General features: G+C 39.5%; 4 protein-coding genes and 1 pseudogene across 5 annotated transcripts; 4 read left to right on the top strand and 1 right to left on the bottom strand.

Moving 5' to 3' along the window:
• Nucleotides 1–880: 880 nt before the first annotated feature.
• On the top strand, nucleotides 881–35,815 carry LOC122968882 (carnitine O-acetyltransferase-like). 2 transcript variants are annotated; one of them, XM_044334395.1, is made up of 14 exons: nucleotides 882–1,245; nucleotides 1,664–1,960; nucleotides 4,797–4,918; nucleotides 11,180–11,233; nucleotides 11,899–12,064; nucleotides 17,214–17,388; nucleotides 18,591–18,769; nucleotides 23,308–23,408; nucleotides 24,256–24,375; nucleotides 29,129–29,251; nucleotides 29,680–29,815; nucleotides 31,361–31,423; nucleotides 31,874–32,011; nucleotides 35,184–35,815. In XM_044334395.1, exons 1-14 carry the CDS (start codon nucleotides 1,219–1,221, stop codon nucleotides 35,391–35,393), a joined length of 1,911 nt encoding a protein of 636 aa, XP_044190330.1. In that variant the 5' UTR covers nucleotides 882–1,218; the 3' UTR covers nucleotides 35,394–35,815. The 2 variants fall into 2 exon arrangements, with proteins under 2 accessions (XP_044190331.1, XP_044190330.1); XM_044334396.1 differs by lacking the exons at nucleotides 17,214–17,388; nucleotides 18,591–18,769 and having other exon boundaries at nucleotides 881–1,245.
• On the top strand, nucleotides 15,219–16,446 carry LOC122968885 (annotated as a pseudogene).
• Nucleotides 35,816–43,372: 7,557 nt separating the features above from the next.
• LOC122967955 (rapamycin-insensitive companion of mTOR-like) lies at nucleotides 43,373–89,780 on the bottom strand. Its single transcript, XM_044332771.1, has 39 exons — nucleotides 89,709–89,780; nucleotides 81,739–81,875; nucleotides 81,554–81,601; nucleotides 77,749–77,846; nucleotides 77,531–77,595; nucleotides 77,271–77,402; nucleotides 76,898–76,961; nucleotides 73,443–73,569; nucleotides 73,143–73,312; nucleotides 72,989–73,056; nucleotides 72,831–72,898; nucleotides 72,487–72,569; nucleotides 71,472–71,559; nucleotides 71,289–71,379; nucleotides 71,113–71,179; nucleotides 70,949–71,029; nucleotides 70,750–70,850; nucleotides 70,441–70,606; nucleotides 68,939–69,040; nucleotides 68,619–68,665; nucleotides 68,316–68,451; nucleotides 67,310–67,509; nucleotides 66,935–67,061; nucleotides 66,380–66,544; nucleotides 66,204–66,280; nucleotides 66,046–66,124; nucleotides 65,848–65,957; nucleotides 64,261–64,348; nucleotides 62,540–62,632; nucleotides 62,325–62,431; nucleotides 58,840–59,075; nucleotides 57,790–58,756; nucleotides 56,797–56,974; nucleotides 56,598–56,682; nucleotides 55,780–55,974; nucleotides 54,972–55,130; nucleotides 54,746–54,869; nucleotides 54,522–54,660; nucleotides 43,373–44,593 (listed from the first exon to the last, which is right to left on the bottom strand). Exons 2-39 carry the CDS (start codon nucleotides 81,788–81,790, stop codon nucleotides 44,522–44,524), a joined length of 5,055 nt encoding a protein of 1,684 aa, XP_044188706.1. The 5' UTR covers nucleotides 81,791–81,875; nucleotides 89,709–89,780; the 3' UTR covers nucleotides 43,373–44,521.
• On the top strand, nucleotides 89,750–98,679 carry derl2 (derlin 2). Its single transcript, XM_044332773.1, has 7 exons — nucleotides 89,750–89,895; nucleotides 93,101–93,166; nucleotides 93,620–93,693; nucleotides 94,359–94,452; nucleotides 95,725–95,920; nucleotides 96,057–96,147; nucleotides 98,128–98,679. Exons 1-7 carry the CDS (start codon nucleotides 89,803–89,805, stop codon nucleotides 98,231–98,233), a joined length of 720 nt encoding a protein of 239 aa, XP_044188708.1. The 5' UTR covers nucleotides 89,750–89,802; the 3' UTR covers nucleotides 98,234–98,679.
• An 89-nt stretch (nucleotides 98,680–98,768) lies between these two features.
• LOC122967956 (SWI/SNF-related matrix-associated actin-dependent regulator of chromatin subfamily B member 1-like) lies at nucleotides 98,769–109,532 on the top strand. Its single transcript, XM_044332772.1, has 9 exons — nucleotides 98,769–101,112; nucleotides 102,225–102,336; nucleotides 103,146–103,254; nucleotides 103,792–103,929; nucleotides 105,055–105,182; nucleotides 105,301–105,467; nucleotides 106,058–106,248; nucleotides 106,522–106,653; nucleotides 107,395–109,532. The coding sequence occupies exons 1-9, from the start codon at nucleotides 101,023–101,025 to the stop codon at nucleotides 107,432–107,434; spliced, it is 1,107 nt and encodes a 368-aa protein (XP_044188707.1). The 5' UTR covers nucleotides 98,769–101,022; the 3' UTR covers nucleotides 107,435–109,532.
• Nucleotides 109,533–120,910: the final 11,378 nt, after the last annotated feature.

Genomic DNA, 120,910 nt, shown 5'->3' with positions numbered 1-120,910 from the left:
CCTGTCCACAAAGTTTCCTGTTCTGTCAGCTTTTGTTTTGAAGCTTGCGCCAAATAAAAATGGTTTTCTTCAGAACTGCTTTCCAGTGTCTGCATTTGGGTCCACTCATTCCTGCTACTCTTAGACAAATCCTTTCAGCAATTACAGAGGAAAGTATGCAAACTATTAGTTGGACAAACAATGTAGACAAATTGTTGGTCAGTCAAACAATGTAAAACTGTTAGTCAGTCAAACCATATAGACAATGTGTTGGTTAGTCAAACAATGTAGACAAATAAAGTGTGGAAAAACAAATTTATGAAGAACACAGTCAATCTATAAAAGAAGCCTTCAGAACAGTGGTTACCAACAATACCAGCTTTTCTTTTCCAGACATTACTTACCTGTATCACCAATACGCATTTTAAAAGGTAAATACTGTCCAGCCTCAGTCTGTGGGAGTTTCTCTTGTGGTGTAATTTCATAAAGACTCATGATGTGCCAGAAAAAAAAGAAATTAAATAGTGCAGAATGATATATATATATATATAACCTCACAGACCACATATAATCAATGTAAAGGCAACAGAAATATGTTAAAAAGAATCTCACTTAATGCACTGGATAAACTTGTGAATGTGTTTTTGTTAAACTTCACTTTGAGTGTGTTTGCATTAAACTTTGCATTAAACTTCACCTTTTTAAAAAATAACCTCTAGGAAAGATCAAGAAATAAGGGTGTAAAATGACAAGAAGAAATTGTAAAAAAAAAAAAAAAATAGAGCCAGGGGAAGATTTGGCAATAATGGTGTAATGTGACCCTTAACAGTTACAAAAAATAAAAGAGCATAACTGGATAGAACTGGTTATGCCAGGTGTAACCAGTTCAGCCCAAAACCTATTTTAGAGATTTTTGGGCCAACAACAGGTGATGTAAAGAAATTATAATGGCATAATTGGCTAATACAAAGAGGTTGGACAAAAGGCGTGACCTATGCAGACCCAAGGGTATATAAGACAACGCCCTGAGTCTAGAAACTCAGAGCATCCTTGTGAACCTTGTGTACAGTGTATTGCTCTCCTTTATTGCCTGGCATTAAAGTACATTTTGCTGCTCAGAACTCTGACTCCTGAAGATTCTTCCTTTTTTGAAAATCAAAGAGAAGTTTTTGTCCTTGAGCTGATTTGAAACTTTTTCAACTGAGACCCAAAAGATTTACACGATACTCTGAATGCACAATGTGGGGAGTTTGCACCAGAACTGTTGTAAGTAACATACCTTTAGGTTACTAGTTAACTCTTCCTCTTTACAATGTGCATATGGTGGGCTACTGAAATTAGAATAGCTAGATAACATTATTTGGGTACAAATATTTGATTATCCTTGCATAAAGTTGCTGTTTCTTACCTTGTAGTCATAAATACATTGTACATTTTTTTAATCTTCTGTTTTATTTTAATGTTAATTCCTGCATTTGTTGTTCACCACCTGAACTCTTCTCTTCTCTTTATTTGTATTATTTAATCTAATGTGTTGTTCTCATTCATTTATTTCTTCTTTTTCTTGTTCCTCTTATATCATTTGCTGTAATAACTTTTTATGGTCATTTTAACTTAAGAAATTAGAGATGGCCTTTACCCTAGTCAAGATGCAATTATTTGATTACATTCTTGTATCTCTAAGGTAAAGGTGAGGATGATGAGACCCTGTGGTTTGGTGAAATCCTGTCACTTGGTGAAGCCTGTATCAGCAACTCTGGTCGCTGGCAGACACCTGACCCAGCAGGAGGGACTGCCCAGTCTGTCTGTTCCCCCTCTGCAGCAGACCTGTGAGCGCTACCTCACCGCCCTGGAGCCAATCATGGAGGTGGACGAGCTGAAGCGCGCAAAACAGCTGGTGGAAGAGTTTCAGAAACCAGGAGGGGTCGGAGAGAGATTGCAGAGAGGCCTGGAGAGGAAAGCACGCAACACTGAAAACTGGGTGAGTTCAACAACTACACCAACAGCTGTGGACACCTTGGCCCAGATTTACTGAGAAATGTGGGCTGTGGTTCTCAATTAATTGGAGCCACACTCACTTGTAGCTTCTGATTTTTTACCACACAGTGCACAATAAAGTCCAAATAGCATAAGCTGAGTCATGGCCTTCTCCTGTTCCAAACCAAAGTCTCAATGGTCACAGCGAATAATACACTCCCCTCACATAACATACCTGCTGCTGTGAGAGAGCAGGGAGGATAATTATGTACTTGAGCAGAGCATGATCTAGAGGGCAGAAAAAACTTGCTGAGTCATAGTGCTGCAAGTTATAGGGAAATATTACATATATTACATCCAAACAGCGACCTTATATTTGGAGAGCAGACTGGGATGATGATCGTTACTAGGTATGTGCTCAAATACATATTCATTATTCGGCAAAACACAATCAGTGGGTTTTTTTATGGATATTTGTTTCAAAATATTTGAAAAATTATTTGTTTTTGGGAAGAAAAAAAAAGTCAAATACCAGCACACAGGTCAGTTACATCACTGTCTCAGTATCCCTTCTCTGCTCCGCTGTTACGTCTATGCGCGGGTGTTGATGAGGGGAGTCACATCCATCTGCTACATGACACACATTTCTTTATTTGGACATCACTCCCGGAGTTGGGGATGTTCCCCAGAGATAAAACTGAGCTACTGACACTCGCAAAGTGCTTTGAAGGGACTCTCAATAACCTGTTGTTCCCCTTCTGCTTTCCACAAAGTTAGGTTGTAAAAAATAGGCAATAGATGAAAAGTGCAAAGCAAGAATCACCTTTGAAGTTCTTCTCAACATGTTACACATTGTGCTGTCTCTATGTTATGGGTGTATAAATAGATAGAGGTCTGTCTGCAATGGTGCGATGCGAAAAGTTTTAGCTCAGTGGTCAGCGCAGTCATCTATGATCTGGGAGACTCCAGTTCGAGACGTGGTGTGGGGACCTCCTTCGTAAGGTAGTTTATTTAGGTGTGATAGCCTCACACAACCAGTGAGCCAGCCGCTCTGCAATCTGCAGACACATATGATGCTCTGGCAGACAATGATTCAGTGGGATTATTGGCTGTCTCTGTCTACCCTCTCAGGCCTAGAGAGAGAGGGAGAGAGAGGGTGGGGCTGAAGCAGCAGCTCAGAGTGCAGGAGGTGGAGATGGTATAGATACATCTGATTAATAATGCATCCAGTTGTTGCAAGTAAAAGTCAGGGGATCACCAAAATCAGTAAGATGTATCATCTGGTATCTATAAATGGTTGTGTCATCCATCTAGTAGATAATGAGATATTCAACCAGAAAAGTGAAAATGTTGTAATGTAATATTAGTCTCCTTCATTAAAAATGGCAATGAATCCCCTTTCTGGTTTTATTTTTTGTTTTTTGTTTTTGGCTCCACTGTAAACAGATACACCAGGTCCCGTTCTTCTGCTTAGTATTACCAGATTTGACTGACCCCAAATAGTCCAATCAGAACTTCAAACCAGCCATGTTCGGAAGAAATTTGGCTCCACAGAGTTCTGTGGCAGAATATAAGTGTTACGACCTCTAATGTCTAGGGGGGAACACACGAAGTAACATAATTAGGTGACCGAAAACCCTTTGTTAAAACAGTAAGAAAAAGGCTGCTAAAACAATTGCAAAGGGTAACAGGGAGAACCATTTATTAACAAAAAGGATTATTAACAGATAAACTGACTGATATAAAAAAAAGAAGCAACAAGGCGTCAGGGTCTCCAAGGCCAAAACAACAAACAAATCCTACTCTAACTAGAAAAGAAAAGTCTCACTTGGGCTAGAGAATGGGGAAAAAAAGACAATGCTATGCTCCCTGGCTAGCCACAAAACTTAACTGTCCTTTCTAAAAGGAAAAATGAAGCATTGGGTCCAAAGATGCAACTCTGGTCTTCTACCCGTTAGTATGAGTTCAGGTGAATCCAAAACCATGGTTATAGTAATGAAAAGCTCTATTGAATAACATCACATTCAACATAAAAAGTCTTAATTACATGGACAAATCGATGCTTTTATGAGGCTTATATCACAGAGTCGACCAGATAATAATTTGACAATGAAAAAGGTTTTAGCATAGTTGAAATGAACTGAAATGTCTTTGGTTTTGTTAGTCAGCAGTTATCAGTCATTGCACGTCAAGCCAACTAGTGCTCTGTCAATCTCAATCATAATTGGAAAACAGTACTTTGGAACCTATAGTATTAACAAACACTTGCCATTACCACCAGTAACCACAAGTGTCATCGAAACCAGCAAAAAAATCTTAAGGATTATAACTTTACCTTTATATTTTACATTTGAACCCTCTTGCCATAGAGCACTTTCAATGTCCAATCGGTGCAGCCTCACATTGCAGTTTACTTTGGGATACATGCCATGTAAGCATTCTATACCCTGGAAGGAAAAGAGGAAGGATATTACTGCTTTTGCTTAATGTAAATAGGAACCAACACCTAATGTTCTCTGGACAGCAAAATGGATTATATAACTCCCCCATCAGTGCTGCTCACTTGCTGACATGCAAGAGCTGAGACATGTGCTTTTCTCTCTAAATGCACTCTAATGCACTGTGCTGCTAACTGCTCGTTCTTTTTTTTGTTTGTTTTTTTTCTCTTGGGAGTCATATGTTTTTATCTTTGTAATTTTTAGATATACAGTATTTCTGTATCCTTTCTGTTGTTGTTGCACTGCTCTGGGCTGGGAGGAACAGCATTTTGTTTTTTGTGTATGCAAATATACAAGAAAATGACAATAAACTAAATCTTGAATCTTGAATCTTATTTGCAGTCATCAGACCGCCTGGTTGGTGAATATCTCAAAAACCGGAAGCCTTTGGTGGTTCACTCAAATGTTGGGACATTTCTTCCCCCAACTTCCCAGGCCGTCAGGGATAAGTGGGGACAAATGAGGTGAAGGCACACACACACACACCATCCAGAGAAGCCCTCCAAGAGCACTATAGTTACGTTCTTCTTATTTCTCTTTATTTCTGCTTTTGGTTTATACTGTCTCCCCCTTTTGCCCACATAAACACACACACACAAACACACACTCAATCACAAATTGTCACATGTAATCATATAAGGTACAGTCAGAGTGAAATGTAATCCCATCAGTTCCTTCAATTTGTGCATTAAAAAGAGTTTAAATCAAACAGAAGTAGTAATAACTATGTGTATGATTGGAGAACACAACAAAAACACAACTGTTCTTCAAGCCATCTTCTCACTTCTTACTTTATGTATCATTTACCTTGGGGGCCAGAGGTTACTAGCACATGGCCCCCGGAGGAGGACAGTCTTTACCACTGCCTCATTCAGCTTCCTGGAGGAGACAGACCTTGGTGATGGGCCTATGTAACGTGCTCATCTTCACCTTGACCTTGACCAAGGGGCGAGCTCCTCACACTTGGAGTTTCCAGCAATCTCTGAAATAATTTTAGAGAAGGAATCCTTTCTTGCCATGCGTACAGCTTTGTTATAGGCAGTCGTGGCTTCTTTGTATGTATCACAGTGAACTGTGAACTTAGTTTCCCTCCATTTTCTATCAGCTGCTCGACAGTTTCTCTTGATCTCAATAACATTATTATTGTTTAACCATGGAGAGATTCTGTTGGTTGACCACTTTTTGACTTTTAGTGGAGCAACAGTATTTAACACAGACGACAGTGCACCATTGAGATTTTCTACCATGTCATTTAGAGAGCAGTCATGACTATATGGCTCGAATGATCTCATAAGATTAGAAAATTTAGCTTCAGATTTATCATCAAAAAGCCTGTTTTGAACTTTAAGTACCTTTCTAGTTCTAAGTAAGGTTATCTTGGCATCAAAGAGTACACAGTGATGGTCAGAGAGAGGTAATTCAGTTACTGAAACAATGTATCAATGTTGAACCCAGTTGTTATCACTAAGTCTAGAGTATTGCCATGCTGGTGAGTCAGACCAATTATATGTTGAGTTAGTGCATAAATTCACCCAGTTCAATGACTTTAAATACAAGCTGTGAGGAGAAGATAGCTGCAATAGCGGCTGATTGATAAAAACTTTAGTTTGGAGGACAGGCCTCAAGCATTGTTGCTGTACCAGTGTCATTATTGAGCCACGTTTCAAACAAGAACATGCAGTGTAATTTTTTTTCTGTTACCAGATCATTAACTAGAAAAGTTTTATTGTTCAGTGAACTGACATTTAGGAGGACCAAGTTCATCTGCTGAGAATCTGCTTCAGGAGAAGAAACTGGTTTTGGCTGGACATTGACAACTTTAAGATTCCTAATTAAGGAATCTGAAGGCACTTGTGAGATTATTTTTCCAAGTTTTGTTGGTTTTTTTTTGTTTTTTTTTTCATGTGGTTGGGAACTGGTCTTCAGGCTTCTTCCCGATCAACTGAAGTCTGGGGACACACACAAAATGAAGGCTGCAGTCGAAAAGTCGCTCCAACCTTTTTTCCTAACCACTTTTCGTTGACCTCGATGGAAAACGTCACAAGGTCATAAGGACTTAGGAAAAGACAACTGCGGTGCTGAGAGAATCTGACTGCACTTACACTGGGCGACGTTAATATGTGACGATGGATGTTATCAATGTAGGTCTGCCGTGGTGAAACTACAATGTTCTGAAGATGGGCTACAAAAAGTGCATCTTTCATGCAGACTACATAAACGTGGACACCACGGTGAAAAATATTACTGTCATTACCAAGGTCGGAATTGAATTCTAAAAAAGGAATATAGCCTACCAGTCACAAAACTGAAATGATAGGCAGAACATGTCACCAGTCCTCCGCCTTCCTCGTTCCACTTAGTGTACAGTCTCAGGGTGCTGAACTTGGGACCAAACCCTCCATGCATTGTGAGGAGCTTCCTTGTCTTGATATCATTGGCCTCTATCTCCTCCTTTGGCCAGCTTATTATACCAGTATCTGATGACTGGCAGGGCATACGTGTTGATGGCTCGTATCTTGTTCTTCCCATTCAGCTGACTTTTCAGGACCTACCTTACTCTGTGTGGGTATTTGGCTGTGGCTGACTTCCTTGCAGCCTCCTCATGGTTCCCATTTGCCTGCAGGATCCCAAGGTATTTGTAGCTGTCCTGAACATCTGCAAGTTGGGGAACCAGGACACCTTGATGAGAAATGGGCTACTGGAACAAGACATAGATGGAGTAGAGGAACCCCCTCAGCCAGATAATCTCAAAGAGTGGCTACCGATACCAACCTTCAGTCACCTCCTCTACATGGATGACATCAAGCTGTATGAGAGTAGGGTAAGGGTGAGGGTAGAGTGAGGGTAAGGGTAGGGGTGAGTGTAGGAATAGGAGAGGGGTGGGTGAGGTGGGAGAGGGGTTTGGGGAAAGAGGGAGCTGTTGCTGTTATTTACTGCAACTCCAGCTCCAGAAGCTCTTCTTCCTCTTCCTTTACTTTTTCATCAGGAGCTCCTGAAGAGAAAAACAGCATATTTGACCATCTTACTCTGTTGGGTGTACTCTCTCATCTTGCCATGGTGGCTGATGAACTTCAAAACGATCTAAAATGTGAGCTAGACGTAAAATCTTGTCGAGTGTCTGACAAATGATTTTCTCTGAAAACGAATGTGTGTCTGTTCAGCTAGTGAAGAGATTGTGATGTCTGTTCTGATTTCTGAGGAACTCACTTATAGACACTTTACATTCTAGAATGGATTTGTCATAAACGCTGACATCATAACAGGAAGACAAACATTCTTCTGTAGACTGGCATCATGCAGCCAAAAGAGTTCAATCAGTTTGAATGATCACACAGATGTTTGACAGAATAAAATAAATGACTGGAGCTCAGATAAAGCACACAGACAGTGTTGATCTTAAGTTTTACTCACAGAAAGTGAACAAGCTTTTATCCTGCAGTTCATGGACACAGCATCATGTACACACCATACTGAAGTTTCCTTTATTGTTTTCACTAATAATATTATAATGTTTACCATCACATCCACATTCATAAAAGTGAAAATGTTTATCACAACAATGATTTCATACTGTCTTAATATGAATTATTCTGAGGTCACACACACCTTGCAGTCTGCATTCATGTATCCAGACAGAGTTGCTCTCTCTGCTTTGTGAGGAATCTCACAAAGCTTGTTTTTGATCTCACCAGCACAATCCCTGTCAATCATGTATTATATATCTTGGTGTTTTCTGCCTGTGCAATTAAATGAGCTAAACTTCACTAATGCACAGAAAATGAGAGGTTCAGTGGGGGCCCACGTCTTACTTTTCTTCTCTGGTGCCCCCTAACAGGTTAAACCAATCATGTATGTATAGCATTTAAATCACAGGTTAGTTGCCTGTGTGTCTAAACAAGATCACTGAAGATCACCTGAGGCTGAAATGGATGAGTGAGTCTGATTTCAGTTCAATACATACACTGCAATGCATACACTTCCTTAAAATAAGACTCTTCCACAAACTGGTAAAGACAGAAAGAAAGACATGTAATTTGATCCGACTTTCCCCATGGCTACCGTCCTAGTTTTGAAGCTAAGCCTATTATATGAGTTGAGAATTTGCACCAAATACTCAAGACCAGTACTTCTATTAGTTACTGTAATGTAAATTGCGTACACTGAATGTCTCTGGGTACTTTCAAAAACAATTTTACTTTACCCTAAATGGTTATTTGATGAATCTTTGAATTGTACAACTTAATGTTTTGTAACGTTTTGTCTTGTTGAGCAATATTTAAGTAACAATATACAATCTTATAGTATCACACTCTTTCCACTTCTGTAAAAACATGCATGATATTGTTCTGCAACCTTTCCTCCTCACACACTTCACCTTGATCCCTGATGCATTGCTGAAAGGTTAAGCTGCTGATTCAAATTGAAATATCAGGAAGCCTCAGTGGCATAAAAATTCATGAAAAAAGAAAACTGACTTTGGGCTTGTTGATGTTCTTCAAGTTTTATATTAACCTTAATATTACATATTGAGGTTATTTCAATATACTGTACCCCCCCCCCCCCCCCCCCCCGCCAACAAAACATGGACAACAAACATCAAACGCCACAGTGGTTTCAAGACAAAAATATATATTTTTATTTTTGTAAATTAAAATTACTTCTCAAACAAACAAATCATGTAAGAATGAATAAATTGTTAAATGTTACCAACTACCTGTTAGTAACATCAGAGACACTGGCACTTGGTTATTCATAGATTACACTTGATAGATGACTCCTTCCACGATGTCATGTGCCTAGAATGTTCAGGATTGTTCTCATGGGTTTTGAGTATTTCACTGCAGTTTTTCTAGTCATTAAATCCATTACTGATTAGTTTGTAGTTTTTTTTTGTGAGAACAGCTTGCAGCAGAAGCAGTAAAGACTTTTTTTCTTGGAATATTCCACCCAACTTCTCTTGATTTTCTCTCCATTTACTAATTTTCTGTAAAAGTGGTGGTGATGGGAACTTCTCCCATCCTCTCATTTTGGAAATGGAGAGTCTTATTTCACCTGATATGGCCCTCTGCTGACTACCTCCGTCCTCACCATATCATATAGGGCTGCCAATCAGCAGGATCTATGGGTTCCGCCTTGATGGACTCACATATGTTCCAGTTGATGGTGTCTGCAGCCTGTAGAGTATTAGGAGTGTGTGTTGTTTCTGTTGTTCCTTCACCTGCAGGAAAATCTGAACATATATGCAAATATAGTTATTATTCCTTTAATAAGAACACATAATGATTCATTAATTACAACCCATCAGGCAATGAATACATCTGAAGCATAAATTAAAGATAACAGTTGACCAGAACAGTTTAATTACATGAGTTAAAAAGGTCAAGAATCTAGGTTTAAATTATTGTTGATGGGAATAAGTTATTCTAGCTTTAATGTGTCCTGTAGACAACTTGAATGGGCTTGGGGGGGGGGGGGGGGGGGGCTTGTAATCTGTCATAGTGCTTAGACCTTGCCACATGTTTCTGGGATTCCCCTGCTGGTATTGTAGTTCCACTTTCTTTCAATAGTCCCATTTTGCCTCCTTTACTGCTCTTCTTACATTGCAGGCTGCTGCTTTATAACTGTCCATGTTTCCAGACTGCAGCTTGCATGTGTTTATGGCATTAAATTGGCAGTGAATAAATTGATGTCAATGGTGATGTCAACAGTTTGGATGTTGTTTCCATAAATATGTCCAAAAGGTTAACCCTCTCTGGCAGAAGAGACCTGAACCTGAAGAATCGATGCTTCAGTTTGTTTAATTTCAAATCACAGCTTGGTAAAAATATGAAAACAATTTAAATGTTTTGCTCCACTCAGATAAAATAAAAAACTGCAGCAGGATCACCTATTTCTTTATGGTCATCTTGGCTTTTATCACACGTATTTAAATGTATTTGTTGCTGTTTGATGCTTTTATGGCCCTTTATTATAGCGACAGTAGTGAGAATAGACAGGAAACTAAGAGAAGAGCGAGAGATGGGGGGCGACATGCAAAAAAGGTTCACTGCCAAGTTGAACCACAAATGTTGTGGTTATGTGGCATGTGTCTTAACCAGTAGGCTACCGGGACACACCTCAGTGGCAGTTTATAATATAACTAAATCCAATGGAGTATTAAGGGTTTCATGTTGTGTTTCTGCTGTCCTGAGGCATATCATCAATAAATATTAGCAGGTGTCATCGCACACCCTGTGAAGATTCCTTCATTGAAAAACACAGGCATTTGCTGCACAATATTAATGACATTTTGGGAATTTCAGAAAACAAAACAATTTATTTAACTTTCAATCAATGAAAGTCAATTTATTAAGTAAGTGGGACTGTGGTTTTTCAACACCCTCATGCTCCCAAACAATTTCCAACCATCCCCAAATGTGTTAATAAAAGTTACTATTCAAGTTAAATGACACCTCTCAAATTGTACACATTTTACATAATCAAGATCAGTTTATTTGTTTGTGAAAACAGTTTTAAAATATCTTCTCTAGCTCTGGAGGTAACTTTCTAAAGTCTGAGAAAATAACCCTGATGATGTATTTAGTGTTATCTTGGATTCGGCTTGAGACCTCAAATTCGGGGTTTAGGGAGTTTGACCCTTATCAGGGACCAAAAGTTATTCAATTCTTATTCATCTTAAATTCCCTTTTACTATGGAAATGAATAACAACGTGTTTTCTGCTTAGGTCTGCTGCCAAAGTGATAGCGAGTGTTCTGGATTTGAAGTCAATGATCGACAAGTGAGTACTGAATTTAACATGTTTGACTGTATCATGCTGCCAGTTTTATCATTTGTTGTCTTAAAGTAGTACCATATTGTGTCTCAAAATTTCATATATTTTAAAATATGCTGATGTTATTTTAAAAAATGTTCTTGTCTTAAGTCTGAGATGTGAAATACATTTTCCTGAGGAGTGTAAATTGGCTTTGTGTCCAGCTAAGGTATTCAAGTTCAGATATTTGCTCCCTGTTTTCATGAGACCAAAATCTATAAGCAAAACTATTTTAAAATTAAAAATAAATAAATAAACGGCTAAACCTGAAAACACTTATACATATTTGCACTTTATGGAAAGCTAATGATATCGTCAACAGATTGTTTTCATTCAGACTTTCTTAAGAATATTGTGTGTATCAAATCCTGTATCATGATTCATAGCAAACTGTGAGCTGATTTGTATCAGTACACCTCTACTACCTTCTGACTGGTGTAGGCCTTCTTAATTTCTCTTATTATGTAGGTGAAGACACTAAACTTGAGTCAAAGATGGAGGCAGCACTACATTACTCAAAGTAGTCCTGCAACACTCAGTAGTACGTGGTAGCTTCAGAGACATAAATGGCTAAAACTATAAATTATATTGATCAGCTAAGTTAGTGTTTAATGACAGAACTTGTTTTGCAGTGATACATTACCAGTTGAGTACATGAGAGGGATGCCCCTTTGTATGAAGCCCTACCACCAGATGCTATCATCCTGTCGTATCCCTGGTCTGGAGAAAGACTCACTGGTGTACTATGCCAAGAGCTCCAGTCCCCCAAAACACATCACTGTAGTACACAACTCTCAGGTGAGGAGCACAACATCACTGATCCAAGTCAGACATCATTGTCTGAAGTCTTCTGCAACCAGAGTCTGTATTTATCAAACTTCTAACAGTTACAATTAGAAATTCTCTTTTCTTAAGGGGTGCTCTGGTGGCTGAGGGGTTAAGGTGCTGACCATGAACTGCAATGTCCAATGTTCGTGTGCGACTGGGGACCTTTGGGGGACCAAAAAGGCATAAAATGCCCAAAAAAACAATAAAAATAATAAAATTAATAAAAATTTAGGAGTAATAAAGTCCTCTGCTAAAAGTGAAGAGTTAGATGCATATATAGAAATGGAGCCCTATAAAAAGCATCCAATTGAAGATCTCCCCAGAGGAGCCATAGATAAAGCCTTGACACTGGTGGAGGTGGGGTAGTGGAGGGGTGAAGTTGTGATGTTTCATAGACTGCAATGACAGCAGAGACAGACAAAACAGGTAAAATGGTTTAAATATTCTTCAGCTAAGATTATTGTTGGATGATAGAAAAACCTGCACACAGAGCCCAGTGAAATAATTATACAGAGCCCAGTGAAATAATTATATAATAGTTCAGGAGCTCAGTTTGATGACGAAATAGGTTGATAATTGTCTTCCTGCTTGAACTTGCACTAATAACTGCATGAAATCTTCAGTATACCCATTAACAATTAACGCATTAAAAAAATAAAATCTGCATATTATAATATTTAAATGTATATAAATAGGAATGAAACAATAGGAAATTGCCTAAAATGAAAATAAAGAAACCTGAATTGAAGCATGGTGGAAAGTATGGGTGTGCACAAATACAAATATGTTATTCTGCGAAGCACAAATAGTGGGTTTTTTACGAGTATTCATTTCAGACAAATATTTAGAAATTATTTATTTTCAGGAAGAAAAAAGAAACATGTCAAAAACCAGCGTGCAAGTCGGTTACATCGCTATCTCAGTCTCTCTCCTGTTCCACTGTTACATCTATCAGCAGGTCTCAATGAGGGGAGTCACATCCACCTCCTGCATGACGCACATTTCCTTATTTGGACAGCACTCCCGGAGTTGGGGATGTTCCCCAGAGATAAAGCTGAGCTACTGACACACGCAAAGTGCTCCCAAGGGACTCTCCATAACCTGTTGTTCCCCTTCTGCTTTCCACAAAGTTAGGTTTTAAAAAATAGGCAGTAAATGAAAAGTGCAAAGCAAGAATCGCCTTTGAAGTTCTTTTCTACATGTTACACACTGTGCTGTCTCCGTGTTATGGGTGTATAAATAAGTACAGGTCTGTCTGTGTGATGGTGATGCATTGGGTTTAGCTCAGTAGTCAGAGCAGTCGTCTATGATCTGGGAGACTTGAGTTTGAGACCTGGTGTGGGGACCTCCTTCTTAAGGTAGTTTATTCATGGACAAACACTTATTTTACCACTTTAATTTCCTAAAATTAAAAGTGTAATAAAAACAAAAACTGGATTTTTACGCCTATTCCCACTTCTATTCAAATACAAATATAAATAATTTTGCTGCCTCAACAAATATAGATACAAATACAAATACTCTCTAAACATCCCTCGTGGAAAGATTATTGTTTGAAGACAAGGTAGATGCAAGCAGGTATACCATGGTTCAAGCAACCGATGCAACTCTGAATCAAAGGGACACCATCTCAGGGCACCATCTGTTTGGGAAGGGTTAGACAATCTGCAGCGGCGCTCACTCCCACAACTCTGTCTCTTAGAAATTGCGTTTATATACCACTAAATTGCAACAGAAAGAAAACGTTGTTAATTCATGTATCTGACAAGTTCCAATTATGTTGATACTGAATGCATCACCAAAATATTCAATGACATGATATTTCATGTTTTTTCCAGAAAAATGATCTGTGCTTGCAGTATACTGTAATATCCAATGATAGTCTCTATATCATTGTTAATCTTTTTTTGGTTGTATGTACTGTCAGCACTTGGTAATGGTTAGGGACAGATCGTGGTCTTAGTTCAATACACACACAGACAACGTGGTTATTAACATTTAACCAAACCCAAGAACTTTCACTAAACTCAACCAAAGTCCTGCAGTTGTAGGTCTGCAACCCACCCCGACCACCTCCATCCGACCTCGGTGTGCTTTATAAATGTTGCTCTTCATTATTTTAAAACATTGCCTTTGAACATAATCCAGATAGGGAAAACATTTTATTAGTATATTAACGTAATTTCTAGGAAAAAGGGTTACACTGCCATGACTACATGGACTAAAGGTCTAACAAGGAAAAGATGCAAATGAGGGAAACGTGGATGCAATTTAAGAAACTTCTGATGTGCCCTCAGACTCTTGTTGAATGAGTAAAAACTGATTTATTCAGTCCAGTGTCACAAAAAAAAGGTGGCCCAAAAAATGAAATGAATACAAGCAAATCAAACTTAACTGACTTAACTCAGGATAAAGCAAAATAAAGCATGATCACGTGCACAAACTACACTGTCATCCTCTAATTTCTGCTCCCCCTAAACCTACATCTCTTGCCTTAAATAGGCCCTCCAATCTTCTAAGTAGAACCACATTTACTGCAGGGGAGTCTTTCCCCATATACCAACTGGCATATAACAATGCTACTTGTATCAGTAAACATTGTTTACACAAAACACATCCATAGCATAAACCTCAACCCGAGCCAAAATGAGCACAAATCATATAGATACTAAACCAAACATTTAACTAAGTAAAATAAATTCCCCTATACTTGATCTAACCCAGTGACATCACTGACGATGTCACCCAGTGTATAGATATAGGCAGTGGTTGGGTGCCCCCTTTTAACACATGGTGAGTATGGTAAGTAACAAAGAAAGAAAATAATTAACTAATGGAACGCAGAACTAAACCAATAAATAATAACCAAACTTAACAATACTTGTTAAATACTTGTCTGTGTTTACTAAACATGTTGCTGGTACGTAAACTGTAACCAAATATAATGCAAACCACAAAATTGGACAAAATTGCTAATTAGAGTTAAAAAAATAGTAATTTCTTAATGGTTGTGGGATCTGAGAGAGCCACAGAAACTGCAAGAACCATTCATGACAGGATGTGGCATATGCCTGATGAAAAAGCAGCAAGGAGTGGTGCATCTGGCTGAGTGTAGCCAGTAGACATGGGAGCCAACACCAGCCAGGTCAGTGACTAGTCTGAGAACCCCAGCCTCAAGGCCCTGGTGGGCACTGAGTCCATATTGGAGAATGACCCTTTCTGGAACCAGCTCATCTCCTTCACCTTCATCAGTCCCACCAGCATTGGAGACTCTAAGTTGCTGGAAGAGCCGTCATCTCCCTGGCAAAGATCCTCATTGAAAACAATCCCAGAACACGGAACTTTGGCGTCCTTGTGAGAATTTTCCTGGGAAGAACCAAAGAGCTGAAAATCTCTACAGAATGCCAAGATCAGCTGTTTATCTGGCAGGCCCACAATGCTGCCTGCTCAAGGTGTTCATCAGGGAGATGAGTGAAGAAGAGCTGCACTTACAGTTCTCCTACCAGGAGAGGGCACTAGAAGCAGGCCATGAGGATCTCCTTGAGGAGCTGTTGTCCAACCTCATTCACTTGATTGTTGAAGTGCCCCTGCTTGACATCACCTATAGCATCCTGTTTGAAGCGATGACCACGCTGCTGGTATTCTTCTCCTACCAGCTGTTCAACAAAGACATCCTCCGAGATGGATTAATCTACCAGCACATCATGAAGGGACGATGTGTTTAACCAGTCGACTGGTGAAGACCCTGCTCTATAACTTCATCAGACAGGAGAAATGTCCACCTCCAGCAACCCACAACTTTGAGCCGAAAACTGAGGGCAGTCTGCTTTACTTTGGTGGAGCTGGCAGCAAAGCAGGGATGGACCAAGAACACAACCCCTTAAATTTGTCCAATCAGCACCTTTTGTTACTGCTGGTCCTGGCCAATCTGACAGACAGGCCTGATTGGCCCAACCCATACCACCAGGCTATTACCTGTTTCAGAAACACACAAGACACATCGTCGCTGCCTGTGGAACAACCTCACACTTTCCAAATCAATTTCAACAGTCTGTACACAACGCTGTGTGAGCAGCAGCGCTCAGACCAGGCCACACTACTGCTCTACACCCTGCTTCACCAGAACGCCAACATGAGGACATACTTGCTCTCCAGAACCAACATGGACAATCTGGTGTTGCCCATCCTCTAGATCCTTTACCATGTGGAAGACAGAAATTCTCATCATGTCTACATGGCCCTCATCATTCTCCTAATCCTTACAGAAGACAATGCCTTCAGTCGCTCTATCCATGAGGTGGTATTGAAGAACATAAACAATAATAAATAATAATAATAATAAAACAATAGGGCTCCTGCACCTTCACTGACTCCTTTAAACAGGAAGCAGCAGTTCTACTCTCAGCTGCATCTGGATTTCTGTTCTCCTCCCCCATCTCTCTAGGTGAGCACAGCCATCCCTGCGAAGGAAACTCATTTTACCTGCTTGTGTCTTTTTGCTCTTTTGCTCTTTTGGTCATAACCAAAAACCTATTACCATAGTTGAGACTTGGTATGTAAACTGACCAGTAAATTGAGAGCTTCACCCTCAGGCTCAGCTCACTTATGAAAAAGACACAGAGACACCTGAAGTCCTTCATTGGTCTCCTTTTATATGCAACAGCATGATACCTGATCTTTTCTTTCAGACTGTTGTGTTTCTGCCTCAGCAACAGTTTTCCTCTTTATGTTTTTATTCAAATGTGTACTTAGAATCATTTGACAACCAAGTTTAGAGTATAAATGACCAAGTAATCGGGTTTCAGATTTCAGCAGAAATGTAGCTGTGTTAACCAGGTTATTATTTATTGCTTATGTCATCTGTATGTCAGTTGGTGTAGCATAAACCTCAAGACTGTATAAAAAAAACAGGACCTACCTCAGGGCATTTACTATTTCAACTTTTAGTGCTTTAGTGATACATATTACCAAACAAATTTGTAATTAATGAAATTAACATAAAGTAATGTCTACATAGACTTCTTGGGGCCTTGGGGGTCCCTGAGTGTCTACAGCAGCAGGGAAGTTGCCTGCCTCAGTAATTAAGTCTTGCTTTCATTTGTCCTCCCCTTGGAATCAGTTCTTTGTTCTGGACGTGTACCACAGTGATGGGACTCCACTGACAGTTGATCAGCTCTGTGTTCAACTGGAGAAGATCAGCAACGCCTCACTACAGACTAGCATGGAGCCTGTTGGCATCCTCACCACCCAGAATCGTGGCTCTTGGAACAAGACCTACATTAACTTAATCAAGGGTGAGCACAATTCTGCTTTCATGCAAAGAAAACTAAAGGACCACTTACCTAATACTCAAAGATCCCTTCAGACATGATTTAAGATGTATAAAAATACTTCACTGGATAATTTGTGTATGATATTGTTTTCCACAAACAAGTTCAATTACATTGTTAAAAATTTAAAAACTTAAAACATCTACTCCTTCTACCTCTTGGAAAAATCCAGATTCTGTATGAAAATATTTTTAATTTCAAAAAGATTTACACAACACAAGATGTCTCCTACTTTCATTCATTTTCAGTGTATGTGCACAAGTCTGTGCACATCATACTTGTTTAAGTTGCATGTTAGACCACTGTTGGCTTCCAACTTTTTGTGATGTCACAAAATCATTTCATACGTATACAACTTAAACTCAGATTTAAGGTGAGCACAGAGAACCTTTCCCCTTTCAGCAGATGAATCTGAAAACATGCTCTGCATATACATCATTCTGCACAATGAAGGCAGAAATACTTAAATAAAGAAGCTATAAATAAGACACATTTTGAATGGACTTTGATGAGAACGGGTAAAATGAACTTGTAGGAAGTTCTGTACAGTAAGAAAAGTGATCTTGTGACTGGAAGGGTAAACTCTCTCTTTAAAGACACCAGGACATTGCAAATAATGGAAAAACAAAATATTTGCAGGCACCATGTTTCACACAATGTATCTCTGTGTGATCAGCCAACAAGTTGGAGGTGGAAAAGACTATGTGAATTAATTAGCTGTGCTAACACATATAAACATTGTAGGGAATTAATTGAAAAAAAAGCTTACATCTGACCATGCCAATATGGTTTTAAAAATTAGGCTAAATGAGCTGTATATATTAGTAGAATTGTTGTCTAAACATACAAAAATCCACTTCATTAAGTAGTTTTAAAGAAAATTCCACATAACCTAACATAACAAAGCGTGAAGTGCATCCCTGATTAGGAAAGTGTAAGTAGATAAGTAAGTACATCAAGATGGCACCATAGATGTCTGCTTCAGTGTTGCGCTCTCTGGTACTTTTTCTGTTTTTGTTTGGTAAGGACATAGAGAGCCACTAGAAACCAGACAAAAATTCCTTGTATGCGTAAACACACAATAAAGCTGATTCTGACTCTGTTGCAGTCTGATTACATAATGACATCATATCTGATTTTTATGGGCATGTCCTTGATGTGTCCAGATGAGACCAACAAAGAATCAGTGTCAGCAATTGAAAGGGGCATCTTCACACTGTGTTTGGATGGACCGATGCCTCAGGTGTCTGATGATATGTATGACATCAGTGCTGCCAAACAGATACTGCATGGAGGAGGCAGCCAGTGGAACAGTGGCAACCGCTGGTTTGACAAAGCATTACAGGTAAAATCAGGCAAATGTAAATTATACATATGTCACCCTGAACGCAAACCCGTTACGCTTTTCCAGGCACAAGTACTGGAGATCACTATCACTTATCAGAAAAACACACAATAGGCAAGAGACGGTCTAAAGACACATTTTAACATCAAAGATATTTCTATCTCTTTCTCTCTGTCAGCCAAAGTCATTTTAACTCAAAGCATGATCTCTCTCTCTCTCAGTGTCACACGAACACACACAAACACACACACACTACATAAATGCTCTCATAGACCATCAGTCTAAAAGTAAACTCAGTGCAATAAAGACATGGTTGTAATGCCCTATCAGCCAATCCATCATGGTTAAGTGACCTGTAATTATTGATCCAGAGACAATTTATTACAATACAATTACAACAGTCTAGACGGCATTAAATAAAAGCATGACTTATCATTTTCATCTAAGCCTGACACTGGATAGGCCTGAGTTTAGCAATATTCTCAACTGGAAAGAACAGGGACAAATCAAACACATGCAGGCCCAGAATCAGTGCCTGGTCAAAAGTTACAGAAATATCAAAACACTGCAGTGATATGTGGGCTGACAAAGTCCTTAAACCTGCAATATTAGATTTTTTAGCCACAGGGGCAGAGAAACACCACAAAATTTACATATAATCACATCAATTTTAAGTGGATATGGCAAACTTTTAAATATGCAAACAGCTGCTCATATCCACATCCAGCACTTATGGAGCAACATTAATGTCATGTCTCTGTCAACCTCATGAATGTAAGTCCAATATTCACTCTCTTTTAGCTCTGTTTTTGATCACTACCAACTCCTGAGAGACATATCTTGCTCTTTAGCTGCTAAATGTTCCACTATGTTCCACAGCTAGTCTCTAACTGTGTCTGTTCATCATTTAGTGCAGGGTAGGTAGTGTATAGTGGGTTTTTAAAATATTTTCACCAAAAACATCATCATTCACTCATCACTATCCGCAAGACCTTTTACATCATACATGATCATTTGATACATTATTATAAAAATGATCAAATGATGATCACCACTTTAAACCTTTCCAATCCGAGAAAATCTCACAAACTTCACAAGCAGCAGTCCACAAAGAACATAATCTTCAAATCTTGACCATATGACTGAAACATCGGCAACTTGGTTCATGTTTGATTTGGTTCTGGGTTTATTCTGGGTTGGGTAGGTTTGCTCCCACCCCCACATTGGAAGCACCAATCTCAATGATGAACCAACATTTGGAATCAGGGAGAACCAGGATGAGAGCAGTGATGAAGGGGTCCTTGAGGGCCTGGAGAGTCTGAATGGGGGAGATACATGAGGGCATGTAAAGGGGCAGCAACAGAACTGTAATTTCAACTGAATTGTCTGTTATTTAGACAACCCAAAAAACCTCTGCATCTGCCTATGGATGGTCAGTGTAGGCCATTCTTTGACTGTTTGACTTTGCTGGGGTCCATATAGATGCTGCCGGCAGGGATGATAAAGCCCAGGAAGGAGACACTTTATTTATTTTTTATTTGTTTGTATATAAGAAAGTAAAAGATTTGATATGTACGCAAAGACATTCACATATACAATTAAAGAATTTAATTAAATTTTAATCACTTTATTTGAGCATAAAGGAAGATGAAGATGTTCAGACTAGTAGAAAATGAATGAATTACTGAGTTGAGCAAGCTGCTCTGCTTTGTGCCGGGGCTGAGTGGAGCATCAGGGCTCTGCCATCTAACTCCAGCATGTAAGGAAGAGACCAGAGACGAGGCATGACATGAATCAGGGAAAAGTGCTCTAAAAAGAGAAAATTAGACAGCGAAAACAGAGCTTTTAATCAGGAATGGACACTTTTACCCTGTGTCTAGACAGAGAGCGTAGCATTAGCAGCACTTTTAGCAGATCCGCTGCAGCAGCGAGTGACTACACAGGAGGAGTTCAGGTACATTGTTGAGTGTAGGTCATCCACATTTTGGAAGTGCCAAGAGCCCAATACACAATGACTGTAGAGTAAAACGGAGCAAATACTTCCATAGGCTGTTCAAAATCAGTTTGTCTCATATGTTCCGGTACCACTACAGATAATGCACTAATCTTTTGAGCAAACATAGCGTGAGCAGCACATTTAGCAGATCAGTGTCTTTCCCTTGGAGTGCCTTGTGTGCAATGTGGACAGCTCAGTTCATTCAAAATTATTACGCACACACAGAAATCACCATCCTCAAGGTATTCAGCAAACTAATGGTCAGACTTGACAACAGTCCCATTATAACTCAATGATTAACAATGCAACGATGGGTAACTTGTACAGTTCACATTGCTCCACAAACTGCTTGATGTAAAGATAAAGGGCCTTGGCATCCATCTTTTCAGAGCAGTCCATAAATCTAAGAAATCGCTCTTTTATTTCCAGTTTGTCTGCATATCTCACACATAGTGTCAACTGTTCCTTCTTGAAACTGAGTGGTTTGTCCACAAGAAGAGTATAGAATCCATTATCCTCAATAGTCTGAGTGATGTGTTTCACAATTTTGGCAGCAATCTCCAACAGCTCTCTCTGAGGATTGTGGCTTGTAAGATTGAAGGAGAATTCCACCTAGATTTGAAAGCTTCATCACACATGGAATACCATCTACACAACTCACACAACAGAAAGTTTCCCTGATTTCTTAAAATCTCAATTTCATCATTCCCCCGCAGTGCAAGTCCCTGTTTGCTCAGGAAAAGCAGCATTTGACCAATTAAAATTGCATATTCCCTGTTGCACTGCATGTTGGCTTGCATGTTTTTTTTCCTGTTTGAGTCCTTGTTTGTATGCAGGTAGGAGTAGAATGAAGCTGTGATCAGCCTTACCAAATGCGGGGCTAGGGAGGGGTTTGTAGTAGAAGGGGCTTCCTGTTCTTAACAGTGGTTATTAAGGCCAGGGTTGATGATGCAGGACACATAATGGCTTTCTTTTTGGTGAAGAAGTCAAATCAATTTTATTTGTATAGCCCAATACCAAGAATCACAAACTTGCCTCAGTGGGCTTTACAATCTGTACAGCAATACAACATCCTCTTTCCATCCTTTTTCCTTTTTTCCAAAAAAGAAAAAGAAAAAGCTGACACTGACAGGGGAGGACGATAGTTGGATGATGCCAGCAGCAAGGGAGCTCTTGATGCATGTCCTCTGTTTTGGGTGCAAAGGGAGATAACAGATGCACTTTGAGAGGTGCAGACCATGGTAGGAGATCTATGATGTAGTTGTGGGGCTGATGTGGAGGCAAGGGGGTGGCCTGGGCCCACATCTGGGGGTTTAACTTGGGTCAGACCAATGCTCTTTCTTAGGTAGAAGATGAAGCTTTTGGGAGCTATAGTTCAGTCATGGCTCCATGTTGCAATGTCCACTAAAAACTGTCAGTAATGGAGCATCTGTTTTTCAGCAGCCACAGTTCTAATACAGCTGTTTACTGATATTTTCCTGTGTATTGCAAGCATATTGAATACAAACATGGAGCTTGTTTAAGGCTGGTAACAAATGCCATGTGGCTGTACTTTAATACAACAATCTTTTCACCCTTATCAATATAACCAGTCACACAGCACAGCTAATGCCATTACTGTTCAGAAGGTCATCTAACTCTTCACCAGTTTCAGCACAGGCATCCCTCTTTCAGCCCACTCACAGTTTACAAGCACACTTTGTGGCCTTGTACACGAAATGCATGTGAACAGATAGTGTCGGTATTCTCTGCACTAATCAAAGGCCTCCATTCAGCTGTCTATCAACTTGGCTTGTTAGCAGGGTAAAGAGTCTGGGCCTAGTCAAGTCAGAGAAGTTTTCTGGGCTTGTACTTCATTCATTGCTGCTTGTTTCATGTTTGCTGGTTTATTCTTTACTGTGCATCCATGAGAATGTGAGTAATCAGTTATTATTCTGTAATTGCAATTAGCGTTGCAGTAGTGATATGGTATTGTACTGTACATATATAGTGACAGCGCTCAAGTCCCTGTAATAGTTTGACCGTCATGTCACTTTAGTTTACTATTGCAAATGTTCCTTATTGTTATTCATTGTAATGTATATGATCCCTGACAATGTTATTTATGTTTATTGGTGATTTATCACTGTGCTGTCAGCCTGGCCAAAGTGCTGTAAAGGAACCTAAGGCTGTTTTTATTCTCCTCTATTAATGATGAGTAATACGCAGCTCTGGCATTACAGAGGGCCTTCTATATGTTTAAAACTATCTTGCCAGAGTAAGCGAGATTCTTCTAGTTTGGTGGAACGCCAAATCCTTTCAAATTTTTGCGATGTTTGCTCTAATTTGTAGGTTTGGGAGTTATACCATGGAGCTAACCTCTTATGTTTTATTATTTTCCTTTTTAAAGTGGTGATGGAGTCAAGTTTTATTTGCAGTGACCTTGTGGCACTATCAACAAGATTATCAATTTGAGAGGGACTAAAATTAACATAAGAGTCCTTTCAGAAAGAATTGAGATGTAATATTAATGCTTGATTTATGTTTCTTATCTGTCTTTCAGATTATTGTTGGAGAAGACGGGACATGTGGTATAAACTGCGTGCATACCATTACTGATGGTACAGTCCAAATGGCCTTGGTTGATTATTTTGCAGCACACATGTAAGTAGCCAAAAATAAATGAGCTTGTGTGGGTGCAAGTGTAGATGTTTTGATTTGTTATCATCACATGAGTGAAAGGTCAGCAATGAGGCAAAGTGTACACATTATCTAAAATCTCAATATACTGCTAGCAACATGGACAGGTGGAAGGAATCTTGTTTTTGCTATACCACACATAGGGCTACATAATAGGCAAGGCAAGTTTATTTGTATAGCACATTTCAACAAGGCAATTAAAAGTGCTTTACATAGGGCATAAAAAGCATCAAGACTATAAAAGCAACAATGTACATGGCAATGTAAACAGACATTTAAATACAATTAAAAAGTTTTAAATTGCAAACAAAAAGAAGCTAAAATAGAATAAGTTACACTGCGCTGTAAAAGTTACAGTGCAGTGAAAGTAGGCTGACCTTGTAATTGTCTCAATGTGGCTGTTGAAATTCAGGTTCTGAGTCCATGACTACACCAAGATTTCTGGCTAGGTTTGTGGTTTTTAACATTACCGATTAAAGCTGGGCGCTGACTTAACATCATTCTTCCTTGGCTCCAAAAACAGGGTTAGGGTTAAACAATTGCTTCAGTTTTATCTTTGTTTAATTGATCCATCATTGATTTCCATCCAATCATTGATTTGTTCAATGGACTTACTCAGTGCTTGTGTTGTAACATATTTTGTTGTAAAATGGGGACCCACATGTAAAGCATTGCTTTGCAGCACTAATATTGGTCAGAAACCAATCAGGGTACCTGACAAATCACTTGGATATACTGTATGAAAGAGATTTAATGTGTCCATGCCTAATGTCCTCTCATATCATTTCTTTTCTCTTGTTTGTGGAAACAGGAAGAAGTCAGAGATAATGCAGTCTCCCATGGTGCCTTTGCCCATGCCCCAGAAACTACACTTCAACATCACACCTGAGATCAAGAAAGAGATTGAGGAGACCAAGCACAGTATGGACATGTGAGAACAGTTTCCAGTTGTGTTACATACAGTTATGTAGATCATCAATGGCCAGAAAAATAGAAACCCAGAGGAGGATGAAGGGAGTCGTTATTGCCATTTCCATATGTTGCTATTTTCACCCATACACAGACCATAAACTATTTATTAATTGAATTTACAGAAAATGTACTATATTGTGGTATGTATTGTTATCGATATTTGAAGTGACCTCAGGATATGAGATTTTGGTCATATCACACACCCATGAACTGGCACTGAACTTTGACATTGGATGTAAGTCACAAAATGCAAATTGTCCAAAATGGGCTGGACATTATGGTGGGTAACAGGAAGGCGGGTTTAAGCTGTGCCAAAGTTGAAGAGTTGCTCAGCTTTTCTAATTCATTGATCTCAAAGATAATCAATAAAAAACACATAACACTCTGGAAAAACATTTGCTGATTAGGAGGAAATCCTTTGTAGATGGACATGGGAGATGTTGAATGGCTTTTGGCACAAGTGTTTTAGGGCAAGACAACCACTGTCAGAAAACATGATCAGTGCTGCATTGTGCATGTAGCTTTTGAGGGAGATCTAATGTCTGTTGTAAACCAACAAAGATGACTGCAGTGAGCTCAGAAGTGCCACCATGATTGTAGACTCAGGTTGCAGCATCATGAGGTTCTGGACCCATCATAGGGGCTCTAGGTGTGCATATGCGAGTGCTGACCCTAGGCACCTGATTGACAATAAACTCGCCTTCCAGACCAATGCAGACAACATTTACAAAAAAGGCAAGGCAGCGGCTCTATCTCCTCAAGAAGGGGAACTTCTCAGTTAGACACAGGAACAAGCTCACCCAGGTGATACTGAATTGGCAAACCTTTTTCTTGGATGCCTACCTTGAAACTGTGGTTTTCTTCTTCTTCTTTTGGCTGTTCTCATCAGGGGCCTCTGCATCTTCCTCTGTCACACCAATCACCTGCATGTCTTCCCTCACCATGTCCATGAACTTCCTCTTTTGCCTGGCAGCTCCATCTTCAGCATCCTTCTCCCATTACAACCAGCATCTCTCCTCAACATAGGTCCAAACTATCTCAATTTCATCTCTCTCAGTTTGTCTCCAAACCATCCAACCTGAGCTGTCCCTCTAATATACTCATTCCTAATCCTGTCCATTCTCGTAACGTCCAGTGAATATCTTAGCATCTTAGAATATCAACTCTGCATCTCCAGTTCTGCCTCTTGTCTTTTCATCTGTGCCACCGCCTCCAAACAATACAGCATAAGTCTCACTACCCTCTTGTAAACCTTCCCTTTTACTCTTGCTGGTACCCGTCTGTCACAGATCACTCCAGACACTCTTCTCCACCCACTCCACCATGCCTGCACTCTCTTCTTCATCTGTCTTCCACACTCCCATTATTTTGAACAGTTGACCTCAAGTATTTAAACTCATCCACCTTCACCACCTCTACTCCTTGCAACCTCACCATTCAGCTGTCCTCCCTCCCATTCATGCACATGAATTCACGTCTTGCTCCTACTGACTTTCATTCCTCTTCTCTCCAGTGCATACCTCCACCTCTCCAGGCTCTCCTCAACCTGCTCTCTACTATCACTACAGATCACAATGTGATCCGGGAACATCATAGTCCACGGAGACTCCTGCATGATTTTGTCCATCAACCTGTCCATCACCATTGCAAACAAGAAAGGGCTCAGAGCCGATCCTTGATATAATTTCACCTCCACCTTGAACCCATCCATCACTCCAACCACACACCTCACCGCTGTCACACTGCCCTCATACATGTCCTGCACCACTCTTACATACTTCTCTGCCAGTCCCAACTTCCTCATACAATACCACATCTCCTCTCTGCACCCTGTCATATGCTTTCTCTAGACACGATGCCACTCCTTCTGACCTTCTCTATACTTCTCCATCAACATTCTCAAAGCAAATATTGCATCTGTAGTGCTCTTTCCTGGCACGAAACCATACTGCTGCTCACTAATCATCATCTCTCCTCTAAACCTAGCTTCCACTACTCTTTCCCATAACTTCATGCTGTGGCTGATCAACAGCTCTACACATCACTTTTATTCTATAAGATCAGTGCCAGTACACTTACTCTCCACTCCTCAGGCATTGCCTCACTTTCCAAGCATGTGTTAAACAATCTAGTTAAGAACTCCACTGTCATCTCTCCTAAACATATCCATGCCTCCACAGGTATGTCATCTGTCATCCAACCACCTTTCCACTCTTTCTCCTCTTCATAGCTGCCCTCACCTCCTCCTTGGTAATCCACTGAACTTCCTGTTCACTATCCCCACACCATCCAACTTCATCTCTCTCTCATTTTCTTCAGTCATCAGCCCCTCAAAGTACTCCTTCCACCTTCTCAACACACTCTCCTCACTAGTCAGCACATTTCCATGTCTACCTTTCATCACCCTAACCTGCTGCACATCCTTCCCAGCTCAGTCCCTCTGTCTAGGCAATCAGTACAAGTCCTTTTCTCCTTCCTTAGTGCCCAACTTCATATACAACTCGCCATACACCTTTTCCTTAGCCTTCGCCACCTCTTTCTTCGTCTTATGCCATATCTACTTGTACTCCTGTCTACTTTCTTCATCTCTCAGGCTATCCCACTTCCTCTTCGCCAACATCTTCCTCCGTATACTTTCCTGTACTTCCTCATTCCACCACCAAGTCTCCTTGTCTTCCTTCCTTTGTCCAGATGACACATCAGGCACCTTCCTAGCTGTCTCCCTCACTACCTCTGCAGTAGTTATCCAGCCATCTGGCAACTCTTCACTACCACCCAGCGCCTGTCTTAACTCCTCCCTGAACTCCACACACTTCCTTCTTCAACTTCTACCATTTGATCCTTGGCTCTGCCTCCATTCTCTTCCTCTTCTTGGTCTCCAAAGTCATCCTACAGAACACCATCTGATGCTGCCTAGCTATGTTCTCCCCTGCCACCACCTTGCAGTCTCCAATCTCTTTCAGATTGCACCTCCTGCATAAGACATAATGCACCTGTGTGCACCTTCCTCTACTCTTATATGTCACCCAGTGCTCCTCCCTCTTCTTAAAATAATTTACATATTTATATATATTTTCCATAGCCATTTCCATCCTTTTTGCAAAATCCACCATCATCTGTCCTTCCACATTCCTCTCCTTGACACCATACCTGCCCCTCACCTCCTCATTGCCTCTGTTCCCTTCACCAACATGCCCATTGAAGTCCGCTCCAATCACCACTCTCACCCCCTTGGGTACACTCTCCACCACTTCATCCTAACTCACTCCAGAATTCTTCTTTCTCTTCCATCTCACACCCATTTTCTGGGGCATATGCACTGACAGCATTCATCACCTCACCTTCAATTTCAACATTAGCATAGTTTCCACTGGCACCCTATTGGTCAACAGTAATACTGGCAGCCATTGGTAAACAAGGCCTCAACCAATCCGGTATGGAAATCTGATGTATGATCCGCATATTTGATTTGGCATAGGTTTACACTGGATGCCCTTCCTGACACAACCCTGCCCATTTAGTCGGGCTTGGGACTGGCACTAAGAATACACTGGCTTGTGTATCCCCAGTGGTTGGGTTACTCTGAAACTGTGATGATTTTTATTAAATTCCTTCAAAGTCTTCACTACAAATATTATATAAGTCTGGACAGACATAGATGTAAACTCAAATTTGACTGGTTAGCAGAGGCATACAACCACAAGACGATATTTCTAGTTTCTTCAGGTATAGATTTTAGGTTAAGCTTTAAACCGATGCAAATTCAGACTCACAATGTACTGATTTTACTTAACCGTTCTGTGTATTTAAATAATGGCTGTTCTGAACCTGTATAATTCACAACAAACCTGCTACCATTATTACAGCATGTTACATTAGTTCTGCCATGGTCATTCACCTCAAAGCGAAAGTGTCTCCACACAGCACTCCTGCTGTTGTCCATATCTACAAACATTAGTAGTGAACGCTCTGCTGCTGGCTCTGTAATCTTAGGCAAGCTAACATTCTGAAAAAAAAACAACAGTGTGAGTGATGGGAAGTGGGGCTGCTGCTCCATGTGGGGTGGTGTGTGTGTGTAGAGAAGCTTCCTGTCCTAAGAAAGGAGGAGCAAAGAGAGAGAGAGAGAGAGATGCAGAAAATGTGTAATGGCATTACATTTGTCAGAATCTATGTATCAAAAATGTATAGTTTTTCCTTTATATTCATTCGGCAGCGGCACACCGCCACTGCCAAAATTTCACACAATCATTAACATCAGTGAGCTACCAATGATTTTCACTCACACACTGTGTGAACACAATAACAACCTACGTTATTGTGGAATTGTTTTGAGTTGAATCCTCCCTCTCTTCATTCTTCAAAGGACATCTATGTTAAAGGTACAAGAGTAGCATAGCTCTGTTAAGGAATAGGGCAGTGCTTCATGTGTGTGTGTATGTGTAGTGAGTGTGTAAATGAGCATGTGTAGTTGATCAAGTGCAGAGAGCGAGCAGCATAAAAGTGACGTGAATGTGAGCAGAGTGGTGGAAAAGGTTAGCAGTAAGTTGTCACTTTGTCAGTATGGCAGTAAATGTAGCCTGTCAACCTAGGACTGATTTATATTGTACATGTAATACATTTATACTTGTCATTAGGCATAGATATATGCTGAAACACTGCAAATATCTGTCAGACTCACTGTCTAGAGATTTCTCTCATCTCTACCACTACAGACTGGCCCAAGACCTGGATCTGAGAATTAAGGTATTTCACTACTTTGGAAAAAATGTCATAAAGGCCCTCAAGATGAGCCCTGATGCTTTCATACAGATGGCAATACAGCTGGCCTACTACAGGTGAGACACTGAAAAGTCATGTGGAGATGGACTGTTTTTGTATGCACACGTTTTGCTCTTTACATTCTAAACCAAGGGTAGTTAGAGAGCTGTGAAGGTTTCATGTATAAAAACCTTGATCACACAGTTAGGCTGCAACAGAGATTCTTGCATCCATTATCTGAGAAGAAATGGATTCACCCAGTTTTCAAAAGTTTTCAGGTTGTATTTAACAAAATCAGGGCATTAATAATATAGAAACACAATACTGTGGTCACATGCGATACATTTTCTTATTAGCCACAAAGTGGAGTAATGGATAAACAAATCTTCTCAGCAATATCAAACTGTACTCATTGTGTTTGAGGAGCTACAGTGTGTGTTTGAATGGTTAACAAGTTTGTTGTTGGAACACAGTTTAAAAAGATTTCTCTGATTTCTTTTGGCAGGATGTATCAGCGGTGCTCATCAGTGTTTGAAGCTGCCTCCCTGCGTATGTTCAGAATGGGCAGGACAGAGGGAATCCGTGCAACCTCAAGTGCCTCAGCTGCCTTTGTCAAGGCCTTTGATGACCCCAGAAAACAGGTAATTCTAAAGCAAACTCCTATATAATGTTCTCGTGGGTTTTACTAGTCCCACCAGCACATTACGTTCTATACTGTATACAATACCTACCTCAGTTCTGAGAAGCCTGCACAGTCTGTCCCTGCACATTGCAATTAAAGTGAACATACATCGAACCTATTTTACGCCCGGTGCAAAGTGGTGCCAAGGACGACGTAAGTGTCTTTGTTAGTTTAAGACCAACGCAGTTGTCATTTTCTCATCCAGCACCACCATTTTTTAAATAGCAAATGCACTTGCACCCATCTGAGCACCCATGGGCGTGTTGGTCTTAAAATGAGGTGTGGTCAGGTGCATTGATGGCGCATTGCTATCTTGACGCAGTAGAGAGCGATTGCACTATTGACCAACAAAAACCTGGTCTGAAGTCAGTAGCACAGTGTTTCACTTATTTTAAGGGTGCATTATCAAGATAGTAGATAGATTGGTTTATTGCATGTTACGCCGAAAACACACCCATGATTAATTAAGAGACTATGGACAACCCCTATGAACCATGCGCCTGGTGCTCCGACCATTTTTTCCACCGTTAAAATAGCAAAGGTGGATTTGGACACACCCTAAATGCACTTGTGCCATGCACCTCAGACCGTGCACTTTGGATCGTTAAAATAGGGCCCTGTATCCTGGTAACTTTTATCTTGAGTACATTCTGTCTCCATGTTCTGTGGGGCACAACAACAAAAACACTACAGCAAATCAATACCACTGGCTGAGTTGTTGTGGGCATGTTGCCACAGGAAACAGGTAGAACTACATATTAAAAGTGGTGTAGCCTGGAATTAATTTATATGTTCACATGCTTTGTGTTTTTATCTCTCTGCTGCTGCTCAAGCAGTTGCCCCGTGGGGACAAATAAAGTAACTGAGTGATTGAAATTATGAAAAACTGCTATAGATTTAAAAATTTATCCAGCAGTATATACTGTTGTGAAAATTTGCTTTAACTTGACAACATTATCAAACTTTACGCTTTTGCATATGAAGAAGAAACCCATATGTCCAGTTGAAGGCAGTGGTTCATACTTCCCTCAAGTCAAATCAAGTCCATCAGATATTATGCCTTTAAGATTTCTGAGGGTTTTTGATACTGTTGGTCGTACATATTTTTTTGTACATGTTTTATTATAAATACTTCTCTTTCCACAGGCACTTTTCTTCTTGCTTTAAAGTTGCATTAGTGGACCTATTTCTTAATAAATCTAAACTTGACCTTCTGAAGCCAAAACACCCATCTCCTAATTACCATCTCTATCGAAGGTTTTTAAGAATGTGATTCGCTCAAAGTTGATCTCTTTTATGAATAAGACATTTCAATCAGGTTTCCACCCCCTTCACATCACTGAAACCACCCTTATTATTGTAAGAACAATCTTTTACTCAGAGCTGATGCTGACAATTATTTAATTTAACTGCCTTTGGTGCTTTAATAGTATTGTGCTGCATAACATTAACACTAATAAACACTAACCTGCTACAAGTGATGAGTTGTTCCTGTTTTTCACAGAACACAGAGAAGGTGGATTTATTGGAGAAAGCTGTAAAAGTACACACATCATTATCCTACATGGTGAGTATCATTTACAGCACTACTCAATACTTAAGTTCAGTGGAGGTAAAGTTTATTATCAGTGTAAAGATGCCTTTAAGCAACAACTGTTGTTAGAGCATATTATGAACAGTTGTCCCTTTATACTATCCTACCTTACATTTATGACTAGTTTCTGATCAGTTTCCTCCTATGGAGCTTATTTTTGCTATTTGTACAAGACATTTACTTAAATATCATTATCATATCCAGTTAAGGATTAGCAAAAAACTGAAAATACTTTGTGGGGGTTTTCACGTTTAGTGGGATTACAGAGCAGTGTATTCAAGGATACACAATGCACTTCTTTGAATAACACTGAATGTAAACTGAAATTTTTGTTTACACGAGAACTCCACAGGATAACATAATTACTACATGTAATGATCCACTAGAAAGAACAAACAAATTGAATTGTCTCCATTTTTACAGGCAGTGATTGGACAGGGCATAGATGAACATCTTGAGGGTCTTAAAACTCAGGCTATTGAGGAAAAAATCCCCATGCCTGATTTCTTCACAGACATCTCCTACACTAAAGCCTTTGACTACGACCTCTCTACAAGTCAGGTAAGGGCAAGGGTTTAAACTGTGTTATAGAATAAAAATACCACTATATTGCAACTAAAGATAGTAAACACATTACTTATACTCTGCAAAAAATGGTTAATTAGTGTGCTCTTCTATAGGGATGCACATTTATATTCTCCTATTCTATATTAGTGTGCTCTCCTTCAGTGATGCATACTTATATCCTCATATTTCTGTTATTCTGAATATCTAATGAGTTTCAGGTCAGACTCTAACATTGGAGGATGGTGAACACTTACATCTTTTCCACTTTTCCTATAGCATTCAATTACAAATTTGATGAGTGGAACCTGGTGGTGTAGCCAGCTACAATAAAACCCTTTTGGTAAACCGCTAGGTGCTGAAGCTTCAGTAGTGTAAAATACAGCCACAATAATTTAGAACAGAAAACAAACACCTATGTCAGCAAGAGGGCTGTGTGAAATGACTAGTGACAACTGTAGTTAAGCTGTTTCAACTGAAACCTTTCGGTTTATACTTGTGAGCTGACATTAAGTTCTTACTGTTCCTACTTAAATTATCACTTACACTTTGACAACTTTACCTCTTTCATTGCTTGAATTACTTCTGAATCTTCAAACACTTTCAGATGCAGATTTTCAGCAGTCATCAAAAATACATTTTTATCTGGAAAATGTTGCCTTTCCTAGTTTTACATGTTGCTGAGAAAATCACAGGAGTATGTCAGCATATTGCTGCCACCACAATGACAGTTTTATTGCATTACAAGGAACTTTCCTCATTTAATGAAGGTCCTTTTCACATTATAACAAAATTGTTTCATGTTATTCTCGTATATTTTTTCATTATTACTAGATGTGTTACTGCAAATTATTCAGGTTTTACCAGAAACTTTTCTTGTTATAGCAGCATATCACATTATCTTATTTCACAGAACTTCTCATTATTTCACAAATCAGTATATCTCATTATGACATGTTAAGCTACTGTTGTGATAACAAGAATCTGCCATATGTTGTTAAAACAAGAAAAAAGACACAAGACACAGAGCCTCCATTGGCTAGAAAATGTGATAATGGCTGGTTTAATGTATATGGCTTGATTTAGGTTTTATTTCATGCATGGGATGAGACTTAAGTATCATTCGTTCATGTTGTATCTATACCTGCTTTCTGTGAAGGGTCATGGGAGGGGCTGAATATCCAGCTCACAGAGGCAGGGTTTTTCTTGCATAGGTTTTACAGAAATATTTTTGGTTTTATAGAAATGTGATTGACTAACAGATGTTCTAATCATAAATGATTGTGATTCTGTAGTGCTACACGCGGGATAATTGCATCAAACTATTTAGAAACGCTCTTGGAGTTATTCATTCACTGTGTAGTCTGTAAGTTACTCTATGGGGAAAACACAATTAGGCCTATGTTAAGAGGGTTGTAACTGTTTGCACCCTTCCACTGTCCCAGCAGCCATGTTCATATTCAGCTATATCTGCCTGAGGACTCAAGACTAACGGCATCCCAACGTCCCGGGAACGGTAGAAAATGTGTTCAGGACAAACAGAGATCATCCCCGGGACTAGGGATGTGCCCAAATATAAATACATTATTCGGCAAAGCACCAATAGTGGGTTTTTTTTTACAAATATTTGTTTCATACAAATATTTTAAAAATTATGTGTTTTTGGGAAGAAAAATAAACCATGTCAACTACCAACATGCAGGTCGGTTACATCTCTATCTCAGTCTCTCTCCTTCGCTGTTACATCTACAGCAGGTATTAACGAGGGGAGTCACATCCACCTGCAACATGACACATAATTCCTAATTTGGACATCACTCCCAGAGTTGGGAGTGTTCCCCAAAGATAAAGCTGAGCTGCTGACACATGAACAAGCTTCATGAGCACTTATTGTAACCCTTTAATTTTCTAAAATTAAAAGTTTAATGAAAACAAAAGCAGGATTTTTAAGCCTCTTTCCACTTTTATTCGAATACAAATACAAATAATTTTGCTGCCTCAACAAATACAGATACAAATACAAATACTGGGCCCTCTGCACATCCTTACTCGGGACGCCTCTGGGACAAAAGAGATTTTATATATGATTTTTATTTATTTGTTTTAAAGTATCACTTAGTAAATAATGAACTGAACAGGGTGCTGACTACAACAGAGCATGCCTTCTCATGCTGTTACTATAGTTATTATCACTGACTGGCTACTCAGTGCAAGACCTGAAATGTTCCCGTGGTACCACCACCAGTCAATCTGTCCCTTCAGTCACAAATGGCTTGCTAGCAGGACCTCACAAATATGTTGCGCTTGTTAAACAAAACACAGAGGTATCCTGGCTGTGTGTATATTAGCTAAAGCATACATTGAGACCATTTCAATATATTATTGTGGTCTTTTTTGTTATACTCTAAGCCTTAAACACTTATCAGATTGGACGGGTAGGATCATAAAAAAATGACATTCTGATTAATAGCGGATGGCTCACAGGTGGTGAAATAATACATCATTAATAAGGAAAATAATAACATTCTCTAAATGTGAACAGAGCAGAGAGGCTGCTCAGCTCTCTGCATTTTTCATCAGGTATGAATTACTGACTCACAACTAAGCAAAATAACAACAGGGAATACTCAGAAATATACAGACACTAATAACAATTATTGCTGGAGAAATCTTTCCAGACCACATGGGTTATCAGGAGCAGAAACGGGACCACAGCATACAGCAGACATAGTAGGCTACATAAGCAAAGGCACAGTTCACACTGGAAACGTTTACAATTAGTGCCTACTGAAACAGCATCTCTAATCTTTAAAGTAAATTGTTAAAGAAAACACTCATTAATCAATCGGATTTTGCGATTTTGGGGTCCCAAGCAAACTCTACTGCCACTATATTGTCAACCATGTAGACGTATAGGAATGCCTCACGTCTCTCCCTCCATGCCTCCCCTTCAACGCTCTCCTCACAGTTTGAAAACCTCTGGTCTAGATCAATCATGTGATTAGGCAGATTTAGGCGACAGTGTCTCCAGGCGTTGTCACATCTTTTTCTCATTACAACAATAAACCAACTTCTATATGTTATAACTCATGTTATAACATATATCAGAAGTTTCAGCACTACAACAATAACTAACCTCTGCATTTCCACTTCTGTCCCTGTTCACAAGGTACCATCCAGGAATGGCTGTCTCCCAGTAACTTGCGTTGACAAACCCAATGGATATGATTTGTCCTACACTTTTATGAATGATCGCATCAACTTTGTGGCGACAGCTATCAAATCCTGCAAAGAAACTAATGCTGCACATCTGATCCAAGCATTAGAAGATGCTCTGTTGGACATGAGGACACTGCTGGAACAAACTCCAAGAGTCTAACTGTGAAGCTATACAAGACTCAAGAAATAGTTCAGTATTCTGGGAAAACAAGTGAACAAGTGTATTTTCTAAAAAGTCAAAATATTGTTTTAACTAACCTGATCCAAGATGAAATAGATACAACAGGGAAAGTCTCAGTGACAAAATCTCACAGTATGAGTTTAGGCAGGTATGGGAATTGTTCAATAGCCACATGATATATAGCCTATACCTCCAAATCATATACAGCTAAGACTTTTCTGTAATAACTTGGTGGTTCATATAAACTGATACTTCCTGCCTATACAACTTGCTGCTTTTCAACCACTGTATAGAGCAAACTCTACATGATGTTTACAACACTGTATTCTGAATTTCATCAGGCAAAGATGTCCACTGTACACACAAGAAACTGATTATCCAATAAACAGCCATTAAATCTACTGAGCACATCCATGCATCCAGTATCTTGAAGTCTTGATTTTAATACACCATGGCTTTTCCTCTAGCAACACCCTCAGGACAAACCATACATTTTTAGCTTTGTGAACATATACATAACACACATATACATGCTCTCTCTCTCCCTCTCTTCTTCGTCTTCTTCTTCCTCTTCTTTTTCCTCTTCTTCTTCTCCTACTACTCACTTACACCCCACAGAAATACAGAGCACATTTTATTACCAGGTGTAAATGGGGTATGAGCGTTTGGGATCTGATGAGGAATTTATCCCTGTGGGTGCTTCTACCAGCATATGGTCAGGTGGAAGTGGGAGCCATGGACAGGAGCATCTAGCTGGGGCTCTGGAAGATTATGCAGAGGGTGTGGACAAGCTTGACGCTGAGGATATTGCTCAGTTGGGTAACACTTCATTTTACAGGTCCGCAAATTTCATGGTAAGTAGGTGGTAATTAGTAAGTAACTTCTTTGAAATTTCTTTGAAATTACCCCAAAATTTACCTAGAATTTCTGGTGTTTTTCTTGTACAGCCTTTTGAAACTGTAATTAGAGAGGATTTGGCATATTTTTCATGGGCGCAACCCACATACTCAGCTCTGCTGCTCATACCACAAATACATGTTCCTTACAAATGTGGTACCATTTAAAAGGGAAATAAACAGGCTTTCCAACGGTATAAGATTTATTCCCAAGAAATATTGCTACATCAAAGAAATATTCTACCAAACACAAATTTCCTTACTTTTGTGCTATGTTTATATGTGTTTTCTGTAAATTACTTGCATGCTTGATACACAAATGGAATGTATCCTCTGTTGGACCAAAAATGCAGACTCAGAAAGACCTCCTAAGAAACCATTTCTGACCAACAATTTGAATTATGGCCTGAACTAAAAGCCTAAACTGACCCTAAGGCCGCCTGGACCTGAGAAAACAACTCCCACCTGGATGGAACACAGACTCTTATCACCAAAGCCATAAACTAACCCACATTCCTAAGAACTTTGTTAACCCTCCTTGCAAAGGTGTGGCAAACCTGAACTTCATGTAAATTAAATGTCTAATCATTATGCAACTCATATGATTATGTCTAATCATTATGCAACTCATATCATGTTATTTGTCATGGAAATACAAGAAGAATGGTATAACTTTCATAGTTGTATGACTATCTACTAAAGAGATATGGGACTTAGATTGTATCAACCTTTGTACTGAAGCAATTGCCAATTCATTTAGATATCCCTTTCTCTCTCTCAACCCAACTAGTCAAAGCAGATGGCCGCCCACCAAGAGCCGGGTTCTGCTTGAGGTTTCTACCCGTTAAAGGGGAGTTTTTCCTTATTGCTGTCGCCAAGTGCTTGCTCATGGGGGAATTGTTGGGTCTCTGTAAATTAAAGAGTATGGTCTTGACCTGCTCTATGTGAAAAGTGCCTTGAGATGACTTTTGTTGTGATATGGCGCTTGATAAATAAAAATTGATTGATTGATTGATTGATTGATTGATTGATTGATATAGAGAGGCTGGATGAAGGACCTGGTATGGCAACCACTCTTCAGTTGCATCAAGCAAAGTGGCATACATCCTGCTGTCTGAAATTCAACACCACCAAGCTGAAGAGAGCAGAGAAGAAAGCTGAGAAGAGATCAGCACCTCAAGATGAACCCACCGTCATGAAGAAGTACACTTGGTCAAGTGATCAACATGAAAAAGAAGAGAATATGTGCTTTTGTTTGAAGATTTGACATCTGCTGAGCCACTTCATGAAGCATGTACCTTTCAAATTGATGGTCATGTCAGAAAATGTGCTGTAAACTTGCAAGATGAGCGACTACTAGCAAAAATGTGTGCAGGCAATATGGTTGCAATAGGGGCAAAATACTATGCACGTTGCTTAGCAAGATACTATAACAAAGCTACCAAACTGCACAAAAAAGAGAGTCATGATACCAATGACATGGTATGTCAAAGCATAGCCTTTGCTGAGCTGGTTTGCTATATTAAGGATGTCCATGTAGATGAAGAAATGCCATCTGTCTTTAGGCTTGCTGAGTTGAGAGAAAATGTACTCCTCTCGCCTAGATCAACTGGGGCTGGAACATGTCGGGTTAACTCCACACATTTGAAAAATAGAATACTGAGAGAGTTTCCTGACATGACTGAGCAAAAAGATGGAAAAGCTGTATTACTCGCATTTAAGGAGGACATCGATGTTGCTCTCAGATCATCCTTTCAGAATAATCTTGATGATGAGGCTGTCATTCTATCCAAAGCTACCAAGATTGTACGTTGGGATATGCATCAGATGAGGGCAAAGTTCACTGGTTCATTTGAGCAAGACTGTCAAAAGACATCTCTACCCACATCACTGCCATCTCTAGTTGGCATGGTTCTTGATGGCCCTGACATCAAATCTCAATCTGAGGGTGTGCCTCAAGCTGTGCTCAGCATAGCTCAGCTTGTTCAGTTTAATAGTTGCATTCAGAGGCGTGATGGACACAAGAACCCAAAGCACAACCATTACCAGTGTATGTAGGACTCAGTGTTCATGCCAAGACATGAACACTGAGTCCTACAAGGTGTCGACAAGGTGTGTCGACCTTCCTTCCTGAAAGTGGCCCATGTCACACGGACAAGGTGTGCACATCAAGTAACTGCCAGTAGTCTCCACATCCTGATGACAAAAGCCTATCATCAGTACACTGAATCAAGACTGCCTGCTGATCCGCTTGTCACCATTGACAACTGGTGTACCATGAGACAGCAAGAAAGTCCTCAGTTTCTGTTTTGGCACACTGCCCTGCAGATGGAGCTCCTTGTCTTGTCATTTGTAAGATCCCTGTGTGAGGCTGACTTCAGTCTCTATGTGGATAGCATGACAAGGCTTGTCCCATGTTGCTTTAGCCTTGACCACACAAATTATGCACGCTGGTTTCCTGTTCATGTTAAAGGCATGGCAGGTCTCTCCAAAACCAATCCAGCTCTGGCAAAGGAATTTCTTGCAGGGAAATTCACAGTCACAAAGAGTCAAAAAGTGTTTTCAGCAATGGCTATAAATCAAGCACATGAGCAAAACAATGCTACAGTGAAGGGAGATGGAGGAGCAGTTGGTCTGATGCAAAACCAGGATTCCCTCTGTCACTGGACTGTTGCTGGACCAGAAGTGTCTCGTGTGATTGATGAGTTTAAGAATGCCATGGAGTTCAGCAGTAAGGGTGTCTCTGAAAACAGACAACATGAACAGGCCAAAAGTGTCCAGCTGAAATTCAAAAGACATGTGAATGAATTAGTTGACGTGATTGAGGGAAACCCCTTCACAGAAGACAGCAACAACCTTCTGAAGCTGGACTCAAGAGAATTAGCAGATCAAGCTGTTGTGGATGCTGTTCGGGTTGCAGAGAGGTTGGGCCAAGAGCAGTACAAACTCTTTGTTGAAGAGAGGATGCAGGGCACAAAATCCATCATTGCCCCTTTAAAGGGGAACAAGCTTCCTCTTTTTAAAACAGCTCCAATAAGAGGACAGTCTAAGACAAAACTCACAGAAAAATCACTGAAAAATGACTGTGCACTGTTTTCCAGACTCTACATTGCCTGTCAGACCCGTGATAGGAACCTGGAAAAGTTCTTCAAACACAAAAATCAGGCCCCCCCTCCCCCCAAACTGCCTCACAAAACAGTGCCCCAGACAGTGAGGTTCAAATACTTGATAGGTCAGCAGTCATAAATATCCTGAAACCAAGTATAACTAAAACTTTCAATGACTTTTCCAGTAAGATCTTCATACCTTATATCAAAGAGAAACTTGAAAGAGCCAGCAGAGTGGATGTTGTATGGGACTGTTATGAAATTAACAGCTTAAAATCCCAGACAAGACAGAAGCAGGAAATGGGGACAAGAACAAGAGTGGATGGAAAGAACAAGATACCGACCAACTGGACAGGCTTCCTGAGAGTGGATGATAACACAACAGAGCTCTTTCACTTTCTGGCCAGGAACCTTGTGGAAATGTTGACTGCCAAACAAGTTGTTTCAACTTGTGGACCCAATGTTCTGTCATCTCACCCACAAGAAACAGATAAGATTGTCCCCTGCACACATGAAGAGGCAGACACAAGGATGCTACTCCATGCAGCAGATGCTGCAAGAGAAGGTTTTAAAAAGATCACTCTGTGGACTGTGGACACAGATGTTGTGGTACTAGCCATCGCGCATGTGTCAGAGTTGGACATTGAGGAGCTGTGGGTGGCATTTGGGACTGGCAAGAACTTCTGATACATACCTGCCCATGAGATTGCCAAGTCTTTGGGTCCTAACAAATCCAAGGCCCTTCCTGTGTTCCATGCCTTCACTGGCTGTGACACAGTATCTGCATTTGCAACCAAGGGCAAGAAGACAGCATGGGATACCTGGAATGCCAATGACATGGCAACAGAGGCCTTCATGACTTTGTCAAAGGTTCCAAAGCATTCCAGAATAAGTCATTTCCATTATAGAGCGCTTCACAATTCTCCTCTATGATCACACCAGCAGCCAGCTCAACATTGATCAAGCTCGTCTTGAGTTGTTCACCAAAAAAGGAAAAAGAATGGAGCAAATTCCCCCCAATAAGGATGCACTGGTGCAGCACCTAGGAAGAGCTGGGTACCAATGGAGGATACTGTTGGGGACAAGCCCTTGAGGTGGCACCAAATATGCCATCTCCAACAGACTGCGGTTGGGCGGACCCAAGTGATTGGAGACCAGTGTGGTCAACTCTTCCACAGGACAGCCAGTCCATCCTGAACTCTTAAGTTGTGGCTGCAAGAAAGGCTTGATGTGATATTTGATGTGATAGTGTTCACAGTTTTTAGTTTTATTGACATTATTTTAATAAGTTACACAGCAAGCTAACTTGTATTGTTAGTCAGACAAAGCATTTTGCAAAGTTATAAAGTGATATACACTTATTTGTGAGTGCTGATGACTTCATGTTATTTTTGTGATTTTTGGGTCAGCACCCATTACACTGTGAGTTGAGCATACCGGTTATTTTGCTTAAGCTTTTCATATTTTTGGACCGCAGTAACTCTCAAGTTTTTATAGTATTTTTTAAGGCCGGCCAACAGAACTGCTCTCAAGACTATTCTATAAGAAATATAGCTCAGTAAAGTTAGTGTAGCAGAAGAAATGTATTCAACATTCCACCACAAATCACAAGGAATCAAGGGCGTACATCTGACTGCCTCGGGAGAACCACACCGGTGGCGCATCGATCTTGGACTTCTGCTCCATTGACCCTGAAGTAAGACTGCTGCATCTGCTGGGAGGCTCTGCAGGTAAACAGGCTTGCACCTCTGTAGTAGGCCATGTAAGTGGACTCAGCACTGCACAACAATTTCTGAATCAGCTGAAACGTGCTCATCTCTGCACAACGCTCCAACAAGTAGGTGAACTCCACATCTGTCTACGATATGAGTTAATGTCGAATAGAACTAATTCCCTTTGAGCATTTGATTATTTACCCTAGCATCCTGCTGTTCTTTGTATAACCCTTAATCACATACTTCAGTTTGCTCTTGCCAACTAAGTGATCAGGTTATCTTACTAGGGGTGTAATGGATCACAAAACTGTTAGGATCGTACCACGATTTTGAGTCACGGATCAGATCATTTTTCAGATCAGCAAAAAAAGGGGGGGAAACAAATAACTTTGCTTTCCATTTATTCTATAAAACACTTAAAGCCAAGAACTTTTGCCCATGGTCTTAAATGAAAACAACATTCAAGATATCCAATGTTTAAATCAAATCTTAAAATAAATAAAAACATTCAATACTCAATTGTTAAATTAAATTGCAATATGAGGCATGATACTTTCCTCTTTTATACATGGTAGTGAATGAAACAACAGCCTGTGTCCACATCATCATAACTTGATGATAACTTACAAACATGAGCACACGTCTTATCCTGCAGCTTAGCTTGTTGAACGAGCCACCAAACAAACATTCACTGGGGAAAATTGCACCACTAGTTACGCCTAGGACACACTGGATGCAGCATGTGCGCACCGTGGAACCTCTTGCAATTCATTTCGGCACCCATGTTAACAGGTTAGAGCAGTCACACACCCCGGCTGCTGTGTTGCATCATCTAGAGATTCGAGGTCTTGCCTATTTTCTCTGCATAACGCACACAGTTATCAGCAAAAATAGGCAGGGAACACGATAGAAAGATAGGGCTGGCAGTGGCAGAAGCGCCGTAGCAGACACGCTTCCTACGTGGACGCTGCAAGCATATGAGACGCAGCAGTTCAGCGACGCACACATACTGCTTGAGGTTCACGCATCCAGTGTGTCCCAGGCATTAGTCAGCTGCAGCACATTAAACAGCATGTAAACATAACTGCAGATGTAACTTCGGACCCGTTATGCCTGGGACACACTGGATGCGTGTCTTCGCGCATCACGCGGAGAAAATAGGTGAGACCTCGAATCTCTAGATGATGTGACGCAGCAGCCGTCTCACGTGAGGCACATGAGGCAGTGTGGCTGCTCTAACCTGTTAACATCATGAAAGTATAAAGAGAACTGGATACAGCGTCGGAGGCGGGGCCCCGTTCGTTCCTATGAAAGTTGCTCAGTGGCGCATGAAGCCAAATCCAGCCAAAATCGACTTCCCAGTATGAAAGTACCCTGATCTTCCACATTGTGCGGCCGATAGAGCTTGCACACTAGTGACTTTCGCTGGCCAAGTCAGCTACTTCCAGTTTAGCCCTCTGGCTAACTTGAAATGATAAAACAATTCAATCATGCGGCTCTTCTAGGCTTTTGAAATGTGATTGGACCGAACGGATTTAATTCTGATAGTGAGACTTTCGCGGGGGGTGTGATGCTCAGAAAAATTTATCAGCTGATTTACAGACTTCTCTTTCACAATGTAAGTCTATGGGAAAAAGTCTTTTTGGGCCAGTGTGCATCACGTGACGTTGTAATTACACGGTTTGGCCACTATGTCAAATTTGCTTCAAAGCCTGGCGCTCTTCCTGTTTCCAATTCTTTTTATACATCCATGGTTAACATGGGCGCCGAAATGAAAAGCAAGAGGTTCCGCGATGCACACGCGCCGCTCACACATCCAGTGTGTCCCAGGCGTTAGATGTTGGTTTAGTGGTAGCTCTTCAAAATCCCTGTTGCTGATACGCTGCCTGTCCATGACTTGTGGCTACAGCAGTTTGTTTACTTGGTCTCCACTTAGACATTAAATTTTGCAGTTAATCCGCAGTTCACGTGTGATGAACCATGGGGGGTGATCCGTACGGATCACGGATCAACTACATTCCGTTATACCACTATATCTTACCAATTAAAAGATTTCTTTTTTTTTATTCATGTTATATCCTTTTCTTCAATTATATACTCCTTATTAATGACTGATTTATTCAATTATTGATAGACATTTAGCTATAAATAAATGCACTCATTTATCATTGAGTTGTCTGTATGTGTTCCTTAAAGCAGATGACAGAGGTCCCTGTATCAAAAAGAATGACAACTTCTGGTTATGAGACTGTTTAATTTGGTTTATTTATTTTCCTTCTAATGAAAGTGGTGCCCCAATTTTTAAAGGGTGCAAAGATTTAATTTCTAAAAGTAGTTATATTGCTACAGTGGCAAAAAAGCCAAACAGTGTCCGAAACCCCAGACTAATACCTTAATATGGCACAATCCTTGTTGATATTAAACAATAGTTATGGCCACAATTTTTTTCTTTTCTGTTTTTCATATACTTCTGTCTTCACATATTTGTCCCGAATGCCATTTCCACTTTGATATGATGGACTTCTTTGTGCAAATCTCAAACCCAAAAACCAAAAATAACCACATAACTGGTGGTAACAACAAATTACTAGAAAGTCAAGAAATGCAAGTAACTTTAGGCTATATTAATACATAGACGTACCTGATGTCCAAAAAAAAATTCACTACATAATTATGTTCATGTTCATAAACGTTTGAATGTTCACTCAAATACTTATCAGGCAAAAACAAAACAAAACTGAATTGAATACAGTAGTTAGATTAATCAAGTGTTTTTAACTGATGAAATAAATCACCATGTATGTTCCATTAATGTAAGTGCTTAAGATTGCTAAAATTACTAGAACACAATGAAAGAAGGGGAAGGTGCATTTCTTTGTAAGTAATCACCAAACTGCATCGGTGACCGAAGATTGTCTGACTTCACTCCATCTGTTTTTACAACCTCTGCTCATGTGCAAACATCAGACAAATCAACATCTACAACAAGAGTCGTCACAATGAGGAAAAGTTTGTTGTTACTGTATATCAAAAGCACAGGTACTGTATTGGCACATCAGCTTTAGTGTTGTGTTAAAAGTTTCACTTTGGGAACACTTTTTTCATCTTTTTGTCATAACAATGGTGAGATCCAGACACTCACACAATCACAGGGTACCAGAAACAAAAGGTGAGGGGAAAAAACAACTTCAGCTGGCATCAACAGAAGTGATCAGATGGATGTACTAAGAAAATATTTCTGAAAGTTGTTGCTCCCCCTCTCTCTCATGTGTGGTGAGCAGACAGCAGCTGCAGGGGATGTTGGGATTGCAGTGAGTGAGGGGGAGAGGTCAGTGCTGGATTAGAATTCACAAACAGGATTGAGTTGAGGGTGAGTCAGGCTTCAGCCGTCAGAGGTGAGAGGGTGGAGCTGAGGCCCTCTGTGGAGACATGGACAGGATGCTCTCTGCCTCTTCATACATCTGAGAAATAGACAGAGACAGTCGATCAGCATGCAGAATGTCGTGTGTTTATTTACAGTAGTGTACTGTGCTTCAGTACCAGTAAAAGCCACAGTGACTTAACTGTTTAATTACATGAATCATGTCTTCAAGTTTGTACCACAAGCTGCTGGAATGTGTCAGCTATCGAGAAACTTTTAGCTTTATTCACATCTTACCCACTTACTATTAAGTAGAAATAAGTAATTAAGTAGAAATTTAAAAAAAATTTTATATATTAATGGTGATATACATCATAGATCATTAGCTCTCTTTGAAACCTCATATTTTTTAGAATAAATTTTCTATTTATTTATCACATTTCCTTTTTATATATATGAATGTCTTTTGTTTTTATATCATTATTATTCAGTGGGTGGTGAACACTTCTGTTCATTTTGTGTGTTTCTTAGTGTCATTTATTTTCTCTGCATTTTTAAAAATTGTTGAGTTTTTGTTTTCTAAACACTAAACTAAAAGCCTAAATTGATTGCATGAAAATGTACAGAGGTTGTTTGTGTTAAGATCAGTGGATGATGACAACAAAAGGAAATTTTTTATGGGATTTAAAACAGTCTCATTACTATTAACAAACAAATGTCAAATTACATAACTCATAAAACACAACACACAGTGCAGAGTGATTTGTATCTGTTAATATGTGTCTGTGCCTCTAATTTACCATTGATATATCATCATTTGTACATCAACTACAGCATTTTTAAATGGAAATATATTTGTGAATCTCCACCTATTTGTGTGGAATCTTTTAAGACTGTTGTACCATGCTGTTTCACACAAAATCCACAAATGCAGGGAGTACTTGACCCCTAAAATATTGCATGACTGCTGCCTCATAAAACACAATGCACAAATAAATGCAGCATGAATTCCTGTTGAGACCTTTGCACTGCACTGTATGTGTCACTCAAAATCTACAAATGCAGGGAAGATCATGGACTTTCCAGTCCATGCAATGCAAAATGCAACATTTATGGATGCCAACCGCTGTTAAACTAAATAGAAGAATAAGAAAACCAAGCGCTGGTTGCTTGCTTGTCAAGTGAAGGGGCAGGAGCAGCATAGCTAGTGGTATTTCCCCCAAGACAACTTCAACTGTAAGTGCTGTGACCAGAGCTCTGGCTACCCGCCTGAGCTCTGTGACCAGAGCTCAGGCGGGCTGAGCTGGCTCCTGCTTCTCAGAGCTGGCTTCTGCTTCTCCAGCCTGAGCTCTGGTCACAGAGCTCAGGCTGGAGAAGCAGAAGCCAGGAGAATAAATAGGATGTTCTCCACAAAACCATCCAAAGTGTACTCTCAGTGGAAAGGTAATAACATGAGAACAGGGCTGAGACTGAACAATATTAGAAGAGTATATGGGAGAAGGAGGCATCACATAACACCAATGCTCAGTGGCTAGTGGATCTAAGAGCAGACCACAGCAATCTCCCAGAACAAGATCCAGTAACCATTACAATGGCAGACATCCAAGACTGAGTGTCAGGTATGAAGAGCTGGACAGCACCAGGCCCGGACATGATCCACATCTACTGGCTAAAGAAACTAACTGCACTCCATGAACGCCTGGCAGCACAATTGAACCAACTGCTGATGGATGAGACACACCCAGAGTGGTTAACCCAAGGTCAAACAGTCCTGATCATGAAGGACCACCAGAAGGGCACGATCCCATCCAACTACCGGCCAATAACCTGCCTCTGTACAACATGGAAGCTCCTGTCAGGCATCATAGTGGCTAAGATGAATAGGCACATGGCCCAATACATGAGCAGGGCCCAATACATGAGCAGGGCAGGAATTGGTAGTAATACCAGGGGTGCTTAGCACCAGCTACTGGCCGATGGAGCAGTCACCCAAGACTGCAAGACCAGGCAGACCAACCTGTGCACCGCCTGGATTGACTACAAGAAAGCCTATGACTCAATGCCACACACGGATACTGGAATGCCTGGAAATGTACAACATCAACAGGACACTAAGAGCCTTCATCAAGAACTCAGTGAGGCTGTGGAAAACGCCAACTCAAAACCAATTGCACAAGTTACCATCAAGTGCGGCATATACCAAGGTGATGCACTATCCCCGCTGCTGTTCTGCATAGGCCTGAATCCCCTCTGCCAGATCATCTCAAAGAGTGGCTACAGGTACCAGTTCCGAAGTGGAACAACCATCAGTCACCTCCTCTACATGGATGACATCAAGCTGTATGCCGGGAATGAGCAAGACATCGACTCACTGATCCACCTCACCAGGATCTACAGCAACAATATCGGAATGTCATTCGGACTAGATAAATGTGGTCGGATGGTATCGAAGAGAGGGAAGATGATCAGAACCAAGGGGGTTGAACTACCAGAAGGCAGCATTGCAGATGTTCAGGACATCCCGCAGGCAAATGGGAACCTTGACAAGGCCACAAGGAAGTCAGCCGCAGTCAAATACCTACACAGAGTAAGGCAGGTCCTGAAAAGTCGGCTGAATGGGAAGAACAAGATACGAGCCATCAACATGTGCGCCCTGCCAGTCATCAGATACCCTGCTGGTATAGTAAGCTGGCCAAAGGAGGAGATAGAGGCCACCAATATCAGGACAAGGAAGCTCCTCACAATGCATGGAGGGTTTCACCCCAAGTCCCACACCCTGAGACTGTACACTAAGCGGAATGAGGGAGGCGGAGGACTGGTGAGCATCAGAGCCACTGTCCAGGATGAAACAACCAACATCCAGGAATACATCAGGAAGATGGCCCCCAAAGATGAACTGTTTAGTGAATACTTCGGGCAGCAGAAACCCGATGATGCAGAGGAGGAGGAGGTACCATCATCCAGGGTCAAGCCCCTACATGGCATGTACCACCAACAGATAGAAGAAGTGGCTGATGTCAAGAAATCCTACCAGTGGCTGGAAAAGGCTGGACTGAAGGACAGCACAGAAGCACTTATCATGGCAGCACAAAAACAGGCACTTAGTACAAGATCAATAGAGGCGGGGACCTACCACACCAGATGGACCCCAGGTGCAGGCTGTGCAAAGATGCTCCTGAGACAGTTCAGCACATAATAGCAGGGTGTAAGATGCAAGCAGGAACAGCGTACATGGAACGCCATAACCAAGTGGCTGGCATAGTGTACAGGAACATCTGCAATGAGTATGGGCTGGAAGTCCCAAGGTCACAATGGAAGACACCTCCTAAGGTGGTTGAGAATGACCAAGCCAAAATCCTGTAGGACTTCCAGGTCCAGACTGACAAACTGGTGATGGCTAACCAACCGGACATGTTGATTGACAAACAACAGAGGAAGGCAGTAGTGATAGACATAGCAATCCCAAGCAACAGCAACATCAAGAAGAAGGAACACGAGAAGCTCGAATAATACCAAGGGCTGAAAGAGGAGCTAGAAAAGATGTGGGGAGTAAAGGCAACAGTGGTGCCAGTGGTAATTGGAGCACTGGGGGCTGTGACCCACAAACTGGGAGAGTGGCTCCAGCAGATTCCAGGTACAACATCTGAGGTCTTTGTCCAGAAGAGCGCAGTCCTAGGAACAGCTAAGATACTGCACAGAACCCTCAAACACCCAGGCCTCTGGTAGAGGACCTGAGCTTGAGGAAGACACACCACCACCACCCCATGGGAGGGGGGTGTGAGGGAGATTTTTTTTTTTTTTCTTAAATTTGTATATATATATATATATATATAAATAATAACTCAATAATAAATCAAATCACTTGGTCTTCCCTGCATTTGTGGATTTTGTGTGACACATGATGATGTAAGAGTGGTAAATTAGAGGCACAGATGCAGATACAGATTTACAGATACAAATCACTCAACTGTTCAGCCAGAGATAAACTCATGCATTTTTTTGTGCATTTTGTTTTACAAGTTGCGTAACTTGACATTTGTTTATGAATAGTAATGAGACTATTTTAATCCCTTAATTTCATTTTAAAACTCAGCATGCCCATACTGTGAAGGAATTTTCATATATATGATACATGAATACTCCTTCAACCAAGCAAGCAGAGAAGAGCAGACGGCGGTCCTCTCCATGGTTAAGCGGACCTTTCTTCGTGGCTGTTGCCATGAGAACCTTGGTGCTAAAGTAAACAATCTTATGGCAAGGTTTAGTTATGTTTTGTCTAGAGCCAAGGCTGTTTTAACTAAGCATTGCTTAGAGCTCTCCCTCAAACTTTGGGGTAAAATTCACTTCAGTGTCCAATCTGTGCACTTAAGACTGTATCCCAATGTCTCCTTGGTTGCCAATAAATCTTTTTGCTTCAAGATATCCACATCTCCTGGTGCCTCTGAATTGGCAAACTCAAGATTTCTACAACAAACTGGCATCACGAAACAGGATTTCTGTCTGGTTGTAGGCACAACACTGGGTAAAGTAAAAAGAATTTAATGTTTTCATTACCTTTTCACTCACCCTGTGCTCCACCTGATGAAATTGAGCAAAATAATTTACATTTTATGCAATTTGGCTGTGTATATCTGATATCTCAATAATCAGATTTCGATGAACAGATTTCAGTGTCTGCAGACAAGGAAAGAAATCATGCGAGTTGAAAAATTGTCTTGTCTGAAATTAAATTGAAAGCTGATGTCAGTGGTCAGCAGGTAAATTTGAGGTTCCCCATTGGGGAATTGAGGGTTTTTTCTGGGACAACTTGAGGTTGTGGCCCGGCACAGATTAGTCCATCAGTGAGGTTACACCCTCTGGGATACGTTCTGAGTAAGATGGATAAAGGCTTATTTTGGTGTAATCAAAATGTGTGGTGCGTCTGTGTCCATTGGGAAAGGGAGGCTCTGAAATTGCTTCTGGCTTTTAAGTCTAGGCACCAATAAATTGTGTACACGGGTTCATTTATTATAGATAAATAAATGGATGGATAATATCAAATCGCTGCCAATGACAAAAATAAAGCACACTAGAGAGAGCGGAGACTTTGGATGCAGAAACAAGATTTAAGTTAAAACAATCTAGCCGATCCAAGATCACTCCTGTAATATAAATATCCAGCTTAGGTGAGGTCACTTCCTCTTCCCTCTCACTCACTCTCACTCTCACTCTCTCTCTCTCTCTCTCTCTCTATCTCTCTCTCTCTCTGGCTGGTTGGCATGTTGGTAAGCAGAAATGTAAGCCCAATGTTCTCAACAGATTCTTTCTTAAGTCCTCAAGAGTCAGTGGTGAGTTATGTCTGTTATGTTAGTATTGTATTAGTACTGTCACTAAACAGCTCCCCACTAGCATAGCAGTTGGCATGACCTGCTGGTGCTGCTCCCAACTTGTTGCATATTATTCGTCTTGGTTTTTGCCCGTGGTCCTTGGAATGCCAGGTTGTTTTAGATAAGTGGCTTCAGTTGCCTCCATGATTAAGAAATCTTCTCCCATTGTACCAGGTCGGGACTATGTGGTGCATGTTCCTCATTCGGTATTGAAATTTTGCAGGGTTTTTTGTGTTTTTACAATTAACACTTGAAATGATAGAGGCACTGCAAAGGGCAGGGTAATAGAAAATGTAAACCAGACTTTGGGGTTTCATTTGAATTCTTTAGCATGCCCTGCTACTCAGCATATGACGGCAATTTGTCATTCAGGATAGGAGAGGATCATTCCTTCCAGTTCCCACATATCTTTAAATGCTCACCTCCTTAAAATCAAGCCACACTCCATCCGTTGATTGAGGCAGAAAGTAAGCATGATTGCCTTGTTGTTGTTATTGAGACGAGCGCGTCTGCAAGACGAGATTTGTTGTAGACACCAACACCTGTTTCTGATCTGATTCTCTACACTGACGGTTCAGCATGTAGACCATCTGATAGCAAATACCTTGCTGGCTGTGCCGTAGTGAATGACTGGGTAGTGACAGAAGCTCAAGCGTAACCTAATGGCATCTCAGTATGAGCAGCCAAACTGTATGCACTTAAAAGAGTGCGTATTCTAGCCAAAGATAAAGTTGCAATCCTGTGATCCTATGACATGTGGAAATACAGTGGCTGATTCTGCAGCCAAACAAGCTGCTATTTTCTCTTCCTCCATGGTATGTTGTGTACATTGAGGTGTGTTTCTTTCCTCTGTCCATCCTCTATGTGCTGGTACATATTGCTCATGGGCCCACACGTAGGAAAATATTGTAAAGAGATCTTTGTCTTGTTCCTCTTCATCAAAGGGGTATTGCAAAATTGCCACAGCAATCTGGGTCTGTTTCTGGGATCCTTACTCATACTGTCCTTCATTCACCTTCTACACAAGTGAATCTGTGCGCAGCTGGTGAGGGTTCAAAATCACCCAAGATCCAGAGGTCTACCTTCTCCGAGGACAGCTCATACTTGACTCCCGGGGTGAGAAGTGACTGCTTGGGGGGTTGTGGGGGAAGACGGTGTCATACGGCATTCCCATCAGAAGATACAATATTGAAGACCACAAAAGATACTGTAGGGTAAAGATAAATATAAACAAAGATAATTTGTAATAAACAAATGGATAAATGAAATAATGAATAACATCAATGACTGTCATGTCTAGGAGAGTCTCAGAATGACTGCAGAATAATAACAATTGACAAGTCTGATATAATGTGATGTACAAATAGCATCCTCATAAAGTACTAATGGGGAGTACCTTTGACAGCCCACAAAACCACCTGCTTTGGACTGATGAATACCTGGCAGAGTATGTTCGCTAACTGACTTACTGAACTAATACTAACAGAAACGGAAGAAAGTTGATGATTTGATGATTTTTGATGAGGTTGGTGATATTGTATTAATCAACTCTCTGGACAAAGTGTTTCTGTCTCCTAGGTGGAAAAGGAGCATTTCAGGTGTTGCTGACAACAGCATCAGCAGCAAAGGTCAGAGAGTCACGTGGGTCCATGCCAGCCACTGCAAGCAGGTGTGAGAACCAGAAGAGGGATTTCCACAAATCACAACAAACCGTAGCTGAGTAAAGTTGGGTAGTTTCTTCTGGCCAAGCCCCTGACTAGGTGAGACTCCACTGTTTCCCTAATAATCAGGGAATCTGCTGAAACGGTCACACTCATGAGTGAGTGGGGTTGTTCCCAGACTACACAAAAGAAAAAGAGGACCGACAATCACAGAAGTACTTAGCAGTAAACCAGTGGTTTGAGAGTCCAGGGCATAGTAGACATGTTTGCTGACCCTGGGATCCCACCAACACTGAAAACATAACAGCTGATGGGGTCATTACCACTGACTCTCCAAAGAACTGTGTTTGAATGCCTCACGGAACTTGTGTCTGAACAATTCTTGTATAGATGTACAGGGGAGAATTGAAAGCACTGTACATACTAACTGACCCTTACTTGTCACATATTGAAACTGCTCACCAAGATAGGACAAGAGTCACAATAATAAGCTATATATTTGAATATACAGGTCAGGCATCCATAAACTTAGTCAATCATAGATGTGAACAACTAGGTTTACACATGACTGACAACCCTGAACCCTCAACCCTGAGAAGGTGGGAAATAATTGAAGTTAGAGTAGGACTCATCACTGTCTGGACAAATCACCCGCAGTTGAGTGACAGAATAGAGAAATCACCCTCACATGGTATCCACACATTTTAAATTTACAAAAATCAAGCTAACACTTGATTGAAAATGGTAAGACTAGGTAGAGCTGTGTTGAGATGTAGCCCCAGAGCTACACTATATGTAGTCTTCATGATTACCACATTAATTGTGCCGACAATGTTGTGGTTCTTAGAATAGGATGAAAGGCAGAAAATAGTACGCACCTGAAAAGAATCACTACTGCTATTCAGGCCACTCAGCAGATAGTAAGCACTGGTGATAATGATTTGGAAATGATGTATGATAACCTTTGAGGGTTTGAAGATTGGGTTCCACCGGGTAATATCTTTCATGAAATTTTGAAGATGTTGAAGAAAAAAAAACCCTAATAGACAGATGGTGATTCATAAGTGCCTTATGTATGTGAACTAAGGTAAACATCATGTACTGCAGAACTGAATTTTGCCGTGTGTGTTTTCTTTTGGTTTAATGATTTATTCTTAAATTAATCTTACAGTTAAGTTTCTTTGCTGATGCAATAATCATTTATGAATCATTATGTTTTACTAGACTGCAAGTACTCCTAGGAATGCATATTGTTTATTTTTTGGTCTTTACTATATATTCAATTCAATTTCGCATTTGAATATATTTTCAATTCATATGCATAGTACTATGTACTCACATGGATGTACATAACTTTCATTGAACATTGATTGATATTTTTTGTTTATTAGTACGTATTTCAGATGATCACTACATGCTCCAAACACTAGAATTACTGTAATCATTAAGTACTTTTGGATCTAATATGCTACCTAATTGTTCCATATGGTTATTTTGATTGATCATTGATCACCACATATTTGATTTATGTTATTGTTTGTTTATTTTAGCCTTAATTGGCTATTCTCAGAGTCAGGTAAAATGTGTGAATAGATGTTTAATTTTGTTTCTGTGGTGGTTTCTATGGTTTTCTTAAGACTCATTTTCCTCTGTGTTAACATGTCTAAGGGTTAGATATTTGAGATTTACTATATTACACTACACTGTAGTCATCATATTAGTACTTTACATCCATCACATGAATCTTACATTACATTATTAATTCTTGTTATATAATCTGTTCATATTTATCTTTGTATATTGTGAAGGTTATTATGGTAGGTAATTAGTGGTGATCTTTTGATCAAAAAGGGGGGAACTGTGAAGGAATTTTCTTATATATCATACATAAATACTCCTTAAACCAAGCAGGCAGAGAGGAGCAGACAGCTGTCCTCTCCCTGGTCAAGCTGACCTATCTTCATGGCCGTAGCCATGGGAACCCCGTCACTATAGTAAACAATCTTATGGCAAGGTTTAGTTATGTTTTGTCTAGAGCCAAGGCTGTCTGGTAAACAAATCCTTATCAGAAGTTTTAACTAACTGTTGCTCAGGGCTCTCCTTTAGACTTTGGGGTAGCATTCTCCTCAGTGTCCACTCTGTGCACTTGACTGTATCCCAAGTGTATCCCCTTGGTTGCCAATAAATCTTTTTGCTTCAAGACATCCAAATCTCCTGGTGTTTCTGAATTAGCAAGCTCAAGATTTCTACAACACACACTAAGTTAAAGCAAAAAGTGTGTGGAGTCAAACTGTGGACTTCTGTAAGGAATCATTTCAAATGTTCAACTTTTAACTTTTTGGTTAGAAACCAAATAATTGGACAATAGGAACTTAATGAGTAATGTTTGGGCTCCTGTAAATGGTTGTGTGTGTGTTTGTGTTTGATGTGTGCGCATGTGTATTAAGGCTGATGAAAGTATTGGCAGACCATCCATGGTAAACCATTTCTGGTACATATTTGAGAAGAGGGCAGTTAATATTTCTTTTTTGCTCCTTTTCGATCATGGAATGTGTATTATGTTGTTACAGATTACAGTCTATGTTTTGTTTAAAACTAGTTGTGAAAGTGTACAGTGAAGTGATTGAGAAAATAATGAATCAATGAATGACGAATACAGCAGGCTGTCATAGAAAATATGAGTGATTTTTTTTGTCAACAATTTCAGTTTTTTTGTTGCTTAATTACTTTCTCTCCACCTTTTGCAACTCATCATATGTATATTCAAATTCATTTTCAGTAAACGCATTTTGAAAATGTTGTTACACCATCACCTTATCTCTGGCTGAACAGTTGAGTGCTTTTGTGCCATTAACAGTGGTGGATCACTGATAAGCAGTATTTTCTTTGATAGCAGCTAGTGGAGAGTTGACAAAAAAAAAACTCTGCTCAGATTTCTAATAATTGTGATCTTGATTAGCCCATAAAATCTATACAAAGTATAAAGTCCTTTTATGCTTACTGGTATAAAGGGCACATCTTGGAAGAGCTCCTGAATGAAGCGACGTGAGGGCAGGCGGAACATGCAGTGAGCCAGCAAGTACGATACCTCTGAATATAGACAGATGTCATCAAACGCGTGGGGGAACTTCTCCTTGATCCTGCCAAGAAAACACGTTCGACCACCAAATCAGAAACTGTGGCAGAGCAGGGAAACTACGTGTGTAGAGACAGCTGGAGCCTTACGTTAACAGGCTGGTTTCATGGTTTTTGGTCCCCACGGAGGAGCTGAGATTGATCACCAGACGAAGCACTTCCTTCCTCAAGAGGACCCTGCCAGCTGGAGCATCCTCTGGGATGGACTTAACACCTGCCCAGGTAGAATAAACTGAATGAAGCAATGATCTGAAACAACTTTTTGCTTAATATCACACATTCAAATATGGATGGTAAAACTCTGTCAAGCACCTACCCAAAACAAATTCTGTGCTGCGACCACTACCCCCAGATCCCTGGGACACAGAGTCGCTACATCCAGACACCCCTGACAGCTTGGCTTGGACCATGACGTCTGGATGGTTTGCTGGAGGCGGACTGCACCACTCTGAGAATGGGGTCACCTCTGTAAGATCTGAGGAAGAGGGGGGGAAAAAAGAGCTTCACTACAGCACTAACACTAAAGGCCTTTTCATATGGTGTGGTTTTCATCTGTCTGAGACAAAAGTTGACAATCATGAGAGAAACGTGGTAAAATCTTTGGTCATCAATCCAAAATGGTGCTCCTAGATCTCACTGTTAGACTTGTCCAGAGTGACTTAAGACAGCATGAGGCAAAATTCTGACAGTGCCAGAAATTTAAGACCAAATTGTCACAATGACTGCTGCAACAATCAACACCTACAAACAAACCAATCAGAATGCGACATGAAATGACACAGAATGTGTTGGACAGTGTGACATTTCGTAAGTGCAGTTTTTTAAAGACCAGGAGGAAAAACTTGTTCTCCTTAACACGTCAATGGCACACAAAAAATGAAACAAAATTTTTTTTTGTGAATCAGAGCTGCAGATGGATGACGCGAACTGATGATGTGCCTCTGGTCTCATACTTTTTTCTATTTACATCCAAGCACTACGATTCACCACACATTGATCTCACAATCTAACAGCCTCAAATTGAGATTGTGCGGTCAGACGCAGAGGCAGCTCACTAAAATAAATGTATTAAAGCCGTGAACAGCTTTACATTGTGTTTAATTTTTCCAGAAACAGGATCCCACCTGGGTTGATGTTTTGAGAGCTGAGGCCAGACACAGAAAGTCCAGCACAGTACAGGCAGTTGTCATCGTTGTGTTCTCGGAGACCTGTCTCCTCTGAGCCCAGGATCTGCTGCTGTTCTGCCCGACTTACCGCCATCACTTCAGTGATATTGAGCTGAGAGCGAAACCTTGCTGGCCGACATCCACCGCTGGGGCCTGAGGATGCACACAGCAGACATCATATACTCATATACTGTAGGTGTGGGCTGAAAATGTCTGATTTACATCAAAAATTTAATCATGTCTAAGTTTCTTAACAAAGTTTCTGGTGGCTGCAAGCTTAGCTTTAGTACACTTCAATGTCCTGCTTTGCTTGTCATCCAGCTGTAATGCAAAATCCAACTGCAGAAGTCACACACGCACTCAGCATAGTGCTGGGTGGCGGTGGCCACATGCTAAAGCTTCCCGTATATTTGATTTGACTGTTTGGTGTGATGTAGTAACGAGTTCATGAGCCATGAATTTCAAAATTTCAAATAGCTTATAAAGAGCGAGGAGATAGAAATGAGTAATATTACAGCACAGGAGGGCCCCTAATGCATTCCAAAGCAATTTTTTCTTGTTTTCCACAATACCAGCTCTTTAAAAATGTTAAGGCAGCTGGGAATCGGATCAAGAAAAACTGACATGTTAAAATGTCAAACTTTATAAAACATAAAGCATAAAACAAAATTTAAAAAGGGTTGAGTTGTTGCTGGGATCGCCAAACATGTTGTGATCTAACTGTAAATATGACCATGCTGTATGTAGATAGCGTCCTGTTTCTACAATTTTCTCACCATCAGTGTCTCCAGAGAAGAATTTAGCAGAGCGGTCCTCAGAGGGCGGGCTCATCCTCTTTTGGAAATATGGTGTTTCTTGAATCTGAAGGAGTCCAAGAACAAAATCACACTCCTACTCAGTTCAGGTTTCTAGAAAATCTCAGAGGTCTTTTGTGTTTTGTTAGCAAAATTCATTCCCATGGATTATTAGTATTACCTGGAACATGTTGTTGATATTAACAGGCAAGGCAAGGCCTATGTAGTCATCAGAGGAGCAATAGGTGGCATTGGACACTATGGAGCGTACAGAAGAGGAGCGCTGGAGTGTGCTTTGGTTGATTGGGCTCAACAAGTCTTCCTTATCCAGAGATGCAAAGCTCAGAGCTTTCAGGAATCTGGAGAGAGAGGAACCCCAGGACACAGGTGGATAAAGTATGGTTTTCAGTCCTCTAGCCCACGCCTTATTTTGCCAGCTTGTTTTACATTATCACCTACATACAGTGGAGGTTTTCCGCTTCCTCAGATATGATCCAAACTTGTCAATTAAGTGTACCAAATAACGTCCATCAAATTAATTACTCCTATTTTCTTGAGAGAAGTTTAAGTTTTTTATGCAACATATTGCTAAATACATAATCACAAGCTGTGATGCTGTGTGTCTGTGCAAAGTAAGCATCTTAAAATTGCAGTTGTAAACACTGTAAATCTGTAAAGATGTGTTAAATTGTTCATTCTTTGCTTGTGAACCACATGGGAGTAATAGCTGGACGTTATTGGCTGGCAATTTTCTATATTTTTATCAGCAATGCTCAGTGGCACCCTCCTTACACAGAACTACTCTCCAGAGACTGAAAATGTGATCACTGTTCTAAGTCTTTGGAAGTGTTTCTAAACAAACTAATGAGACCAAACTCTTCATGACGAAGGAACATGTCACCCAGTGCAGCGGTGTGACTCACTGATGTGTTTTTAACAGTTTTTGGACAACAATGGAGCTCTACAGCACAGACGAATAAGATATATCAGACTTTGGATACACACACAATACAGCATAAATAGATCAGTTCATGGTTGACTGGCTTTGATTTGGCTCTACACATGAGATTTGTTGACAATAAGAAAAATATAGAAAACCAGCCTTATCCTTATGAGGAGTATTTACAGATAATATAATAATATAATAATAAAAAATTTCTAACATCACAGGTACCTTCGTGAAGGGAGTCTGGAGTCCAGACTGCCTGTATTCATGGTGATGGCATCAGTGAAGAGCATGTCTTTGGCCGGGGAGCCAAGGGCCTCGCTGTGGGACAGAGATGTCCGGATGCGTTGGTATTGCAGCCTCCTCAGAGTGGCGTAGCCCAGAGCGTCGCGAGGACTTGTGCAGCCATTATGGGAGCTGGAGTACTTCAGCATGGTGTATCCCAAGGCATCTCTGGAGCTGGAGTACATGAGGCTGTAGTCAGCTAAGCTGCTCAGGGTGGTTGCTGACGGAGACTTGAGAGACTGGGCTCGGCGGGGCAAAGTGTGAGAGGAGCCAGGACGTACAAGTGAGGTTGAGCAGGACTTGGGAATTGAGAGTGGCGTGGAGCAGGGTCGGGGTGTCACTGAGTGCATGCTCTGGATGGTTTGGGTGCTTATCACAGTGTTGAGGCTGACACAGTCAGTGTCCATGGTGGAGGGCAGGGTCTCCCTGGAGGGGCTGGAGCTCATGGAGCTGATGCCGCTGGTGGTGGTGTCTGTGTTAAAGCTGTGGCTACGGCTTTTAAATTGGGCTCCACTGCCTCCTTGAGGCCCATCTTCAGCCAAACGCCCATAGCTGCTCTGCTCCGGGTGGTTCTCAACTGTCCGGACCACTGACCCATCCATATCTCCCTTCCCAATGCTAGGGTTGCTCCCATGATTCTCTCCAAATGAGTAGCTGGCAGGTTCTGCATTAGAAAGCCCCTGTTTTCCACTCAGCCCTCCTGACTGGCCTTGGCTGCTGCTTTTAGGGAAAGGGGTTGTGCTGGGCTTCTTTCCAGGGAGAGACAGAGAGTGGAGAAGGCGGTTGCGGAAGCGGCTGGAGGCCAACATGGTGAAAGTGCTTCGGTCCTTCATCAGCTTGGGGCACATGTACAAAGACTCCTCTGACAAGTCACAGCCTTCTAGCCTGTCATCATCTAGCATATACAAACCTGCAAATAACACGGCAGCTTCTTTCAACAAAGTTATCAAAGCAATCAAATCATTCTTTGACTTTATTGGGATTTGGGCTTACTGGGTTGTACTGAGTCACTCTCTCTGTTGTGTCTGGAGCTGATGGACTCGGTAAGGCTGAGGGTACTGGGGACAGAGGACAGCACGTTGTAGGGTTTGGGCTGCGGCTCCACCTCCTCAGGTACCACAGGCCACCATGTGCTATGGCTATGCCTTACAGCATCCCAGCCCTGCTGCTTCAATGTGTCGCAACCCTGCCTCGTCTTACTGATGAGACCCAGCACATACAGACACGCCCTGCACAGAACCCAGAGACACCTTCTAAAAAACAGCCAGATGACTTATAATGATGGCTACCATTAGGTTTGAAGGACTTTCCTTGATTTTAAAATCATGATTTCCCAGGATAATATCAGTGTTCACAGGATTTCTCAAGGTACATAAAATTTCTGATGTTTTCTTTCAAATTGAAATAGTTTATGGACCCTATTTTCCAACCAGCAGAACAACCAGTAGAAGCAGCACTGACAGTTTGGTAAACTTGATTAACTTGACAAACTCACTTTACCCTTCTGTGTGGTGTTTTGGTGCCACAGAGTGCAAAGTGCTCAGGTGGAAGGTTTATTCAAATGAGGCAGTGCAAAGCAAGTTTTTGGTTGAAATTGGGCCTAAGATAAGGAGGATTTGGAAAAATCAGGATCCAGTGTTTATTTTTATTTCGGGTTTTTATTTCGGCATACAGAGTTGATCCAGTTCTTAAATATACAAGGGAGTTCTGTGGGGCGAACACATCTTATATAGAAGAAAAGTGGAAAAGGGAAGGGAACTTTGTAATGTCATTGGAGGAATGGGAAACCTAAACGATAAGCAGTGGAAATCAACCTAATCACTGTCTTGGAGAGAGTTTGGATGGAAAAAAGTGGTCAGATCTTTTATAATACCAGCACTTAAACAGTCTAATGTGAGGCAGCCAGCATGCTGGTGAGCCTGTGGCACTCAGAGAGCAAATCATTATTGTGTTTTGGGAATGCCCTGGGATTTCCAACTTCTGGATGATAATCGGAGATAGCATGGAAAAGGTTTTAAAAATCTGAAATGAATTTTGTTTTCAGGTGTTGGCAAGATGCAATCAGATCTTCTTGGTTTCTTTAAATTGTATGTCGTTTATGCAGGTTTCTAGTAAAAAAAAAAAAAAAAGCCATCACCAAAAAATGGTTAATTCAAGGACTGCCCACATTATCACACTGGTTTGCATGACATTTTTGTGATGGAGAAATAGACATTTACTTAAGACAAACATATATGATAAATGTTTGGAAAGGATGGAGTTTGACCACTTAGATCAGATTTTCTGTAAAAAGGCATCAGTTGTACTATAACCCCCCTAGTTCTGTACAATCAATTATGAGTTACCATAATTGACTATAATGAGTCTAATAAGTTGGATAAATGATCTGTACGACACAAGGACAAAGTATAGACTCTTGATCTCTTAGTCTCTTCTTCTTTTCTTTTCCTTTTCTTATTGCATCTTGTTTGAGTCATCTCTTTTATCAATGATTGTTGTATATCCAAAAAATTCTGCATGATACCTTGTGTTTGTTGGTTTTCTGTTTCTAGATAAAAGAAAATATCAAAATCTGGGGCAACGTTACTCCGCTGACACTTGGGTGATTTTATCTACGTGAGCAAACAATACTTGCTGCAAATGCACAACAATAACAGATTAATGCTTAAAATATAAACAATTTTAATTAAACATTTCCCACCCTGTAGAGACATTTAAATCAGCTTTTTTAAAATGTGGTTAAAGCAGGAACATATATAAAATCAGTCTGCATTGATCTATGAATGAATGTGGGTGATTCTTACAGTATCTGCTGTCCACAGCTCCATTATACTGCTTAAAAAAAGCTTCTCCCTCAGTTCATTTAATCCCTGTAGCATCTGAAGGCAGCAGGACAGATATGTTGATATATCTGCAGCCTCTGATTTGAGAAGTGTCTATCTATTAATCATCACGCCTTTTTGCACTTTATGTTGCTGCACATACTTTAACATAAATAGCGGGAGATGCCCACACAGTCCGTGTGGCCACGACTTATAACGACTACTCTTTTTAAAAACGACACTATTTTCAAGGTGGAAAAAACACAATGCCAATCATCTGATCTCCTGCTAAAAATAAAAAAATCCTCACAACTCTGGCGGAGCCCAGGTCTCATCCTGAGGACAAGGATTTCACTGTTTAAACTTGGAATCTGTGTGTAATGGATAACCTGTATGGTGTTTAGAAGAACGCTTAGCATTAATTAGACAATCATTCACACTATTGTTCTTCAAAGTTTTATTCATTATTCTTCTGTATGGTTTTCGATCGCTAACTACTTCTGCATACTTTCAGCGATTCAGCAATTTATATATTTTTTTACAGTATTAAAATTTATAATGGAATGTCTGTGGGAGGAATGTTTGAAGGGTGATATCTGAAAAACTAAAAGTGCTTTAGTATTCATACTTTATGGACAGCTGGCTCATGTGGAAATGCTTAACAGATTAAAACATAACACCACCATGTCGTCAGTCAGAGTGTTCTTTGGATGATGCCGATTAGACTGATATACACTACGCCCATTTGCGCCTGGAAAAATTTTTGCTTCTGTTGAAACATATTTCATCTAATCCATATTTAGATGACCCTGAACAAAAATTATGTTTGTTTTTGGGTATCACTTTCCGTTTGTCTGTAATTGGTAACCAAAATTTTGAAGGTCTGATGCACTTAATGGGCTATAACTCTTTTATGCTACATTTGATTGCAACCGAATTTGGGAATGTTGTACATACAGCCACACTGCACAAGTGTGTGACATTTAATGCAATTCTACTCACAGAGGGCACTACTGTAATGTTATAACATGATATTTTCACAATTCTGTTGTCTTAAATAAAATTAAACTTGTTACACAAGTTCTCCATGAGAATGTGAACGGCATATTGAAGCATGGCACCAATATCCCCACTTATTTATTACTTTACCTTATTTATATTTACTTACCTTACTTATTAACTGCCATATCTCTTAAATGTAATATTCCATGGTTACCAAATTCAGCAAAGTTGTACAGATGGGGATGCTGAACAAGTCTGTAGCATTTTCAGGAATGGTTTGCGATTTATTTCAGCTGTCAGCATTCACACACAATTTCCACAGGAAATGCATTTTCTAGTTATCTTTTGTTCTCTCTGAAATAAGGACCAATGTCTGTGCTGATGTTATATGTGGAAGGAGCTTATATACATTTTATAGCTATATACTGTATTTCATCAAGGAGCACCTTTTTGGCTATTCTAATTTAATGGGACATTTGTTTGGGCAGTGTTATGATATTTCAGCACACAGCTGGTCTGCAAGCTGCCAGCAGGTACCAGCAGCTGAAAAGTTGATCCAGTTATATTACCATAATAGCAGCAATTCCCAGTATTTATACCTATTTCACACTGTGAGCAGAGCTGAAACAAAGTGAAGCAGGTTAGAAGCCCTACCCTCTGATGGACAGAACCTCACAGTGGTGGGCCAGAGCCACAATGTCAGGGATCACCGCCTCCTCCAACAGCAGGTTCAGACCCCAGTTTGATGAGCCTATGTTTCCCTGGTAGAGAAGGCAACTTGTGAGCATCAACTATGATTTCCTTTTCTTAAAATTGCATATTTTTAAAGAAATCAAATATGCAAAAATAGAGGAAGTGCAATTGCTGACCAAAGCCCAAAGCGCTGCTTTCAGCTGTTTGATGCCCTCCCATTTGTCCAGGACTGGAGATCGAACACTGTAGCTCAAATCAGGAACCACATTCTACAGGAGGTAGAGGAAAGAACATGAACATAGAACACCATATGAAAGTAACCAGGAAGAGAAAGGAAAAATTCACCACGGTGAAAATAATGATTTCTTAAAACTATGTCCCCTATGTAGTAGAAATGTGCAAGGCTGTATATTCCTCATACCGCTCTTAAGGGGGAATCCTACAACAACCAGAATGCATTGTGCACGTCTCGTCCAATCAGACTGACTCTACTGACGGTGTGTTCACGGCCAGCTTAGCACCAAAGACAAAGTTAGTGAGTGTTTTATCTCCTTACTGGGGCTTATTATCATTTAAAAAAGGTTTTTCCTCATCAAGTCTGGATATATTGAAACAGTGTGCAAGCAAACACTGATTCTTTTACCTATTTTGGACGATGATGAGCCGGACCAGATTCTGGTCAAAGCTGAATGTAGCCGCCCGCTAGTTACAGAAAACACACAGTCGCTGTTGTTCCATTCTGTATTCAGAGTCGGCAAAGTCTGATATAATATTCTGTCAGAAAACAAAGTCAGGTTTACCAAAGCACTGCAATGTTTGATGCAGTGTGGAGTTTTCTGTTCTCATTCTCTCTGTCGATCAGCACTGGTCGAAGCTGCAAACCTCTATTTCAGCTGCAGCTGTACCGTAGCTCCGGTGGTAGCTTTCTCCTCGATGCTCTATTTTGTCTGATTACACAGAGCGATATTCGGCCTCATAAGTTGTAATAGTTGCACCACGTCTCTGCTCCGACATTATATTGTAAAGCTAACAGAGAAACTCAGCAGGTGAAGACAGGCTGCAGCTGTAGCATCACTCTGGCGGTTGCTTCCTCTTCCAGACTCTGTTGTGTCTGATTCAACAGGGCGATAGTCGGCCTTGTATCATGAAACTAGTTTTCTCCCAAATATATTGATATTTTAAAGTATTTAGTAGTATGATATTTTAGCGTCTGCTTTTCCCTAGTGCTAGTGTAACATGGTAGATGGCTTGTTTTGGGAGACCCATATTTTACCATCTCTAAAGTCACCACTACAGAAAATGTGGAAATGTAGTTCATATTCTAAGGCAGATCTCCAAAGTCCACCAGATGACGTCAGATGTCAGATGCAAACAAACAAGAGTCACAAAGAAGTAAGAGTTTGTCTAAGACTTTGTATTGTATAAGAACACCAGAATCTTCTTCCATGAGATCCAATGATTGTGTCATTTCTAAATCTTGCATGATTAGCAAGTCTGGGAAAGTACTGCATTTCATGTTACAACCAAGATTTAGCTTACAACATCAGGGCTCATTCATGCTCAGCAACCAGCAACCAGAAGTGCCTCTTCTGCAAACAAACTCCCAACACTGCTTTCATAGCAGTGGTGTATGAAAAAGGAAAAGGTTTGGACACCACATTGCTGGTGAGGAATTTACTGAAATATGTGAAGGCAACACATACATTTCATCCAGTGACGCAATTAAATGTTTTTTTTAGAAGCCCATTACTGCTGCAAGCCTGAATGAATGACTGTCAGCTGGTGAGTCATATGCCTTCTGTTTTTATGATTCCACTGTAAGGCACACAGCTATTAATTGTATTTCCCAAAATGTCAAACAGTGTGTAGCTGAGGTGCAACAAACAGATGTACTTACCTGGGCTTCAAGAAGCTGGCAGCCAGTCTTATCATGAACCAGTTGGCTATACAAGTGCACAGGAAGGTAAACATTTGGCCTCTGTAACCTGCGTACCACACAGAAGCACAGACGTTACAATAATGACTTGTTTTTTACTTCAGCTGAAAATTAATTCCTGCAAAAAATACCATTTTATATATAAGCTTAAAAAATATGATTGTCCTGTCCTTTCTTCCTTTGAAATATATTTTTTTTAATATTTTAAATTACATCATTATTTGCAAATTTTATATTATTTGTACAATTGTGTATTACATGTACAGTTTATACTATGAACATTTGCACATTCCCCGGTCAATATTTTGGAAATTCCATTCTCCATTGAACATTTTTATTTTATATTATCTATGATTACTTGACTTATGTTGTCCACAACACCAAGGCTTGTATGTGCAAACCTATTCGGCAATAAACCAAATGTGGGATAAATGTGGATCTTTGTGATTGAAGTTAGAGCAGCATTATGTCTCTGTTTTTCATTCTGTGTTTATTGGTGACTTACTGATCTCAGTATTCATTGGTAGTGTTTTTAATTGCCAGGACTTTGTAATGTTTTTGCCTGGAGGGAATGGTGGGGAGGGTTGGTGTGGGTGAGGCTATGGGAATAATATGATATGGTTTGGGTGGTGCTATGTATTCTATTTATTTATTTATTTTCATAACTCCTTGTTTTCTGTCTGAAAGTATTATGTAGCTGAAGTACTACACACTATTGGTAGGAGGTATTGTAGTCATTTTAGAAAAGGCAAGAAATAAAAAGGCTGAGGAAGCCTTTTGGATGAAAGGTGAAACGTCTTCAAGAATCGACAACAGGTCCAGTCGCTCTTGACTGAACGCTTTTGGATATGATTTTTTTTTTGGATCATTCTACTGTGGTACCCACACTCCTCACTACATCAGACACATTATTAAAATTACAATAATCTCCCACCAAATCATGATATCTGTAACTACGAGTATAGCACCTGCATAACTGAAGTTTTAATCTAATCGAATGTCAGCATACTCTGTGATGCCAAGCTTGAAACACATTTCAGTATCTGCTGCACCACATCTATTTTTTATGTTCACTGCTTTTGTTTTATTTCTGCTGATAGAAATATTTTCTTACATTTATGGAATACCACATGTTTTTATTTAGAGTAAATGTCCAATGAGGAATTTTATTATTCCATGGCTCAGATCAGAAAGAGAAAAAAATCAAATTTAAAAAATACCACTTGGTAATAATTTGGACCTATTTATACATATATAATTTGTCAATGTGTAAAAAAAATCATAATGGGAAGGTGTTTTTTTTCTATACCTACATCTTGTTTTTGTAGCTGACATAAAGGAGAAACCTGTTTCACAAAGGTGTGTGATTGGGGAGGACAGTAAAGTCTTCACCACATGCTGATACACAGGGGATGCTCAGCTTAAATGCACGTCAGAAATTAAATGATTATATACTGCTTATAAATGCCAAACAAGGGGGCCTTAAAGTTAAGTGTTACCGATTTATGTTTTAAAGCACAATATGAAATACAGTAAACAGTGCGTGACCTTTGGTTGCTGCGGCGTACATAGTTGTCTCCATTAACAGGCTTGCGGTATGTGGTGAGGGCCTCATTGAGCTGCTCCTCTATCATGTCCACATACTTCAGGTTGTACTCCTGCAGGGCCACACATAACATGGCACAGCCATTTAAGTTTTTGTTAATGTCAGAAAAGAGTGATGGATATATGCTGGTTGAAATGTACCTTCTGCCATTTCTCCATCTGTTTAGTGATATATCCTCTGTCGTTGAGATAGGAGAACCCCTTTGGGATAGATAAAAACCTGGTGACAACAGAGACAAAAGTGAGAGCTGTTTTGTCTGAACAATGATGTCATAGCCAGAGAGTGGTAGATATTTTACCTTAGCAGCAGTAGCACACCCTTGTCCCCCAGGTGTGTGAGAGCGGGTTTCATCTCTATCAGTGCATGAAGGTTGGTCTGAACAATAACGCATGGGGGAGGGGGATCTGATTAAGAGCCTGTTTTCTGAAACTCACCGGTCATGCTTCATGCAGATTGTGTGGTTTGCTCCCTCACCTTGTCTTCGCAGGCTTCATCCAGGATGTCTAGTGCCTCTTTGGAAATGGTCTTATTGCGGTCGTAAAGCTGAGTGACCAGGAGCTCGATGCCCCAGTTACTGAAGAACTCCACATTGGCACGCAGTAGAACCCGCAGGTGCTTAGTAGCATACAACCTGCAGGACTATGTTCACATGATTAGACACAGATGAGGAATTACTTATACAGCTAAAAACCATCTCTGAGTGAGTAGAGTTATGCTGATACTAAGAGTTACAACTGTATTGAGTAAAATGGAAAATAGGAATAGAAATCAAAGATCTGCTCAATAACAGTCATTCATATTGCTGCAATTTAACTTTCCTCTTTTAGCAGATGAATGTGAAAACAAACTCTGCACATACATCATTCTGCACAGTGAAGAGAACAACATTCAACTGAAGGAACAAGAAGAAAAACACATGTTTGAGTGGAGGGGGACTTTAAAGTCAATATTGATTTATATATTACACACACTATCAGAGCTTCTCTGATTAAAAGAGAGAGTTTGTCAGAGAGCTGTGTTGACTCTTACATCAGTGGCAGCAGTGAGGATTTTTGACAGAATGACTCGAGCCAAACCGTCTCGACTGTAGTCAAGCGTGGAGACTGTCAACTTCAGCAGGTATTCTTGATTCTTCAGACTACACAGGTTCAGCAAGCTGGGAGAGCGAATGTGAAGGAGCAGCTGATTACAGACATAATGACAGCCACAGGGGAAATGAACCAAGTAACAAGATCTGAATGTGATTGGTTCAAATGTTAAAAAACAAGTGTAGTGAAAGTAAACAAAAAGAGACTACTGAGGTGCCGGGTCAAAGGCCTTTTACCTTTTGTAAATTATAAAATTGTACTACCTAAATCTTTCTGCTAACACACATTAAAAATGAACTTTACAAAAGCTGCTCACCACTGGAAGACACTGCATTTCTCTAGCATCTTGACACCATGTGGGTGGGCTGACAGGGTGCCCAGGAAGAGGAAGTAGTACTGGCTGAGTGTGGTTAGCAGCCCGCTGCCCTGCAGACTTCGGTCAGGTTTGAGCGGAGCTGAGGAAAACAGCCACTGTACAATGTCCTTCACCAGGTCTTCCAGGTACACCTGACCCTCCTAACAGAGTGGATTAGGAGACAGGGGTGACAGGATGTCAACTGCAGCATTTACTCAAACATTGCCCCCTTGGTGGGGAGTGAAACAAAATGAATGACAAGTTTATAATGTTAAATTCTTGCTCGCTTCTGCAAACTCAAAAAATTGTAACGGGGTACCTCAGTGAATTAGTATTGAGGAACTCACAAGAGTATCACAAAATTCAAGATCAAAACCAAAGCAGCAGAGGGAGACCCTAGTGAGCCAGCAATGGAGTAGAACATGTTTCATTAGGCTCCCACTGAACCTGATTTATTGTTTCAATAATGCTATGTCTTGTGTTATACATGTAATTCAGAAAAAAAAACACTTAATGTGAACCTGGAGGCAAGTTCCAAGCGTATTTGTTCTTGGCAATGGCAGCAAGTTTGAGCAAGTCCAAGTAGCCTCAGACTGGAGTAATGACTGTGAAGATTCTTAGTCATCCAGGTCATGATATATTCAAAAGTGTTGAGTCAAGAGCAACTGGACATGTTGCAGATTCTTGAAGACGTTTGGCTTCTCATCCAAAAGTAGTCACTCACCTACACCAGCAATGTTTAAACAGCGTCTGCTACCACAGACTGAATATAACCTTAGTTTGAGTTTGAGACAAGCAGAGTACCTTATTTCACCTTTTTTCTCAATCAACTGCATAAAAGAAAAACCAACCAACCCATCTCGGAAAATCAGAGCTACGGGCTTTCTTTTAAAATCTGAAAATTGCCACTATAAGCGAAGATACATGCAAATACTAAATGCTACTGGTTACGAAAGTTCCCCCTCACCTCCTCAGACGCCAGGAGGAACTCTATGAACTGAGAGCCCACCACAGTGAGCTGTCTGGCCTTGGGATGCTCCAGCTCCAGGCTGCCATACAGCTTACTGCTGGGCTTGTAGAAGAAAAGCAGCTTTCGCACAAATCTGCCCAGAATAATAAACCACACACACACACACACACACACACACACATATACACAATAACATACAAACAAGGTATGTGACTTGCCAAAAATCAAATGAGAGCTGAGAGAACATGCAAGATCATGTGAGATCATGTGAGATCATGTGAGAACATGTGCGGTACTAACTTATGCATTTGTTCATCCTTATTGCTACGTAGACCAACATTTGGGTACTAGAGACAAGAATAAAACACAAATTAGAAGTTAAAATCATTAGAAGCACCTTACATTCCACAGCAATACTAGCTGGACAACAGCAGATAAGTTCAAACAGAATGAAATAATCAATCATCCTGACCTACAACACAGGCTTGTTTCTGGCATAGGTAGGAATAGGAAAGCAGAAATCATTTTTAGTGAGCCGAAGCTCCAAAAACAAAGGTAAATTTCTCTGAAGGCTAATATTTTGAAATATTTTGATCAGTTGAGCCTTGCATGTGTTTTACCTTTAAAATTGTTCCGATAAGGCACCAGTTCCAGTCCAGGTTCTCCTCGTGGCTGAGGATATGGCAATCTCTTATGTTTGTCATCAGAGTATCCTCAGTTTCCTACAGAACAGACACAGCTGGCTTTATTTACACTTAGCAGCTAATGCTATCCAGTATGCAAAACTTATTTTTGTTTTTGAATGACTGATTCATTTATTGAGAGATGGATTTGGTTTTCATCTACCCCATACTTCAGAATTCAGCATTTATTTTGGAATGATTTCTAGATGCAATAATTCCAATTTTATGTTCTTAGCTAATTCAACCAAGTACGTTCAGTTTGTTTCCACACTGTTAGTACATGGCCAACAGTGCCACAACATACTGTATTTCACTTCACTTTAATGATCACAGAGATAAGCAATTGGAATTAGTTCTTGGTAAACGGTTCCATCAACACCATCACACATACATAATATTAGATTACAACAAACACAGGGCCACAATTCACATCACATATCAACTTAAAACATACAACAACACAACAGTTACAGATTGTGCAGTTCACTCAGAGGACAGTGGGTGGGATTAGCCTGAGGAGTTCAGGGTCTGTATTACAGTGGGGGAAAAGCTGTTTCAGAAACAGGTTGTGTGCTGGGTGAGTCTGACATAATTTTTCTTTTTTCTTTCTTTTGTGGATTTGAATGTCTGAACAGTTGTTATGCATGATGTGAGTATACTTTCAACTGCTGTGTAGAAATGAAGCATGAGGTTTTGTCTTATTTGTGTTTGACAAGAGATTTGAACGAGGCAGAGATAGAGGTCATCATTGAGAAATGATGAAATATTTACCAGTTTGACAACACATATGCAGCACAGCGAAATGCAATGTAAATACAGATGCATAAGCAAACACAGAAAACATCACAAAATACAGAGAACACAATTTGAAGTGTGTCTCTGCATTTGATTGTGTTTCCCGCATTTGCTTGTTTCTTCTGTATTTGCATCATGTGTTCCTGTATTTGTTCTTTTTTTTCAGAGCGTGCCATTATGCTGTTGTCAAATTTGTGAAAGCTGGTGAAGAGTATTTCTACTATTTACATTCTTTACTAAAAGCGAAACAGATGATAGCCCCCTTCCTCCAACACACACGCACACAAACATGCAGAAAATACAGATAGCCTCTGGCACAATGAATCACTCGGAACTTGTCATGCCCAGTTTGACAAGAGTTGTATATGGCAAAACATGGTACATGACGTGAACCTGATCAGCAGGCGCACTCTCTATCGTACAGAAACATCCATCTCCCATTTGTTGTCATGTTTACCCCGCATCCCACCCCACCACATCCTCACGCATTACCAAAAAAACATACAATTCCCTACTATTCAGTACTCATGTTTTCTTTTAAACCCAAATATCCATAACCTCCTTGAGTTCCAGTAAGTAGAAAAAGTCCTTTTTGAGTAGTGAAACAGCTTAAGATACACTGCAGGAATATGCAATCTGTGTACCTTGACAATGAAAATGTCTCTCTGAGGTCTAAGGTGCTGTTCACGACAACAATGCGATGCTCCTGATGTGCGGAGGATGTGGTCCAAATAGAGACTGTGAGGTTTGGGTCCACGCTTCTTCTTCTCATGAAAGCACTTCAGGTAGTTGACTGCAGCACTTGCCCGTCTGAAAAAAGCACCAATTGAAGTACAAATTCTCTTGACATTAATTGTTCTATATAACACATTAGAAGACACTAGTTTTGCATAATTTACATTCTGCTGACCAAACCTGTGGCATCACTAGCACGTCTGGGGTGTGGTACTCACAGTCTCTTCCCGGGAGTGATATCAAAAGAGGCCGCCATGTTCATGAGGGTGGGTAAGCAGTGCAGGTGGTGGCTGTGGCTGTGAGGGAGGATGGTGTTGGCCTGTGTGGGCAAAATCACATTTACACACAAAAATAATCCAAAGAATCTCCTGTTCTGATGTATATTCTATCAGTAAATGCAACACGGGAGGGAGGTACCATATGGAGGAGTTCTCCCACCAAGATGGTGGCCTGTATGGATATGGTGTCATCACTGCTCGTTATCACCTCGACCAGACCCTGTGGAAGACAGATACAGTGTGATACAAACACTGACTGGGTGATAAACTCACACACTAATTCTCTGTGGTAAATGACTGTACCTCTAGTAATCTACTCTTGATGAAGGCAGAAAGCACCAGAGCCTGGTAGTTGTCCATCAGGTCCGGTCTGGAGCAGAACAAGATACATGAAGTTTAAATATGATATGATATGACATATTATATGACATATGACATTCGTCACATATAATGAGATATATTACTGTCTATATAGTTACCTAGAGCGTGATCCATGTGGGAGAAGTGTTTTAGCCTCAGAGGCTACAAATCCATCAGACAACCTCCAGCTATCTTGAAATTTACTGGGATCTAAACAGGGAATAGTTTCAACTAAGCTTCAAAGTTGAATTCAGGTACGTGAAAAAGAAAGAAGTTGATCAAGGTGATTTCACTATACCCACCTACACTAATAAGTGCTTCATTGAAGTCTGTAGTTGCTACAGGTATGGTAAGCTGGAAGATATCATACAACACCTCTAACAAACCTTTCTGTGGGGGAAAAAGACCTGATTTCAGCATGGTCAAACTTAAAATGACTTTTCAGTTTCATTTGATTCTATTTAGCCTTAAAAGAGGCATTACTCAGTTATATTACAAATATACACACAACCAGGAAAAAGACAACCAAAACAAATGAAATTAATAAAATAAAATAAACTATAAATAGCATGTATCACAAACAAGGTGTTATGCGTAAAACTGAAGCATGGCACAGGATAAAAACTAAAAGTTAACATTTCTAATACGCATAATGGACATAGCACATCCCATATCATTATCCCAACAATGTCTGTAGATTATCCAGACTAACAAGGGCACTAATTCTGGAAAGCAATGTGGCTGTAGAAATTTTTACATTTTTCAGGATAAATTATCTGCAAGCCACTAAGAGAGATTTTTATTTATATCAGTTATTAAATAAGTTTGCATTTTAAGATAATTTCTATAGCACAATATCATACAGATGCTGTTTTAAGTGCTTTACAGTGATAAAGCAGAGTAAAAAATACTTTTCATACACTGCATGACAACATCACATGTACTGTGTATTGGAACACTTCCATATCATGCTGACATAAGACATCATGTTTTTATGGCTTCGCAAATGACCTGTGCATCATTTTATACAATACAACCCTAAAATTCAGTTAAAAATATACAGTACATACATTTTTGTTTATACATATTTTAAAACACATTTGAAACTGCCTGGTTGAAATGGTTATCAAGTTTCAGTGAAGTATTTCAGAGGAAATGAGAACCATTTCATGTCTCATATTTAGACTGATGCATTAATGTCTGGATTTACAAAGAAGCTCATGAAGAAGTTAATGCCTTTAGCTGGTGGGTGAAGGTTGTGTCCTTCCACAAAGCAAAACAAACAAATGGGTCTGTTACATTATACTGAATACCTACCCGCACTTCCATATTTGGTATACAGAGTAAGCCAATAAGAGACTGGATTCCAGAGTTGCCTGACTTGCAGAGGTTAATGATGCCTGCAAGGTGAATGGGCCCAGAGGGTGAGGTTAGCCAGAGAAACACAGGTTCTAAATAACTCTACACACTGTGTGATTTGCAGCATGGTCAAATATGCTGGCATTCTATAAACAATGAAATGTTAATAAGGCATTCAGAGATGAGGACAATGTAGAGTAAGAAGAATGTTTTCTTAGTGCCACATGATTAAAAGAGGTGACTTTATTGTATACATATTTTGTCTGAACAAAACTGACTGTAAATTCCGTTTTATCATTTACCTGACCAGGAGCGAAACGAGGCAACTATAGACATTTTACTGGCCATGAATCGAGCCTCCCTGTCCTCCCTGAAGACAACACATAAAAATATTTTAACAATGACAAAAACTATCCTACAAAGTTAATGTTCTATGCTTTAACAGACTCTGTGGACTCACCTAAGCTGCCCATCTGCTATATCAGGAGTGTGTCTGTAGTGTAAATCAGTGTATGGGGCCAGGATTTGCTGAGACAGAGAGATGTGTGTTTTTAATAGCATCGTTCACACTTTAAGAGTTATTGTATACATGTCAATTAGAGATTTGTCAGTACCTCGAGTTCAACGTCTGAGCGGACGTACTGCCTTGTGTGAGGGTGGTTGAGGAGGTGCAGGATTGTGGTGATGAGAGCTTCATTGATGCGACTCAGCTGACAGTTGGTCACGCTCTTCAGAATGGTGCTGAGACCGCCACGCTGTGCCACCACAACAGGGTTCTTCAAGGCTGCAGAATAAAGGGGCCACACAGAGTTCTCCCGACACTGTTACACTGCTGACGTCAGAGCCAAAGTGTGTACGTATGTGAGTGTGTGTGTGTGTGTGTGTATGTGTGTGTGCACATTATTTGTACTCACTGAGCTCACAGATGATGGCGATGCAGGCCCGCACCATACGATCTTGTTCATGCAGCCCATCGTTGCCCACAGCGATGAGGGAATTGGTGAGAGAGGAGGGGAAAAGCAGTGCATTTACAGTGATCATCTGTAAAAAGCAGCAGTACAAACACACAGGATGGTCAGTTTTTTTTGTTGTTTTTTTTAACTCTTCTTAGTTTATTAGAGTCAGAGTTAGCCAAGAAGGCCCATTTACATCTGCTGTCCCTGGCCATATATTAAAAAAGTACCCTAAAAAATAGTATAAAACAACATATCTTATAAAATTCATATAATAAATATGGCCACAAGCAGCAATGATTGGGATCCAAGCCAATTGGGAGCATTTGGATGCTTGTTTCCCATTTAAATATTAATGGATTGTAGTTTTCATGAATGCACGCTGATATGATGAGACAGTCAGTCCAAGAACTTGAATGAGATCAGAGGATCAGAATATGATCTGATTTTGATCTTGACTTTGGACAACTTTGGATATTCCAACAATGGTTATTCCAGCAAATAATTTATATCAACCAATTGATATGATTAAAGACAGACTTAAATATATGTGGAATTTTTTAGGTGAATGTATGACTTCATGCATTTGCATTAAAATTGTTCTTTTGTAAATTTACTTTAATATATTCAGAAATTCTTGTATTATATCTTTGTATTATATTATTATTATTTGAATAAACATTTATTCAGATGTACGTTTGACCGTGATTGTTTATGAACTTTGTACCATACACTTACTACAAAACTTGAGGAAGAGAGACATTTTACAACAGTGTTTCTCAATAGCTCTATTACGGAAGACAGCTTACCATATTCTAGCACATCCATGGATTCATCTGGACCCACTGAGCCAATTTTGTCTCGGAGACTTATGGTTCAAAAGTTACAGGCCAAAATGTAAAGTTCGTTGTTACGGCACCACCATCTAGCCAATCGGTATAATTTTCTGTCCTATCTGCCAAGTCTGAACAAGAAGAATCCTAACAAATACAGTAGAGTTCCAGCAGATTCGCTGTTTGGACCCCTAAATATACACAGTATTGTACACCACATATCCACCAATTAATAATCACACATACACACACAGTTAGCTGCGATCCATACTAAGTAAGTGAGAGAGAAAAACACATGTAAGAGAAGGAATAGTAGAAGACTGATCTAGGCAGTCAAGACAAGACAGACATCAAGATGGCAGCAGGGAAGACAGCCAGTATCCTAATGTTGACATGTTTGATTATTAATGAGCCACAGCTTCGACTTGCCAGAGAAAGAACAATAAGTACATAAGTGAGTTCTCTGATGTGTACTGGTGCAAAATTCTATTTTTTGACACTGTAGAAAAAAACATTGACAGATAGAAGACATTTCTTCTAATGGGAGTCATACAATCTCCTCTTACGGTGCCTCTGATAATCGACCGCGTGTTCTTTGTATAATAAATGTTTGTGGAGGAGGAGCAGTACTATGTAAATACATTTTCTTTAAAAACAACACAAAGATGAACATATTTTATCAAATTTCCTCAGCTCAGTAGTTAAAATGTGACATTTGTGATCTCTCTGTCTGTCTGTCTGTCTGGATGGATGGATCGATAGAACATATATATATATATATATATATATATATATATATATATATATATATATATATATATACAGATGAATCTGAAATATAACAGATGTAATGGATAAGGTAATAAATAAAAGAGAACTAGAACTTGAACAGTATGATAATATCAACTTTCCATTGGTTTTGATATGGATTTGTCAGCCTAACCGACCAACCTTTGGTAAACTCTTTTTCATGTGAGCTCTTAAGAACAGATTGGAAATTACACCACAGACCCAACTGATGATTAGGTATATATATGATTAGGTATATTTGGTTCAGAAGCTTTTTGAAAAGAACATTCTTACATTTTTAGTTACATTTAACTGAAAGTGTGGTCAGTTTCAACCTGCTGTATCACTGCTCATTCCATTAGTAAGTTTGTGCAACCATGTTCATAGATGACTGTATCATCAGCATATAGTGGGGGTGCGCAAAATGATTTAGTTATTTGAATTAGAATTTAAGTTATTTAAAGTTTTGCACTTAGCAGTTTATCTTTGCAATCATTTTTATTTTTGTGTTAAGTATTCATTTGACCCTTTATCTCAGGGCTGCTTTGGTTTCCTATTGACTGAGTGGACTAAAGGAAAATAAATCTTACTCAGAGTTGACATTGAGTAGCAAATGTTTACATTTGATTCAGTGTGATCTTTTTATTTGAGACCTATAAAAGTGTCTACTGCATTAAAATGGAAAGAGTTACTCAAAACATCAATCTAGAATCAAATCTATGAATGTATTGAATTGAGAATTGATTTTGAATCTAGAATCAAATCGATTTTGAATCGTGCATCGTTTTTGAATCGTGAATCGTTTTGAATTGCGAATCGATTGTGAATCGCATCGTGATCCCAAGAATCGGAATCGAATCGAATCATGAGATTTCCTGAATTGTGCACCCCTAGCATATAGCCGGACCTCTACATCAGGACAGACAGAAGGCAGATTGTTGACAAGTGGTTCTATATACATGTTCCACGTACAAATCCTTGTGGGACACCAGTATAAGTTTTAAGAGCTGTGAATGTATGATTATGAATATTGTGTTCTGCCATTTACGTATGATCCTATCCATTTGAGAGAATCAGGTGAACATTTTAACAAAAACACTGTCAAAAGTCACTGTCTTTCTAATATCAATGAGGACAACAACTACAATATCACCCTTATCTATCATTTAACTAGTAACCTACCATGTTAATCTTTTAATTCCCTTGATCAGTTACAAGTTACTTTTGAAAATACAGTGTTAGTATGTTTAATATGTTTTAACACTTTAAAATCCTAAAATTGAAGCGTAATAAAAACAAAAACTGGATTTTTACGCCTATTTCCATTTTTATGCAACTACAATTACAAATATAAGTAATTTTGCTGCCTCAACAAATATAGATACAAAAACAAATACTGGACTCTATGCATATCCCTATCAGGAAGACAGTGAAATGACTACAGGGTAGTTTTTCCTGGAAAAAAATTAAAACACTGGGCAGATGACACAAAAATCTAATAACGCTCTGGAAAAACAAGGTCAGTCACATAGAAAGGAGTATTAAAATCGTATCACCTGTCCTGTTTCCTTGTGGTAGTGTAGCATCAAAACAACAATTTGAATTAGCTAATTCTAGGTTGTCCTAGACATAATGATCTTCAAATTTGACTTACATGATAAATGCATTATTGGTCAATTTAGATGCACTGTGTTCATGCATCTGGTCAGTTTCTAATGGTAAGCAGCAGTCATGCAACTATGTGAACACCTTATAGAGCTGATGGAAAGAGTATTTATTGTAAGGAGATCTCACCTTGCGTGCCAGTCTGAGAGCCTGTGTTCTCTCAATCTCATTGCTTTGCTGGATGTCTATGCACCTGGGGTGGAATCAAGAGGACAGCTTAATTGAAGGAGAATGCTAACTGTTATTAATCACAAAGATAAAGTTACATTACTTGAAGACAACTACTCATTAAACTCTCTGCCCTGTCATGAATGCAAACTAAAGGCGCATTCAAATCAAAGATTTCACCACCTTTCTCTTACAGTTGTAAACTTTCCACTCAGACAGCCCAAAATCATACAGTGTAAATGGCCTTAAGAAGCTGGTAATTGCTAAGTCTAAGCAAGACAACATTGTTTGGACATTTGTGTTGCTAAGGCAGAGGTTATAATATTTCACCCACCTTGCAATCAAATAGTCCACTTGCAGACGAAGCACCTTCTCTAGTACACTACTGTCTCGGATCAGGTAACGCAGAGCTCGTAACCCAGCTGCACGTACTTCCTTAGCCTCATTCAGCAATGCTAATCGAAGACTTGGGAGGAGAAAATCACAGGAACACTTGGATCAAGAATTCTTGAACTCTTGTTCATAATTAAGAAAGTCAGTCTAATGAGCTGTGAGCTAGGAGCTTCAGCATGGCATACATGTCTAAATACTCACCAAATACTTATCTCCTCATATGTAAAGCCAAGCTTCTCCTCTGAGTGGCCAACACTGCAGAGAAGCTATGGGAGAAAGAAAAAGATTAATAAAAGTGGCTGCAACTTCAGTAAATACAAACCACCTACAGTATATGACGCCATGGTACACTTTCCATTGTCACCATCATTAGGATTTGCAAGTGGGGAATTATGTTTTTTAGTGTTATTTCAACAAACCTTTACAAAGTTGTTCAGATGACCAAGCTTGCACATATTGGAGACTCCTTGCTGTTTTGATACATTTTGAAGAATTTCACGAAGGTTCTCTGCAGGATCTGAAATCGGTGAAGAGCAGCATGACTTTCAGTTCAAAGTACTACACACACTACACTACATCTCAACAGGAAAAACGAAAACTATTAAAGACAATGAAATTAAATTTGCTGCAATACATTTAGCCCAGTAGATTCTTACATATTCTCTGTCAGGTTTGACCCATACTGTGTGAGACATGTTATTAACAAGTGTTAGAACTTGTTAAACAATAATCACATTTAACTGGAACAACAAACACAGCTAGGGTAAATATTGGTACCCTCACCGGAAGAACCATCTCCTTTTCACTATTACAAAGTCAGACGTAAACAGGGTCCACTGTTTTCTCTCTATTGTGGAACAATCCATCACTGGAATAGTCAATTACAGCATAATAAAACTGCTATAAATGAATTGTCTGAGTCAGTCCATTCTGATATGAGGAGGAGAATGGCACTTATTAGAACATTCTTTCTGTCATGCAACATGCCATGATTCTGCCCTACCACATCATGTAATGTAATGTAATGTAATGAAGGAAGTAAGTAATATTATTTTTATTAAGTACTGCAGCCCATGTAAGGGACTCTGTTGCACTCTGTTGAACTGCTCCTCATTTTCGCTTTCCATTTTCAGCATTCTATTCCAGGCTTGAGTGAAATCATTCTGCAGAGTGAAACTGTGCTAAGTGTTACTCAGCAGATTACTGTGATTTTACAGGGACACCATCTCCCTGTAATCAAGATACCGTCACATCTGTTTCTGCACTCACAAAAATGTTGAAGTTTATGTTTTGTTATGGACAGTGGCACTAAAACACTGAAGCGATAAATGGTGAAATGGTGAGGTGAAAACCTCATAAGAAACATCTACTGCTAGTTAAGATATCCAAACAGCAGAATACTGAGATGAAAAATACAGAAAGGACAGAAGCAAAAAGAACATGCTTTTCACAGCAGCCATTGGGATAGAGCTGACTGACTGACTGGACACTGAAATATAAAAATTGTAATGCCATCCACATTATTTCATCATGTGATTCTTTGTGTTCTACATGTTGGTGATCACAAATCTGACATCTGGCAATACTTGCCTGTATTGCAATAAGACTGTACAACAAGTAGCACTAAGCAGGCCCACAGCCAGGACATTACTGATGTAGTCTATATTTCCCTAGCGCAATCCACCTCCCTAAGACATGCTTGACTAGCCACAACATAATGATTATCTCACAACATAATGATCTAAAAGCTGTTTCAGAGTCTCCTCCACATTGCTTTCAAACCAAAACCTTTCAAACCAGTTCATGTACCAACAGCATCTAGTCAGCCTTTTCCCACTTTTCACCTCACATAAGTCCTGCCTGAGTGGTCTAGAGCTGAGAATGACTCCACGAAGAGGCAACATTTACATTTCGGCAGAAACAGAGCATGACCAATGAGTCTTAGTTTTCTGGCAAGAATATTTAATAATTTGATGTCACTAAGCATCAATCCCCCCATATGTGGAAGCTGTAAATACATTCTTTCATTGAATATTAAAAGGATCCAGTGTCAGGGGCATGATGTTCAGCATATGTCGCCTCAACATATGCATATCCATGAGCTATGTGAGGTCAACACCACTCTATTTGATAATGTAGCCTCTTCTGCTCATCCTTTACTGGAAGTTGCATCAAGTAAGCATGAGTTATCTCAAATATGTCAGCCAGTTTACAATGTGCATACAATGTGCAATTTGGTATGAAGGAAATGACTGTATGTACTTTGCAACACTTGACTTTTATTTGGGGTGCAGGGTCAGCCAGTTTGCCACTTTGAAAAAGACTGGAGCTGCATATGATGTTCTTTTCCTCTTTTGTGCAGCACTTAGAAAGTTGTGATTGTGAATCCATCTTACCCAAACGTGTAGCTCCCTTTCTGAAAAGTGAAGCCAATGCAGAAGTGACTTAAACCTGGATTCTCTCTAATTGCCAGCAGGGGGCGACTCCACTGGTTGCAAAAAGAAGTCAGATTGTATGGAAGTCTATGAGAAAATGACCCTACTTCTCACTTGATTTATTACCTCAGTAAACACTTTCCAAATGAGTTTATGGTCTCAGTTGCTAGTTTCAAGTCTTCTTCAATACAGCACTATGTTCATTTTGTAAATTATGGTCCTATTTAAAGTAAAACAGACGGTAAAGCAGCTTTAGGGTGTGGCTACCTTGTGATTGACAAGTTGCTACCACAGTAACAACGTTGACTACATAACGTAACCATGGCGTAACCCAAGTCAATGATCTTACCTCGGCTACACTAATGTTATTGACTATATTTCTATTCATAATACCGTGAATTAAAGCTGAAACATCTTTTTGGCTGACGTAAATCTAAATCTACAGTATGTCCAAAGGTTTGACTGGTACTGCAGATTAATATTCACACCATACTATTAAACTATCGAATGAACATCTTGAATATCAGTGGTGTATACACTCTGGCTACTTTATTAGGTGCATCTGTAGTCTAATGCAATCTAATGCAATGCAGTCCTTTACAAAAAGACCACCCGCTACAACCTCAATAATAAACATAAAAGCCTGGTTATAGTAGTAGAATAATAGTAGAATTCAAGCCAGAGTTAGTGCATTGGATTGTATTAGATTGTAGGTGTTGCTCAAGTGGCCTGTGAGTGTATAACACACTGAAGAAGCTTTCCGCAAGAAACACATATAGAGGATGTTGGGTAGGTACTTTAGCTCTTTTAATTCAACTTCTGAGGGAGTCCGTTTTTTTTAATATCCTCAAAGGATGAAGCTGGTGTTTTTCTGTATCTTTCTTTTTGTCAACAAATTCCATGAAAACACAAAAACCAACAATGTGTTAGTCCATCTCTCAATACCTTTGAACTTCCCCACCCTGTCTGTAGCACACAGCTCTATGTTAGTTTATTGCAGGTTTTATCGTTACTCAATCAGGAGGAAATAGTGCATTTGTTGGGGACTATTCTGAGCGGCAGATGAATCCACATTTGGTATTCTAGTGAGTATTTCAAGCAGCAAAATGTTTGATCATTGATGTGTTTTTTATGGTCTGGGGAGGCTTTGGATTCACATACAATACTTATTAGTAGATCAATTAATTGTTGGTTTTTGTTGTGAGACTAACTGACAATAAGAAAAGGTATATTGTTTGCGAGTACATTGAGAGCCATTGGAAACCGGAGACAAATGTGTGTGTGTTGAAACACACTTGGCCAATGAAGCTGATTCTGATTCTTGATATTGCTGCTGTCTCATCCTTTAACATCATTAGAAAGTGAAAAATTTAAATGATCCATGACATTATCCATGTTGATGACAGAGAGCATAGATGTAATATTGTTGCTATGATATTTATCACTAACTCAAAGTCATGATTTGCTTTTTTTTTTTTTAAATCACTGCTACCTGCGTTTTTAATAGCACTACGAGGTTCAAATGTTTGTACTGAAAAAGGCAGTACATGTTTTGAAGTTTTGACAGTACTACTTCGCAGATTAACAGTGATGACTTTGTGCGTTTGGCACAGACAGTAAAAGCCAAACCATTTAACACCAAGTTTGACCATGACGTCACCCACGAAAACGTACCTATACAGAAAACAAAGTGACATACCGGTAAGACAAGCAGAAAGTGAGCGGCAGTGCTGCTAAATGTGGCTGCTGCCTGAGTCTTCATGTTTCGGTTAACAGAGTTGAAACCTACCTCTTGACAGATCCAGTGGGACGTGTTCCTCACCGTTGTCAGTCCGACCTGTCAGCAGAAACACAAAGTTATGAATGAGGTCAGCTGGTGACAGGCTCGACACAACCTCGGCGCTGATGATAATTCAGTATCTGAAGTCTTGTTGAAATTGCGGTCTAGCCCTATGAGTGAAAAATCCGGCTCACCTCGCATCCGACTGCTCCGTAACGGGCGACCTCGGATGCTGCTGACTGCCATCTTTACAGGAGCCGCTCTGACACTATCGCGAGAGTCACTTTTCTTATCCCCTGTGCCTCATCTTCATCATCACACTGACCCCCACCTCCATCAGTGATGGTAAATAAAGGATAATGGCACGTTCATAAACAAAACACAAACACATGTAAATTACATCAGCTTATAAGTACAACTACTCATCTATCAAATAGGGGGGAATAGTAAAGTTTATGTCTATGTGTTTGCCTACATTCAGTAAAAGCTGTCATATCTTGCTTTCTTCTGTTTTGGAATTCTGCCTATTAACAGATTTTAAGGTAACAAACTTGTTCTAATTTGTCCTCGTTGGTTTTTAATGATCTGTGTGTTTTTCAGAAACACAGAAACCCATTCTGGTAATCCATTTAGGAGATTCATGTGAAGAACCATTCATTAGGGTGGAGCAAAATATAAAATAGTTTTTTTTTTTATGATAATTATAGCAATGTAAAAAATTTCATTTCTGGGGAAAGATGCCCCCTTGTGACCATGTTTTTCAGTGCAGTCGGACTTTTGTTGAAATTAATAAAAGACACAATTACTGAAATTCCTGGAAAAACTAAGACCTGACATCATGTTTTAATGAAAGGACTTGAAATCAACTCATAATGCTACTAGCTTATCTGCTGTTAGCAAAACCTAAGCTATCTACAATTAGCATTCAAATTTAAAAAAAATATGATTAGTGAAGAATATAACTACAATTTACAATAATTTAGTCATTGAGCTGTCTTCAAAACGTAGAAATGTTGACAAAAAAAAAACATTTTGCTTTGTTTAAGGTCTAAACCCTTTAGAGCTACACTTCATTAAAACTGCCAATTTAAAATAACTTGGCCTTTTTTAAATAAATATATGTTATTTAACTCAATATAAGAAAGGAACCGATAAAAGCAAATGCTCTTGATGAGACAGTATGCATTATGTTAATTACAAAGGGGGGGGGGGGGTTGTATTTGCTATAGAACTACATTTAACACTATACCAACATATTACCCCACAAACTGTGTTGGTTTATGCATAATGATACTGTGCACACTGAAATCACATTCAAACACCTTGTGTCTTTTCAGTAAATTAACAATGTTCTTAAGGGGGGCATTCCCCCATAATGTTTCTTCTGTTATTTGTAGACTTACTAATAAGAATGTTTGAACAAGGATGTAGAACTGGTACTTAATCTGATACCTAATCTCAAGATAATGTCGGGTGTACGGTTGCAATCAAGTCTAGGGTAAAGCCATCTCCAGCGTGATGATGGCTTTATGCTGAAACACGTTTGTTTTCTGTCCACAATCAAAATATAAAAGAAGATGGATTGGTGAGTGCTGTTGTTTTTGTTTTGTTTGTTTGAACGAGGATGTAAAAATATGGTTTGACATCATATTTTAATGCAATAGGGTGTAATTTTTGCAACATAAAGAGAAAAAATAAGTTGCGGAATTATTTGGAGTGAGCCCTGGTACCATCTCCAAAGTGAAGGCCAAGTTTCATATAAGGGGGGCTGTCAGATACAGGCCGCGAAGTGGGCGTCCCAAGAAGACGACACCCCAAGAAGACAGCACTTAGGTACCGTAGGCTGTCTTCTACAGATTTGTAGTCAAGGTTTGCAGGACAATATGGCCGACAGCTATCTACCCAGACAATCTGGAACAGACTGCACGCAGCCAATCTCCGGTCTCATAGGGCTGCCATGACTGCCCTTCGCCATCAGGCCTGTTTGCGCTGGTGCTGGCAACACATGCACTGGAACCTGAACATGTAGAGGAACGTTATGTTCAGTGATGAGTCCAGATTCTGCCTACGGCAGTTGGATCATAGGGTCAAAGTGTGGAGAAGACGTGGAGAATGCTATGCTGATTGCTGCACCAATAGAGTAACATCTTTTGGTGGAGGCAGTGTGATGGTGTGGGGCGGCATCTTGCTCACTGGAAAAAACGAGGCTTGTCATCGTTGGAGGCAATCTCAATGCAGAGAAATATCGAGATGAGATTCTGCAACCAGTGCCGATCCCATATCTCCGCAGTCTGGGCCAGAACTGAAAGATGACAACGCTCGCCCCCACAGAGCGAGGTTTATCAGAGACTACCTCCAGAATTTGGGAGTGGAGAGGATGGAATGGCCTGCCAGCAGTCCTGACCTCAACCCCATTGAACACTTGTGGGATCAGCTTGGGCGTGCTGTTCATGCCAGAGTGACCAACACAACCAAGTTGACTGACATGCCATCCCACAGCAGTGTGTGACCAGGCTGGTGACCAGCATGAGGAGGAGGTGCCAGGCTGTTGTGGCTGTGTATGGTTCTTCCACACGCTACTGAGGCTCCTGTTTGTTAAATGAATAAATTGTTAAATTGCCAATATGTCTTGTTTCTTCAAACTTCAATCATCCAATCCACCAAACACCAAACAAGAGTCAATGGCAGAATAAGCTGTTTGGCATTGGCAGAGAAGATTTGGTAAATTTTTCATGGGTGCAACCCACATACTCAGCTCTGCTGTTCATCCCACATATGCATGTTCCTTACAAATGTGGCACCATTTAAAAGGGAAATAAACAGGCTTTCCAACGGTATAAGATTTATTGCTAAGAAGCATTGTTAGAACAAAGAAATAATCTACCAAACACAAATTTCCTTACTTTTTGTGCTAAGATTATATGTCATAGACTACATGAAAGCAAAAAACTTCATATTAGAAAACAGAGCAAAATCACCATGAACTTGCAAATTAGCTGCAAAACATACCAAAAAAAAAAAAGGGGGGGGGGGGGGCGGTCTCCCTAAACCTTCCCTTGCTATAACAAGAATTTGTTAAAGTCCAGGGCCCAGGTTTAAACTTCATTGCATCAGTTGCATCTTTTACATGGTGGACGCTCAGCACAGTACTTCAGAGAAAAAATATATTAATGTGACTTAAACTAAGTAAACATTTCATGTGGAACTTACAGTATGTGCCAAGAAATGCAAATACACTTAAACGCAAAATCAAATCGTGTTGGTTGTTGAATTATGAAAGTTGTCTTTAACTGAAGGTAAACTTAAATGAGATCATTGATCGGTGGCAGGCCTCTCCCCCCACTACTGGACACCTTCCAACATTGTGGGTGACCCCTGTCACCCCTCCCACAGTCTTTTTACCCTCCTGCTGTCTGGGAAAAAGCATCCGAGCCAGCTCCACCACTCATCCTCACTCAACAACAGATGCACAAGCCACTTTAATCAGTGCTATCCACGCAGTGCCAAACTATACTTATATCTTGCATTTTGTATATAATAGTAAATAACTTAATGTGAACATTTTTGTATCTATAATGTATAATGTGAACATTTTTATAATATTGTTATGTATATATTGTTAGATTTATATTCTGTATATAAACTGTATTTATTGTGCACACTTGTCTCTTGTCTATATTTGTTGCACTGTGTCCCTGGAGGAACGAAATTTCACTCGTCTGTATGTCCTGCACATACTGTGGATTGACAATAAAGCTTGATAAGTGAAAGGATTCAATTAAAATGAGAATGTGGTGTGTCAACATATTGTTACCCAAAATACTGTATTAGTCTGCTGTATTTTGAGTTCCGTTTTGGGGCTCACATTTGTTATTTTTAACTTTTGGATAAATAAAAACTTTTTTTTAAATTGAAAGGCTGCATCCTACCACTTTCTGCCGAGCCCATAACATGCTGACAGAATTGTATTTAAATATTGTTTGGATCTGACATTTTTATTTGATCATGTAAAGTTGTTATGTATATTTGTAGTATGATATCTAAGTCAATAAACTATATGAGTTATGGATGTAGGCTGTTTGCTGAGTTGAACCTGACATACAAAATCCCTTTGCTCTTTTCTTTCAGTTCAGACCAGTTTTTGTGAAAAGATTGTTTGTGGAATCGCATTTGCATGAATACATTATGTCTGTTTATCATTATCCACATTACCTGCACATTACTGTCTTTTGGTTCATTCCCCAGTTTAGTCTGCCTCTCTATACTAAACTCATTTACAGTGGTGGAAAGTAACTAAGTAGAGGTACTTGTACTTTACTTGAGTATTTCCATTTGATGCTACTTTATACTTCCACTCCACTAAATTTCAGAGGGAAATATTATATCATATTTATATCATATAATATCATATCAGAGCCAGAAATAAGTACCTTTGTTTTATCCTCATTTAAATTAAGGAGGTTTTGAGACATCCAGCTTCTCATAGAGTCCAAGCAGTCCTTTAAGTCAGACAGATGCTGGGATTGTCACATTTGACGGAAATGTACAGCTATGTGTTGTCTGTGTAAAAGTGGAAAGACACATTAAAACGACGAATTAGAAGGCCCAACAGTAGCATATAAATAGAAATTAAGAGGGCCGAGAATAGACTCTTGAGGCACTCCATAACTCAAGGCAGCAGCATCAAACAGAAACTTGTCTATTTGATAAATATAATAGGCTATAAACCAGCTAAGAGTAGGACCAGATAGGCCAACCCACTATCATAGCCTGTCAATGAGGATTCTATGATCCACTGTATTGAAAGCCGAGCTAAGATCCAACAACACAAGTGCAACAAAAGTCCCCAGAGCCAGCTTTTATTAAAATGCCACCTTTAGGAGAGCAAGCACTGTACTGTGCTTTTGACGAAAGACTGAAACTTTTCTTAATTACAGTTGGCTTCTAGATTCTCAATTAACTGTGTGGCACTTTTCACTTTTTCTAAAATGTTTGAAATAAAAGGTAATTTTGAGATAGGCCTGAAATTATTACATAAAGTTGGATCCAGATCAGGATTTTTGAGCAGGGACTGCACATTAGCTAACTTAACACAGTTAGGAACAACCAGAGTTGAGGGATGCATTAGTAATGGCCAATAACCAAGGACCTAACCAAGGACCTACAGAACCTATTTCAGAAATTTCTCAGGAATGCAATCATAAGGACTGAAAGAAGGTTGTAGATGTGACACTGTCTCCATTAAGCTATTGATAGAGGTGGGTGCGGACTGGTATAGTGTCACTGAATGGTTGCATGATGGGATTATATACAAATCTGTGGATGGAGCTGTGATTGATGCTCTGATGATCTTGATCTTGTCTACAAAAAAAATCTAAAAATTGCTCAGAATCAATGCAAAAAGCATTATCAGAAAATGGGGATAAGTTCAGTGTCATGGAGGTGAAAACGGAGCAAAGAAATATCAGCCGATGAGTATGACAATATTAGCATTTATGATGGTGGTATTGGAGGACAGTATCAAAAACATTGGACTTATGGTGTGTGATAAAAATATCCTCCAGGCACAGTGAATTTATACTTAGGCCCAGGGTAAAAATCAAATCTAAAATGTTCCCACGATTATGTGTGGAGTTTGAAATGTTCTGTAAATTGAAAAACTGTGAATGTTTAAAAACTACAAGGTGGCCTATAGGAAGAAGCACTATCAACTGTGTGGACATTAAAACTACCTGCCATTACTACCTTATCATAATCAAGTACAATGGATGACGTTGACATGACATTGACACAAGCCGTGTTGGAGAGTTTGGTTAAAAAGGCATGATTGGGTTTTGGTGGTCGGTATACAATAACATAAAACAGGGCAGTTACAGTTGATCCAAAGCTGTAGCTTTCCATATTTGTCTGCAAGTTTTTCCATATGGAAAGTTGTCCACAAGAGGGTCTTCCACAGCCACAGCTAGAGGAATTTTTCACAATCTGGTAACCAAAAACTTGTTCCTAATAATAGCTTACAGCTGAATATTTTCTTGGACTTTGATTATTATTAAAGCCATTAATTAGCACTTACAAACCCTTTATAAAGGATGACTTATTACAAAGTTTTACGCCCAGCGTGTTTTGTCATTTGCAGGTTTAGGTATTATATAATAAAATTGTGATTTTGTCTGGTCATTTTCATTTTTTTTTTAAGTCAATCAAATAAAATTATTGACATCTTTCTCATTTCAGCCTACCCAAGATTATTTTTTCAAAACTTTTGAGCCAATAATCAAATACATTTGAGCAGTGTTTTCAGACATATATTTTTAACATGACAAAAGAGTAAAACCATTTAAAGCTGTACCTGGATGCAGACAAAATGGCAGACAGTTGTCTGCTGTCCGCAGTTGACAGGAAATCACATGACCTTAACAGCGAAAGTTGGTCTTCTTCATGTTGTTTTTACATGAACATGTGCATTGCACATGTGCGTAGTCTACTTTTGGCAGTCAGTAAAGGTGAGAGGGCGGGAGGACTTTACAGCAGTAAGAGGCCTTAAGGATCTTTTAAAAAGTTTGTTGGCTTTTCTAAGGTTTTATACAATGTTGTCTATCAAACTTTAATATATTGAAGAATCCAGCAAGTGTAGGTATACCGATATGGAGAAAATACATTTGAAAATGCCAAGTGGCTCCAAGCATTTAACATTAGCAATATTTGTCTCGATGTTGCATGTAAGCACTTTTTTAAAGTATTTGGTTAAAATGAATCCTGAGTTTAAATGACTTTAAAATAGATACTGTACTGTTGAGTTTGACAAACTGTTTGATTCGCATTACATTAGCTCGCTAATAGGAAGCAGAGGTTAGCTGCTGGGATGCTCAGTCTGGCTAATGCCTGACGTTAGAGCTTGTACTGTAGCACACAGTTGACACTAGCCTGACTATTACCACAACTAACCATCTGTAGTGTAGGGCCTGGCTTCATCATAGTCCAGGAAAGCAGCTCATAATGTAAGCTGTGTGTGTTACTGGTTAAAGTCACTTTAATGACGCCTCCACATTTTCTTTAAGTTTAAGATATGTTATTAATCATGAAGGGGTTCTGCTCAAATTGGCACATTAATGATATAATTTGTAATTGGTTTAATATAGTTTAAGCTGCCAGAGGTGCTTTGCTCCCATGCAATTCTCCACAGTGTTTCGGTAGATGATTGTAGTAAAAATGTTGATTTTCTGGTTGTAAAAGTCAAAGTGAAGCTATTTAGCTGAGGTCTTCTCATGAACGCAAATTATCTTGCTTTTAATTTGACAAGCTTACATTATTAATTTCTAGTTGACATTGTGGGTGTATGTGATGTGCTATTGTGTGTAGCTTTGTATTTCGTATTATGTGTCCTGTGTGTTTTTTGCTTTGTATTGTTTGTTATTGTGCTGTTATATGTTTTAATTGTGATCTACTGAAGGGACTGCAGATGAAAATGAGCTATAAGCCCAGTAAATAAATAAGACAAGATAATACATCAATAAATAAATAAAAATAAAGAGCAGACATAAACAAAACTAATTTAAATTAATTACAAATCAAATTCATTACAAGGCTTCATACAATATTTAAATTGGGAAGTTTGCCATTAGTACAGATTTAAAAATGGACCAAGGCTCTAGTATTCACAGCTTTATAGTTTGTGCGGTATTTTAGATTGTCCAGTAGGATTTTAAGTAGGACATGAAGAAAGTAAAGTTGGGTTTCTGTATTGCAAATTTGCTGGTGTGTATATGGAATTCTGCTAATAAAGAAATAAGATTAATAATATACATTTTCTTTACAGACATTTCATTAGCTAACAATAATAATAATAATAATAATAATAATAATAATAATAATAATAATAATAATAATAATAATAATAATAATAACAACTACATATTATTTGAAACAAAAAAATATTTTAGTAATAAACATGTTTTTTTTTTTTTTGTTTACAGATTATTCCAAACAAATACCGAAGCAGTTTTACTAATTGTGCAATCCGGATTATCTCCCTTACATATTTATTCTTATTTTTTATACTCAAAAAAGGATGTGAATTCCCTATATACAATTCTGGTGGAGTTGTTTGATGGATAATATTTCTGGTTGGTTCATATTCTGGCAAATAACAGCAGAATTTTAATACCTGACGTAACAGCATCCCACGTGGGTGAACGCAACACCATTCGCCTTGTGAATGACGTGTCAACAAAGTGCCGGAAGCTTTCAGTCTGTCCAAAATGGCTTACCAGACCTTACAGCAGGAGTATTTACAGATCCCTGTTGTTACCAGGGCATATACAACCGCCTGTGTCCTCACAACTGCTGCAGTGGTAAGACAAATTCATAAGCTCACCGTGTTGGCTAGGGCAAAGCTTGGTGTCGCTTAACGGAGTTAAGGTAACCTGTTTACTTTGCTACTAGCTCGATGCTTTAGCTATAGCTCCTCTGAGAAGGATACGTGTCCAAACCCGGTTATCCAGGATGTTAACGCTCTGATTGAAGTTACAAAATAAGCTGAAAGCCGAGCTGCCTGTCTCCGGAGCCGACGGACTTTATTTTAATACGTGAACCAAAACTGAAGGCGCCCGGTAAGTTGCGTTTCCGTAGTTTGGCAGATTACAGAATGGCGACACGGCTATTATGTGTTTTCCTGTTAATGCTGCCAGGTAACAGTTCTCTTCTCTCAAGAGGAAACCTGCTAAAAATCCTCCCGAATGATCTAGTACCGTATCATGGTAAACTTACATTATAAACATTACATGCATGCACATTATCTATCTATCTATAAATGACAATAACAGTGGTGGGCAGTTTAATCAATAAGAATGCAACATTTGTTAGAAATTGATCATATATTATCGCATTTCTTCTCGTCTCGCTTTCTTAAAATAACGGTGAGATGTCCATATGAACAGTGAAAGAGGTTTTCCTCGCCGTAATCATTCCTCCTGTTCATACCGGCTATTAAAAGATCCCCTTCAAATGTGCTTGTAAGTGATTGAGGCCAAAATCCAGTTTGTCCATTTAAAAGTGTCATTTAAAAGTGTATCTGAAGCTTATATGAGGCTTCATCAGTCTGAGTTAGTCACATCAAGTGGATATCTGACACATTTACAGTCTTTTTAGCATCAAATTCCCTCTTTGTGTTTCCTCGGACAGTGTTTCTCTGCTGAGCTGCGGTGGAAGTATAGTAACAAAAAGAGGGACTTTGGCACTAAGAAGACTTTGAAAGCTTCATTTCAGCGTTAGATAAACTTTTAAATACATTTTTACACAGAAGGAGGACTGTGGATTTTGTCCCCCATCACTTACATTGTAAGTGCATTATGAAGGGATCTTCTTATAGTCAGTATGAACAGGAGGAATGATTACAGCAAGAAAAATATGTTTCAATGTTCATTCGGGCTCCTAACTGTTGTTTTAAGACAGACTTGAAAAACTGTAACTCTGTCCTTAATCCCGTAGGTAACTAGTAATTCCACCTGTCAAATAAATATTTCTCTCTGACTCACTGAATAATGATAATATAGATAGAGGGACGGAGAGAGAGAGAGAGAGAGATATTGACAACCATTCAAAATGGTGACGCACACACAACCCTGAGAGGATGATCTGTATGTACACTGAAGTTTTGGTGTCGGTGCAGAGCATGTATGACTTGAAGAAGCAGGTGCTGCACAGGGGAATCAGCCAGAGTGTTTCAGGAGCCCATTTCACAAATTGATTCGCTAGCACTGTTTACAAAAAGGTGCCAGCGTCCTGTTTCATAAATGATTGTCACTGGCAAACTACAGATAAATTTGTGAGTCCTGCAGTCCTCTCGAAGGCTCATACTCAGGTCACAAGTGTGGTGTTTATTCTGATTAGTTCAACGTGTCCAAATGAATGTGAGAGGGAATGATCTTGTGTGTTGCAGATTTAGTGTTAAACAGGTACCTGGGTCACATATACAGGCTGCTAGGGTTTTTGCATTGAGTTCCCATAACTATAGAAACATACTGTGACTGTGGTTAAGATGTAAAGGAAGTTTTGGTTGCATCCCATAAGTGGTGGTGCTGTTGTCATAGTGTTGGTATTGTGTTTTTGTATGTCTGTGCAGCGCAAATATCCTATAACTTTTGATGCAATGTATCGACCGGTAATGTGAGGATATTTTGGGTGTCACAGTCTGATAATAAGGATAAGAAAGTTGTATCACTTGACTGTACTTCAGTTTCATCATTCATTATACCACAATAAGACAACAAGACACTTTGATATTTTCCTATTTCTCTCAATGAACTCTGTCTGTAATATAATTCACAGGACAGAAGCTGTCATGCATAATGACCTTTATTTTTAGTGGGGGGTTAATGGAGTCATTTGCAACTGAGGAATAATGAAATTTAGTCTTAATCTAATTGAACTTGCATCAACCTTTACATTAATAAGCTGGCTAATTGGTCACACAATTGAAACCCTGGCCTCATTTTCTCTGTACTCTTCTCTGAAGTGTTCATACAACCGTGGTTTTTTTAGTCGACTTTCATTCTGTCCTGAGGAGAAGTGATACTCCCTACTTTGCATATGGTTCCACAAGAGAAACCGCAGGTGGAGTGGATTAGGCTGAGAATTTATTCAAGGCTGTTCCGCTTGTTTAGTCAATGGTCCAATAAATGGATTTTATTGAGGGAACTCTTAATAAAACAAAACACCCAAAAGTGAGAAAGTGTTTCATTTGCACTTGTTTGGTCAGCTCAGACTTATTGCGTCAAAACGGGTAAGAACACGTTCACTATTCCACCTTCCGTTTCTGATGCACAAACATGACACTGCGCTCGACCATAAACCACATGCACTTCATGTATTACAATATTCAGAGGTAAACTGTTGGTTTTTCTTGTAAGGTGTTGTCACAGTTTCCACCACGCCACTGAAAATTCTCTACACTGATAGGCTGCACTTTAGCTTCATGCAGCTGGCAGCTCTTCAAAGGCTAGTGCTCTTTTCTGATGCTGTCTTGTCTTGTGAAGTTGATATTTCACAAAAATGATCATGAATAACTATAATGCATTAAAGACATTAGTTTCATGCAGATGCGTGCAGATGTGGAATCTGTAATGTTGACGGACACATCTAGTCATAGGTTTTAACAGAGAGATTTCAGTGTGTTTTGGTTAAACAAAGTAATGACAGTTGGATTTTATGAGTCAACAGTGAGTCCATTTATATTCACATATTCAAATATTCTCTTACTGAGGTTATGTGTAAACACCACGTACCAAGTTTATGACTGAATATTGATTTAAAGCAGAAGCACTCTTCTAATGTCGTTACATGTATCCAAATAATACACCACAAATGTACAAACTGAAACTCCATTTCCATGTAGAGAAGTAGCTTCCGTTAAAGTTCCCGCGTATCATTCAGTGTAAATGTCTTATCTCAAGAGCTCAGCCAGGAAAAGATGTTTGTCACATCTGGATCATTTTGCGAAGTTCTTTATTATTATTGTTACCGTCTATAACATTGTCTTTTGTTGTCTTCTTGTCACAGCAACTAGAGATCATCACACCCTTTCAGCTATACTTCAATCCGGATTTGATTCTAAGGAATTACCAGGTGAGTAATCTGGCTCATCTCATCTCATCCGCTCATCCTCATCCTCAGGGGTTAGTGTCAGGGCACATACCATTTCACATACTTCACAGCCTCAATTATCTCAGCTACCTGACTTATTTGGGCAACAAGTGGTTTTTTTTAATGAGAACAGACATCTACCACATGGATTATCAATGGTTTTTGCACATCATTTTATAAATCAAATATAATTAGCTCTGTTGTCTTAAGGTGGGATGGCTTGCACAAGGAACGGGTCTCTTATAATAACTGCATAAATAGTTATCATTCACGTCATGCGGCCTGCCTCTCTTCAGTATGTTGACTAATTGCTAGACATTCTGCAGTTAAACAAAGCCTCTAATCACTCTAATCAAGGAAATGACCTCTGGATTTGTTTATTCTACTGTATGCTTGTATGTTACGTACAGCTGAATGTTCTCTCTCTCTTTGTAGGTATGGCGGCTAATAACCAACTTCCTGTTTTTTGGTCCAGTTGGCTTCAATTTCCTGTTCAATATGATTTTTTTGTATCCTTCTCAGTTCTCAGTTTCATTGCATTTATCATGTGAAGTGACTTTACATACTTTCTGTTTCACAAGGGATACGTGTTTTCAGAGATGGGATGATGCAACTTCACAGTAAAATGTTGTCTTTATATATAAATGGAGTCATGTCAGTTTTTTATTTATATAACCCAATATCACAAACCACAAATGGTAAAATGGGCTACATTTTATATATTTTCTAGTCTTCCGACCACTCAAAGTGCTTTACGCTACATTCACCCTTTCACACACACATTCTTACATTGCAGGCAGAGGCTGCCATGCAAGTTGCCAACCAGCTCATCAGGAGATCTAATTTAATACTCACAGCCTTCGGGAGCAATTTGGGGTTCAGTATCTTGCCCAAGGACACTTCAACATGGGGACTGGAAGAGCCGGGGATCGAACCGCTGATCTTCTGATTAGTGGACGACCCGCTCTATCTCCTGAGCCACAGCCGCCCCAAATTTTACAATCTGTATAGTATACAACATTGAGAAACTTCTACTCAATCTTCTCAATCATTCAAACCAATGACACATAAACACATATGCTGTGGCAGTTCTTCATTATGTAGATGATGAGGAAATCCGTCAAATGGTTCTGGCAGACTTTCTGTGTACATTTCCTTAACCATCTGCTTTCAGGTACAGATACTGTCGGATGCTAGAGGAAGGCTCTTTCAGGGGACGCACGGCTGACTTTGTCTTCATGTTCCTCTTTGGTGGGCTTCTGATGACTGTATCCTTCCCATGAAAGTGAAAAGCATTTTAATATACAGATAATGAGATCCTTGTTGAACAATTCAATGACCAATGTCATTTATTACTTATACTGACCTCAACATTGACAGCTCTCTAGTATAGCTTGGCAGAAAAAATTTAAGGCAGAAAGAAGAAGACGAATGTAGGATTTGTGTAACAACTGGTTGATGTTCTTGCGTATTTGTCTCTTTATCAAACAAATATGCAATACGACTGTACACGTTACTAGAACCCTTTTCACATCAGCACTACTAACCTCTGTAAACCTGTTTTTTATTTAGTTTTCCTATTTTTTTCCTCATATTTTGTTTGGTATTCATATTTATCTGTTCTGCAGCTCACAGAGCTCAAGAGCCTCAACAAGCCTCAAAAGTCTACAGCTACACTAGCAGCTCTGTGAGACTGTAGTCAAGCACAGTTGTGCTTTAAGCTAAATGCTGACATCAGCATACTAAAAGGGTCACAGTGACAATGGTAACATGTCCTAGTTAGCTCTACACCAAGTACAGCTGAGGTTTATGGGAATGTTACTGTTTTTTTGCAGGTATTTGTCATAAACAAAGGTGTTGGACATATTTTGACCTGATGTTGGCGCTAGATGAAAAGTTTCAGGGGCCGCTAGAGTTATTAAAATTCATTCTGAAAGGGACATAAATGCCTATACTAAACTTCATGGTAATCTGTGGAGTAGTTTTCATTTCTAGTAGACATTTCACTCAAAGTCACAGATGTGAACCTTGTGGTGATTTGTTCTTTATTAGGCATATCATCAGCACAGCAGCAGTATATATCAGTAATAACCATCATGTGGTGGTGGGGAGAGGTATGTGCCAGTGGAATATAAAGTGAAATGTTATTGTCATGTGACATACCACTATAGTCAGTGGCATTACACAAAGAATTGGCATATGACACTAAAACAATATTGGCGCCCAACCAGTATATGCCGGTAAAGGGTGGTTTCTGTCAGAGGAGCATGAGTGACATAATGTTTGTATGTAAGTGCCATAAGCCACTACAACAGCAGCAGCATACCAAAACCCATAAGCATATATGATTAAAATAAGAGTAGCATGCCTTCAGCTGCTTTTTGACCTCGGACTGCACAAATGCAACTAATAATAGCAGCATTAAATAACTGGCCAAAAATATATCACTTAATGTTAGAACTCAGCATGGTGCCAGTTTGTCCCTCATGATACAGTCAGTAGAATTCATTTATTCGCCATGTTCTTTAACAAGGTTTCAGATATTTGGAACTTTTGTGAGTCTGGTGTTCCTGGGCCAAGCCTTCACTATCATGCTGGTGTACGTTTGGAGTCGACGAAACCCAAACGTTCGCATGAATTTCTTTGGGCTGCTGAATTTCCAGGCACCCTTCCTGCCATGGGTGCTGATGGGATTCTCACTTCTGCTGGGCAACTCCATCATCGTGGATCTTCTAGGTACCTATCACTGTCACCTGCAGTCATTGTTGTTTTTTCCTTACTGATGTTTTAAAGGGCTGAAGAGAACTGATATGGTTGGTGGTGTACAGTATGAATGGTGCTTGTGTTAAAATGATTTTTTACCTTTCTTGAGGTATCGCTGTTGGTCATGTGTACTTCTTCCTGGAGGATGTTTTCCCCAACCAGCCAGGTGGTGGAAGGTGGCTCAAGACCCCATCTATCATGTGAGTCCCTAGCTTCCTCTAACATTTTAGGTGAAAAGCTTTACTAGCAGCTCCAGCAAATGCAATTTTCAACACACCTTACACTCTGAAAGTGCAGGAATGAATGTTAGAACTTTATTTGCATGGGAGCTAATGGGTAAGTAAATTTCATGGCAGTCTGCCTATTAGATTGTGATGTATTTGATTGTATTTTTGTACAAATTTGACATTTAGTCCTCATGGTGGTTTCAGAGGAAAGTTCACAGAGTGACCAAAATGGAGGTAGTCCCAAAGTATTCAATATGAAATAAATAAAAATGAAATATATAATCACATGAATAAATTCTGCAAAATTTATAAATGAACCAATAAGTTGTGAAGTGATTTCAAAAAGCATTAAAACTCAACTCATTATGAAATGTATCATTCTTATCTCCATAATAACAGAGTTGTATAGGACTTCATTTTTATTTCTTAATAGACCTTTTTATTTAAAAATTGCCTTTATCAAAAGTATGTTTTATTTCATAATGTCACTATTTATAAAGACGCATTTTATTTTATAATGTAATTTTCATGACAGTGGTGTTATCATCGCCCCTTCGCCTTTCATCACATGCCCCTTTCCTCCAAGCAAGCTCAACAACTGCTACCAAATTTAGCCAGTTAGTTCCTGTTATCTAGACTAGAGTGACGTCGGTGTCTCCATTATCAAAAATGACATCAGGAAATAAAACTTGATGAAAAAAAGTGTCATTGGTTAAAATACCAAAATTAAATTAAACAAAACTTTAGAAAAGGGGAATAAATGTTTAAATAAACAGTGTATAATGATATCCATTAAAATTATTGTATCGAAATGATTCATAATAATAATGAACCAACACTTAACTTTTGTTAATTGTTGGTTCAACTTAAGATACAATATAATAATAATGTTAGTCAGCTAGGTCAGTAATGGATGCAGTGCGTGGATTGTGTGTGTGATGCATGCAAACATAATGCACATCACAAACAAGCAAGCAACAACAAGCAAACAAACAAAACCATCTGTCTTGTGGAGGCCTTGGAGGAAGAGAACAGAGAGAGGTTAACAATGAAGCCACTTAAATAGGCTGATGCCTCAATTACTCAGGTGTAGGTAGTTTCCTGATGCCTATTGGCTTCTGAGCCAGGAAGCCAAACCAATCTCACAAGCAGAAGGCAGAGAGAGAGAGGGACTTTGGTTAGGAAATTTCATGGCTATTTTCCAATGAGATTTTTTGAGATTTCTTGTGTATGAGTGGAAATTTGTGCTTGATGAAAGGTCACAGGCTCACCAAAACATAAGGAATCATCCTTTTGGGACCATTAAAAGACATGCTAAATCTGGCCAGAAGGAGCTCCCCCGTGACTTATGGGTTAAGACACCAACCAATGAACCACAACGTCCCCATTTAAAATCCAGCTGGGGAACACTCTCCCTCGCTCCCTGCCCTCTCTACTCTGTCGTGTAGATACAAAATGCCCACAGAAATCTATTTTTTATCTGGCTAGTAGTCCAGATGTTTTGATCTGGATCAGAGTGTTTGATAGAGAGACTGATCAACATGGCGACTCTTAATGGGGCAGCTGTGGATCAGGAGGTAGAGCAGGTTGTCCACCAATCGGAAGATCGGGCAAGATACTGAACCCCGAATTGCTGCTGATGGCTGTGCCATCAGTGTGTGAATGTGGGTGAATGATTAGATTCCCTCTGATGGGCACGTTGGAACCCTGCATGGTAGCCTCCCCTGCCATCAGCGTATGATAAAAAGCGCTTTGAGTGGGCAGAAGACTAGAAAGGCGCTATACAAGTCATTCACCATTCCAAAGCCCCAAACCACCAACACTAACAGTCATGCAGAGATGTATTGTCTTTATTTACATAGATGTCGGCCTAAAGAATCATCACATCAATTATGAACACTTCTGTATGTCTTAAGAAATCCTGCATCATCCTCCTCTGTGTGTCTCCCACAGAAAGATGCTGTTTGACACTCCAGAGGAAGATGCCAACTACAACCCCCTGCCTGAGGAGCGCCCGGGAGGTTTTGCCTGGGGGGAGGGACAACGCCTTGGAGGTTAAATACACCCCGAGATCATCCCTGATTGTCAGGTCACTTTAAAGGACATTCCCTCCGAGAGATGAAGGGGACGAACATGGTCTTTGTTCTTGACGTGTTTGTTTAGTTCTGGATGAAGAATGCCAAACAACCAGAACTTGTCTGGAGATAACCATCTGTTGTCTTTGTATATGGGCTTAAATCATCCTCAGAAACTCTTCTTGATGCCAGATTGTTGCTCTAAGACTATTTTAGAGGACACAAGCTTTGGATGGACGGTGAGCCTTATGGCTTGGTTGATGTTTGTCTTCATCTCGGGAAAAAAAAAAATTGACAATACAACAACTGTCATATAAAAGAGTCAAAAAATGACAGCAGTAAAATATTATCGAAATGAATTTATTCAGATGGAGAGTGCTTTTTTTCTTTCATTTCACTTTTTTAAAGAATAAATGTGTGTGGCAAATGATGCTTTGGTTTCATCTCTTTTGACTGTTGTAGTACTGCATGAAACCAAAGAAGTCTCAACTTATTAGTAGAATTGAGCCATACACATAACATTATGCTCAGTAGAAAATTGTTTTATGGATTATGGAAGGGAACTTCATTCTCTCTACACAGCAGGTCAGTTATAGTAGGTTACACAGTTTTTGTTCAGTGCATTCAACTTGAAATATAGTAATTAATACTACATTAAAGTGCCAAGTTTCAGATTTAATTTGAGGCTTACATCAATATAGAAAGAAGTGTATGGGAGATATAGTCCTTTTAACACATGGTGCCCAATGTTTAGGAGTTCAAACGTAATTGGGCAAATACACATGAAGTCAAACAAAATGACCATGTCATGGAAAATCCTTTGAAGTCAATGCCTGAAGTCTTGGAGCCAAAGACAACAGCTTTGTATCTTCTCCTGTGTTGCTCTCCCAGGCCTTCACTGCAGACACCATCAGCTCTTGCTCGTTGTGGGCTCTCTCTGCCTTTAATCTGGTCTTCAGCTGGTGGATTGCAGCTCAATCGGACTGAGATCTGGTCATCAAGCCTTCTCCTGGTCATTAACAAGGAAATGTACGCCTACACCCTGGAATGCATTCTTGACTTGCTGTGCAGTCACCAAGGGCTTTTTATTCACAAGACTTGTGCTCCTCAGTCTACCAGCTTGTTTGCCATTTTCTAGTTTTCCTGTGTTCACCTGTTTTTTTCAGATGTACCCAACTGTTGATTTTGGCAAAATAGCTACCTTTGATCTCTTTCTCTTGCATCTCTTTACTCATATTGACATACAACTCAATCTCAATCTAAATGGCAACTCTCAATTAGCTTTGAGCCACATGTGAGCTCTTTTGCGCTGAACTAATGTTGAAATGACACACAACTACCCAACAAAGATTGAATAGCAAGTTTTCAGGTGTCCAGATATGTTTGGGCTATATCTCCCACACAGTTCTTTCTACATATATTGATGTAATCCTGCTCAAATTAAAGCTGAGATTTGGCACTTTAATGTAGTATCCATAACTTGATTTCAAATTGAATGTGCTGATGCACAGAGCCTGAAGAACAAAAACTGTGTAACTGTCCAAATACTTACAGTCTGGACTGTATATCAAGTTTTGTACCATGTTCTCAACTTCATTCAAGGTTTTCTTTCTTTCATTTGATTCATACAGCCTTAAATCTGATATGTAGGTGTGTTACACAATACGCTTTCAAAAAGGGTGTGAGTAATGCCTTTTATTTGTATGTGACAATGCTTCTGTTTTTATATAATGGATATTGCACACATTTTTATTTATTTCTTTATTTTTATGTTGCATGTGACCTAGTTTACTGGCCCAGCAGCATGTGTGGGAGGGATTATAAATCCCCAAGAATGTTCAGCCTATGTTTGTTGCTCTTGAGAAGGGGACAAGACAAGTTATAATTCGTGGCAATGGCAAAAAAAAAACCTTCATGGGCCTTAAGTTGAATTTCTAATAATATACTGTGGATCTTATTGAGTGGGTTGAGATGAGTAATGGACTGTAAGCTTTTTCAAAAGCTATAGCTGACTGTAGTGGTATTGTTTTGTTTTTATTTTAATTTACTTTATTTTATTTTTCAGTAATCTTGTGCAAAATGTAGTTGGATTTTACTTCTACAGATACAAATGTCCTTTCACAAATCCTTCTTAGGGGTGCTGCGCAGGTCAAGTTCTAATCAACATATTGTACGGTATTTCAATGTAATATTAAGTACTTTTCATTCATATATAATTCATATTTTTATTCATATTCATATGTATGTTTTGATCTATCTAATTATAACGTTTTTGTTGTAATGCAGCACATGAGATTTACAAGAAAATTTTCAGTAATCCGCAATGAGATGGAAATAGATAAACTTTGCAGATGAACAGTTAAATCTTTTTCTCACTTTACATCAGCAGGTGGTGGTAATGTACTTTGTAAATTGTTCCTCTACCTTTTTTATGAACGAAGAGTAAGGTCAATGCAGCGTTTACTATTTTCAGAAAAAAAGCCTCCTACAATAGTCGTGAAAAACCACTTCTTGGATGTGTTCACATAACATGTTTTTTAAAGCGGGGAGTGAACCGTGGTGGTTGTAATTTTCTGATGATTTTGGATACTCTTTATATTGTTTTACACTTTACGAGCAGATATGCTCTCAGTTGTTTTTTAAAGGCAGAGGAGCTTCAGTGAGCGCTATTTTCCAGGACACTCTGATGTCCCATTTTTGTCGTAGACCTGAAACACATCTGGAGGAAGGAAGGCTGTGTACGTGTAGTTAGCTGGTTAGCGACTGCGTAAAGATGCAATTGGCTCTTAGTAAAACGTTTGGCCAGAAGCCAGTTAAATTTCAGTTAGAGCAAGATGGGGACTTTTACATGGTTGGGTCGGAGGTATGTAACTATCTACTCATTGTTTTGCAATGCTTTATTTAGGTCTCTAATGTTAGCATCAGTTACCCATTCTTCTGGCTAGTTGATGCTAGCGTGCTAACGAGCACCCATTGATGGCTTCATAAACAAAGAAATGCCTCACAACGAAGGACGAGATTGAACAGGGTAACGTCAGGTCAACAACTGGCGAATGAAACATCATTTATGCTGTTCTAAATCAAATAAATAACAGCTCACAAATGTTGCTGTTTTGCATTAACTTTCTCATTCCAACTAGTTAGTTGTGCTGGACCACTAACGTTAAGTTAACTTAGCTGCATCAATGTGAAGTCACGTTAACGTGCAAGAGTCAAGATGTGTGTTTTTCTCTGATATTTAAACATTACAGTTATGAACAGGCCATGCACACGCGTTTCACTATATTTAAATGTGACCCAGTAAAGTAAATTAAGCCAAACCATTTATCATATTGGTTTCGAAGTAAAGATAAAGCGTGTGCTGTAGTGTACAGAAGTCTACTGTGTGAACTGGCTGTGTTTGAAGCGCCAGGTCATAGTCTGTGTGGTCTCTCCGTGTAAAGACTGAGGGAGTGTGTTAAAGGACATCTCCAACTTTTTTCCCGTTTCCAACTTTGTCTCACTGCCCAACCAGTGAGACAGTGAGTGAGTGGAAAAAGCTTCTGGGCTTTGATGAATCAAAGTTTAGCTTTTTTCACCATCAAACTTAAACACACTGATTAATGAATGTTAAACACAAGACCAGCTGCAGGCAGACACACACCATCCCCAGCATGGAGCTGATGGTGGCAGCATCTAGCTGTGAGGGGAGAGGGTCAAATCAAAGTTTTACAAAGAAGACTGAGGGAGACATTCTCATGTGCACATGTGTAAAGCTGATGCAGACATATCCAGTTACTGAATGTGTATTAATTGGACTTGTACATTATACACATTTGTAGAGATTTGTTTACTCTCTCTATTTTCTCTCTTATTAAATAGACAGTAAGAAAACCTTAGAAACGTGTAGCACCTCTAAAGCTGGATGGTTAAGCTAAAAGGTGAATCTAAAGGGATGCACTTTCAGTCACAGAACATTTGCCTTTTGTTCTCCAGGTTGGAAACTATCTGCGTATGTTCAGAGGCTCTTTGTATAAAAGATATCCATCTTTATGGAGGAGGCTGGCATCAGTGGAGGAGAGGAAGAAAATTGTAGCGTCATCACATGGTGAGTGCCAACACAGTCAGTTTGGACTACTCCCAGTTTGGAAGGTCCATATGTTATCTATAATGGTTAATATTGCTGATTTAAATAGTTCAAATGACAATTCATTTTTGAATTAAGGACCCAGTTAGACTAGAGACTTGGTTCAAAAAAAGCCTAAACAATTAAGATATCATCTCAAACGAAAGAATAAAGTAAAATAAGTTTTTTAACTTATATCCATATTTTCATTTTGCTAGAGATATTCACTTAATCTGTGTGTGTGTGTGTGTGATCAGGGTAAGTCCTCGGGCATACAGGAGGTGATGGAGGTGGTGAACTGGTGGTCAGTCATAGCCACCATAATTAATCACCAAGTAAAGATCGACGTCTAGAGAAACTCAGATTTCATCGACAGAAAATCCCACATTATTGTGTCACAGTAGTGGTGTCAGTGATTAACAAGTGCAAAAATGCAACAGTTACAGCAGCTTCCACTTCAGTTGTAACTAGCAACACATAATGATAAGATACAGTAACTACAGCCTTATTGGTTTGAATAAACACCTCTGAAAGTGTCGACAACAAATAAAAGGTTTCACAAAAGTAGGATCTATTACAGGACTGTGATATTAGATTACGTTGCAGTGTAAAGTTTTCTGGTCAGTCAGTGTAATGGTGTTTAGTTTCAGCATGTTAGCCCTCTGATGTAAGAGTGATGCAACATGTAGTCACAAAGCCTTAATGCACTTCATATTTACCACTTGAAATTTGTGCACAAGTTGTCTAGCATCTCTTTTTTTTTTTTTTCCTACTCCATCGTCCATCTGTAGCCACCAGTGTTACTCTGCTGAAGGCATCAGAATGTGAAGAGATCTTCGAGGGTAATGATGAGAAATACAAGGCGGTGTCCATCAGCACAGAGCCCCCGGCTTACCTCAGGTAATCTCTATCAGATGATGAGTGATCCAGCATTTGTCTGTTTTTGTTGTTGTTGTTTACAATTTTATCATTTTACAGTTGTCTACTTGTTTTTTCCTCGACCAAACAAGCAAGTTTGTGTGTGTGTGTGTGTGTGTGTGTGGGCATGTGTGTCAGTCAATATGTATACTCTAGGTAGTAAACAGTTTAAGGAGCACTTTGCACATTTTAGCAAAGAGAGTGTTCCAAATTACAGAGAATAACCCTGTTGAGGTAATAGTGAGGTCATCATTGCGTTACAAACTGAGGGTGCGTAATTTGAAAGATATGGGCATTTACCAGCCAGGAAGGGTTTAATGACAGTATCAAGTTGCATTAGGGGAAGTGTAGGATCCAGCTTTTATGGAGCTCGACCTGTACTAGAGAACAGAAGTCTGTGAATATCTCGGCCTCTGCTTCGTCACTTCTGGCCATTCAGTCCAACAACTTTATGAAAGTGCACTATTGGATCACTAAAGTACCCTTCTCAACAGTATGTTTCTGATCCTTTCTGTAAAGGGAGCAGAAAGCAAAGAGGAGCAGTCAGTGGGTCCCCACGCTGCCTAACAGCTCTCACCATCTAGACGCCGTGCCGTGCTCCACTACCATCAACCGCAACCGAATGGGTCGTGACAAGAAGAGGACCTTCCCACTGTGGTAAGAAAGCCACAGTATGACACAAGCTGCGTATCCTGCTGTGTTTCTAATATTTAGTCCATTTAAATATCTACAGGAGTAAAAAAAATATTAGAAACACATTACAATATGATGCAGTTAACAAACACCACAAACTCAAGCATTATTAAATGAAACAGACACCTGGAGACCGACACATAAGATTGCCATCACATTTACATAACAAGGTGCGAGTCTTTGAAGAGGCTTTAGTAACACGAGTATCACTGCCAACGCAGCACAAGTCTCGTTAGAGTCGGTCATATTAAAGAAAAGGCTGCAGCAGCACAAGGTTAAATAAGCAGAGAGATATTAAAATGCATGTCTTCTTCTGAAGAAAGTATAAGTTTCATAAACTTCAAAACCAGAGATGCACCAATTGCAATTTTCTTGGCCGATTCCGATTTTTTTAAGTCTGACCTGCCGATTCCCATTCTGTTTCTTTATAAGAATTTAGTAAGAAGTATTTGACAGCATACACAAACATTTTTTGTAACTTTTCTTTAATGGAATATTGAAATTCAATTGTATGTTTATTAACTATTTACATTTTTCTTCTGGAAATCGGCGTGATGGTTTCTTGGCTACACTGTGTGTGTGTTTGAGCAGGCATGTTGTCTGTGTGTGTGGCTGTCTATAGCTGTATGTGTGACGTGCATTTTGTGTGTGTGTGTGTGTGTGTGTTGGTACACTGTCTGTGCCGCAGCTGCTGCCGTGTGCACGACGTGAACCATAGCCTGTCTATGTGCGGAAAATATGACCAGCAAAAAATCAGCTACATGAGACTGATTGGCCGGTCACCAGTCATGACCAACAGCTGAAAACCTGGACGATTTCGATCGGTGCATCTCTATTCAAAACACTGTGAATGAGTCCAATTTAAGATTCTCCTCATGTCTGATCAGAGGTGTTAGCATAACCACAGTAATAATCACACCTTATGTTTTCAGTTTTGGGTGATCGCGCACCAGGTGACTCCTGACTCCATAAATATCCTGTCATGTCAATAAAGCCATAACAAACATTTACACAACAGCCACATCTGTCCGAACACCAAAAAGCCTTCGTTTGTATATTGAGTTTTATTGTGTCTTGTGTCTCACTCAGCTTTGATGACCATGACCCTGCAGTGATCCATGAGAATGCAGCCCAGGTAGAGGCGCTGGTTCCCATTCGTCTAGACATGGAGATAGACGGACAGAAACTGCGAGATGCCTTCACATGGAACATGAACGGTAAAGTCAGCTAGCTGCCAACATCCAAGCATACAGTATCGTTTGCTGTCTGATTTGTCTCGTGTCAAGTTATCCACTTTGAATATTTTTGTCTAACCTCACCAATCCCTCCCTCCAGAGAAACTGATGACCCCAGAGATGTTTGCAGAAATTCTGTGTGATGACCTGGACCTGAATCCTCTAGCCTTCGTCCCCGCCATCGCCTCTGCCATTCGTCAGCAGATTGAGTCCTACCCCACTGACAGCATACTAGAAGAGCAGGCAGACCAGAGAGTCATCATCAAGGTTGGTGCTGAACAAACAAGTCCTCAGAGGAGTTGAGGAATATAACCAGTATCCTGGTTATGCTTTGCATATAACACCATAAACAGGATAAGCCCTGATCCTGGTTTTGATAAACCTGGACATGCTAGCTGGAGTACTGATAGAAACCAGGATACTGTGGCATGTAAACACCTGATCCAGGTTTTTGATCATTCTCTACCATGTGTGCGGGTGCGTCATCAACTCAAGTTATGTACTGGTTAGTCTGTCATTGTGTAGATACCCAAAAATCTTGGTGACATATTCGATGACAGCCTCAGCTTAGACAGACATGTTAAATCAATAGTCCAGTCCTGTTTTTTACATCTCCGATACATTTCAAGTATTAGACCTTTTCTGTCTGCCAAAATCCTTGAAACTGTTATTCAGCCTTCATAACCAGTGGCTCGGATTACTTTAACTCCCTGCTCTCTGGCATCAGTAGTCAGTCATCTCTCTCCTGCTTACAGCTCACCCATTGTGCCTTGTTTTTATTGTAAAGCACTTTGTAACTGTTTTTTGAAAAGTGCTATATAAATATAGTTTATTATTATTTTTGTGTGTTCCAACAGCTGAACATCCACGTCGGCAACATCTCTCTGGTGGACCAGTTTGAGTGGGACATGTCAGAGAGGGAGAACTCCCCGGAGTCTTTCGCACTTAAGCTCTGCTCTGAGCTGGGTCTGGGCGGAGAGTTTGTTACCACTATCGCCTACAGCATTCGTGGTCAGCTCAGCTGGCACCAGAGGACCTACGCCTTCAGGTAACACACACACACACACACACACACAGAGCTGTTAAAATCAGCAGCTTCGGTGGTCTAAACACACATTGTTCCTTTCCTCCTAACAGCAGAGTGTAAGCTTTGATTCAGTCAAAAGCTGGACATAGAAAACAGTAAAAGTGTTTGACTTTTTTGATTAATGAAACAACTTCATCTGACAGTTGTGAAGCCTTTTGTGTATACTTTAATCTCATCCCTAACTTTGGTGTTATGATGCACTGAATTGTGTACTGCCGTGCTTGTACTTTGCAGTGAGAACCCGCTGCCCACAGTAGAGATTGCCATCCGCAACACAGGCGATGCAGACCAGTGGTGCCCCCTGCTAGAGACCCTCACAGACGCCGAAATGGAGAAGAAGATCCGAGACCAAGATAGGAACACAAGGTGAGACAGTCAAGATACTTTGAATAGGGATATATTTACTCTGCTGCAGCTGCTACCGCTGCCTGTAACTGTTGAGTCAACAGTTACAAGAACTGTAGGTTAAATCACACAGCTGGCCGCCGTTTACTGCTAGTTGTGGGAAAGAGGATCTTTAGCACACTTCTCACTCAGTAAACAGAAAATCTAGCACAACACTCCAACATCAATTAAAAGAAGTTATCTTTGATGGAGCTCCAATATTATGATTCACCGTGGCTACAGGTAAATAAAAGGCGGAGCCTCCATTTGAATCCGGAAGAGCTGGAAATAAATATATGCCTTTTATGCAGACTATGAATACATCTTAACAAAATCATTGTGTAGTCCTGTATTCTACAGAAGAATACATTGATTCATATGTGGGACAGGGTCAACCACAAGTATTAGTTTTGTTTAATAACTCCATTCTTGCACACTAAAGGAAGTTGGCTTTGTATTGGTTTCTATTTCTCTCATCTACAGTTGCAACTCACTGCCATGTACACTGTGTGTTTACATTAATTTGCGTTTTTGCTACTCCCCTCCACAAGTTGTGAAGAAACATTACATGTGGACGTTATGTGTGGGAGGATGCATTACTGGTGTGGTTATGTAGCTACTGTAGAGGAGCCAGTCCATGTCAGTCCTGTCTAGCTAGAGAAGGTTCAGATCTACAGCTTTAACAGAATCTTGAAATAATGTGAATAAAATGTGTTTTTCTAGGCGTATGAGACGACTGGCCAACACCGCTCCCTCCTGGTAGAAAGAGAGGCATGAAGCTGCATCAGATGACATGTCCTCTGGAGACTCCTGTTACTTTGAAATGATCAAGCAAACTTACACACACTCACACACAGGTCATCCACAAAGCATCTGGACGTTCCTGTAAGCATGAATGCACTCATACATACACACATGGTCAGTGTGAGGGAATCTGCCTCTCATCAACGCAAACACACACACCCAGGCATTCCTCTGCTCACACACTCTTACCATCCTTCATGTTTCCTTTTGCCTTTAGCACATCAGTCATGGCAACACATTCAAGTGTAACACAAGATCACCGTTAACTGGTGTTGTCATTTATCTGAGGAGTGTTCCACAGACATTCTGCATCACAGCACAACGGACTGAGCTTAATGTATCTGTATGAATGGTGTGTGACATTACATTGATCTGGACAGCATGTGTATAACATCACCACAGCAACTTCAAATCTTCAGACTTCTGTCACATTTGGATCAGAGGTGTTATTTTTTTTCTGGCTACCATGGCGACACAGGTGATAACTAATAACATTAAGTATGGTGTGTCCAGAGCCCTGTACTGACACAGTTGTATAGAATGAAGTCATCATTAATATGAATGCCACCATAAGTGAAGATGTCTGCTGGGGAAAAAGGCCTGTTCTTACCTCTGTTCCACATGACCAGTGGTGTTACTGAGTCAGGGCGTCCTGCAGAGCTTTTTAAATCATCATTTTCTGGGCGAAAAGAGTGAAAAATGTCTTCACATTTTTCTTGTTTTAGCTTCTCAAATGAGAGGATTTCCTGCTCTGATCTCATTGTGAATTAGAAATATATTTGCACTCTTGATTGGATAAAACAAGACATTTAAACATGTCACCATGTGCTCTGGGAAGTTGTGATGGACATATTTTCACTAATGTTTTTATTTGTTTATAGACAAAAAAAATTAATTGAAAAAACTGGCAGATAAATCAGTAATGAAAATAATTGTCCTGATGGCAGAGGTGTTGTGTTTAGTAGTGTCAAACTGACCTCACACATCAACACTTTGTTGGTGGACGTTTCCCCAGAAATAGTAAATGAAGCAGCTTAAAGCTGTGGCACCAAAACAGATGAAAAGTCAGTGCTGTAGACAGAACTTTGCAGACTTTGCTTAAAGGAATAACCCACAATGCATAGTGTGACATGATGACTTCCACATATGTTGATCTCAACAAGGAGCCAAAAAAAGAAAAAACACTCCAAGGGCCCATTTCAGAGTAGGAAATTTGCGAATAGGCTACTGCTTCCATGCAAATCAAAAATCAAAACATTGTACGAAACATCTTGATGAAATGTGATGGAATAATTTCTCCATTTCCAAACACAGTGCGTCAGTGTTTCAATTGGCCGACTGAGCACATCTGCACAAAGGTGAGTCTGAGCCGACTGGTGATCGGAACAGGAAACAGCAGAGCAGATAATTTGAGGACTGGAAGTGTGATGTGACCATATTTGCTGTGATGTCAGTAGCTGCGCTATAGAATACACCGATTCTTACTGGAATAGTGAGAATTGTTGAACAAACTATCAGAATTATTTGTCAGATGCAGTACATCTCACAAATGACCAGTGTGCATGTGTAAAATCAAACTAGTGATGTCACTGCTGTCCAGACAGGTCATTAGACACCATGGCTGGGATTTGCAGCCAATCACAGAGGAGTTGTGGTTTAAGTATGTAGCTTCTGAGCTCTGATTCTGACAAGTAATGTGCACCAGTGTTCATCTGCATGCTGAAACATAGCTAGCTCATACTGTACCCTGTGCATGAGGGAACAACTGTTCCCATAGTTGTGTGTTGCACTGTGCCTCACATAGCATTAGTGTCAGCAGACTGGAGCCTCTGTTTCACTGATGCTGTGGTCGGGTAATACAGAGGATAAAAAAACAAGCTGACGTGAACCAATGGTGTCTTTTAAAGTGATGATTTTTCAACTTGAACATACTCCGTAGAATGATGTAAACGTATGTACTGACGCTTCTTGTTATCTTGTTTTGTAAAATTGCTTTACCTTTATAGTGGACTTGTTTTTTATATTAAAAGTAACAATAAAGGAACTTGTTTAAAATATGTTGTTTTCAATGTGGATATTAGGTGAAACTCCCTCAAGTATGAAATGAATAGCTTTGCTGAAGGTGCAGATGTAGCATATCCATGGGAACATGTTTCAAGTGGGGGGGTACTGTGGGGATGACACAATATGTATGGGGGGGGGGGGTCTCCATCCTCAACACACACATGAAAAAGAACTTTATAAATGATATATGCTGTAAAACGTACATTGGTTTATGCATGTTTTCTTATATGATTATGGCCCTTAAAAATAAGTTCTATACTTTGATGAACATACAATATTTGTTTATGAAAGGAATAACAATCATGTAAGAAAGAACATTTTGAACCTAAAATCCACTATCCACCACTTACTGAAATCAAAATATCATTACAATATGAACATAACCAACAAAAATAAAATGAAACTTCTTCAAGTTTTTAACCATTAGAGATATAGACCGCCATAGACCGATTCTTGTCTTTTTTAGGGGGGAACGGGATATTTAGGGGAAGATAGCAGGTCAACAGTATATGCCATATAAAAGTGGTATACATCATCTGAAAGCTGGGAACTTAATTTGAGATGCAGCTCAGCACTGTGGACCAAATTTTTCTAGTCATAAATCTGTAATAAGCATTGTGTTTTGGTTAGGCGCCTATTCAAATTTTGATTAGAACATTATGATGGAAGTACATGAGGCCCATTCCCATGCTCAGTAATTTCTCAAGATGTTGCAGCAATTTTGGGGTTGGTACCATTTGTCACACAGATTTGGTGCAAAATTGAATCATTTTTGACCGAGAATTGATAAAAATGGTCAAAAATCCCTCTAAAATACCACATTAAGACCTTGAGGAACACCACAGTCAAATTCATGCTATGATTTGGTATGAAAAACCTTTGACATTTGGAGATTTCTGTAAGAATTGAATTTTTTGGTGGTTGGATGGCAAGCACTTCTGTTCTGGAAATTGCTCAGAAACCCCCTTATTATCCATATACCGAGGAAAGCCATACATCCTCTGAAGGCCCTAGGTCTCTAGTTTGTGGTTGTAAAGTTTCACGAGGCTGTGATTATCCTAGAGGTCACATTAGGTAATTTTATACAGTGAGGTCAAGTTTCAAAAAATGGTCTCACTACAATGAAATGTCTATGGGGACTAACATCATCACACATGAATACATTTGGGCTCCATGAATCCACAAGAGTCTCAGCTTTCCAGTCATATAAAATTTATGCAATTCCAAGACTGTTTAGGGACCCCAGTATGCAGAAATATTCAAATACACCATTTGAATATTGGCGACAATAACACACTTATACTGCATGCAAAAAACTGCATGGTTTTTGCCCAAAACTGCACGGGATTAGCATAAAGTGGGCATGTATGTAAAGGGGAGACTCGTGGACTCGAGCTTTTATAATACATCCATGGTAACCACAGAACCCATTTTCGTTCAGATATCTTGAGGTGAGAGGTCAAGAGACGCCTCTGAAAATGGCCATGCTAGCTTTTCCCTCCTAACTTTGGAGCTTTATTTAGCACAGTTCCCGATAAGCTAGCATGACATGGTTGGTACCAATTGATGCCTTAGATCGTCTAGTTTCATATGATACCATGATACCTTCACTCTAGCTTTAAAAACCTGAGCCTGCTAAATCCTTGTATACGGCCCTTAAACCTCAGAGTGTACTTTCAGTTCAGTATTTATAACTTCCAATTCTAGGAAAAACACTAATATTTTTTTAGAAACTACAATTCCCCAGAGACGCACCATGCAGCTTGATACAAATCAGTTAGAGGATTGTACAACTCAGTCATAATGTACTATTTTTATGCAATTTCTTTCCATTGAATGGAGGATTCATGGTAGATTAGGTGATTTTTCTGAGCTTTCGCACTGCAAAATAAAGGCATCAAAGGACAAATGACACGAAGACCCTCAGCTTTTTTACACTCTGAGTCTAATTCTTTCACATTTAGTGAAACATAATCTGCACAGACAGCTTCCCTGCTGTATATGTGTCAGTGCTCCCAGTCTGTCTGTGAGCTTGGGCAACAGATACCCTTCACTTGCTACGGTGGGCAGGGAAATAAAATCGATGAATCGATAAATACAAACACGGTTGATTTCCTCTCATGGAACCAACATGCAAACTATTTTGAAACTGTAAATTTCTGCTGTCACTCAGTCTGGTGAAGGCAGTTTGACAGACAAAATGGCGGCCACGGAGGCAGACATCTTGAACCTCTGCCTCCGCCATTGACGGGAAATTATGTGACCTCAGCAGTTCGTCTTCTTCATGTTGTTTTTGTGTGAACATCTGCACTGCGCATGTGTGTAGTCCACTTGTGGCAGAAAAGGTGAGAAGGCAGGAGGACTTTTGAAGATACAACGTCTATACAGTGTTCAGATACAGAGTCTGTACAGTTTTAAGATACAGAGTCTATAAAGGATCTCTAAAAAAGAGTTTGTTGGCTTTTCTAAGGTTTATTTAATATTTGATTATCAAACTTTAATACATCGAAGAATCCAGTGAGCGTAGGTATACCGATACGGAGAAAATAGATTTGAAAATGCCAAGTGGCTCCAAGCATTGCATTGTCATTGTTGTAGGTCATGTAAGCACTTTTTAAAAATATTTGTGTAAATGAATCCTGAGTTTAAATGAGTTTAAAATGGATAGCGTACTGTTGAGTACAAACTGTGTGAATCATGTTACGAGATTCAATTGGAGATTCAACAGGTCTGAGATGTCTCCCTCCGTGTCCGCCATTTTGTCTGCAGCTAGGTACTCTTGCTCAGCTCCCCAGGAGTTGCAGCTACAGACGGCTGCTTCTGTGAACACAGATGCTGAATGCAGGTCAGAGATCATAATCTCTGGACAATGTTGAATTCATCATTTTTTCTGAAGAATGAGCTGTAGCAAAACACAGTAGAAACTATGTTTATTTGTTATTTACCTAATTGATGTGCACCTGTTTCATTTCAGCACAGCGAGAAGCTCTCTACTGCATTTTGCTGCCATTTATGGTAGTGCTGAGTTTCTCTCCTCTCCTCTGTTTCACCACGGGTGGGGCTGCCCCTCCACACCAAGCCCCCAGGAACAGCGCTGGGTTGTGAAGCCTATTTGACATAGCGGCCAAACCATGTAATTACAACATCATTGGGCCCAAAAAGACTTTTTCCCATAGACTTACACTGTGAAAGAGACGTCCATAAATCAGTGGATACATTTTTTTGAGCATCACAACCCCCGCGAAATGACTTGTCTCACAATCAGAATCTGATCCGTTTGGTCTGATCGCATTTCGAAAGCCTAAAAGAGCCGCACAATTGAATTGTTTTATCCCCATTCAAGTTAGCCGGAGGGCTAAACTGGAAGTAGCCAGCTAGGCCGGCGAAAGTCACTGGTGTGCTTGCTCTATGGGCCCAATGATCCCAGAAGATCCGGGTAACTTTATAGGCAGAAGTCGAACTTTTTTGGCTTCATGCGCCACTGAGCAACTTTCATAGGAATGACTGGCGCCCCGCCTCCAACGCTGCATCCAGTTCTCTTTATACATCCATGCTCCACACACTAAGAGCTAAGTGTAGCAGTGGAGAGACAGTGGAGTTGATGACAACATTTGTTGCGTTACTGTTGCTCAGTTGTTTGCCTACTTTTGAGCCACTATAGGCTAGTTGTGAGGGACGGTGGCTCACTTCAGTCAGGTGGGTAGCGCTCATTTTATAGATTTTGGAGCCATCTGTTTTTGTGAACGGTCTAGACATTTAAAAGTCTAGACCCCAAGTATAAGACACCCCACTTTTTCAGATGAATTTCCTGGAAAAAAAAACCTGTCTAGTATTCGGACCAATGTGGTAATTGTCCTTAAACAAAATCTAAACCTTCATTTATAAGTCCATGGGTTTTACCATCCTTTTGTTCTCCTTGGTCTCACTGAAAGAGCAGGGGTCCATGTGCTAAATTTGTGTGTGTGTGTGTGTGTGTGTGTGTGTGTGTGTGTGTGTGTGTGTTCCTAGAGGTGGGTTATGCTAGCAAGTGGTGCTATCAGTTCACACTTGGGATGTGATTCCCATCTTGCTGGCTCTTGTAGCTTGAAGGATCAAAGGGGGTTTGGGTCAGGTCTGGTCTGGTTTAGTGGCCATGTAGGAGGAAAGGGGTCTTCTTATCGTGATCATTGCTGCTTTCCAGATGTTGTGAATATCATTGATGTCTTTGTTAGTCAGCATTCCTGGGGGGTTGGAGAAGGAGCTGGTCTTGTAGCTTGAGGGTACTGTCTGCAATCAAAGCCATAAGGGAACTTTCCCCTACAATATACAGTATCATCCTTACTGAGTGTCTGTTGGCATACTACCAATGTGATAAAAATTCTTCATCCAAAACAAGAGGCTCTCTAATAAATGTTTTAAAATTCTTTATTTGTTTCCCTCCAAAATGCCTTCAACATTGGACAAAACCACAAAATAGCATGATTTTCACTTTATCTATCACTATATATATAGATTGTACATTATAATTAGTTTGTTCAATCAGTTAAATTAAAATGCACATCTGTATTTTGAGTGTGCATGCTGTCCAGAAACTAGATGCAGTAATTGTATGTATTGTTCTATGTATCTCCCCTATTGCCCTATAGTTAAACGCAAAATATGTAATTCCTGACGTTAGGGGTCTCTCAATTAAAACAATAACAAAATACAGACTGTGATGACGGTGTGAAGTAGCGTGGGATCATGGGAGTTGTTGTCTTCATTGTTAAACAACCGACGTCTTGGGGTTAGGATTACTTCAGTGTTCATCATTCAGGATGTTTTTACAGGAAGCCGAATTATCCATAGATGTCTCCTCCTCTCCAAAACAAATAGATCCAGTGATTAAAACAGGTAAAAACACTGAATAAAGCAGTTTCACGTTAAAAAATAACTGTTTTTCCGATGCTATTTGGTGGACTTACGGTAGGGGCTGTGAGCTGAGCTGCTGTTTACGTTAGCTTGTTTCTCTGATAACATAAGATACAGACATTCAGCAGGTTTTAACCGTGAGCTGAATTATCCACAGAGGTCTCCTTCTGTCCAAAACAAACATACCCGGAGAATAAAACTGTAAAAACAGTGAATAAAGCAATTTTACGTTAAAAAACGGTGTTTCTCTGATGCTGTTCAGCGGAAAGAGGCCATTGTACTGGACAACCACAATGCCAACACACACAATCCCTTCGGTACAGGGTTTGATTGACAGGCAACCAAATGAAACAGACCATTACCTTGATTAAATTACTGATTTCTCTGGGTTTGAAAATTGTTGGAAACATTTGAGATAATGTAAGTACACAACCCAACAAAATATATAACATAGGTCTAGTTGTTTTTAGACATTTTAATGCAGAACAGTTACATATTATAGCTTTAAGTGTATTTATTCATTTGAGTTGTTGATTTACACTGCAAATCATGGACTCCAGCAATGTATGAGTGCCAGCTGTACACTGGAGTCATTTACCTGTTGATGTAGTCAGTTCATGTATTTCATCATCATACAAAGCCGGTACCCCTAGACAACGAAGTATAACTGGACAGCTGTTTACTATTATACACTGGAAACAATGAAATCTCACATGTCTGAGCTGCCATCTGCTGCATAGCAATCCAACCGCAGCAGGACGACTGCAGCGTGACTCGTGCGCAAAATTGGAGAGACAAAACCTGGAAATAATCAGTATTTGGAGCTGAGCTTTATAAACATACAGTATGTGGGCATCATTTTTTTATTCTATATACCTCTGTTCTTCTCTTCTGCATAACTGATACCTCAGTGATTCTGAAACAAACTCTGGAAAGTCCTATTTTATCCTAGTAGTAGTAATGATAATAACAATAAACTTTTGAGAAGGCAATTTAAATAACTTTACTTTCACCCCACTAATTGAGGCATTTATAAGCAGTATATAGATAGTATCTACAGTATAAGGACAGGTTCACAGTTTTTCAAGTCTGACTTAAAACAAGAGTCAGGAGCCCAAATGAACATTAAAACATGTTTTTCTTGCTGTAATCATTCCTCCTGTTCATACTGACCATTAGAAGATCCCTTCATAATGCTTATGGTGTAAGTGATGGGGGACAAAATCCACAGTCCTCCTTCTGTGCAAAAATGTATTTAAAAGTTTTTCTGAAGCTAATATGAAGCTTCAGCGTCCAAATGAGTCAAATCAAGTAGATATCTTTCAACGTTACAGTCTTTTTAGTGCCAAAGTTCCTCTTTTTGTTACTATACTTCCACCACAGCTCAACAGGGAAACACTGACCAAGGAAACACAAAGAGGGAATTTGCTAAAAAGACTGTAAATGTGTCAGATATCCACTTGATGTGACTAACTCAGACTGCTGAAGCCTCATATAAGCTTCAGATACACTTTTAAATGCATTTTTGCACAAAATGACTGTGTCGGCACACTGTGGATTTTGGCCTCCATCACTTACATTGAAAGCACATTTGAAGGAGAGCCAGTATGAACAGGAGGAATGATCACAGTGAGGAAAACCCCCTTCACTGTTTATATGGACACATGACTGTTGTTTTAAGACACACTTGAACAATTTCTAACCTATCCTGTTTATAACATACTACAATGTTGTTGTAAGCAAGTCTATGCACATTTCAGTTCATGATGTATTAATAACGCAGTATAACACAGCTGTAATCATATTAAATGATATATGTTTATACAAATGAACAAATCCTCACAGCACGCCTCAAAGCATTTGTACACATGTATAAATCAGACACAGGCAGGTTCAAAACTGTTTATGAAGGTGGTCAAAACTAATAAAGACATGTTGAGTTTCAAGGTTAAAAATAGTACTTCCTGTAGTAATTAAGTATTTATAAATTCATATTTTAAATGTTATTAATACATACTTCATATTTCATATCGATCTAATATAATATTTCTTATCTACAATGTTTTAATTTATTTTACTACTCAAGGACATAGAGTTCTGTAATTTAGTTTTTTAGATATATATTTATTGTGTGTTCTTTTTTGCTTATATGTGTGTTGGGCTTGCACTGGACACTGTAGAGATGACACTTCATTCAACTAGATGTGTGAATTAACGTGTGGTTGAGTGACAAACTTGAAGTTGAACTTGATATGAATACATATCATTACACGTTTTATATTATCAATCATTTGTTAACTGTTTATACAGCACTAAAAGATGCTTCACAAGAGGATTTATAGTCGTTGACAAATGAATTATCCTTATATCTGTTAACAACTACAAGACAGTGTGTTGATTATAAATGTGTAATAATGGGCTTAGAATAAGTGTTACAGATAAAAGTGTAACAAAAAGTCAAGTAATATCTGTTACAGATCTGGGAGTGGATTTAGAGGTACACCTCAATTGTATTTGCCATTTTTAACAAGGCGACAAATTCTGAAAAGCTTTTATTACAAGTCGCCTAAGTGATTGCAATACTTGAACAAATTCAATAAAAACAACAACTGCAGCCGGGGATCTAGACTAATACAAAAGGAGATCATTCCACTACTTGCAACACTGCACTGCCTACTGGTACATTTTAGAGCCTTCCTACTTATTATGACCTAAAGTATATATATATATATATATATATATATATATATATGGGTGTTTCATAGTTTTAAAAATATATATATTGTATTTTTAAAATAAGCTATTCAAAACATTGGAACTCAGGAGATGTTTTATATAATCTGTTTAAATGTTTGAAGTTTGAATATAATTTCTATTACATTTTGATAAGAATTCTGATATAAATACTATCTAGGTTTAATGAAGTAGTTATTTGTAGGCCTATGTCATTTTTGTCAGTATTATATATACATATATGTGTGTATATATATATATATATATATATATATGCATTCATGGACAGAACTAGATTTCCCAATCTTGTCTCTTATCTCTTATCTTCTGAGACAGTGTGTATTATTACATAAAACAACTGTAATGCACATAAAGGAACAACTGTATTTGGTCTGTATTTGAATGACAACCCTGTACTAGAAAACACATGGGCCACAATTGAAATGTGCATCATGCAGGCCATGATGTGATGGTTGGGATGCAAAAGGTGCTCTGTACATACTAGACCTGAAAGCATTACATTTTTAATTTGTTATTACAATATACAGTATGTTGAGTTATTACATTTTTTAACAAAAAAAGTTACTCATAATGTAGTAACTTGCACAAAATAATAATCCATTACATTATGCACAAAAGTTATTACATTTTGCAGTCACTGATTTTATTACATTATTGTCAGATTATTACATTATCAGTTTTTATTACATTTTAATTACATTATGCAGTTATCACATTATGAGTTTCTACAGGGCTATTTGCTGTATACCAACACTACCTCAACACAACACAACTGATAGTCTCACATTAAGAGGACAAGAAATTCCACCAATTAACTTTTGACAAGTCACACTTGTTAATTGAAAACCATTCCTGGTGATGACCTCATGGCGCTGGTTAAGATATTGCCAAGAGTGTGCAAAGCTGTCATCAAGGCAAACAGTGGCTACTTTGAAGAATCAAGAATATGAAAGATGTTTTGGTTTATTTTACACTTTTTTGTTTACTGCATAATTCCATATGTGCTATTTCATAGTTTTAATGTCTTCAGTATTGTTCTACAATGTAGAAACTAGTGAAAGTGTGACCAAACCTTTGACTGGTACTGTTCATAATCTCATTTTAATACTGTCGTCAGGCTGCCAAATATCAGAGTTTATAAATAACTAGAAAATGCAATTTATGGAGAAATTGCATGTGAATGCTGGCTGTTGAAAGGCTGAACTGGATTGCTGGCTTTAATTTGGACGAAGCAGTTGAAGGAGTATGAATGAGTTGGAAAAAGTAGGAAATGAGTGGGTCAAATTAGGAAATCTCAATCAGCTGTTGAATGTTGAAAGTTGAAAGCTGTGAATATTTAAAAAAAAGTATGAATGGGATTTAAAAGCTGAATAAAACTCCTAATGTGTGAAAGATGTGGAACATTTTAAGGTTTGAATGGAGTATGAATCAGTGGATAAGAGTTGGAGAAGCATGATAAAGCAGCAGAAGCAATATAAATAGTTGGAAAAGTGGGAGAGGGATGAAGGACGCAAAATATAGACTAAGCAATGAAAGAAGTTCAAATGGGAGTTTTAGAGCAAGGACTTAAATGAGCTTAAGTGTACTGAGAAGGAGTTGAGGTTTCCTTTAATTATCTTTGTTGGAATAAAGATAAAACATTAGCTGAGGTCTAAGCCTTGACAAGATTTGAACTATAAGCACTTTTATTTTGAAATACTAGGTAAATCTATAGTTTCCTATTAACATATAGTGACTGTTGGGGGGCTTTTATTTTGAAAAAAACAAGCCTTATCCTGTGGTTCCTGTTATGATAAAGTTACCATCTTGGGCTTTAATTTAAAAAATCTGAAATGACTGTGTGTGTGTGTGTGTGTGTGTGTGTGAGTATGAGAGGAAGGTTTGAATTGTGAATTAAACCTGAAACAGCTGAAGACTATTGACAGTCAGACAGTGTGACAATGAGACTTTTAGATAGCACCCTCTGCTCTTTTAGGCAATTTATTTCAATGGAAGTAACTTGGGATAAGAGACAAATTTGTCTGCATTTTGATGTATAAATTATGCTCGTAGAGTGGAAGCTGTGTGAATAAGGTAATAATGTCTTTAAGATTTTTGATAAAATTTCAAGGCCTGGACCTACAGTGACTGATGTCACTCTATGTAGGTCTGAACATTCTGCACAATACACACTAATGTAAAAATCTGAGAAGGGCTGAAAATTTCATCAAACTTGAACTGCAATTGTGTAAAAAGTATGAACAATATGAAAATGTAGAATTAATGTGAGAAAGTCCCAAGTGTTGTAAATGTTTTTAAGTTTGAATGAAGTTTCTACGTGAATGTATGAATGATTTGGAAGAGGTTGAAGATGAGTGGGTTTGAATATTTCTCTAATTGACTTCCATTATAACTAAGGTTTAAACAAACTTGAATATTTTGAAACGTTTTAAAGGGATTTAAAAGTAATACCTTGAATGTATTAAAGATGTGTAACATTTCAAAGTTTGAATGAAGTTTGAAGCTGAAAGTATGAATGAGTAGATATGTCATGGACTCATGATTTTTGGGCTTTTGGTTTCCTGTGTTACACTTCTGTGGTACAGTACTTTTGGTCATATGGTTTTGCTCATTCATATGATTTGGGTTCTATCTTTAAAGGACTGTCTTGCATGATCATTTAGCTTACAGTGTTGTGTACTTTAAGTTTATATTCATGTATATTCTTGGACGGATTGATTTGTATTGTAATTTGTATTAAGAGGTTTTATATTTTCTGGGTTTTGGGTTTCCTGCTGTGCGTTTCCCTTCCTGTGCCCCTGTACTGATTTTTCCTCCTTTTCCCATCTGCACACCTGCTCTGCAACTAGCCTCGTTAGCCCTGCCCTGCTCCCTTTGTTTCCCTTAACCAATCAGCTCCCTGTCTGTTCTCCTGTTTCATCACCTCACTCCCCTCTCCTGAGCTTCTCCGCCCATCTACCCACATGTACCTAATCTCCGTGTTAGTTCAGTTAGTTTTTAAGCCCTGTTTTTTTGTTCAGTCTTTGTTAGATCTCCTTTTCTGTTTCTTCAGTCTTGTTCTGTATTCTGTTTTGCTCAGATCAGTTAGCTTTTGTTTTTGCCTGCACAATGTCAGAATAAAGAAGATTCTTCAGTCTCACTCAGCCCACAGTGCTTTTGGGTCCACCTGCTATGCTACTCTAACAAGAAAAGAGTTGAAAATGCATGAAAAAGTATAAAAATGTGTAAATTTTGAACGTTCCGTCCATTCATTTGAGTGAAGCAAAATTGCTGGAAAACACTGAATATTTCAGAAACTATGAAGGGTATGAATGAGAAAAGTAATAGTAACAATGTCCTAATTGAGCTGAATGTTTTGATGTTTGAATGAGGTTTCTATGTTGAATAATGTGGAAGGAGTTAAGTGCCAAAACAAGGGGGCGGAATAATAATAAAGAATGTAGAATAACATGTTGTGAATGCTTTCTAGCATTTACACAATAAATGCCTTTCTGTGTGAACATGTGCAGGCCTGCTGACCCTCAAGGAAAGTTCCTGCTGCTCAAAATGCAGACAGCAAATGTATCCTTCAGTGTCATCAGCAAAAATGTACAGGGAGGAACTGAGTACTACTTTCAATTAATTTATGATTTATATTGATAGATGAAGGAAAATGTTTCAGGCTGATTTTGGTTGATTCTTTAAGTCGTTTCACATACTGTAAAGTGCATTAGGATGCCCAAGGCAG

Source organism: Thunnus albacares, chromosome 18 (genome assembly GCF_914725855.1).
Source record: "Thunnus albacares chromosome 18, fThuAlb1.1, whole genome shotgun sequence".
In the NCBI taxonomy this organism is placed as follows: Eukaryota; Metazoa; Chordata; class Actinopteri; order Scombriformes; family Scombridae; genus Thunnus; species Thunnus albacares.
The sequence above is the reverse complement of the archived record's forward strand: the minus strand, read 5'-3'. Positions and strand labels throughout refer to the sequence as shown.

Bases quoted from the DNA above. Each gene is read 5' to 3' on its own strand.
- LOC122967956 (XM_044332772.1), top strand. From the start codon at position 101,023: ATGCAATTGGCTCTTAGTAAAACGTTTGGCCAGAAGCCAGTTAAATTT. The intron at 105,183-105,300 runs GTAAAGTCAGCT...CCCTCCCTCCAG, and splicing joins CTTCACATGGAACATGAACG to AGAAACTGATGACCCCAGAG. The intron at 106,654-107,394 runs GTGAGACAGTCA...GTGTTTTTCTAG, and splicing joins GACCAAGATAGGAACACAAG to GCGTATGAGACGACTGGCCA.
- derl2 (XM_044332773.1), top strand. From the start codon at position 89,803: ATGGCTTACCAGACCTTACAGCAGGAGTATTTACAGATCCCTGTTGTT. The intron at 89,896-93,100 runs GTAAGACAAATT...TTCTTGTCACAG, and splicing joins TCCTCACAACTGCTGCAGTG to CAACTAGAGATCATCACACC. The intron at 93,167-93,619 runs GTGAGTAATCTG...CTCTCTTTGTAG, and splicing joins TGATTCTAAGGAATTACCAG to GTATGGCGGCTAATAACCAA.
- LOC122968882 (XM_044334395.1), top strand. From the start codon at position 1,219: ATGTGGGGAGTTTGCACCAGAACTGTT. The intron at 23,409-24,255 runs GTAAGTAGCCAA...TTGTGGAAACAG, and splicing joins GATTATTTTGCAGCACACAT to GAAGAAGTCAGAGATAATGC. The intron at 32,012-35,183 runs GTAAGGGCAAGG...CCTGTTCACAAG, and splicing joins ACGACCTCTCTACAAGTCAG to GTACCATCCAGGAATGGCTG.
- LOC122967955 (XM_044332771.1), bottom strand. From the start codon at position 81,790: ATGGCAGTCAGCAGCATCCGAGGTCGCCCGTTACGGAGCAGTCGGATG. The intron at 68,666-68,938 runs GTAAAACACATG...TCTTGTCTCTAG, and splicing joins TTATCGGAACAATTTTAAAG to TACCCAAATGTTGGTCTACG. The intron at 58,757-58,839 runs GTAAGCCCAAAT...TGTTATTTGCAG, and splicing joins GAGTGACTCAGTACAACCCA to GTTTGTATATGCTAGATGAT.